At 42.4% G+C, this 144,179-nt stretch overlaps 1 non-coding gene across 1 annotated transcript; it reads left to right on the forward strand.

Moving 5' to 3' along the window:
* Positions 1–124,468: 124,468 nt before the first annotated feature.
* Positions 124,469–124,540, forward strand: trnaa-cgc. Its single transcript has one exon. It is a non-coding gene; the product is annotated as a tRNA-Ala (tRNA).
* Positions 124,541–144,179: the final 19,639 nt, after the last annotated feature.

The following is a 144,179-nucleotide window of genomic DNA, read 5'->3' on the forward strand; positions in this document are numbered from 1 at the left end:
CCGCTATGTTAGCCCTGAGACCCTAGTGAAACAATTGACATTGACGTGGATTCCTGTAGGTCAGAGTGGTTAGAGCACTCGCCTCGCAAGCAAGTTTCCTTACTCCACACGCCTCTGTTTACCCAGCAGTAAGTAGGAACCTGGTTGTTAGTTGGTTGGCGGATCGCTTGCCAGGAGTAATAATTCCTTTCAAAAAAAATTGTTTCCTTCAATCCACGACTGTTTGTGGGACACCTCTGTGCGCAATTGGCTGCAGCATTTCGCCCACAAAATATACAGTCAATTCACTTTACAGTATATTTTGAGAAGGCATGATAAGGCGCTATATCAAATGCAAGGATTATATATATGTATATATAAATATCACTTTTCCGGGGATAATAATCTCTCAAAAAAACCAATAATAATTTGGTCACTTCAATCCACGACTGTTTGTGGGACACTGCTGTGTGCAATTGGTTGCTACGTTTCGCCCACAATATATACAGTCAATTCACTTTACAGTATGTTCTGTGAAGCACTTTGAGACGTCTCGAAGACGTGACAAGGCGCTATATCAAATGCAAGGATTATATATATGTATATATTGTTGTACAGTGCTGAAGCACTGTTAAGTTTGCCTTCCCAATCGGAACACAACGGCCTCAAGTACTCGCACGGCACAGGGGTGAAATCCGATGCAGATCCTCTTTCATTAATTTACTTTTTTTTTCTGAACAGTTCAACGCGAGGACGATCCATGCAGGTACCTTGTAAGTGTCTCATTACTTTCGCCCTTGGCCGCTCAGACAAGGTGCCTGTCTGCGGCGTTGTGGTGCAATGAAGTCTTTTAAAACAAATGCCTGTGCTGCGAATAAGTCTGCAGGTGACAAGGTGACGGGACATAAACATGAAGATCTATGTGCGGTTCAACTGCAGTTAATTTTTTTTTGCTCTCAGCCACCTTGAGAGAGAGAGAGAGAAACTGTGACATGCAGACTATTGTGTTCTCTCTCACCCTGTAGCTTATGATGTGTCTGTGCCATTAATTGCACCTTTGGAAATTGGGTTCTTTCCCTTGAGTACTCATTCACCCCACCCCTGTTGTCCTGAATGTAATTGAATCCTTGCTGTAACATTTCACTGCTTGCTAACACACAGTTGACTGTCTGACTATCACTCATTTCTCAGCGAAATGAGTTACGTGAAGTTATTAAAGCAACAATTGGCCCCAGTCCAGGCTTGAGCTGTAATTTTCCTGCATTGTTGCTCCTCTTGTTATGAGCCTGCCACCAGCAACCCTCTGACCCACTCCTTTAACCTTTTCTCTTCCTCTTCATACCTATGACTCTACACCAGACAATTTAAGGCATGGCCGAATGGAAGCAAAAATGTATTTAAACTGCTTACTTGCCCACCGGGTGGCATGAGGCTAATTCGCACAGAATAAGGCTTATGTTATAATTGAATATTCATCAGGAAATGTTAACATTGCACTACATTTCATCGAACTGACAGAGGCATTACAGTTAGTAGCATTAGAACGGAACGGGGGAGGAAAGCACATGGGACCATTTCAGCTGCTATTACAGCCTCATTGTGACCTTCGTCAACTGAAGAACAAAGTGAAACAGAGCTACAAATCCCATGTCAGAAATTTGACATGGGGTCTATTATGCACCACATGCAAACCATGTGTGCAGAGGAAAATGCAGGTGTTCTTAATTGTGTAATCCAAAAACAATTGAAAATAGTTGCATGTCGATTACAAGATAATAATCCCTACATTTGATATCGTGCTTTCATCTAGGGAGAACATTTCAAAGCACTTCACTTGGGTTTTAATGTAAAGTGTAGTGACTGTGCATCTTGTAGGCAAACACGGCAACCAATTTGTTCACAGCAATGTCTTGGTTATTCACACATGTCCTCCTTCTAGGGGAGGTAAGTGGGGTCTCTTTGGGATTGAGCTGGCTCCAAGGTGATATTCTTGGCAATGGAATGTTATAATCAAGTCAACCTTCTGTGGTGGTCTTGGTAATGCTGTTCCTGAGCCAAACCGGTCCGCAGTACTCCAGGGCACTACTGATGGCAGACTAGCCAGGCTGGCTCATCAGCAGGACTTGGAGGGACAGACTGGTCTCTAAGGGCATTCAGCTCCTGTTACCTCTGCAAGCCACCTGATGGGTAGGGTGTCTATCTGGACAAGCAGCAGGAAGCTTGCCAGATAGTGCTTTCAATGGCAAGCTATACGATTTTAACTGGTTACACACCAGCAGTAACCCATTGCACACTCTGGAGTCCCCAAGCTTTGGCTGTTGCCAACCTTTGAACTTACAAGCTTAGGCCGATTCTCCAATACAGTGCTGGAGGTGCTGTCCTTCAGATGAGATGTTAAACTGGGTCCCATCTACTAGTTCAAGTGGACATTAAAAATCCTGCAACACATTTCAGAAAAGAGAAGGTATTTTCTCCCAGTTGTCCTGGCCAACAATCTCCCAGGTAAAGTTAGTCATTCACTTCATGGCTATTTGTGGGACATTGTTGTAAACAAATTGGCTGTTGTGCTTGCCTGCAGTTTTACAGTCATTACACTTTACAGTAGATCCTAGGAAGAGCTTTGAGACATCCTCCAGACATGAAAGGCACCATCTCAAATGCAAGGATTATTATTATCATCATTATTATATTACTTGACTGTTCTGATGTGGCGATGCTGCAGGAATCATGAAAGGGTTATTACTGTACACGGCTACAATTATAATAGGTAATGCTTTGATTCTTCGCTCCACACTGGGGAGCTGAGAAGCAGTGAATAATGTGGAGCACATTGATTGAACTTTGGTTGCCTGAGGCTCTGAAGAAACAAAAAAGCCACTCGAAAAGAATCCTGACACAAGGAATTTCAATTGTGTGTGAAAGTGGTCAGTGTGAACAGACATCCCTCTTATTAAACAAAGTCACGGGAATAATGAACTGTTGATAGTCCGTAGTTAAGATACAAAATGGCAAAACATTCACCAAATTTTCTAAATGTCATTCCTGGAATTACAAACATTTCGAGAGTTAGTACACCTGGGAATGTGTGGTACTGTATTTAGCTCACTCTGAGACTCAGTTAGACAGGGTTTGCACAGATGTGTAAATCATTCACTGTACTGAGAAAGCTTATGGGGTTGTGGTGAGTCAACTCTAGGGAGGAACCCCATCAGTCATTCAGCACCAACCTGCATTTATAATCTGTTAGTAAAGATACAGTCTTATGGTCTTAATAATAATTTTTGCATTTGATATAATGTCTTATCGCATCGTTGAAATTTCTCGAAGCGGTTCACAGGATTTACTGTAAAATGTGGTTGGTGACTGTGTATTTTGTAGGCGAACACAGCAGCCAAATTACATGCACACAACAATATCCCACCAACGGCCGTGAAGTGAATGACCAATTTATCTGGGGGTTTGTTGGCTAGGAAACCTAGGAGAAACTCTGTTAACCCCCATTCCCTTCTCGAAGAGTGCCACATGATCTTTAACATTCACTTGAACAGGTAGGAGGGACCATTACGACATTTTATAGTACGTAACGTGCACTGAGACGTTTCTGACGATGTGATAAGGAGCTACATCAATTGCAACGATTATTTTTATTCATTTAAGAAACTGATTGGTGTGGTGGGAAGAAGGTAGGGATGAGGTAACATAGACCACAGGGCCTTGTTCATCTATACCTGTCTTGTGATCTTATGATATTGTTTCCTTTCAAATCACACAATCCATTCAATAGAAAATGGTTTGTCCTCTGACTCTTTTTCTGTCAGCTCAGCGTTTCCTAAGAGCTCGATTCTCTCACACACATTTATTCCTTCCTTCTGCACAACAATGACCTCCGTCACTCGTCATCCAACTCTCTCGAATCTTTTACTGACACTTCCATGTGCAGCAACATCCAATTCTACATTCATCAACCTTCTTGTGAGCACCACATCTTCAGTGTAAAGACTCTTCACTCATCTCAAGTTAAATGGGTGAATCATTCAAGATTGATCTCATCTATTCCCCAACTCACAGTTTTGTCATGTTTCTTGCAACTCACTTAACCTCACGTTTATGCCTTCAGCACATCTCTTCCACATCAACACTTGTTACCTGTAACTTGATGATTCCACTCTTAATCCTCCTTCACTTCTCACTCGGGGGCAGGACATTGTGGGTTCAAGCCCCATCTCGGGATTTTGAGTTCACAGACTAGGCTGACACTCAAGCACATTGGTACATTGTGGGAGGTGCTGCCCTTTAAATGAAACATTTTCTTTTCCTGTTCTGCAGGACATGAAAGATCCAATAGCACCAACCGAAAATAGAAGCGAGTTTTTACCAGTGACCTGGACAACAATCCTCCCAGATAAAATTGATGGGTCAGGTCAGGCAGGAGACACAAAGCAAGTGTTCACTGAGCAGTGGGAGCAGCCAGGGCAGCAGGGTAAATAAAGTTGGTTGTTTACTTCATGGCTGTTTGCGTGATATTGCTATGTGCAAATTTGCTGATGTGTTTGCCTACAAAATTCAGTCACAATAGCCTATGAAATATTCACCTGACAGCACTTATCCACGAAGTACTTTGAGAGTTATTGACACAATACAAAATGGAAGGATTATTTTTCATTTGGTAAATCAAAATTCTTGGTCTTATCTCAATAGAAATCTCACAATGGATAATTTGCAGGGATGCTTTGACCTGATGTATTTCCAGAATGGAGTTCCCTCAAGTTGATGTAATATGGGTGACTTAGCCCCTGTTACTTCCTGTGTACAAAATACAGTCTCTACACTTGACAGTAAATCTTATGAAGCCCTTTGAGAAGTGAAAGGCGATATATCAAATGTAAGAATTATTATTATTAGTTACTGGATGTCCTTAGTTATTGGTCACTTCAATCCACAACTGGTTGTGGGACACTGCTGTGAGCAATTGGCTGCTGCATTTCGCCCACAAAATATACAGTCAATTCACTTAACAGTATATGCTGTGAAGTGTTTTGAGGTGAATCGAAGATGTGATAAGGCGCTATATTATTATTATTAGGTGCATGGATTATTATTATTATATTTCTTAATTAAGATATCCTGTTAACACATCGTGCAAAATCGACTCAATGTATTTCTCTTTATATTGTAATCTTGAGCACATACACTGTGGGGCGGATGGTATTTCCTTATAAATTAATAAAATGAAATATAAATAACCAGCTACCATCCTTGACATTTCTACTGCCCCAATGCATGGCCATTTAATATTTTCATTTCCTTTGCTTCAGTAAACTGCTGTGACACCTATTAACAAGTAAACTGGGGATACCAGACAGGAAATCTGTTGGCATCCTTGTAAATTATAACCTGACTCAGTTAATCCATCTGAAAGCAATGATTCAGTAAATAATTTCAGGATTTATAATTGACAGATTTCTCCACTGCCTTTTGGACATGAGCCGCGATGCTCAGTTCAAGGGGTTGCTCATGCTTCATGTCAGGAATCTCCTGGCAGTAAAAAATAACAATTTTAGTTGGAAACACCATTCCTCTTTCCATTGTGGCCAGCAGCTTTCAGCTGATGTTTCTCAGTGTTAAGACATTACAGATTAATGTCTCATCCAAAGGACCGCACCTCAGATAATACGTTACTCTTCCAACACCACATTGTAGTGACAACCTAGACTGTGAATTTAGACAAATGATATATTTGGCTCAAACATGTTGCTTAGGTCAATAATAATCAATAATAATAATAATCCTTACATTTGATACAATGCCTTATCACGTCTTCGAGACGTCTCAAAACGCTTCACAGGATATACTGTAGAGTGAATTGACTATATTTTGTGAGTGAAACATGGCAGCCAGTTGCATACAGCAGCGTCCCACAAACAGTCGTGGATTATGTGACCAATTTTGTTGTTTTGAAGGAATTCTTATCCCCGGATAAGCGATCCATCAATCGATTAACAACCAGGTTCATACTTACTGCTAGGTAAACAGAGACGTGTGGAGTAAGGAAGCTTGTCCGACGTTTAGCCCTGCCGGGAATCGAACCCAGGTCTCTCGCTTGGATTATTTTGACTTTAATGATTGTAGATCATATTATCCAGTCCATGTGGAAACTATATCAGTATTAATAAACACAGTATATGCAATGTTCTCTGTATCAAATAAGCTTATGGTGATTGCTATTAATCAAGGTCTTTTGCTTACGTTTTTATAATGGGAAATTGCTCAGATTCTCACTTGATTTCTGCACTGACTTGTGGCTTCCTCTTCCCAATGGATGGTCTCGCTCCCTCCCTTCCCATTTTCAGGTCTCTGCTGAAGACCTTTCTTTTCGATCGTGCCTTTGGTCACCTCTTCCCCCCTCCCCCTGGCTCGGTCCCAGCATCCGAACCTGTAAAGCGCTATGAGACGCCGTCCAGCGTGGAGGGCGCTATATAATCCAAGTTGTTGTTGTTGTCATTACCTTTGTGCCCTTGTTTGTACGGTTGCCACCACATCTCTGCACTTATTCGAGGGAGACGAGGAGAAAAAATATTGGAAAAATAGAAAGGAATTTTTTAAAATCTGTTTCAATTTGGTTCTTTTTAGGAATGTGGAATTCTGACTTCCAAAATTAAGGCAGTCTTTTTCAAATTCTGTCTGATCTTTTTAAATTTTAAATCAATTTTAAAGCTAAGAACATGAGAAATGTTTTGGTCTCAGATGCTTTACTCGTGTTCAGCTAAAACACGTAGGATTTCAGGACATTGCAAGCAACCAAACCAAAATTAACAATCTCAAACTGGATCAAACATCAGACAGATCCCCTCACAGAGTACAGAAGTGAGTGTTTGGAGCAGACCCCCAGGAAATGCAGTTGATGCTGCGTCGATTAACCCCTTCAAACTGTTTTGGATAAGAATCTGACTGTTAGTATTGGTGGATATTGCAATAGTGAGTATAAGTGATATAAGCAAATCTTCACTTGGGGTTGTTGGGAACTGGCAGATGGGCAAATGTTGTCTGGAAGAAGGTAGCAGACTAAAGTAGTCTTGATGGGAAGGTAAGGTTGAATGAGGAAGGTAAGGTGGCTGTTTGGTTCAAGTCTCATATCAGGACTTGAGTTTATTGTTAAGGCTGACGCTACAGTGAAGCTGAGGCAGTGCTGTATTGTCAGAGAACACATCCTTTAGATGAGACTTTAATCCGAGTTTCTGTCTCTCCATTTAAGTGAACATTACAGATCCCACTGTTTAAAAAGAGAAGGAAGCTATTCCTAGTGTTCTGGCCAACAATCCTCCAACTGAATTGGTCATTGTATGGTTGTTTGTGCGTCGTTGCCACGTTTGACCACAAAGGATACTGTCACTACACTTTAAAATAAATCATGTGAAGCATATTGAGTCAACGCTATATCAAATGCAAAGATTATTATTATTAGTTATTATTAGATCCCACATTTCCTTGTAAATGCACAATCACTACACTTGACCATCCAAGGATACATACTCCACCTTATTAAGCCAGTCTTGGCATCTTGTTTGACCCTCAACTATCCTTCTACCCCACATCCATGCCATTACCCGCTCTGCCTTCCCCCACCTCCGCAACATCGCCCGGCTCCACCTCAGTCTCACACCGCAGGCCGCCGAAACTATCATAACATCCAGGCTCGACTATGCAAACTCCCTGCTTGTTAGCCTCCCCAACTACTCCCTCCGTAGGCTGCAGATCATCCAGAACTCTGCAGCCCGAGTCTTCTCCCACACCAGGCTTTGTGACCCTATCACCACCATCCTCACCCGACTCCACTGGCTTCCCATCACACAGAGGATACAATTCAAGATCCTGGTCCTCACCTTCAAAGCCCTCCATGCTCTTGCTCCCCCCTACCTCGCCGATCTCCTAATCCTCTACCATCCTGCTCGCTCCCTCCACTAAGTGGGCTCCCACCTGCTTCATGTCCCCTGCCTCGCCTGCCCCACCAGTGGCGGGCAGGCCTTCTGCCACTCTGCCCCCAACCTCTGGAACTCCATCCGCAGTCCCTCCCACCTCGCCCCCTCTCTCGCCACCTTCAAAACCCATCTCAAGACCCTCCGTTTCGACTGTGCTTTCGATCACCCTCCTTGCCCCCCCGCCCTCCACCCTCCTCAATCCCAACCCCCAGCTCGGGTCCAAAACACTGATTGTCCAGTGTCTTGGGACATCCTCCCGACATGGAAGGCGCTATACAAGTGTAGTTTTGTTATTCTTGTTGTTGTAACTGCAGTAACATTCCTTCTAAGTTCATGAGATCACAGCACAGTCTACGGGATTGAATTTGAGCATCCCCCCTCCACCCCTGCTCAGATCTATACACCTCCATTTAATTCTAGCCTAGACTTTACTGACTGAAGCACTGGGGTAGTTTAACATGTAATAATAATAATAATTCTTGCATTTGATATTGTGCTTTATCACATCTTAACAATGTCTCAAAGCGCTCACAGAATATGCTGTAATGTGAATTGACTGTATATTTTAGGGACGAAACGTGACAGCCAATTGCAGATAACAGTGTCCCACAAACAGCCATGGATTGAGTGACCAAGTTATTACTATTTATTTTGGAGGGATTATTACCACCGGAAAAGCGATCCGCCAATCGACTAACAACCAGGTTCTTACTTACTGCTAGGTAAACAGTACTACAAAAGCTGAGTAAGCTGTGGTTTCATAGTGTGCTCTGCGAGGAGACAAAGAGAAAACCTAGTACTGGCAGAGCAGAGTTCAGTGAGCCATGCCTTTATAACCTCTGTAACTAGAGGTCACCAATTGGAGTGACATTGGAGAGATATTCTCAGACCTCCTGTTTAACCTGGTGGATGTTCACTGGGCTACCAATAAAAGGTGTGGAGTTACCATGCCCCCTCAGAAGCTGAGATACTTCCTTCTTGTAAAAAAAATTGTAATGTTTCCAATATTGTTATATCTTATTAAAGGGCAAACCTTCAGTCCAGCACCATTGCGAACAATATAACGTCAGGTCCAGTCTTTTGACATCTAATACACAATCTGTATGTTTGATGTTGCAGCTGTGTTATATAATCTCTCACTGCTGGCTTTTATTATACTGAATTTATTGACATCTTCAATGAACACTGAGTAGAAGGAAAATTACAGACCTGCCCTTTACAAGAGGTTTCTTCTGTGCAACACGTTGACAGCTATTTGTTTCTCTGGTATGTATTGGGATATTGCTGTTAGGATCCTGTGTTATTCTCCAGAAACCAAGCTGAAAAATGTGCTGTTGGCATATTTAGGAGGCCCCAACGTTTTGCCGTCTTTGATTCACAGCATCAAAGCAAATCCCCATTAGACCAGACGGTGTGCCTTGGATACATTGAAATATTGGAGGCTAAGTTACAATCAAACCAATGCATCACTGAATAGTTAGACCCCCAATCTCATTACGAAGGTCTCAGTTATAACACGTCGGGATCCAATAATGTACGCTTCATTAAGCCTAGCACATGAATCATATTACATTAAAGGCTGCGATTTATGAGAGTTAGATTTTAAGAACTGCTTAATGGAAAAGAAATAAAATGGGCACGACTGCAATGGAGTATAAGAGAGTTGATACGGGTTAAAAAAAAACTTATTAAGCCGACTGGCTACGATCTTGTGAAGTCAAACTTGGATGAATATCCGAAACAATGCGTGGCCTTTTCACTTAAAAACAAAAGCAGGGCTATTTGCCCGGACTTTGAACAGGAGCGAAAAGCAGCCGGGCTGTGTCAGCAAGCAACGCTTGCCAGGGGAACAAATTAAGTTCACACACAGCTGTGGCAGCGGGACTAAATGTTTACCAATCAGTGACATTGTGCACTGAGTAATGTTTTCACTGGTCAACGTTCACTGCCCTTAATGTTGGTCCGTAATTGAAAAGTCTTGTTATCAACTGATATGGTAATGGTCCCGGAGGCTGGCGTACCTAGCCAGCTCTGCGTTACTCCAGGTGTACTATCATCGAGCATTGTCTGAGCTTCTCTCTAGCTGAACCATTTTGGATTCAACACGTGCTCCCCACAGCTGGCTTTGCCCTTTCTTAACCTTTAAATACCATTTCAGCTTGTTTACAGGTTATTTCAGAGGATTAGTACTACCCTTTTTATTAAATCATTGGCGACTAATGTTTTTTTGTCATGCAATCTGTTTGCTTCATGGCCATTTGCTCAACGGGCTTTGTTCGGTGTTTGTTGCTTCAATAAATAATAATAATCCTTGCTTTTGGTATAGCGCCTTTCATGTCAGGAGGATGCCTCAAAACATTTCACAGGATGGACTGCATATTTGCAGGTGAACACAGAAACTCATTTGCATACAGATTGTTTTTCTAATTTGAACCTATGTCTGTTTTGTGAGTTTTTTAACCTTTTCTCCACATGTGCATGTTGGACACCTTTACCTTATAAGCTGCAGGACCTCAGCTCCTGACATTGTCCTGTTAGCATTTAATAAGACATCGAGGGACATCCACTGTGACTCACATCTTCTGTTACAACATATGAAATGCTTGAGTACTGAAGACTGCGTGATAGAACTACAATACAGTACAATTTTCATTGATATAGCACCTTTCACATTTGGAGTACATTTCATAGCGCTTGACCATGCTGGCTGGGCACCTGAGCTGCAGAAAAGATGACTGAAAACCTGGTCAAAGAGGAACGTCCTGAGATGGCCTTGAAAGAGGGGAGGGTGGGAGCAAATTGCAGGGAATCCGGGATGAAGTTCCAAAGAGTAGGCAGAATGGCCTACTGATGGTGGAGAGGACAGGGTAGGAGACATGAAGCAACCCAGTATATATCAGGCCATTATAATTTATGCAAGCAGTCATGAAGGCATCACCGATGTCTGCCCTCAGATTAGGGGATGGTCCATGCATAGTTTGGTATGCTACAGGCTGTACAGTAAATGGTTCAGGGACAAGAAGGTTAGCAGTAGTTGAAGTGAGAAGTTAGTGCCAACTTTCTGTGCGTTAGGTGCTCGAGTGAGTCAGGATGGAAGAGAGCAGGTGAAACTCTTTGGCAAAGATTCTCCAATGATATATTGACATGGAAACGAGCCAGCTCCCTGGGATCCACCTATAATGCATTAGCTACACCAGTGAGTCATCTCTGCATGGGGAGGATGTGAAAGGAACAGTAGACTTGGCCCTGCAATATTGGTAGTAAATTTGGATACAGTAGCCAGTAACTGGAGGATACTGAAGTGCCAGTAAAGAGAATCGTAGAGGAGGAAAGAGGAAGTCATCTGGAGTTAGATCCACTGGGGGTAAGGCTTGAATATCACAATCATCAAAGGATGTTCTCCACTGAATTTATTCAGTCAAATCTTCATCCAGACATTAATTCCTGTGAAGAATCTGCCTGCTCAGGAGGAGGTGGAAACGAGGCATGAAAAAAAGTTTCATGTTGATTTTTAGATTTGAAGAATGGATTCAGAGATTGAGGTTGGCATTGATAGGTGACACCATTTTGAAGTGAGCTGGAAAGATATCCTTCTGCTTCACTCAGAATCTGCCTGTTATTGTGACAGAAGGTCACAGTTAAAAAGGCCAGGATGCAACACAGAGCTGTGATCTGTGCAGAGATGACATGAGAAAAATAATAAATAACCCATGCATTTGATACAGTGCCTTATCACGTCGTTGAGACGTCTCAAAGCGCTTCAAAGAAAATCTTATAAAGTGAATTAACCTTAGATACAGGAAAACGTTTCTCGGTAGTTCCTTTACGATGTGATTATCACACTGTTTATTTTCCATGTGATACAAAATTGCACGGAGTAAGGCTCAGAAGTCATGGTGCAGGTATCACTTGTGTTGGAAACATAATGCCAGTTGTATTAGAAGTCATACATTCCAATGGAAAAGCTCAAGCAAGAATGTTCACACACAGGAAACCTATTATAGTGCATAACTTTACGATAGGTAATTCTGCAAAATCTTTTGTGACTCATGGGGTCAGGAACCTGATGTAGGTGTAGCATAATGATGACACGGAGACTGGTTTCAGTTTGATGACTGCCCTGTAGACATACTATATCAAGGTAGATCAACCCTTGGGCTATCTAGGGCATTTGTGCCAATGATTTATCATTGGTGGTATCTACAAAGAATACAAAGTACACATTAAGCCTCCAAAGAGATGGTTCAGGACCTGCCTGATTCCTGATAATACAGACATCACCCAGTGTTCATTCTGTTCCATTATCCACACTCCACAAATCCAAGTGTCCCCACTTTGATCCACTCCTCAATCAAAATGCCTGGGGTTACACAACGGTCACAAACATATAATTCATGCGCACGTGATGAAAAGAAACTCTAGGTTTATGAGGGAAAATTACTGGCACTACACTCACACATAGGGTCAAATTTAAGGCCTACGTGATATTTTCACATTGAATAGATTGGAGGCAGTCCTTATCTCTCTCTCCCACCCCCAACACTTTCCTTAATGGTGAAGACTAAGAAGATGGTCCATTGCATTGAACTTCCACCACATAGATGATAGCTTTTGACTGCCACATAGAGCGTTCTAATTAACAAAAATCCCACGGAATTCAGTATCCTGTTAATTGGCAGTCGAAGACAAGATCTGTTTCAATGCAGATCCAACCCTTCGTGGTCTTCCCCATTGGGAATGACTTTGGCAATGGGTGCCAGCCTCTAACTCATTCGATGGGACAGATTTCATCTAGACCTCAAACCAATCCAATTCCAAATCTCCAATTCAATTCCCAGTCTTCATAAAGAGTGGCGTTAAGATAAGATAAGATCCTGTCTGCCTGTTCAGGTGGACATTAAAGATCCCAACCACTACTCAAAAAAAAGTTTCTCCCAGTGTCCTGGCCAACAATCTTCCCGATTAAATTGATCATTCACTTCATGGCTGTTTGTGGGACAATGTGCAAATTGGTTATCACATTCATGTACAAATATTACAGTCACTCTATGCTACAGAAAATTCTGTGAAGTGCTTTGAGATTTGTCGATGAGATGCTATATCAAATGCAAGGATTATTAATTATATTAAAATTGATTACATTCGTAAGATGCTTCAAATTCTTGATTGCACACCAGTTTATATATCTTTCAAATACCTCCAAATTCATATCTTCTGATGAACAGGAACTATTGCATTCATCAACCTTTTAAAGCCCTTGCTCACAGTGTTATGATTTGAGACTAATTGATGAATTATTGCACTCCTCTCCATCATTGGATCCAGTGTCATTTCAAAGTTTCTCTTTTCTTCAAATGTTATTGACTAAATACGTTCCAGATGGTCGAATTTTGTCCTCTTCATTTAACATTTCAAACTGTTCTTGCAAAAGAAAACCCTGGGAGATTTCATGTAATATATATGTCGTTGGAATGGGTGTTTGAGGCATCACTGCAAAAATTCCAGAGTAAAGTACTTGTAAGGCTTTGAAATATTGACTGCAAATATCTCTGACCCTCTCCCTTTATATTACCTGCACCGTTTTACTGCCTGGCTGAGAACGACGCATTGACAATTCATTGAAATTACATGATTAAAAGTCATGAACCTGTATTAAATGTATTCCCCAATGGTACCTCACCTGGAAGAATATCAATATCGTTGCTTTCTCCCAATCAATGTTGTCTGTCTCTAGAAATGTGGCAGAAAGGTGTACTCTACAATAGAATAGAAATTTTACATTTATATATCACCTTTCAAGTCTGGAGGACATCCCAAAGCACTTAACATTAAATAAGTGGTACCCGAGCTGGGGATGTTAACTGAAGGTGGGGAGGGGAAAAGATGACTGAAAGCGCAGTCAAAGAGTTAGGTCTTGAGATGGATCTTGAAGGAGATGAGGGAGGGAGCTCTGTACACTGTATAGAGGGAACCCCATGATAAACTCAGTTACCCAGGTCCAATATCTCAGGTGGGGCATTATAAACGAGTGTGAAAAAAATGTCTGACTTCTGGTCTTCGCTCTGGTTACTTCTGCTGATATCACTTCCTGTGTGCTGCTCATACTCGCCTTGTGCAAGAGGCACTGCTGATGTCATTTTCTTCACTCTCATGTAGAGTTTTAGGGCTACAGTCAGGGGTGTGGGTAGAAGCAAAAGGGATAGTGTTGAGTATTCCGACAAAGATATTGATTGAATTTGCAGCATTTTATAATAACCCAATAACCCTGATGCCCGAAATCCTACCCTGCATTAGCCTGTAAAATCATTTTGGCTTGAAATTTGTTTGTGCAGAATTTTATAAAATTTTTACACTCTGTCTTAATTTGGAAATTTGGTTTTCAGTAGCTTCTTAAAAAGAACCAATTTCCAAATTATGGCAGAATTTAAGATTCCCATAATACTGCACAATTTTCAACTTTAAGACAAAACAATCTTATAATAATAATAATCCTTGCATTTGATATAGCGCTTTACACGTCTTCTAGGCGTCCCAAAGCGCTTCACAGAATATACTGTATATTTGTGGGCGAACGCGGCAGCCAATTGCGCACAGCAGTGTCCCACAAACAGTCATGGATTGAAAATGACCAATTTATTATTGTTTTTGGTTTTGGAGGGATTATTATTAGGCTCTGTGTGGAGTAAGGAAACTTGCCCAATGTTTCGCCCTCTGCCTGGAATTGAACTCAGGTCTCTCGCTTGCAAAGCGAGTGCTCTAACCACTGAGCTACAGGACTCCACTCTTAGAAGCAAAAATCTGGTGGAATTTAAAGCCACTTGTTTTTGACATAGCGCTTGTAATGTTGAAACCCAGCGAAACACGTCACAGACAACTGATGTATTTCTACTCACTTGAGTGACTAGTTGTGGGCAAATGACTATCTGTAGCCAAATGTGGCAGCCATTTTGTGCTCGTGAGCACAACATATTAGTGAGAGAGGTTTACCCGATGCCATAAAAACGTTGTAGGAGCAAAAAAGCTCAGATAGTTCAACCACAATATCTAAATCTCAAGATTTTTTTAATAATCCATATGAGAGTTTGTGGCACATTTTTTATATATACTATTTTCTGGTCTTTCTCGTTTTGGGTCACTGATAGGTCACTATGGTTCGTGTGACTTGAACCGAAATAATATCGGGTAATATTTCACTGCATGTTACAGGGAAATAACATGCCTTGCACAAACCAGCGCCAGAGAATTGAAACGCTGCCAACTTGCTCCCAATTACACCAGCAGAGAGCTCAGAGATACAAAGGCAGATTTGAAAGTCGCCTACCTCATCTCCCTGGTGACAGCCACTTTTTCATTGTGTTCTAGAAATGCACTCAGTTGCCAGCTCACAAAACACCCAGGATATTCCCCAGAGACCTAGCATTGCTCATAATAATAGCAATGTATTAATCCTTGCATTTGCATGCAGTGCCTTTCACATCAGGAGGATATTTCAAAGAGCTTTGCAGGATTTACTGTAAAGTGTAGTGACCATGTATTTTGTAGGCTAACGCAGCGGCCAATTTGCACATAGTAATGTCCCACAAACACTGGGGAGAGAGCGGGGGAGTGGGATTGATTTGGATAGCTCTTTTCAAAGAGCTGGAACAGACACGATGGGCCGAATGGCCTTCTGCTGTGTTGTATAATTCTAGGATTGTAGGATTCTATGAAACGGCCACAAAGTGAATAGCCAGTGTCCAGCCTGCTGCCCTGGCTGCTCCCTCCGCTCAGTGAACACCTGCTTCGACCCAACCTATCTTTCGGGGGGTGGGCAAGCATTCAGCCATTCTCAGCCCTGCTCTCTGAAACTCCATCCTGACCTCCTCTCATCCCAACTTTAAAGCCTGCCTTAAGACCTTTCTTTTCAACATTTTGGTCAACTTTTCTCCCCAACTTTCAGACTGAGCTGTGAAGTGCTTTGAGATGCCCCCATCATGAAAGGCGCTATGTGCAGTAAAGGTAAAATTGTTGTCGTTGATGTGAACAATCAATTTTATCTAGAGTCTTAAGCTTATGACCACTGTCTTAATATTTAAGGTAACACAATTTTTTGGAAAATGTTTAAATTCAGTCTTAATTTAAGTTCCAAGCAGCATTTTTTGTAATATCGACCTCCAAATTGAGATTCAAGATAAGACACTATCTTACATTTTAAGGCCAAATGGTCTTGCTGTCCAAAAGAAAGTGGAACTTTGGACATCAGGAATTGTATTGAAGGGGCACTCTCTGGCAAGCTTCTCACTGCTTATCCATTTAGGACAATCTTATTCATTAGGGCTCTGGCTTACAGGAACCAAGTGGGATGAAACTTAACACTCATTGACCATCACTCCAATAGTAATAATCTTTGCATTTGATATCTTGTCTTCTAGGTGTCTCAAAGCGCTTCACAGAATATACTGCAAAGTGAACTGACTGCATATTTTTGGGCAAATGCGGCAGCCAATTGCGCACAGCAGTGTCCCACAAACAGTCGTGGATTGAGTGACCAATTTATTATTATTTTACTTTTTTTTGAAAGCATTATTACCCCCAGAAATGTGATCCACCAATCAACTAACAACTGGGTTCCTACTTACTGCTAGGTAAACAGAGAAATGTTCAGTAAGGAAACTTGCCCAACATTTTGCCCTGCTGGGAATCGAACACAGGTTCCACTGAGTCACAGGCCTCCAAATATCGGTCCTTCCAAGGTCGGCCAATGAGCCAGGCTGGCTGGTCTGTTATCAGAGGTGCTACAGAGTACTGTGGACCTGCCTGGCTCAGGAACCGAACCACCAAAACCGCAACACTCAAATCCAAGCACATCATCTTGGCGCCAGCTTAGCTCAGTTGCTTTATCTCCCCCACAAGGAAGACAGTGCTTGTGGGGCATGCCCGGAGAGTTGACGTATCTTTCTCCATCAAATGCATATTGGCCTCTGTGCATTTCTGGGATTTACTGCTGTCATTGTTATTTATTATAAATATCAAAAAATTCAGTACTCTCTAAATGTTGTAACTATTCACAGATGGCTCCCAATGAATTGCAAACAGCAGTTCCTGTATGCATCCAGCTCGTCGAAATCTCAACCACTTTTATTTTGTTCTTGTGGCTTAAGATGTTACCTGAGCCCCTTGATTTCATCATTGGAAGAGAAAAGGGATCTTTGAATTAGCTGGGTTTAGTTGGTACCACTCTCTCCTCTGAGTAGGAAGTTTGTTGGTCCAGGCTCCAGTGGAACTCATAAAATCTAGGCTGACACGGCATTGCAGTACTGTGAGAGCACTGCATTGATGGCGGTGCCGTCCTTTGGACAAGACGAAAAACTGAGGTCCCATCCACCAGCTTAGAAGAACAGTCAATCCACTTTACAATATACTCTGTGAAACACTTTGGGACGTCTCGACAATGTGATAAGACGCAGTATCAAATGCAAGGATCATTATTGTTATTTTAAAAGTCCCATGGCACTATTCTAAAAGAATACAGAGTTACTTCTAATGTCCTGGCTAATAATTTCCAAGATAGAATTGGTCACTCACCAATGGTTACTTTAAGTGCCTCACTCTTCTGCCTGAATTGTAAGGTTGCCACCTCTGTACATAATTTGTTTTAGAAAACATCCATAACTGTCTCAATTTAAAAGCTGGTTCTTCTTAAAAACTATGGAATTCTCCCATAAAATATACAGTCAATTCTCTTCACGTTATATTCTGTGAAACGCTTTGTGACATCTCAACGACCTGATGAGGCGCTATATCAAATTCAAGGATTATTATTATTATTATTAAACCCAACTTCCAAATTAAGACAGCAATTCCAGAATAGATCTGAAATTTTAATACAATTTTAAGGCTAAGAACATGAGACATTCAAGGTCTCAGATGCTATACCTGGGTGCAGCTAAAACAGGATTTTCAGAAATTGCAAGCAGCCAAATCAAAATTAACAATCTGGATTAAATATCAGATTTTTCTCCCCCTTCATAGGGTACAGAAGTGAGTGTTTGGAACAGACAGCCGGCAAATGCAGTTGATGTTGTGTCAATTAACCCCTTCAACCTGGTTAAGAATCTGGCTAGAGAAACTGTCAGTATTAGTGGATATTGCAATAGTGAACGACTTGACAAAAGCAAACCTTCACTTAGGGGAGAACTGGCAGATAGGAGGGAGAATGCTGCCTGTAGAGGCTTGAGTTCAATGGGGAAAGCAAGAGGTCTGTTCTGCAATTTCTGCTTGTCTGTGTGTCAGCCTGGCTCAGTTGATAGCACTGTGGCCTGTGGATGAGAAGTTTGTGGGTTCAAGTCTCACGTTGGGACTTGGAACTCTTATAGTCAATGATGACATTACAATGCAGGTGTGCTGCATTGTTCGAGGTGCCATCCTTGATGAGACATTAAACTGAGGTCTTGTCTGTCTATTAGAGATCCTGTGGCCCAACTTGAAAAGAGAAGGGAGATCCTCAATGATGTCCTGGCTAACACACACCCTGATAAAATTGGTCGTTCACTTCATAACTGTTTCTGGGACATTGGTGTGCTCAAATTGGTTGCTTTGTTTGCTGACAAATACTCAGTCACGACTTCTCAGGAAAATCCTTTGAAACACTTTGAGATATTTCAATGATATGATAAGGAGCTATATCAAAGAATATTATGATTATATACTCATCGGGTGTGAATTAATTCAAGCTCAACTAAAGATCTTAGCTCATCCAAGAAGTTTGAATTGGAACAATTTGTAATGTTCTCAAAGAGCCGATCATTCAAACGGCACTTTATCAACATTGAAACTCTCTGGGGTGAAATTACTGGCATTTCAGAACAGGTTCAATGTGTTCACAAGTGTCAGCCTTGCTCAGTTTGTCGCAGTTTTGTCTCTGGGTTAGAATGTTGTGCATTTGTTGATCTCCCCAGCATTTGTTGCACTCCAATGCAGAGCTATGGAGACATTGAATTGATGGAAGAGCCATGCTTTGGATTGGAGGTGAAGCTGAGGTCTTGCCTTAATTGCTAAGAAAAATAATTCCTTCAAAAAAAATAATAATAATGAATTGGTCACTTCAATCCACGACTGTTTGTGGGACATTGCTGTGCGCAATAGGCTGCCATGTTGTGCTCACAAAATATACGGTCAATTCACTTTACAGTATATTCTGTGAAGTGCTTTGAGCCGTCTCGAAGACGTGATAAAGCGCTACATCAAATGCAAGGATTATTATTATTATTAGACAGAGAAGGAACTATTCATGGTCAACAATTATTTGGTCATTCACTTCATGGCTATTTGTGGGACATTGACCTCTGCATTTGCCTACAAAATGCAAAATGCTGGACTTTACAGAAAACTCTGTGAAGAGCTTCAAGATGTTATGACATTGAAAGGATTATTATCAAAATAAATTTAGCCAATTTTTTCACAATCTCAGAACTTTGTGTCAAATTTAATCCAAGCTCTTTTCACCCCTAGCCAAATGGGATTAGAAGCAGGAATTTGAAACCAGATTTCCATCAACTCACTTCCATAATGAATAAAACGCAGAATTAGAGTGCTCAAAGGGTGTTCTTGTGATTTATAATAACAGCTGAACACCTTGTAGCTCATTTCCAAGTACATTTGTTCCGTAGAGAAAATACACAGGGGATTTGCTGGTCGGAAATGTTTGGGTTGCATTGGGAAAGTCCCCCATGTTACTGGTTTCCAGTACATTTATAACAATAATAATCTTTACATTTGATACAGCACCTTTCAAGTCCGGAGAACGTCTCAAACCCTGACAGGATATACTGTAAAATGAAGTGACTGCGTATTTTGTAGGCGAATGTGGCAGCTAATTTGTGCACAGCAATGACCCACATGAAGTGAATTACCAATTTGATCTGGGGGATTGTTGGCCAGGATTTTGCCAGGTGACTTTGACCTCCACACCTGAACATACATAGTGAATTTAATGTCTCATCTGACAGATGACACCTGAAGGAATGCAGCACACACCCAGCAATGCATTGGAGTGTCAGCCTTTTTTGGTCAGCTGGGTGTCTGACACATGTAGAAACCCATCATCGTGCTTAAGAGTATCCAAACCAAACTGAGATTTGGAAATCCTACAGATAGATTGTTGGAATAGAATACACAATTTCTCCCTGGATGGACACATCCTGCTTACCTGATTCTGCAAAGTATTAGGCACAGGTTGTCAAGAGCCAAGGCTGGGGGACCCCAGAGTGTGCGTTGGGTAACTGCTGGAATCTAACCGGCTAAAACCGCATAGCTTGCTATTGATATTACTGTCTGGCAAGCTTTCCTGCTGCTTGTCCAGCTGGGACCACCCTGCCGCGTTCGCCCACAAATATACAGTCAATTCACTTTACAGTGTGTTCTGTGAAGCGCTTTGGGACGTCCTCCCGACGTGAAAAGCGCTATATCAAATGCAAGGATTATTATTATTATTAGGGCTTTGGCTTGCAGGGTTAACAGGAGCTGAGTGGGATGACTCCCTGCTCCAGAGAGCCAGTTCAGCTCCAAGGAGACCCTGCTTACCTCCCCCCCCACCAGGAGGATAGTCATTAGTTGATCTTTCGACATCCAACAAGCGTGAGTTTGAGACCTCACTAGGTGGATGGTAGGTACAAGGAATTCCCTGCGAGTTTCCCAGTGGGTCACGCATCTCAGCATGAAATGTGTGAGAACATTGCCACCATCTTCCTGTCCGCAGCTCGGGCACTACGTCTCTCCGAGTGTCAGCTTAGACTATGAGTTCAAAGTCATGACATAGGGGTTGAATCCACAACCTTTTGAGTCAGGTGAGAGTGCTACCAACTGAGCCAGACTGACACATGTTAGCAATGTGAGGATGCTAGTTCAGATAATTGTAGGATTGTGATCGTGGAGAAGCTTTTCTGTGGAACTTCTTTTTTGAATGATGCTTTCACAAAACAAAATGACAAAGTAAAACAATGCCAGCAAATCTTTGTCTCCTATCCTTTCTGCTCCAAACCTTTGTATCAGCCTGGTTTGGTTGGTAACACTTTCACCTCTCAGTCAGAAGGTTGTGGGTTCAAGCCTCACGTCAGGGCTTGGAACTTATATAGTCTAAGCTGACACTCCAAAAACTACAGTGCTGGGTGTATGCTGTACTGTTGGAGATGCCTTCCTTTGGATGAGATATTAAACCAAGGTCCTGACTTCAGGGTCAGGTGGACGTTAAAGATTCTATGGCACTCTTCAAAAAGAGAAGGAAGTTTTTCCTGGTGTCCTGTCCAACAATCCCCAAGTAACATTGAAATTGGCTGCCTTGTTTGCACACAAACACAGTCACTGCACTTTACAGTGATATCCATTCAAGCACTTTGGGATGTATTCCTGATGTGAACGGTGCTATACTAAATAATAATAATAATAATAAATGTAAGGATTATTATTATTATAACCTGGATTCCTCCCTTTGATACTTTTCATTCTGTTTGCAAACATGAGACAGACTTTCTCAATGGCCAATGCATTTTAACTTTATTAATAATAATAACAATAATACTTTCATTCAAAATATCGCCTTATCACATCGTCGAGATGTCTCAAAGCGCTTCACGGGATATACAATAAAGTGGATTGACTGTGTATTGTGCGGGTGAAGCTTCAGTTTGGTTCAGAGGTAGGTTTACCCATTTTTCATTCTAATGTTTTTTTCTTCAAACAAATACATTACATGTGCTGCAAAGCACATAACTGAATGTAATCATACAAAAGATCAGATGTGAATAACTGAACACAGCCTTTGTTGGGGAGGGAGGATTAAAGAGGGCATTTTTTTTTAAAAAAGCATTATATTGCCGACCAGCTGGAGAACAGAACACTTTCTCTGCAGACCTCCCCCCACTCCACCAATCTCCTTCCCTAACTTGCATCTGGTATTAGTACAGAAGACTCATTTGTCATTTGTAAGCTGTAATAAATCCTAGGTGTCCCCAGCACTGGGCCAACATCAAGCAAAATAAATCCCAGCCTCAGAAAAGCACCCTCACTTAAACCAGGTGAAAGTTTCATTCATCATGTTTCGGGACTCTTAGAACTTGGTGGTCTGACAAATTAGTGATATTGCCGAGAGAACAGTGGACATGTGCAACTGTACCAGGTACGCAGTCCAGGCTGACGCTCTTAATACAAAGCTGGGTATGTGCTGCATTTATTGGATGTGCTGTCTTTTGGATGAGACATTAAACTGAGCTCCCATCTGTGCCTGTTCAGGGGCATGTTAAAGATCCCACAGCACTACTCGAAAAAGAAGGGATTTTCTCCCTGTGTCCTAGCCAACAATCAATCCCCCCAAATAAAATTGTTTCATTCATTTCAAGGCTATTTGTGGGTCATTGCTGTTCGCAAATTGGCCTCAGCGTTTGCCGAGAAAATACATAGTCACTGCACTCTATACTAAATCCTGAGAAGCTCTTTCAGTCGTTTGGGTAACATGAAGTGCAAAATGGAAGGGTTATTATTATTATTATCACCACAAGTATTACACAGGGCTCGGTATTATTCGTTCAGGACACTTTAACTTCTTCAATTGAGTCATCCAAGCTCTGACTGTAATTTTCATCCTCCTCTTGACGTACATCAGCCTGGCTCAGTAAGCAGCACTCTTGCCTTTGAGTCAGAAGGTTGTCATTTCAAACCCCACAACGGGACTTTTACATCTTGCCAAAGTAAAAGGCTCTACATCAAATGTAAGGATTATTATTATAAAGTTGGACTGTTTACCTTCTCCATATTTTCTTAAGTGAACTCAATCTTATTAAGCACTTCCTGATTTCACATTAAAAAATACTTCCGGGGAAGTACGTTTTTTTCAACTAATAATAATAACCATCATCCTTGCATTTTATACGTCAGGTGGTGGCGAAACTGATTGAAGGGTTTCAATCAATTGGTCAGCCGGGTGTCTGACACATGCAGAAACCCATCAATGTGCTTACGAGTACCGAAATCAGACTGAGAGTTCCACATGTGTATACCATCTACATATGGAAATTTCCTAGTGTTTGGAATGGAATGCGCACACTCTCTGTCTCTCTCTCTCTCTCTTCCGGGAGGGACGCACCCTACTTACTTCATTCTGGAAAGTATTAACCCATCGCTGTGAAGCTCTGCGAGACATTATCCTACATAAAAGGTGCTACATGAATGCAAGTTGTTTTTGTATTGGACGCATATTGGCGAGAGCCAAAGTTTGAAGATACAGCATGAAAAGGACCACAGGTTTAATTTCCTACCTGCAACTAAATGCATCCATTCTCAATTTGTCTATGCACCGGGACTCTATCCTGCGTGAAGGAGGCTATATAAACAGCAACAACACGATTGCATTTATAGAGCGCCTTTCACGTCGGGAGGATGTCTCAAGGCGCTGGACAGTTGGGTCGGGACCCGAGCATTAAGGGGGAAATGGTCAGGGTGAGGGAGAGAGGGAAAGGAGGGAGCGAGGAGGGGGTACAGAGTCGAGAGGGGAGGTGAAGGCACGGTTGAAGAGAAATGCAAGTTGTTGTTGTATTTTAAGGCAGATTTTGCCTACTTTTGAATAAACACTTATCCCTTTTGACTACGCTTTCAGACATCTTTCCTTTCCAGTCGTTGGGTATCCAGTCAATAGTGTTAAGTGCCTTGGGATGTCCTGCTGACGTGAAAGGCGTTATATAAATGTACATTTGTATTGTATTGTACAGAGTATATTTTCAGACCTATTGTGCCTACGTTCCAACAAGCTGTGCAAATTTGAAAATAAATAGCAGAAAATTGGAAAGTGTGATGTGCTAATTAACACATTGATTTTTTACAATAAAGCAACCAGTCGCTGTGCTAATTAACGAAGATGATTGAAAGTACGGTCGAAAAGTTGGGTCTTAAGGTGGATTTTGAAGACAGGGGGGGAGGTGGGGCGCGGGATGGGGTTGGGGTGGAGGGACTCCGGGATGTATTTGCGGAAAGCTCGGCCACTGATGGTAGTGAGGGAGAGGAGGTGATACGTGGAAAGAACAAAGCGCAGTGAGTGTCCATGCGATGGGAGGGATTATCTGGATCAGGGTGTAATTGTTACATTTGTAAAAATCCCTCTCAGTTACAGAAACTGTATCCCATTCAGTTCTACAGATTAACCCCAGATTTTTCGAAATGTCATTACATTTTATTATAACGAAGTTTGCACTTTATGCCATGTACATTGCCTCTTGCGAAGGGTTCCTTCTGAAACAGGAAATGTGAATCCACGAAGAGGTAAGGTCATCAAATCAGGAAGTCAAACTAAAATAAAACACATGCTCTCTAATCCTTCCCAATCTGCTCAACATCTAAAATACTGACCTATGCACCGCAATGTCTGACTTGCTATACCGCATTCTATTAAATATTGTAATTGGAAAACTTACCCACGCATTTTTTCAATTTAAAATCCAAAAGCAGGTTGCTGTGTTGCAGGAGGGCGCACAAATAAATTACGGTCATTGGAGCAAATGGAGTTTGGCGTTGTCGCAATAATTCTCTCATTCTGTCGTAATCTCATTCTGACACTTTCTCCTCAATCATGTCTGGTATTCTCTGGCTTCATTGTAGATCGCTGATTCAAGTAATGGCAACAAAAGAAATATTATCGCATCGATACATTACAACCTCACATAGAGCGAGAGATTCCTCTTACTACGAAGGCTAGAGGCCTTGTCAAAGAGATTTTCCTATTGTATTTGCTCACAAAATAGAAGCTTTCACCCACAAAATATACAGTTAATTCACTTTGCAGTATATTCTGTGAAGCGCTTTGAGATGTCCTTCCAACGTGAAAGGCGCATTATCAAATGCAAGAATTACTATTATCATTATTATATTAAAAAAACGTTGTTAAAAAAAAGCCTCTTCTGTTAAAAAAAAACTCTGATCATCTCAGCCTACCATCTGATCTCAGCCTACCATAACCTCCACCCTATTGACTCTCTCCCACTCCCCAACACAACATCAAATATTTTTAAAATTAGTTCAACCGGGATGATGCCTGCTCCCTCCATGGAACGTGGTCACTTTGGACGAGGAGGAGGTCTGAACAAGGAGGAGGTCCCCCGAATCCTCCGCTCCACCCTCGGCGGCCATGCCTTCAGCCACTACGTCCCGAGGCTCTGGAATTCCCTTCCTCACTCCCTTCGCCTCACCCCTTCTCTTCCTATTTTCAGGTCTCGGCTGAAGACCTTTCTTTTCGACCGCGCCTTTGGTCACCTTTCTCCCCCTCCCCCCGGCTCGGCCCCGGGATCTGTTACTGTGAAGCGCTCTGAGACTCCGTCCGGCGTGGAGGGCACTATATAAATCCAAGTTGTTGTTGTTGTTGCCCCTCCGTGGACTCACCTAGTTCCCACCTAATCTCCTTGAGGGAAGATAATCAATCACAAGTAAAGGTCCAAACAATATAGCTAAGTGAAATGTCTTTCTGACCCTCAAGCAGATCACTATAGAGCAATAATCCAACCTTAAAGCCTTAAAATGACTCTCTGAATGCCAATGTATTACATTCTACATGTATCTCGTCCATTGTTAGGGAACCATTGCTAAATCCTGTGAAGCACTTTGAGACATTCTCCTGTGCTTTGTCAAATGCAAGAATTATTATCATTATTATTGATAAAAGACAGTTCTCTTCCATTTCAAGGAAAGGGTGGAAGGAAACCTGAGGTAAGAGAAAACTTTTGAAAGTCAAAAGCATCTCACAAGTCCTTTCAAGTCTTCTTCAATCCAGTTAACTGCTAACCTTTGCCTGGTAAGATAGGGGGGAATGTTGCTTTTGAGATGACCCTGCTTTTTCAAGCCTTAGGCCTGTCCGCCAAGTTGTGGATCAATAATTACATTACAATGATGAATTAAGTCCCAAAGCGGTTCAGCAGATTGCATCACGAAAGCTGATTATTTGACAAATATACATTTTCACTCGAACAGCAACCAAGTGACATCTGGCCTGAAATTCCACCGAGCCTTATCCTGTAAAACCATTTGGTGTTAAAATTTAAGATAGTACAGAATTGTAGCATTCTTCCTGCCTGTCTCAATCCCTCCAGCTCGCCCCCTTTTAACAATCATTTTATCTCTCTTTAAAACTCTCCTGAAGACTTACCTCTTCGACTGCTCTATGGTCACTTTCTCCCTTGCTCGGGTCCAACTCTACTAGTGTACAGTGCTCCGAGATGTTATCCGACGTGAAGGGCACTATATAAATACAAGTTGTTGTTGTTAATTTGGAAGCCAGTTGTCTGCATTCTTGAAAATAAACCTGCTTGCAAATTTAAGACTGAATGAAGTTAAGCATCTTGGCACATATTCTGCGCAGTGTTAAATTTTAAGACAAAATGTCACAGGTTAAGATTTTGTTGAAGTTGGGGCCTTTCATTTCTTTTAATTAGAAAAGCAATAGCAATAACTGATGGCGGAGATTCATCAACATCAAGAAGGCACATTCCCGTTCTAACCCAGACACAGGGAAATTTCCAGGTGTAGGTGCAGGATATATGTGGAATTCTCAGGCTGGTTTGGATACTCCTAAGCATGGAGTTTCCACACATGTCAGACACCTGACTCACCCCCAAAAAATCTTGTACAAAATTTGGGTTAGTTAATAATAGTAAACAGTTGAATTTCTATGAAGAGAAAGTTTTGTGTTAGAAATGCCCTGAAGAACTAGTATGGTATTGTACTTTATAAACACGAGAGAGAGCGAGAGAGAATTGATAACTTCGTGTTAATTCCACAATCTTCTATTTTTCCATTTAATTGTGAGTACAAATATACTTCAAATATACAAAGCCAGACAGAAAAATTACTTTGCGTGCACAAAAGTTAAATTTATAAATTTCAGAACCTTAATAGCTGTTTATGAAACCATGTGTTTGAAAGGAGCACTTCAAAGCCACTAATATTAGTCATAATAGCTCGAGGGCTGATTCAATCCTCCAAATAAACAGTGATAAACCTTGACTGATCCTTCATAAATCAAGTTCGCTGAATAGGTCTAGACAATGAATCCTGACATGCTAATAGTCCTAGTGTTTTATGTACGAAAAAAAAAAATTTGATTTAAGATGAAAATATCAAAGTGCTAATATTTTTTGCAACTTTGTAAGTTATGAGGATATGGATTGCCATACTTGGAATAATAGATAATTTGGAAGGAGCTCAAGCCATTCGAAAATTGGGTGCTTCCAAAAAGCAAAACCGTAAGGATGGAGAGTGGTTTATAAACATTATTTGAACCACGGCAGGGGTTATGTATATATTGCAAAGTCAGCGTGCCACAGTTGATGGCATTCTCCTCTGAGTCAGAAGGTTATGGGTTCAAGCCCATGTCGGAACTTATAATAATCATAATCCTTGCATTTGATATAAAGCCTTGTCATGCCGTCAAGACATCCCAAAGCGCTTCACAGTATTGTACTGTGAAGTGCAGTGATTATATTTGTAGGAGAACACAGTAGCCAATTTGCACATTGCAATGTTTCACAAACAGCTGTGAAATGAGTAACCAACTTTATTTTGGTCAGGACACCGGGAGAAACTCCCTTCTCGTTTCAAATAGTGTCAGGATCTGTCTGAACGGGCAGATGGGATCTCCGGTTTAATGTCTCATCACAACACACCCCCATCATTGCTTTGGATTGTCAGCCTGGAGATGTGAGCTCAAATCTGTTCAAAAATTAAATGTGTTTTAATGGCAGGTTCCAGGGTTTCTTGCCATTCTTGGGCTTGACCGTGACTCAGTGAGGTGTCTAGTAACCTCCCCGTAAGGATATTATGTTTCTTTGTGCCCTCATTACGGAAGGCTTAACAGAAATTGTTCTACATTAAAACATGAAGTATCAGTTCTTACAAATGATCATCTGACAAAGAATCAGAGATACCCGGTGATGTTTCGGCCATACACACTTCACCACACAACACAAATCACCCACCGAGACTTCAAAGAGCTCGCAATCTGATACCCGGCATCCTATAAAAACACATCGCCTAGTCTCACCTGTCAACCACAGCCCGAAAAGCATTAGGAAGCAGCACCTGCCATGATGGCGTCATGTCTCGTTACAAAAGAATGACGTACAAGTACACTTCAACACAGTGTGTATCCTTTGAACAATCAATACGAGACTCAATTTCTACACATTGTAGAAATTATAATTATATATATTATATATTTCTGCAATGGTTGATATAATGATTTATTCAGTCCCAGTTTCCCATCACCAATTTCCGCATAATACGTATGAACCCTCCTCGCTCCCTCCCTTCCCTCCCCTCACCCTGACCATTTCCCCCCTGCTCGGGTCATGACCCAACTGTGCAGCGCCTTGGGACGTCCTCCTGACGTGAAAGGCGCTTTATAAATGGAATCTTGTTGTTGTTGTTGTTGTTGTTCGTAGTAATGTCTTCTGACATTGTTCAGTTAAACAAGGAGATGGCTCAGACATGTCGCAAGCCAGACAAAGACCTTGTGCAAAAACCAACAGGTTTTATTCCATTAGCCTGGCTGCATTGGTAGCTCCCTCGCCTTTGAGTCAGAAGGTTCTGGATTGAAGTCTTACATCGGACCCTTGAACTCACAGTCCATGCTGACAACATATGTCCTCAGACATACGTCCTCCTGACGTGAAAGGTGCTATATAAATAAAAATGTGTTTGTTGTTTATTTGTTGTCACTCCAGTGCAGTGGGATTGTGCTACATTGTTGGAGGTGCTGACCTACGGGTGAAATATTAAACCGAGGTCCAGTATGCCTTATAAGGTGGATTTTAAAGATCCTGTTGCGCCACAAAAAGAGAAGGGAATTACTTATCCCCCAGATAAAATTGATCATTTACTTAATCTCTGTTAGTGGCACATTGCCACACGTAAATTGGCTGCCTCATTCACCTACAAAATACAGTTACCACACTTCTCAGTGAATTCTGCAAAGTGTTTTGAGACATTCTCTCGATGCGAAAGGCAGTAAATCAAATACAAAGATTTTTATTCATTTATTTATGCCTGTGTGTATGTTACAGCATGAGGCAAACTATCTGGGATCAGGGGCGACAGTCTGCTTGCTTGTTCTCTCTCCAAGATACTCACTCTGTCAACATTAATCAGTCTTATCTCTCTTGGAACAGAGAGGTCTGTTGCTTCAGAGGTCCTTGTTACTCCAAACCCCAGCATAGTTTTTGTGGGGGAGGAGGGCAAAGAGACGAAGGGAGGAAGTTCTGCAGTTTCCTGCTGTTCCTATTCTCTAGCAGCTTCGATCTGATCCACCATACAATTTCCCCTCCCCACCGACCCATCACTTTAAGTTCTCCTCCCCAAAGCTGTAATGTAATAAAGCAATTCACTTAATTGATTTGCAATGATTTACCGGTAAATTCAGTATAAAGTGTGTCAGAATTTCTCAAATAATTTCCATGTTATTTTTCTTGATTTCTCCCCACTGACTCTCTGATCCCAGACCCCAATTCCTCTTACTGTTCGGTGGTTCATCAGATGCTGATGAACAGATGCTGGTTGAATTCTGCTATTCCACTCAAATGACCATTGTTCATGCACATCCCTCGACCCCTCTGCTTCACCATCAGTAGCCATGCTTTCAGACACTACCTCTTGACCCTCTGGAACTCCCTGCCTCAATCCCTTCACCTTGTGCCCTCTTTGCCCTCTTCTTCAGATAGCACCTGAAGACTCTTCTACCCTGCCAACAGTTACCCCACATAAAGCATGCTGTATAAGTTGTTGTTCATATAAGTGAGGTGGTGGGTTTCGTACGCTACTCGACTCCAGGAAGCACTACGGCTAAGCCTGACCTCTCCCTACCCAGCTGCCACACATAATAATAATAATCCTTGCATTTGATATAGCGCCTTATCACGTTGTTGAGACGTCTCAAAGCGCTTCACAGAATACACTGTAAAGTGAATTGACTGCAGATAGTTGCACACAGCAGTGTCCCACGAGCAATCATAGATTGAGGGACCACATTTTTTTTTGCACACCACATGTGCAAAACAGTACAGGGTGCTGAAGAGAGACCAGGTGCAGGAACCTTGGCCTGTTTTCCCTTCCCTAACCCAGGGAAGCCGATTGATCCTCCCCTATTGCAGCTCAGGTTGAGACCAATAAACTCAGCATGAATTGACATTCAAACTAGCGAGCTACTGGTTTGTAAGATGCAGGTTTATCCGTTACATCATCAGGGATATTCTAAGTTAAAATGTATTTGTAAACAGTCCAGCAAATAGTTTACTTGAAATAACATCAAAGAATTTTTAAATTTGGTGGCAGTAAAGACAATAATAAATGACTGGAAGACTGAGAGTTAACGAAAGTTAACATATGGAATTGTTATAAATACTGAACATTTGGATGAGAGTAGGTCAGGTAGTCATTTAATAGTTGGAATGCGTGCTTGGTGTATATCAAAGTACATCCATCAAGCCAAAATGTAGTGCTGAAACCAGTTTTAATTTTCTATAAATCACAGAATACTACTAGTCATCCTTGCATTTGATATAGTGCCTTTCATGGTGGAAGGAAGTCTTGAGAGCTTCATAGGATTCACCGTAAAGTGTAACCACTGAGAAGTTTTGTAGGCGAACACCATTGATTTTCAATTTAAGTATTTCAGTAGCATCCAAAAGATACTGGAATTAAAATCGTGGCACATGATATTTAGTATAAATGTAGTTTAAAAAATGTAGTCAAAATGTAGTCAATACGGTGGTTGAGTGTCATGTCCCCTGCCTCGCCTGCCCCACCATTGGCGGGCGGGCCTTCTGCCACTCTGCTCCCTCCCTCTGGAACTCCATCCCGCAGTCCGTCCACCTTGCCCCCTCCCTTGGCTCCTTCAAGACCCATCTCAAGACACTCCTCTTTGACCATGCTTTTGATCACCCTGCTTTCCCCCTGCCCTTCACCCTCCCCAATCCCGACTCCCAGCTCGGGTTCAAAACTCTGACTGTCCAGTGCTTCAGGACATCCTCCTGACATGAAAGGCTCTATGTAAATATAATGCTGTTGTTGCTGTTGTTTGGGGGCACTGGGCGGCGTGGGGGGGTGGTGGGCGCGGGAGGGTGAAGAAACTATAATAATAAATAATAATCTTTGCATTTGACATTGATAGTGACGTTGACTGGCATTGACTGCATTTTTTAGTCAGTGTGATGATTCAAAGTAACCCTATTGTGGTCGCATGGCATAAGAAAACTGCCAAGGGTATAACGGTAATGCAGAGGAGCTAATCCCCAGTGTTAGTGCTATGAATAATGAGTAGACAAGCTAGAGCTATCCAATCTTGCGAGAAGATGACTCAGAGGGGACCTCATGGATGTGTAGGAAATTTTAAATGGGATTGAAAAGTAACCCCAATCATTTAGGTTGTATCAGAACAGAAAAACAAGAGAACATAGGTTTAGAGTTCCAAAGGGCAATCTCAGGACAGACACCAGGAAGTTTTTCTTTACCCACAAGCTAAATAATGATTAACAAGTTGACAGGACGGTTGGTTGAGGCCAGGGCACTGGACTCATTTAAAAAGAATTATACAATATTTTAGTGCTGTGATGGGAGGGTGGGAGACTGGGAATCAACTTGTCTTGTCTTAGCAGGTGCCTTGCTAGAACCTGAGTTTACTGGGAGTAGTTTCACAGATGCTGGTTTTATTCTGCGATCACACAGCAGTGCCCATTGTTCGAGCTGAGCCTGGCTAACACACTAAAAGTTTTTCGTTCACACAGCATCACTGTACATATGGCTCTGCAGTCACTCACTGGAACTACACGGATACAGTTCCCCCAAATTGACGAAAAACAAAGCAAAAGATTTCGTCAAACTCTTTCAATAGATTAACCCCCCCCCACACCCACCACCACCCCCCAAAAAAGGCTGAAACTTATAGATACCCTGGATGAGCTGCATGGTTTATATCTAAAGTGGGCCAGACACTTATTCAAAAAAGATGAGGTTTATGCAAAATAAACCACATGTATCTTAGCTGTTGTAATGCATTTAGCGCCACTCGGTGGTTTACTCTGTAAAAAATCTATAGATCCCAGCCTTCAATCTCTGATTATAGCATGGGATTATGGCATTCCTTTTATAGAATCAACAAATTGTTCCCGTAAAATATTGATAATAGTAATTATCCATGCATTTGGAATAACGCCTTTCACGTCGGCAGGACATCTCAAATCGCTTCACAGAATTTACTGCAAAGTGTAGTGGCTATATCTTTTTTAGGCGAATGCAGCAGCCAACTTTCATACAGCAATGTCCCACAAACAGCCATGAAGTGAATGACCAATTTTATCGGGTGGGGGGAAATTACTTTCTCTTTTCGAGTAATGTCATGCAATCTTTAAAGTTTACCTGACCAGGCAGACTAACCAATGACTGAGGTCCAAAAGGATAATATATTAATAATCAATGCATTTGATGCAGCTCCTTTTACATGGGGCAGAATGCCTCGAAGAGCTTCACGGAATATACTGTAAGATGTCGTGACTGTGTACTAAGTAGGATCGGTTACTAGTTTTTATGCCTACACCAAAATTGAATAATCTCTGGCTGTTCTGTGGAGGTACGTTCAATATTGTAAAGCTTTGGCACCTTTCCTATAATGATGAGCCCAAAACTGCACACAGTATTCAAACTTCAGCCTGACCATTAATTTTTACAGATTCAACATGACCTCTGGATCCTTATACTGTACTCTATTCCCTTGGCAACACCAATAGCCTCTGCAGTGGAGGCTTCATCTCTATGACTCCCACCTTCAGTTGGAATCTCTTACATCGCTGCTGTGGAAAGTTCAGGGGGCACAATTCTAAGTTGCAGTCAAAGCTGACTGACTCTTTGGAAGAATGGTCATATGTACCATAACAGACTCAAAAACACACAGATTCTCAATAGTTTTCAGGCAAACAAAACAGTGACTACTCCAATGCCATACATGAAGCGGCATCCATAAGGCGAATTGACAGTCATGTCATTGATAGTTCAATGGTAGAGTGAGTGTTCTAACAACAACAAGAACTTGCATTTATATAGCACCCTCAGACAGGGTAGCGTCCCAGAGCGCTCGATGAGATCAAATGGGTCAAAGGCCTTCTTCATCCCAACCTCTCTTGTAATCTTATGAGCAAGAGCTGTGGGGTTCCGATGTACAACGTCACATATTAGCAATAAAGTTAAAGAAGCATTAAAACACAGATTGAGACTGTATATTATGAAAAGTAACAAATGTCTATTAACGGGTTCAAGACACCAATGCAACCTTGGGCTTCTGCTGGAGTTCATAAATCAGTTGGGCTTTAGTCTGTGAGTTTGTGAGGTCTTCAGAGCTGCTCGACTGAATTATCACCTTGTAACTCACCATGGCCCATCTATTATCCCACATTTATTGCACATGAGCAACAACTTCAAACAAACGTGAAGAAACAAAAACCTTTACCCCAGCTTTCACAGGCTGTAATTCAAAGCTAGCAATATCTCCAACCTACAAGGCATTAAGTTGCACTATTACTTAACAGGATTTTTTCTTAATAAGGAATTTTGTGTCACAAAAACAGGGATTGCTTCGGTTAGAAGCACATTGATATCTTTGATGGTAACATTTCCCCAACACGATTCACTTTCGGAGAGGCATTCCCTGCGAATTGATGGGAGTTCTGTAGCTCAGTGGTTAGAGCACTCGCCTCGCAAGCAAGAGACCTGGGTTCGATTCCCAGCAGGGCGAAATGTTGGGCAAGTCTACACGCTTCTGTTTACCTAGAAGTAAGTAGGAACCTGGCTGTTAGTCAATTGGCGGATTGCTTTTCCAGGGGTAATAATTCCTTCAAAAAAATAAATAATAACTTGGTCACTGAATCCATGACTGTTTATGGGGCACTGCTGTGCGTAATTGGCTGCTCTGTTTCGCCCCCAAAATATAGTCAATTCACTTTAAAGTATATTCTGTGAAGCACTGTGAGACGTCTCAAAGACGTGATAACGTGCTATATTAAATGTAAGGATTATTGTTATCATTAATACCAGTTCAGAAATACCAGATCAGTCCCTCCATCAGAAAAAAGGAATTATAGCTTTTTTTGATAAAATCAGGCAAACATTTTAAAACACATATAAAGAGGGAATTGCAGGTACTGCCAGTTATGTAACTAATAGCAACCAATCATTCTGCAATCCTCCCCATTCTTTGTTACTCACATAATTAAGGATACACATCTAAAATACTCAATAACCCTACAGATCCAGGCACTCCCTTCGCACAGAGAGCACCAGCCTATCCACCCCACCATCAACGGGCGGGTTTTCAACCTTTTTGCCCCCACTGTTTGGATCTCCATCCTGGAGTCCCTCCAACTCCCTCCCTCCATCACATCATTCAAGATTCATCTGAAGCTCAAGACCTACCTCTTTGATTGTACTTTCAGTCAATTTCCCTCGGCTTCCATCCTTCTGCTGTTTGGGTGCAGTCAATACTGTAAAGTACTTTGCTGTCCTGAATGACAATCCTCCAGATAATATCGGTCATTTCATGGCTATTTGTGGGACAATACTGCGCGCAATTTGACAGCTGCATTCTCCCACAAATTATAGTCGCCACACTTCAGTGTAAACCCTGTGAGATGCTTTGATACATCCTCCTGACAAGAAGGTGCTATATTAAATATAAGGAGTATTATTAATATTTTGTTTAGTATTGCATATTTGTCTTATTTCCTAATTATAGCCTAAAAGGACTCACTAATGGGCCTGTATGATGATAGGACTCCTGCTGTCATCTTTACACGGCAGAGATATCACATTTTACTGTATCTTCAGATGCCGCTTTACACTGATCGCTTTGGAAATGGGAGCGAATTCATAGAAAGTAACTGGCAGCGCATCAAAAGCCAAACCCCGACAAGCTGGCTGATGATATGTCAGCTCTTTGTGATAGTCAGCCAGTTCGTACAGGATACAGCACAGAGCGTGCTATGTCCTGAAGCCAGCAGAGAATCTGTTTGAAGAACGACTGTTACCTTGCCATTCCCAGCTCTTCCTCCACTTCCCCCAGGTTCAGAATCTACGCACTGTTTCAAAGGGTTCCCCTTACATCCAAGCCTTTATGAATTTTCATTCCAGCTAGACTCGAAAGAAGAACTGCACACCTTTTCCCCTCCTGCTACCATGTGAGTTGAAGACTGACCAAGTTTAAATTCCCTTAATATCCTTCATACCGAAAGGATTGCGCTTAACTCATTTGGACATGAAATATCTGGTCTTGCCACATTGTACCGGACATGAAGCAGGACTTGCAGAGATCAGAATCCTGATTGAAAGACACTCTTTTAATGCTTAATCATGTTCTTATTTCACCTTTTCTTTTGTAGAGCTGTTTGACCAAAGGTGAAAAAGAAAATCATTTAACTACCAGCTTAATAATAGTCAATCAGCTCTATAAAGCTCTCAAGCTGTTTGATATAACACACATTGATGATCCCTTCTTCTGTAAGAAATCAATTTCTCTTTCTCGGGGGCAATTTTGCTGTATTATTAAACAGGATTCCTTAATTAGGGATTCCTTCCAGTAACCAGAAGTGTTTCATGTCAACTCGAGGAAGCTCTGCTCCAAAAATAAATTCCTGAGTCTTTCTGTTTTTCTCCCTCCTTTTCTGCTTTAAAAACCCGTCTTAATGAAACTATCTGTTTGACCACACCATCACCCACCTCCCTCATCCATCTCTCACACTGCGTGGACTCCTGATGAGGTTCTGTGAAGTGCTTCAACACATTTTCCAATGCGAACAGCACTGCATGAGTTTGGTTTGTCATTCAGATTGAGTTAGAGTTCCCACGAGTTGACCTGAAACATATTTCATTTCTTAATTAAGAAATCTGGTGAAGAAATATCATGAGATTGCCTTGGTTTTGCTTTTTGTTTTGGTCAGCCAGATGTCTAACACATGCAGAAATCCATCACCATTATTTAAATCAAATTGAGACATCCATATATGTATATTATATGTACAACGACAACAACAACAAACTGTATCCTGTGAAGCACTTTGACATATCCCTTCGACATTATAATTTTGGGGGATGCGTGCCATCCTTTTACCTCCATTCATTTTCAATTTACAATCAATTCAATGCTGTAGTGGGAGGATGGTAGAGTGTGGGTTTTACATTTGAATCTTTACATTTAAAGCTTTTAATCTTTACATTTCTATTTATATGCAGAACCTTTTTTTGCTATTTTTTAGGGTGGGGGTGGAGGGGAGGATATACAAACTTGTTATAATATCTATTAGCTATAGCCAGAAAATAATTGTACCATTACATTTAAGGACCTTGTGGTAGAGATAAGAAATGTGGGTTTTCCATAAGCCTTGAGTGAAATACGAAAATATAATGGCTTGTTTATCGTGATACTGTTTCATTTGTGATTGATTCTCGGTACTTCAAAGTGATAGAAATCTGATAAATTCCTTTTTTAACTCAAACTCAGAATTGGAACATAAGTTTCCGTACATCTTGGTATCAATCATTGAAGCTGACTCCCTGGTTTGGTTTAATAATTCACCAATACAGTGTAGTGAAAAGAAATTCATCCCAGCTGTGAATACCCAGTGAGCTGCAAGGCACTGTGTTAGTCAATTATTAAACCGTGCGTCAGCCTGGCTCAGTTGGCAGCAATCTTGCTTTGGAGTCACTGTCAAGCACTCTGGGACACTGCCCTGTGTGAGAGACACTATATAAATGTAAGTTGTTGTTGTTATGGATTCAAGCTCCATTTCTGGAGTTTAAACTCATCGTCTAAGGCACTCAAGTGAGTGCTAGGAAATCGCCGCATTGTTGGAGGCACCATTCTTTGGATGACATGTTTAAACCAAGGCCCTTTCTGCCTGTTCAGATGGACGATAAAGATCCCATGACACTACTTGAAACAAGAAGGGAGTTTCTCCCAGTGTCCTGGCCAACAATCTCCCAGATAAGTTTGGTCATTCTCTTCATGGCCATTTGTGGGACATCGCTATGTGCAAATTGGCTGTTGCATTTGCTGACAAATACACAGTCACTACACTTCACAGTAAAATCCTGTGAAGTACTTTGAGATATGTTTATGACATGATAAACTGCCAAATCAAATGTAAGAGTATATTATACTCCCACTCTCTGCAAACACTTTGATTTTTTTAAACCAGTATTTTACTAATTCCTCTTTAAATTAATTAATGGACTCTGCTTTGAATGTTCCAAGATGCTATTCTGCGTGATGGTCTCTATATAAATGTAAGTTGTTATTGCTTCAACAGTGTTTTGTTGCAGGTTGGAATTCTGCACCGTCTGTGGAAGACATTGCTTCCAACTTCTCCTTTAATAAATATGTAAATAGCCTGATATTTCTGTACATTTGAAAGTAGATTTTATCAGGAATTAATAGTAATCCTTGCCTTTGATACAGAGCCTTATCACATCGTTGAGATGTCTCAAAGCGCTTCACAGAATATATTGTAAAGTGAATTGACTGTATATTTTGTGGGAGAACACGGCAGCCAATTGGGCACAGCAGTGTCCTACAAAAAGCCATGGATTGAGTGACCAAATTATCATTATCACTTTTTAAATTTATTTTTGTGTGGGATTATTATCCATGGAAAGCGATTCGCCAATTGACTAACAATCAGGTTCCTACTTACTGCTATGTAAACAGAAGCGTATGGAGTAAGGAAACTCGCCTATGGTTTCGCCCTGCCTGGAAATCAAAACCGGGTCCTTTCGCTTGTGAGGCAAGTGCTCTAACCAAGATGCTACAAGACTCCAGAATTGTAGCTACTGGAGAGATGCTGCTGTGGAGTCCTGTAGCTTTGAGACTTCTAAAAGATGTGATAAGGCACTATAAAAAATGCAACGATTATTAATATTATTTAGATGTTTCCATAAGACCACTGACAATAGACATCCCACATGACATTAACAAACCAGGCCTTGAAATCCCTTTGAAATGCACTAAATCCATCCTGCCAGGAAACAGAGTTTCCAACCCCTGAAAAAATGCCTATGTTAGAAAGCCACTTTCAAAGAAACAAAAGAAATAGATTTGGATGCTTGGACAGCCCCGAAGAGGTCTGCATGTAATTGAAGGATCTGGTTTGAATAGGATACGTGTTATAGGAAAAGTGCTTATTTGCTTTGAAATTTCAGCAGTCTAGGCCGACGTGCTCCAATACAGTGCTAGCATAGAGCCACATTGTTGGAGGTGCCACACTTCAGGTCCTTTCTGCCTGTTCAGGTGGACAATAAAGATCCTATGACATGCTTTGAAAAGAGAAGGAAGTTTCTCCCTGTGTCCTGGCCAACAATCTCCCAGAAAAAATTGGTCATTCTCTTCATGGCTGCTTGTGGGACATTGCTAATGAGCCAATTGGCTGTTGCATTTGCCTACAAATACACAGTCATTACACTTCACAGTAAAATCCTGTGAAGTACTTTGAGACATCTTTATTACATGATAAACTACCAAATCAAATGTAAAAATTTATTATACTCCCACTCTCTGCAAAACAATTTCATATTCTTGCTCCCACATCACATTGTTTTTAGATTTGTCACACTAGCTGCTGATTAGCAGAGGTGTGCAGTCTAGGGTGCATTACTTAACAAGGAATCAGTCTGGCTCAGTTGATCGCATTCTCGCCTTCGAGTTATAGGTGTGGGTTCAAGACCCATAATGGGATTTTGAGCTCATAGTCAAGGCTGACTCTCCACACCAGTACGCTGCATTGCCTGAGGTATGGCCTTCGGATGAGGCATTCAACTGAGGCCAAGTCTGCCTGTCAGATGGATCCTTCGACACCACTTGCAAAGAGAAGGAAGTTCCTCTCCGTGTCTTGGCCAACAGTCTCCCACACAGAATTGGTCAGTTACGTCATGGCTGTTCGTGGGATTTTGCTGTGACTGCTGCATTCGCCTACAAAATACATAGTCACTAAGCTACAGATTGAAATCCTATAAAGCGCTTTGAGATTTCTCAACGGCATGATAAGCCACTGTATCAAAGAAAAGGATTATTACATTTCCTTTCCTGCAGGCAGGAGCACCTATAGATCCCACCCCACACATCGTATGGCTATGCTATATAGGGAAGTCACCATGTGGAGAGATCACTGTTATGAGCCAATTATTCAGTGGTGCTGTGCATTCCAGCACCAACCTGCTTCACCCCCACACTGACCTAATGTAAAATTCACTCGCAAAATCTCTTCCACATTTTAGACTAAGCACAGACATTTCAGCACATATGTTACTTTCCAAATGTGGAGCTTGTTTTGAAAGGAGCGATTATTCAGCCGCAGCATTGAACATTTTTAAGAAACTCTGTGAATAACTTTAAAGCTACATCGCGTGTGGGGTTGTAAGAGACAATATTGTTTCAACTACCTCCCTGCTCAGTGGGGATTTTGATACGGGAGCCATACAGCTCGGAAACTGAGGAATGAGTTGATTCCGCCAATGTTCCTATCTCACAATGACAGTTCACAACCTTCCCAAAGCAATTTTATTTCATGATATTTACTCAGCAATTCGGGGTTGATGGTCTGCACATCGAACCTTGCTATTAAACACAGTAGACTTCTAGTTTATGAATAGTACATTTCCGCAAACTCTAAATGTTACCAACTGTTACAAACACCATTAAATATTAAATTAGGTATTGGATGGTACATTAAGTTAGTCACTGTCCTTTCTCCTATTGCACCAATGTTTAAAACCAACTCACAGGTTTCTCAAGTGATGGCATGAACGTTTTCTGTGTCAGTTGACTGTAGGTGTCTTGTAGTTGGTCAGCATGCATTGTAATCCATTTCCTCAGAGGACATGACCACCTAGCACAAACCAACGGCATGGATGAATATGTGGGCAGTGGAGTTTTGGATTAGCTGGAGAAAACTGCCCTTAACTTGGCAATCTCTTTCAGAATGATTGTTGGGCGGAATGGAAGGTCACCCCTGTGCAGTAAGGATGTTGGATACTGAGAGCTGGACTGAAGTGGAGAGAACTTTATTCTCCATCTAATTAAGCTATACTCCACTGCTAGTGCTTCACCATGACACTACTTATGCCCAACCTTTGTCGGTGTATCCAAAACGAAGGGGCATACATATAAGACTGTCAATAGGAGAACTAAAAGGGGTTTTAGAAGGAACTTCTTCACACAGAGGGTGGTGAGAAGGTGGAACTCACTGCTAGAAGCTGCTATTGCAGGAACAAGCATCAATATATTTAAGAGGAAGCCTGATGCATACACAAGGTATCAAATGCAAGGATTATTATTATTAAGGTAATAGAGGGATATAGGAGGGGGGAATAGAAGGGGTGGGAGCTTTTGTGGAGAATAAACATTGGCATGGACTAGTGGACTGAATGGCTTGTTCTCATGCTGTATCACTTCATGTAACTCTATGCAAAAACCTGGAAACTCTGAAATTCCAGTCATTAACACTCGACAACAACAATTATATTTTTCTACTTTGCCATTCACACCAGGAGGGCTTCACAGGGCTGACAAGGTGTCTGAGCTGGGGATGGAGGGGTAGCAGAGGATTTTGTGCGTGTGGGTGTGTATGTATGTGGGGGGATGGTGGGAGATGACAAAAGGCGCGTTTGAAAAGAAAAGTTTTAAGGTAGACTTTTAAATCACTTCTCACTCACTATTCCTGATCCCTCAACTACACCCCTGTACTCTCTTCTCTCATGTATGCAATTTAAATAACTCATCCACCAGGATGAGCATAACAGAAGTAAATTATTTTAAACCGAAAGATCTATAATAATATAGGAAGAGGATGTTTATCTAAATGTGGCTAGGGTGAGTTTGTTAAAAGATACTAACGATCATTAAATAATATGGGGGAACTGCGCGGTTTTGACTGACAAACAGCTTAAAAGCCACAAGGAAACTGAAACCTGTCATTTTCAATATTAAAATATAATTCAGTGGAAATATAGGCACAAGCGGAGAAGCCGGGGTGTAATTGCTGATTTATGTCAGGAACCGGTGCCCTGTAATTGATGATAATTAAAAGCGACTCAAATTATTGGAAATGATGTGATTTTAAATTGTCATGGTTGAGATGAAATTGCTTCCTTCCCCGTCAGTTTTTTTGTTAAACTTTCCAAAAGCCGAGCGGTGGGGGGGGCGGAATTAAAAACAACTGAAAGAGAGGTCATTGCATAATTGGTATGAATAAAAATTTGAACAAAGGATTAATTCAGAAGGATTGAGTGTGATTTCATGTGTATGTGCTGCATACAGATGCCATCTGGTGTAAGTAAAGTATGTAATGGTAACAATCATTGCATTTAATATGGTGCCTTATTTACGTTGTCGAAATGTCTCAAAGCACTTCATAGAATTTACTGTAAAGTGTAGTGACTGTGTATTTGTAGACGAATGCAGAAGCCAGTCTATGCACAGAAATGTTCTATCCATTTGTGGAACGTTGCTGTGTGCAAACTGGCTGGCACATTTCGGCCACAACATACACACTCAATGCATTTTACAGTATATTGAGACTGTCTTTCTTTTCGCTGAGGATTTTCAATGTTGTTTTTTTCACTGGAACCCTGTGCGTGAATCAGAAGCCTACGGGTTCCTGTCCCATGTCAGGATTTTGAACTCACAGCCAGATGGGACCTCAGTTTAACGTGTCCGAAGGATGGCACCTCCAACAATGCAGCACACCTCTGGCACGGCATTGGAGGGGTAGTCTAGACTGTGAGTTGAAAGTCCCAACTTGGAGCTTAAACCAACAACCTTCTGACCCGGAGGCGAGAATGGCATCAGCTGAGCCAGTCCGACATTTGACAAGCAAGAGCCCAAGGAAGATTCACTTTGAATGAACGGTTTGTCACATCGTGATATGCTGTGCTGCTGACACTCTAACTCCTTCACCAGTGTTATACAAGGCAGATGTTTGGTTTTTGGTTCAATGCTCATTTGATTCTGTTTCTGAATTCCAACAGAAGTTGAGGGAGTTAGAGGGCAGAAATTCTTGGTTGCCCTGCAATTCCATTAACCGTGTGTGAAGTAACTTTCCTCCCTGAGCTTTTCTTCTAACTTACTGATGATGTCCAGGCTGGAATGTGAAGATAGGTTATTGGATACACAAACCACCGCAGATTTTACCCCAGAATTGCCTGAGCGATTCACCGTGCTTGTCTGTTTGATATTTCCTGTCAGTTTTTTTTGACAGCGACACACAGTGAAACCGTCATTGGAGTCTTTTTCTTGCTTTCTGCAACTTAATCCATACACACATTGCAATTGGGGGGGATGGCAGTGGTGAAAATTTGCAGTATTTTTAATGTATATACTGGGATTTTCCACACATCTTGGCAGTGGAACTGGCTTCCAAAATTTGGTTTAAGAATTTTCCACATTCTTATGCTTTGAAACTAAATGGTTTTACAAGCAAAGACTGGGTGGAATTTCAAACCTCAGATCATTAAATCAGTCGGAAAGACATCAATAAGACCTGACCCATAAAGCTAAACACATGTGAACTTGACCAGTTTGATTAGGTCAAGGCTCACCTGCTATGGGGTTTCAGAAGCCCAGAAGCAGAATTTCTCACATTCTCACGCATAAGACCACTGTCTACATCTTAAAGATGATGCAAAATTTTGGGAATCAGTTTTAACTGGGAAGCCGATTTCCTGCTGAAAGTTCCTTTAAGCACCCCCAGCACCGCACTTGATTGTCAGCCTTCACATCCTCCCGACGTGAAAGGCACTATACAAGTGTAATCTTGTCGTTGTTGTAGACTATGAGTTTAACGTCCCGATGTGGGGCTTGAACCCACAACATTCTAACAGACTGCTTCCAGCTGACCCAGGTTGCCACTTTTCCTATTTGTAATAATAATATAATCCTTGCATTTGATATGGCACCTTATCGCGTCATTGAAACGTCTCAAAGCGCTTCACAACATATATTGTAAAGTGCAGAACTTTGATCTCATAGTCTCGGCTGACACTCCAATGCGGTGCAGTGGAAGTTCTGCATGGATAGAGGCGCCGTGCTTCGAATTAATCGTTAAACCGTAATTTGGCGGTTGTGAAGTTGGATGTTAAAGATCCCATGACACTGTTTGAAAAAAGAATAGAGTTTCCCCTGGTATCCTGACCAACAATTTCCCAGATAAAAATGGTCATTCACTTCATGTCTGTTTGTAGGATATTGCTATTGGTTGCCACTTTCACCTACAAATACACAGTGAGTACAGTTCAGAGTAAAATCCTGTGAAGCGCTTTGATACAGCCTCCCAACATGATAGGGTGCTGTATCAAATGCAATTTTATTATTATTATTACATATTTAAAAAGCCACACATTAAAAAGCAAATCAGAAGCTGTTAGAGCTTGTGGCATTGTTTATGGCAATGTGCTGAGAGAGGACTGCTCTCTCTGTGATTCACTGCCAGCTCCTCACTTCGTTATTAGGAACGACCACATTTTCCACACTTTATTACTTTCTTCCAGACAGCAAAATTACTTTACTAATTAGCTCCCACTGTTATTCTCTCAGCCATTTGAATCAAAGCTGTTGCCTTACACTAAACACCTGTGACTTAACCACTAATAGCACACTGAAACAGAAATCTTCTCTTTTAATCCTTTGCTGTTTCTTTTGTAAAATATTTTTTCTGCCGCATGCAATCTTATTTGCCCATCGTAAGCTTCTATATCGTATTTCCTTCTATAGGACCACACACATTCAAGAGATGCCTTTACTGTTTTTTTCATCTCCCACTTTCAAATTAATATACCTAATAGGGAAGTAATAATAATTCTGCACCTGACATAGCGCCTCTAATGACTCAAAACGCTGCACAGTTAGTTCTTGTAAAGTGTAGTGGTTGTGTATTTGTAGGTTAACATGACAACCGATTTGCAAACTACAACAATTTGCATTTATATAGCACCCTTCACATAGATTAGTGTCTTGGAATGCTTAACATGATGTAGTTTGACCGCAAACTAGGGAGAAAGGGGAGGTGATCATAGGCACACAGCAATATCCCACAAACAGCCATGAAGTGAATGATCAATTTTATCTGATATTTCTCACAATTATGTTTTTCCCTACAACTGCACAAAATGTTCAGCCTAGACTGTGAGCTCAAAGTCAGTCCCGATATGAGGCTTCAAACCATAACCTTCTGACCCAGAGGTAGGAGTGTTATCAAATGAGGCAGGCTTGCTTATCCCTTTTTGTTTTCTGCCAAAAGTCAATGACACAAACTTCAACTAGGCAATTAGAATTTGACAATACATTTGGAGTCCTGTAGCTCAGTGGTTAGAGCACTCGCTTTGCAAGCGAGAGACCTGAGTTCAATTCCAGGCAGGGCGAAACCTTGGGCAAGTTTCCTTACTCCACACAGAGCCTAATAATAATCCCTCCAAAACCAAAAACAATAATAAATTGGTCATTTTCAATCTACGACTGTTTGTGGGACATTGCTGTGCGCAATTGGCTGCCGCGTTCGCCCACAAATATACAGTCAATTCACTTTACAGTATATTCTGTGAAGCGCTTTGGGACGTCCTCCCAACGTGAAAAGCGCCATATCAAATGCAAGGATTATTATTATTATTATTATTTATTTAACAAATAGCTTTATGTTGTGATGGGAATGTGGTGACATTGGTAGTTTGGAAGGATGAGTTCAAATGGACCAACAAGTCATCTGAACTCTATTGAGATCTTCTGATTCACTAAGGCCTTTCAAATCCCATGTTTCATGTCTTATATTGATGTTAGGTGTATATTTTGGTGGAATCCTCAATGTTTAATAGCTGCATACCAAATTTCTCTCTACATAATTTCACTTATGCAAGCCATTCGCAACATCACAGCTAATGAGTTTTTGAATCGATTTCTCATTCACTGGAGCTGTTTGATATACAGTAAATACAAGATATCAATGAAGTATTAATTTCTACTTCACAAGCGAGGTGCCCTGCATAACTCACCCGTCCTTTATATTCCCTGATTGCTTGTGAAACTGACATATATCCAATCTCTGCAAACAGGGAGACTGGCAGGATTGGTATTCTGGAAGAATGAGATTAAATGGATTTCCCATTATACTGTAAAACTGTCGCAAATTGCTGGTGTTAGTGATCAGGCTAAACTGGCTACACTTCAAACAGCACCTTTCAAGTAGGAGAACATCATAATGTACTTCACAGAGAATGGGTAGAAACTCAAGCAGAGAGTGGGAGATATAATAATCATAATAATAATAAAAAATAATAATCCTTGCATTTGATATCGCGCTTTTCACATCTTCTCGACGTCTCAAAGCGCTTCACAGAATATGCTGTAAAGTGAATTGACAGTATGTTTGTGGCCGAAACGTGGCAGCCAATTGCGCACAGCAGTGTCCCACAAACAGTCATGGATTGAAAATGACCGATTTATTATTGTTTTGTTTTGGAGGGATTATTATTAGGCTCTGTGTGGAGTAAGGAAACTTGCCCAAGGTTTCGCCCTCTGCCTGGAATTGAACTCGGGTGTCTCGCTTGCAAAGCGAGTGCTCTAACCACTGAGCTACAAGACTACACAGGTGGGAAAGAGGCAGAAGGAACAGTCATAGAAATCATTTTTTTAGACAGGTTTTGGAAACGAGAGAGCTGAAGGAATTTTGGTACAGTGTTCCATTGAGCATGAGGGAAGTAGTGGCTGGAAGGGGAGGTAAACAGAGTCTCCTTGGAGATGAACAGGCTTCATGGTGACATGTTTTGCAACAGAATGTCAGAAACTCTGAGGTGGTCTCAGTAATCCAGTTCCTGGGCTGTAGTACTCCTGGGCACTGCTGATGACAGTCCAGCCAGCCTGGCTCATCGGCAGGACTTGGAAAGCCAGACCAGTCACTGGGGGCAGGAACACTTCCCACTCAGCTCCCATTAACCCTGCAAGCCAAAGCCCTAACGGGTAGAATGATCTTAGCTGGACAAGCATCGGGAAAGCTTGCCAGACAGTGCGGTTTTAGTTGGCTTCACTCCAGCAGTAACCCAACAGAAAAAGGCTCACTCCTATGATAGTGGGGTGGAGGGGATGGGAGACATGAACCAAGCAAGAGTGGCAGAGAGAACGGAGGGGGTGGGTGGGGAGCAGATCGCAGAAGTGGGACGAAACCGAATCTGTTGCGAAATTAATCTGTTCTGAACTATCTATTTTTCACCTCATAGTCCTCAGGTGTAGATGGAGGGAGGGAATGGTTCTTCATCACAACTGCCATCACAAACTGCCCCCTCGACAATGCGAAAATTCAGATAAACTGCTGGATAAAATGTCTCCAGGACACATTCAGTACGTTTAAGCTTTAGCCAGGAAATAATGGGGCAGAGTGGCCAAAGTCATTTTATCAATTGCTTTAATAAAAAAAATTAAGCTGAATCTCTCGTGGATGGGAAATCTGAAAGTCAGCCACAGAATTTAATCTGAAAAGGTCATCCGAGATGTTAAAGAGTTTTGACTGGGAGTTTGAAATCAGCCATGCACATCATCTCTTCAGAGCACGTTTCAGGTCACATCTGTACAGCAACAGCACAGTTGTGTTTAGTGCATGGCCCTGTGCTCATCAGTCATGTAGAAAGCAACAGCTTCTGAACGCACTGGGCCCTTTCTGCAACCTCGCTCCATCTGTTTCACAGCGAAATCGGCCTAATTGCTAAAGACCCAGAACAAACAGGGCAAGTGGATGACAGCATCAGAGATTTCAATGCAAAATGCCCACATTTTAAACGTATTTTATTGGGAGTCAATTTTGCGCTATTTCTCAAAGGGAACTCCTGTGAGTAATTGGAAGTGCATACCAAAGAAACCCCGCTTTGAAAACAGATTGAGTTGTAGAGTTTCTTCCGTTTAGCAGCACAGACTTTCAGATTTCTTAATTAAGAAATCAATTTAAGAAAGAGCGTACAATTGACCCCGACCGATCATTTGATAAAGATTAATAATAATCCACATGTGTCAAATAATGCTATTCACATCACAAAGCAGTCTCAAAGGGCTTCACAGGATTCACTGTAAAGTCTAGTGACTGCGTATTTTGTAGACAAACTTGGCAGCCAATTTGTGCACAGCCATCTATCACAAACAGCCATCACAAGATCACAAGATTCATTTGAATAAAAATTGGGCCAGACAATCTCATTCTTTCAGCCCACCAACCTCGCCCCATAATTTAAGCACTGCAGAATGCTATCCCGCGTGGAGGGCACTATATAAATGCAAGTTGTTGTTGTTATCACACCATCAAACTGCTTTTAAATGATATCAACTACAAATTACATTTGAATATTGCCTTTCACATCGGGAAGACGTCCCAAGGCACTTGCCAGTGACCTGGCCTCTACCTCCTTTCCTCACAACCATTTCCAGTCATCGATTACCTCATTAGTAAAAAAAAGACTTCCTGGTATCTGCCCTAAAATTGCCCTTTACAATTCTAAACCTATGTCCTCTTGTCCTACTATTTTTCAATCCCATTTAAAATGTTGTACATTTTATACATGTTATACATGGACAATGAAGTCCATTCTGAGTCATCTTCTCTCAAGGCGGAAGAGCCCTAGATTATCTTATCATTCTTCCAGTACTGGGGATCATCCTTGTTGCTCTCCACTACAATAACAACAACAACTTGTATTTTAATAGCGCCCTTCATGCCAGGCAGCGTTTCAAAGTGCTTAACAGTGGTGGAGTCTGATGCCGAGCCAGGGGGAGGGGGGAGGTGACCACAGGCACGGTCAAAGAGGTAGATCTTCAAGTGCGACTTGAAAATGGGGAGAGAGGGATCAAAGCGAAGTTATTGAGGGAGAGAGTTCCACAGCTGCACTGTAACTCTGGATCTTGAACTGTATCCTCTGTATAAAGGGAACCCAGTGGAGTTGGGCGAGGATGGGAGTGATAGGGTTGCGGAGCGTGGTGCGGGAGAGAACATGGGCTGCAGAGTTCTGGATAACAACAACAACTTGTTGGAGGAGGGAGGAGTTGGGGAGACCAACAAGCAGGGAGCTTGTGTAGTAGAGTCTGGATGTTATGAATGCGTGTACTGTGGGAATGTAAAGGGACTAAATCACGTGAAGTACAGAGTGTCTCGACAATGATAAGATTAGAGTTGTTTTTGAGCAACACTGTAGATAATTAGAGCAGAACCAGTGTACTTGTACTGTCTCCAAATGTATAATCAAGCTTGTGATGATTGAATGTTGCTTGTCAATCAACAGCAAGAATTGTTTGAGACACGAGTTAAGCATGAGGTGATCGCAAATAATCATGTATATAAACTAATGGGACTGCCCCATTGGTAGAGGGAGAGTACCGCCTCTTCGGAGAGACGTGCTATTGTATTGCCTCTCGCTTTCGCTCTCCTTGCTGCAAGTATTAAATGAACAATATTTCTGAGCTAACTCTGTTTGTGAGTGTTCGTTTAATCCTAGCTATAGTGACTACATCCTGGTTCGACAGTACGCGGGTCTCGGTGGCCTGCGGTGTGAGACAATGGGGGTGTCAGGCAATGTTGTGGAGGTGGGGGAAGGCAGAGCAGAACGTGGCACGGATGTGTGGTAGGAAGGATAGTTGAAGGCCAAGCAAAATGGCAAGAATGGAGCACTATATAGCAGAATGAGTATGATGTCTAGGGATTGAAATGGAACTGATTTAGTAATATAACCCAACATCTCGGTTAGCCTTGTTCATCTCAGTGAAAGACCAACTTTTGTTGAGGGATTGTTGGTCAAGACGATGGGAGAAATCCCCATCTCTTGAATAGTACATGGGATTTTTAACATCCAGACCTGAACAGACAGACAATACCTCAGTTTAGCATCACATCTGAAGGACATCACCTCTGACAATGCAGCACTCCCCCAGCACTGTATTGGAGTGTCAGCCTAGATAGTGAACTGAAAATCCTGATGTGGGGCTTGAACCCACAGCTTTTTGACTCGGAGACCAGAGTCCAATCAAATGAGCTAGGCTGACACCTAGTTGGGGTAGGGAGGGTCTTTTTCTTTTCATTACAGAAAGTAAGAAACCTAACCACACATCCTCAGTAGGTTATGCCCCAGACTCACTGAAAAACCGGAACCCTCACAGCAACTGTGGGAGATTTGGGGATCTCAAAGCGACAGCATTTGCCTCCCAAGCCCAGTACTGCAATGATAACAGAGTATACTGGTAGTGTGTGTCTTTATCAAACGTCATTAAAAGAAAAAAGTCGTCAGTTGGTTTCACTGCCTCCAAAAATCAATTAGCCACTTTTCAACTCTCAAACCGAAAGGAGAAGCCTTGTGCCAACCATGTTGGAAAATGTGATGTCACGACACGGGCTATGAACCATGGAACAAAAGCAGCTACAAATATTTTACTGAAGTAGCTGATCTGTGAAATCTCTATCTGTTCTGTTCAGTAGTACAGTAAGTATTGCGGTTCTGATGAAATAGCTCAAGTATCAAGGCTAAATCTAAACTGTTGTACTGCATTCGTTTTTCATCACCCGGGTGTCTGACGCATGTGGAAACTTGCTCCCTGGTTGGACACATCCTACTTACCTTCATTCCTGGAAAATATTAGGTGCAGGTTGGCAAGAACCACTGATTGGGGACCGCAGAATGTGCGTTGGGATACTGCTGGAGTTTAACCAGCTAAAACCATTGATAGACAAAACACAAAATACTGCAGATGCTGGAAATCTGAAATCAAAAACAGAAGTCACTGGGAACACTCAGTAGGTCAGGCAGAACCCGTTCTGATGAAGGGTCGTGGACCCGAAACGTTGACTCACTTTCCTTTCTCCATAGATGCTGCCTGACCTGCTGAGTGTTCCCAGTCACTTCTGTTTTTGAAAACCATTGATAGGATTGTCCCACTCCTTGTCCAGCAACCCATTAGGGCTTTGGCTTGCAGGATTAACAGGAGCTGAGTGGGAAGAATCCCTACCTCCAATGTGCTACCTCTCCAAGGCCTGCAGATGAGCCAGGCTGACTGGACTATCATCAGCAGGGCATTGGAGTACTGTTCATCTGCCTGGCTCAGGAACTGAACTACTGAGACTGCCACAGAAGGATTGACTGAATTCCAACATTCCCTTGCCATGCATTCCACCTCAGAGTCAACTCAGCTCCAAGCATACCTTGTTTCACCCCCTCTCCTCCCTCAGCAGGATAATCAATACACTGCTGCATTTCACATGCAACTCCTGGTTCATATACACTAGTAATGTACCAGTGTTTCCCTGATCACCAACGAGAGGGGACACAAAACAAAGTGTGATTTCAACACCCAGGTAACACAGGGTGAGCAAAACCATCCTAAACAGGTCCAGATTGCAATCAGATGTAGATGCCTGGTTCGATTTTTTTTATTACACACAATGTAATCTTGATCCTCCTCGACCTATCGGCAGCATTCAATACGGTCGACCACGCTATCCTCCTCCACCGCTTGTCCTCCCACCTCAACCTTCAAGGCCCTGTCCTTGAGTGGTTTAGGTAGTACCTCTCCCACCGTCTTCACTTTGTTTCCACGGACGGCTTTTCCTCCATCCCCTGCACTGTCTCGTGCAGTGTCCCTCAGGGCTCTGTCCTCGGTCCCCTCCTCTTCACCCTCTATATACTTCCCCTCGGTGACATCATCCGCAGACATGGGGTTAACTTCCACATGTATGCGGATGACACCCAATTCTACCTTTCCTCCTCTACCTTCAACTCCACGACCACCGATGTCCTGACAGCTGCCTGTCCGACATCGAGTCCTGGACGAGAGACAACTTTCTTCAGCTCAACGTGCATAAAACTGAGGCCCTCCTGATTGGCTCACGTCAGCGCCTCCGCACCTCAGGCACTGACAGCATCTGACAATCATCCAAGGCTGCACTCTCCACCGCTCAAAGCCGGTCAGGAACCTCGGTGTTCTGTTCGACCCTGAGCTGTCCTTTCTTCCTCATATCCGCACCACAACTGGCACCGCCTTCCATCACCTCCGGAACATCGCCAGACTATGGCACTACCTCACCCCTCACGCTGCTGAAACTCTGGTCCACGCCTTTATCACCTCAAGGCTGGACTATGGGAACTCTCTCCTCGCCGGCCTTCCCGGCACCTCCCTCCACAAGCTGCAGGTCATTCAGAACTCTGCAGCTCATGTACTGTCCCGCACCAGGCTTCGCGACCACATCACTCCCACCCTCGCTCCCCTCCACTGGCTCCCCATCCCCCAGAGGATCGAATTCAAGATCCTCACCCTCACCTACAAGGCCATTCACAGCCTTGCTCCCTCCTACCTCTCTGACCTACTATCCCCCTACTTACCTGCCCGTACCCTCCGTTCCTCTGGATCCGGTCCGCTCCACATCGCCCGCCCAACCGCCCTAACATCGGTGGCCGGGCCTTCAGCCTCTCAGCCCCTAGGCTCTGGAATTCTATCCCCCAGTGCCTTCGCCTTGCCTCCTCCCTTTCCTCCTTCAAGGCCGGTCTCAAGACCTTTCTCTTTGACCGTGCCTTCAGCTCCCCTCTCGACTTTTTATCCCCTCCTCGCTCCCTCCCTCCCCTCACCCTGACCATATCCCCCCGCTCGGGTCCTGACCCAACTGTACAGCGCCTTGGGACGTTCTCCCGACGTGAAAGGCGCTCTATAAATTGAATCTTGTTGTTGTTGTTGTTGATGAAAGCATAGTAACATCTCTGTGTCTCAAAACTACATATAAAGGGTGAAGAGGAGGGGATCGAGGACAGAGCCCTGAGGGACACCGCACGAGACAGTGCGGGGGCTGGAGGAGAAGCCGTTTGTGGAAACAAAATGAAGACGGTGGGAGAGGTACGACCTAAACCACTCAAGGACAGGGCCTTGAAGGTTGAGGTGGGAGGGCAAGCGGTGGAGGAGGAGAGCGTGGTCAACCGTATCGAATGCTGCCGATAGGTCGAGGAGGACGAGGAGGCAGAGGGAGCCCTGGTCGCAGATGGTCAGGATGTCATTGGTGACCTTGACCAGGGCAGTTTTTGTGCTGTGGGACTACTCATAGACTAATATTTTGGGGGGATTAGATTCTCTATAAACTGCAGATGAAAATATAGACATTTGGTAAATTTCTGTAAGCACATTTAGTCATCATCTCTGTGTTTTCGTCTAAATAAAAACACAGCAGAGAACTCTTAGCAAAAGTCTTGATACAAAACTAATTTAAGTTCCAAAATGTGCTGTTGTCTCTGGGTGGAATTATTATAATAGTAATAATAATCCTTGCATTTGATATAGCACCGTATCACATCTTCGAGACGTCTCAAAGAGCTTCACAGGATATACCATAAAGTGTATTGACTGTGTATTTTATCGCCAATCACACACAGCAACGTCCCACAAACAGTTGTGAATTGAGAGACCAAATTATTCTTAATTTTTAGAGGGATTATTACCCCAGGAAAGCGATCCGCCAATCAACTAACAAGCAGCTACTTACTGCTAGCTAAACAGGCAATTGAATTGGCAATGGGTAGACAGTATTTAATGTGCTCAGCGTAAAAAATCCTAGATAATTGTGGGATCATTTTCCACTTGAATGAGAACGGTGCATTTATGTCTTATGTTTCAATCAGGAATTCTCTACAATAAGAATAAATGGGCTCAGTTTTCTGCATTGATGTTCTAAAATTGATCAGGAATGTCCCATTTTTAACTCTTTTTTCAATTCTGTTTTTATTGGCCCCCTTCCCTCCCTTGCATCTCCCCTCCTATTAATGCCATTGAAGCTATCAAGCCCACATCTCTCAAAGATCCATGTACAAGATGTTTTATCATAGATTCTACCGCCACATTTATTCATCTGAGGCAACATTTTGATTTAAAGTTAGTTAATTCGTAGAATCAAAGAAATTTATCTCACGGATGGAGGCTATTCGGTCCATCAAATCTGCACTGGCTCTTAGAACAAGCTGTTTATTCAATGGCACTGGCCTGCCCTTACTCCATACCTTTTCAAGCCTCTATCTTTCATTTATCTGTTTGCTTCCCTCTTGAAACCCAGAATGGACTCTGCCTCTACAACTTTACTTGGCAGAGCATTTCACTCTTCTTGTGACTCTTTTATATGTTTATCCTCTAGTCACTGACTCCCTTCCCAGTGGATATAGCTTCTCCTTATTTATCATGTCAACATCCCTCAAAATTTTATACATCTAATTATTTATTTGCACAGTTACCTCCATTGTACAACTTTGACCTGTTTGTCTATAGATATTTGCACAGTCCAAGTATTACAGGGATTGTCTGTGGGCTAAATGTTCACTTTACACTGAGCTGTGCTGCTCACCAGGAAGCTTGCAGGGAGTTCTTGGCACCTGCCTTCCATCAAGTGAGGCTCAAACCTACACTTGTCGGATGTTGGATGATCAACTAGTGACTGCCCGAGAGGAGGGTTGAGGAGTAGGGTGAGAGATGGGGATGTAAGCAGGTTCTCCTTTGAATTGAACTGGCCTCTAAGGTGACGTGCTTGGCAACAGGATGTTGGAATTGAGTCAACTCTCTGTGGCAGTAGCCCAGTTCCTGAGCCAGGTGGGTCCGCAGTATTCCAGTAACTGATAGGGTGGTCCTCGCTGAACAAGCAACAGAAAGCTTGCCAAACAGTGCTTTCAATCGCAAGCTTTGCAGTTTTAGCTGGTGAATCTCCAACACACACTGTGAGATCTCCAACCCTTGGCTCTTGCCAACCTGGACCTAATACTTTCCAGAATTAGTTATTGAGGATGCATTCCTCTGGGAGAGAGTGTGCATTCCATTCCAGACACAGCAATTTCCCTGTGTAGATGGGATGTATGAAACTCTCCCTCTGGTTTGGACACTCTTAAGCCTGGTGATGGGTTTCCACATGTCCTGCTGACGAAAAATGTTTACAAAGTAAATCCTGTGAAGCTCTTTGAGTCGTCCTCCTGACGTGAAAGGCACTATATTAGATGCAAGGGTTACCTTTTATTTCTTTTTATCTCTTAGATTTTCTTGAATACAGTACCCATTGGGTATATAGCAAAAGTACGATTGTAGGTTAAAGCTGTTATAAGCATTCCCTTCCTTCCTTAGTGTAAGACCATTTCATCTTTGGGAATGCCCTCTAGTTCCTGTATCTCCACAAACTGTTGGTGCTACATATGTGGCTCTTCTGGGATTGGTCTGTCTCCTTATTCTCCAGGCACCTCTTCAGTCAACATTTATTTCAACTACAACCTATGAAATACGACAGCCTGCCAATTACTACAATTTATATAAGGCTGTTATTTGATTTGTCACCGAGACCTTGACATACCCCTGTATTTCGAAGCACATACTGAAATCTCTGTGTCATTTCTATATCATTACTTGCATTTCATCCCCTTACATTTTCTGGTGACGCAACTCACTGTAAGTAAAACCTTCACTTCGCTTTGCCATGCTAATTGACTTCTACTCCTAAAACTGTACAGGCTGGCTGGCTGGCAATCTGCTACGGGGGCTGTTTCTGTTCACTGTGATGTGAGAACCAGTTGGAAATCATATGTTCAATAACGCTATGCCAGTAAGAGACCTTCAATACTGACATTCATGAATTGTTATCATATTTAAGACAGGGCAAACGTTATTTTTCAATCGTTAGAAGCAAGAAGAAATGCAAGCAATTTGAAACATGTTGTGGGTGTGGAGGATGTCACTACTTGCTGGATAATATCTTGTTTACTACAACAATCCCTTGCATTTATATAGAGCCTATCTCGTTGGGTAATGTCTCAGAATGCTTTACAAGGATGGGATCAGATAACAAACAACAGAAAGGGGATTTGGGGAGGCAGGAAGGGGGAGGTAGCTTTAGGAATATTTGAAAAGGTACATTTTAAGGCATAGACTTTCAACGCACTTTTCCTTGACTGGAGAGTAAAGGGGGGGAAGATTAGGAGCAATCTTTAGAGTTTGGTAGGAAGCGGACTGGTGAGGAGGGGGTTAGAGTAGTCCACTTGAGAGGTTACAAAGGCATGGCCAAGGCTTTCGGCAGGTTTAGGGTGAGGTATTGTCGGAGACGGGCAATGTGGCTGAGATGGAAGGAAGCGACGCTAGTCAGTGACCGGATGTGGGGGAGGAAGGATAACTGGGGATTGAAACTGATGGCTAAGATGCACACGGTTTTGGAGAGTTTTAAGGACAGGTCAAGTAGGTTGAGGAGGTCGGAACCATGGGGCAGAAGATGTCGACGGGAGCTAAAGAGTGAGGCTTCCGTCTTGTTGACGTTTAACTGCAGGAAATTTGCACTCATCCAGCTCTTGATGTCCGACAGACAAGCTGACAGAACATCAGGGGACTGGGGGTCACACTGAAGGTGGAAAAGTAGAGTTGAATGTCATCCGCATACATGTGGAAGTTAACTCCGTGTCTGTGAGAGGGAGCATATAGATGAGGAAGAGAAGGGGGCCAAGGATGGATCCTTGGGGTACCCCGCAAGTGACCGGGTGGAAGCGAGAAGAGAAGCCATTTGCAGAAATGTAGTGCTGGCGGTTTGTAAGGTAGTACTTGAACCAAGCGAGTGGGGTCCCACTGAGGTGGATGATGGAGGACAGGCGGTGGAGGAGGATGGCGTGGCAAAGAGGTCCAGGAGGATGAGGAGGCAGAGGGCGCCCTGGTCACAGATAGAGAGTATATCATTTGTGACTTTCATGAGCGCTGTCTCAGTACTGTGGGCAGGGCAGAAACCAGACTGGAGGGGTTCGAGTAGGGTGTGGAGGGAGAGGTGTGCTCGAAGTTGGTTGGCAACAATGTGTTCCAGAGCTTTGGCAAGGAAGGGCAGGTTTGAGATAGGGCGGGAGTGGCCGAGGTTGGAGGGATCGAGGGTAGGTTTTTTAAGGAGGGGGTGTGATGACCACGGTTTTGAGGGGGAGTGGGACTGATCCTGAGGAGAGAGACTGGTTAATAGTGTCTGCCAGCAGTAGGCACAACAGGGGGAGCTGGGTGATCAGCAGTTGGGTGGGTAGGGGGTCGAGGCAGCAGGTGGTAGGTTTTATTGTGGTGATGGTGGATGAGAGGGAGGAAGGAGCGATGGGGGCAAATGAATGTACGATGGGGGCTGTGGTAAGAGCTGAGGGTGGGGTGGGTGAGGGAGACAAAATGGAGGTGTTGGTAGGGGACACGGGATATTAACTTGGGGGACTCAGGGTATATTAACAATAAAACACTATTGAAGATACATTTGCGGGTGACTTTACCGTTCACGATCTGTCTGCAACGTTTGCCTGCAAATACACACTGGCAAATTACTCTGTGATACATTTCCTCATTATAGGCATTGCAAAATACAATACACATTGCAATAGAATTTACATTTATATTGCTCCTTTCACATTGGGATCATATCCCAATGTGGAGTCCTGTAGCTCAGTGGTTAGAGCACTCGCTTTGCAAGTGAGAGGCCTGAGTTCAATTCCAGGCAGAGGGCGAAACCTTGGGCAAGTTTCCTTACTCCACACAGAGCCTAATAATAATCCCTCAAAAAAAAACAATAATTAAATTGGTCATTTTCAATCTACGACTGTTTGTGGGACATTGCTGTGCGCAATTGGCTGCCGCGTTCGCCCACAAATATACAGTCAATTCACTTTACAGTGTGTTCTGTGAAGCGCTTTGGGACGTCCTCCCGACGTGAAAAGCGCTATATCAAATGCAAGGATTATTATTATTATTATTATATCTCAAAGCATTTCATGGGATTATGTAAGAGACCTGGGTTTGATTCCCAGCAAAGCGAAACCTTGGGCAAGTTTCCTTAGTCCACATGTCTGATAATAATCCCTCAAGAAAAAAAACAATAATAATTTGGTCACTCAATCCACGACTGATTGTGGGATGCTGCTGTGTGCAATTGGTTGCCCCGTTTCGCCCACAAAATATACGGTCAATTCGCTTTACAGTATATTCTGTGAAGCGTTCGATACATCTAGAAGACGTGAAAAGCATTACATCAAATGCAAGGATTATCATTATTATATTATGGAAGACTCCATTGTCTAATTTGTCAATAGGCAATTAGATACATACTAAATGAAGAGCAAACTCCAATGGTATGGGGAAAAAACAGATAAATGGGACTGAAAGGATTGCTCTTAAATGGGCCAAATGTAAATTATTATTGTTCTATTTGTTGTGCGCGTGTGAATGAGCAAGAGGTGTCCCTGAAAGTTTACCACAGTGATTTGCTTAGGTCTGATGTAATAAAGAACAAGGAGACTCAGAAGATTATGGGGGAAAATAATCTCTGAAGAAATTCTAGGTTAATAGTGCTGGCAACTCAGCTCCAGCTTCCCAAACCACTGACTGATCTAGAGTTCTTAACAACAACAACTTACATTTATATAGTGCCCTTTATCTGGGTAGAATCTGGGAGCATTTAACAATGGTGTTGTTTGACGCCGTTAGGAAGAAAGGGGAGGTGACCAAAAGTAGGGTCTTTGGCTACACAGATTGGTTTGGATGAAGAAGGCCCTTTGGCCCATCTGATCTTATCCTTAAAGAACACCCATCCTACTGTTCCCTCTCCTCTCCCCCCCCCCCCATTCCTGCATCAAACTGCTAATTAAATAAGTCCATTGACCTGGCAATCTGTTGCAGTCATTGATTACCCTCTAAGTAAAGAAAGACTTTCTGGTGTCTGTCCTTGAAATTGCCTTTTACAACTCTAAATTTATATTCTCTTGTTCTACTGACTTGTTACATCCTAAAATATTTATTGAGTTTACTTTTTCAATACCATTTAAAATGTTATATAGTTCTATAAGGTCCCCTCTGAGAGATCTACTCACAAATCTGGAGAGTTCTAACTTGTCTAATCGTCGCCAGTAGCTCATTCCTCTAATACTGGGGTTCATCCTCAATGCCTCTAGAGTCTTCACAGCACCTTTAGTCACTGTGATCAGAGCTGTATATAATACTCTAGTTGTGGCCTGAACAGAACACTATACAGCCTTAGCATGATGCCTGGCATCTGAGCTCAACTGATTTGGCAATAAGCTGTAAACCTCTGTTGGTGGAAAGTCTCCTGTGACTTTACCTGTGGACATTAATTAGAGCTGGCACCAGTAGGAGTGTGATTTATTGCTGCAATGTGGTTCGTGTTGTGAATGTGATTTGGCTGAAACAAGATCAGAATGATGGTAAGACAGGTCTGTCAAAAGGGAAGATTTATACTGTAACTTTCCCCTTGGGACGCAAAGCTTTTTATGAAGACATAAGTGAGAACAGTTAGACCAGTTACTGGAGACGCTGGTAACTATAGTCTATAGCAGCTTCAGAACTGACAGGAAGCTTGCCAAAGAGAAGGAGAAAGAGTCCGCTGTCGAACAGATTACTCCCTGGTTTGCATTAAAGCAGCGTGATGACAGGGAAACCATCTGCTATCTAAAAGGTCCACAACCAGAAGGAGGGAATAGCAAGAACCAGACCCTTCAGTGGTGTCAGCCTATTTCATTCACAAATTGTGCTGGCGAAAGATACCTGTGTGCTCCAAGTCACCACATGGTCTGCTTTCAATAATAATACAAATTATCACACGGTTTCGAAACACCTTAAGAAGTAGGAAAGAATTCTTGGCTGCAGATTAGGGGGTGTGACTGGGCTACAGGCCTTAAAGATGGGCCTGGGTTCAAGCCCCCCATCGGGACTTTGAATTCACAAGTCTAAGCTAACATTGCAATGTAGTCCTAGGAGGTGTTCTGCAACGTTGGAGGTGCTGTTCTTCAGATCAGGTGTTTAACCCAGCTTCCGTCTGCTTGTTCAGGCACGATACTATTCAACAACAACTTGCATTTATATAGCACCCCTCGCACAGGGCAGGGTCCCAGAGCACTTATTCCAAAAGAGAATGCTGTTTCTTCTAGTGTCCCAGCCAGCAATCCCCCAAATGAAATTGGTCATTCACTTCATTGCTGTTTGTGGGGCATTGATTTGCACAAATTTGCCCATTTGCCTATAATTGCATAATCACTATACTTCACAGTAAAATCCTGAGACATCTTGAAAATGTGATAAAGCACTATATCAATTGCGAGGATTATTATTATTTGGAGAGATTGTTGGTCAGGACACCAGGATGTGGTCAGGACACCAAGAGAAACTCGCTTCTCTTTTTTGAATAGTATCGCAGGATCTTTAACTCTTGCCTGAATAATCAGATGGAGCCTGGTTTTAATGGCTCATCTGAAGGACGATATCTCTGACAATGCAACACTCTCCCTCAGCTCTGTGCTGGAGTGTCAGTCCAGACTTTGCAAGCTGAAACTCACTTGAACAGGGGGCTTGAACCCATAACCTTCTGACTCAGAGATGAAAGCCCTACTACCTGAACCAAGCTGGCACTTTAAGAGACGTCCAGCCGACGTGAAAGACACTATATCAAATGTAAGGATCGTTAGTATTAGAATTCAAACCCAATCTGATTGTGATGTTGAATATTTGCGTTAAAAATATCCTTCAGCTGTAGCAAGCTATTTGAGTGTGTCAGTGGCATTCTTTCCCAAGCGCATTGTTTCCTATCATGCCCACCTCCCCGAAGAATACCCAGTCTGCCGTTTGCCATCCTGTAACACACACATTAGTCACTCTGTGCTCTCCTTTTGAACATCACAATTTCCGAGAGATGCCATGATCTCATGTGTTTCGTGGAGCTCATTCGTCTTGTACAAATAGTTACAAAAAGGCCTTTGTACCACTCTCATTGTGAATTGTTTTCTTCCCACATCTTCGTTACATTTCCAAATCATTTCACTTCCGTACCTCCCTCCCCCGCTTCGCCCCGCTTTTCTAGCATGAATGACAATTTAATGAGACGACATAATGTTTCTCATAAGGTCGTAACCGTACATATGAAACAAATTGAGGAACAGATACCATGTGTGGTGCAAATCCGGAAAAGAGAAAACAAAACAATAGATAACAGGGGTTTTCAGGGAAGAGGTGCAGCAATTGCTTTCACAACGAATCAAACATTTAAGTAGTGAATAATGGATATCTGGCAGTAATTATAGATAGGGCTGTATCTAATTGAGGCATAACATGTCATACTGCCACAAGAACAAAGTTCGGGCACTTTACAGCTCGCATTTGAACCCCAGGATTAGATTATTGCTCATTCACTTCATGGCTGTGTGTGGGAAATTAGCTATCGTGTTGGTTTTCCTTTATTCTATCTGTTCAAATGAATGTTAAAGATCTTGTTTGCAGTATTCAAATATCAATTCCAAGGATTATTATTATTATTATTACCCCTGTGTAATCACCAATCCTTGGTTGAAGGGTTTTGCAATAAACAAATCTGTTGACTCGTATAACTTCAGACTTTGCAGAATGAAGGTTAAGTCAAAATGGGGGGAAAAAAATGCTTCTTAACTTTCTAGCAATTCAGAATCTAATAATAAGAATCCTTCAGTCCCATTTACCCTAATAATAAGAATCCTTGCATTTGATATATCACGTTATCTAGTCATTTATAGCCAATCACGGCAGTCAATTTGCGCACAGCAATGGTCCACAGACAACCATAAAGTGAGTGAGCAATTTTATTTGAGGGAATTGTTGGCTAAGACATGGAGAAGTCCCTTCTCTTTTCAAATAGTGCCACAGGATCTTTAAAGTCCACCTGAACAGGCAGACAGGAGCTTATCTTAAAGTCTCATCTGAAGGACAGTACCTCCAACATGAGCATTGTATTGGAGTGTCAGCCTGGACTGTAAATTCAAACAACAGCAACAGATCATATTTGTATCGCGCCTTTCACATCAGGAGGACGTCCCAAGACTCTGAAAGTTCAAAATCAAGTAAAGTATTGCTGATTTGAGCCAGGCTAATAGAATAACAAATAATTCCCAGTACTGAAGTAAGAATGTAGCCTGTATATAAGAGAAGATAAAACGGCTGAGGGTAATCAGGGTTCCCACATCGCCAAGAGTGGCTGCTTCTGGCTTTTGTGAGGTTTACACAAAGGGCTCCTGTACAGTGCCCTTGGTATGAAAAGTTGTTAAAATCTTACATATCTCCTGCTTTTTATCTCCATTCCCCTGTTTTGACATGAATGTTGACAGATTTTTAGCATTAACATTCTAAGCTCGCTTCCAGCTCCCTGCTCCCAAGGAGTAAAGGGCTGCAAGTCATTTGCTGTTTAGACAATGCCAGTTTGCAAAGCTTTGATATTTTTTCGGCACAAAGTACATGTGTGGGGGGGGGGGGGTGGTGGGGGAAGTTCTGAAGAGGTAACTTGCCTCAATAAATAAATAAGACAACATTCTCAGACGTGACAGTAAAGGAAACTTTGATCTACACTTCACTCCATGGAGGATGAGGCTTTGTTCAACTGAACGTCTGACATACACGGAAATCCAGCACATTGCTTAAAAGTCTCTGAACCAAACTATTATAATAATAATTATAATAATAATAATCCTTGCATTTGATAGAACGCTTTCTCACGGCTTCAAGATATCTCTTGCACGTGGACATTAAAGATCCCATGGCGCTGTTCAAAAAGAGAAGAGAGCGTTCTGGACAACAATCCCCTGAATAAATTGTTCATTCACTTCATGGGAGTTTGTGGGAGATCCTGTGCATAAAAGTGGCTGCCACATTCATCTACAAAAAAAAATAGTCACTAGACTTTATAGCGAATCCTGTGAAGTACTGTGAGATGTCCTCCTGACATGAAAGATACTTTATCAAATGTAAGATTTTTGTTATTATTAAGAGTTCCACATGGATGCGGTTTCCATTTGTCTGGTATTTGACTCAAGGGATGCAACCCTGCTTAGCCAGTCCCAGAAAGTTCAGATGCGCATTGGAAAGAACCCAAGACTTGGGGACGCCAGTGTGGGCGTTGGGGGATGCTGCTGTATTTTAACCAGTTACTAGACTAAACCTGAGTGAGTTTATCATTGCGATTACTGGAAAGCTTCCCACTGCTTGCCCACCCTTGTAACTGATGCCGTGAAAATTCTTTCAGCCAGGCTCATTTGGTGACTGTAAGCATTTTTGGGCCTCACCATTTTCACTGAATTGGGGGGAAGGGAGAGTAATAATAATACTCCTCATACACACCTTCGTAACATCCAGGCTTGACTATGCAAACTCCTTGCTTGATGTTCTGTCAGCTGCCTGTCAGATCTCAGGGGCTGGATGAGTGCAAACTTCCTTCAGCTGAACGTTGACAAGACAGAAGCCATACTCTTTGGTTCTCGTCAATGTCTAAAATCTCACAGCTCTCACCTCCTCCACCTACCTGACCTCTCCCTAAAATGCTCTGAACCCATACGCAACCTAGGCGTCAGGTTTGACCCCCAATTATCCTTCCTTCCCCACATCCGTTCCCTCACCAGCACTGCTTTCTTCCACCTCCGATGCAAACCCCATCTCCGCCAATACCTCTCCACAAAAGCCGCTGAAACCCTGGTCCATGCCTTTGTCACCTCTTGGCTGGACTACTCTAACACCCTCCTCACCGGTCTCCCATCCACTACCATCCATAAAATCCAAATCATTCAAAACTCTGCCGCCCGCATTCTCACTCGCAAGAAACTCCGCTCCCCGATCACCCCAGTCCTTACCATACTGCACTGGCTGCCTATCCCAGAGAGTATCGATGTCAAGATCCTCACACTTGTATTCAAGTCCCTGCACTCCTCTGCAACCCCCTACCTTTCTTACCTCCTCTCTCCTCAAAACAGTACCCGTTGCCTTTGTTCCTCCGGGTCTGGCCTCCTCCTTGCCCCCGAGTCCTCTGCTCCCACCCTCGGCGGCCGTGCCTTCAGTCACTATGCCCCGAGGCTCTGGAACTGCCTTTCTCACTCCCTTCGTCTCGCTCCCTCCCTTCCCATTTTCAAGTTTCTGCTGAAGACCTTTCTTTTCAACCGTGCCTTTGGTCACCTTCCTTCCTCTCCCCCTGGCTTGGTCCCGGGAGCCGTTACTGTAAAGAGCTCTGAGACACAGTCCGGCATGGAGGGCGCTATATAAATTCAAGTTGTTGTTGTTGTTGTTGCTTGTCTGCCTCCCCAACTCCTCCCTCCATAGGCTGTAGATCATCCAGATCTCTACAACCCATGTCCTCTCCCGCACCAGGCTCCATAACCCAATCAACCCCATCCTCGCCCAACTCCATTGGCTTCCCATTACACAGAGGATATAGTTCAAGATCCTGGTCCTTAGCTTCAAAGCCTTCCATGGTCTTCCTTGCTCCCCCCTACCTCTGCGACCCCTAACGCTCTACCAACCTGCCCGCGCTCTCTACTCAGTGGGCTCCGACCTTCAGGCACTCTACCTCCACCCTCAAAAACTACAACCCACCGTCCCTCCGCCTCACCCCGTCCCTTGCCTCCTTCAAGACTCATCTCAAGACCCTCCTCTTCGACCATGCTTTCGATCACCCTGCTTCCCCCACTGCTCTCCACCCTCCCGAATCCCAACCACCAACTCGGGTCCAAAATACTGACTGTTCAGCGCCTTGGGACATTCTCCCGACATGAAAGGCTCTATACAAATGTAATTGTTGTTGTTGTAATTCTTGCATTTGATATGGCACCTTATAAAGTTTTCAAGATGTCTCAAAGCGCTTCACAGAATACTCTGTAAAATGAATGGACTGTATATTTTGTGGGCGAAACACAGCAGCCAATTGCATACAGCAGTGTCCCAGGGTAGAGAGGAAGAGAGGGGGGGAGATAGTTATCAATAGCGAGTCATCAATTGACACATTGCCGGGGCAGAAATCTCAACCATATGATCATTATCACCAGTGACAGTTACCAAATCAAGTCAACATAGTATATTTCCCAAAAATATAAATTGGTAACCACGTGACAAGAGTCATCATTGGAACCATTCATCAGTGGTTAACGCAAAGCGTTAGACAACGGCTCAGTGAACGCACTTCACTGCAGTGGAATCTCAAAATTACAAAGGTAAAGAATGCAGCAGGATTGCGCTTAGCCTAGTAAATCCTGAGTCTGAGAGGTTATTGGAGGGCAGGGTCAATCCCCTTGGAGTCTAACATACCTTTGCTTTGCATTCCTTTCCATCCACACTCAACAAGGCACAAAGTACTTTGATTCTGGGTACCACGTGGCCGTGTTCCGTGGCTGTTTATGGAACCCAAGTGAAAATAAATGAGGAGTTCCAGGCATGCGCTGAATTGGCTGCCGCATTCCACCAACAAATACACAATCAATCCACTTCACAATATATTCTGTGAATTGCTTTGAGATGTCTCGATGACGTGATAAGTCACTATATCAAATCCTAGGATTTATATTATTATTATGTATATTTTTAATTCCTCTCTACAACTGAGCTGTTTAGTTATACGTAAAAAGATACGTATCTTGGAAGTGTTGGGGATGACATCATAAGATCACAAGATTGGTTTCTGTCAAGAACGACCTTCAGCCCATCTGATCTCATCCTACCATCTTGCCATCAAAACATCAAGCTTTTTAAATAACTCCAGTGTCCTGGCCTCAACCACCCTTCCTGCCAGCCTGTTCCAGCTGTTAATTACCCTCTGGGTAAAAAAAAACTTCCTTTCCTGACTTTGCCCTTTGCAACTCCAAACTTATGCCCTCTTGTTCAGTTCTCCTGATCAATCCATTCTGGGTTTACTTTTTCAATTCCGTTTACCCATATACGTCTACAAAATACATAGGCACTACACAACAGTAAAATCCTGTGAAGTGCTTTGAGATGTTGTTCTGACCTGAAAGGCACAATTTCAAAAGTAAGGATTATTATTACTACGAATAAAATGTTATCTCCTCTGTAAGGTCCTTCTCTGAACAGTCTTTTTTCAAGTCTGATGAGCCCTAGCTTGTCTAATTGTTGTTCATAGCTCATTTCTCTAACACTGGGGTTATCCCTGTTAGTTTCCTCTGCACTACTATAACAACAATTTGCCAAAGAGAAATGTCTTCAGGTGAGACCTGAAGATGGGGAAGGAGGGGCAAGGAAGAGAAAACAAGGGACAGTGTTTCAGAGTTTCGGGGCGTAGTAGATGAAAGCATGATGGTGAAACTGAGGGCACGAGGTACAAGCAGGAGGCCAGAGTGAGTCAACTAGAGGCAGAGGGTAGTGCGTTGGGGTGTAAGCAGGTCAGAGAGGTAGGGAGGCATGAAGGGGTTTGAAGACAAGTATGAAGATCTTGAAATCGATAGGGAGCCTGGCAGGAACTGGTGTGATTGATTAGTGTGGGTGAGTATACGGGCAGAGGAGTTTGGATTTCAGTACGACAACTGGTGTGGACTGGGGAAGGAGGCTTTCCACATGCAAATGTTCACCACAAATGAAAATAAGTTACGAGTTCAGGGCGTGCGCTGAATTAGAATTCCCAGCCGGAGACCGGTATCCTCTTGACTTTTGGCTGACGTGCTGCAGTGATGCTTGGCTAACTGAGCAAATGTTTATAATGAACATTATGATTCTTTTTAATCAGTGGAAATTGGACTGCAGATCACAAGAGCAGGTTGCTGAAAGGTTGGCCGTGGAACTGGTTTAAAGGGAACTTCAGGGTTGGAGAACATAAAAGGAACCTGAAGAACAACATTCACACAGTCCTCAGGCTATAAAAGCACTGCCAGCTTATTTTATTTGAAATGCTAAATTGTCCAATTGCCAGAATCTCTTTGTGGTGAATTTGGCTGCTCAGAGTTACATACAAATAAATGTGATTCACGGTGAGAAATGTCCTTTACCATAACTTTGAGCAGAATTATTTGAAAAGAATGGATTGATTTACATTGCATACTTCCATATATACCCACGTGACACCTAACTCCACCTTTCTGCTTCTATCTCTGATTTCAGTAGCACTGCTGTTATTACAGATTGCTTATCAGACATCTGTCTGGCAAGCTTTCCTGCTACATGTCACATGTACCACCCTACACATTAGTGCTTTTTTGGCTTGCAGGGTTAACAGGAGCTGAGTGGGATGATTCCCTGCCACTGCCCCCCTCCCCGTGACTGTTTTGCCTTCCTGCCGATGGGCCAGGCTGGCTGTGCTGGAGAGAAACTATTTCCTCTGGTGGGGGAATCCAGAACAAGAGGGCATGATCTTAAAATTAGAGTTAAGCTATTTAGGAGTTTAATCAGGAGACATTTTTTCACATAAAGGGTAGATGAAGTCTGAAACTCTCTCCCCAAAAGGCTGTGCATGCATTCAAGTTTCCAAGACTGAGATGGATAGATTTTTGTTAGGTCAGGGTATCAAGAGATATAGGGCAAGGGCGGGTAATTGGAGTTAAGTTACAGATCAGCCATGATCCTACAGAGTGACAGAATAGGCTTGAGAGGCTGAATGGTCTACTCCTGTTCCTATGATCTATGTTCCTATGCTGTCATTAGCAGTGCCCTGGAATACTGCGGACACTTCTGGCTCAGGAACCAGACTACCGAGACCGCCACAGAGGTCTGGCTCGATTCCAACGTTCCATTGCCAAACATGTTACCTTAGTGCCAGCTCAGCTCCAAAGAGACCCCGCTTACCCCCCCCCCCCCCCCCAAAGAGGATAGTCACCATTTGGTCTTTCAATATCCGACAAGCACGGGTTTGATCCCTCACTAGGTGGATAGCAGGTACAAGGAACTCCCTACAAGCTTCCTGTTGGGCATCATAGCTCAGCATGAAATGCGTGAGAGGATTGACACCATCTTCCTGTCCGCAGCTCCGGCACACATACCTTCCCATTGAGCGTTGGTTCCACGAATTGGAGGTGTGGCGTTTAAGCAGCAGCTAGTTACCTCTCTGCGGGTAAATCAAGATGTTCTCCAACTCAACTTTGACAAAACTGAGACATTCCACCTGGCCATTTTCAGTATTCAGTCATTTTGATCCCTCCCTCTGGAAATCCAACAGTACCTACTGCTCCGCATGAGTCAGACCACAATATAATGCTGCTAATCCCCAAACCCCATAAAATTCCTTCTCTTCAAACATCCCCTTTATATAACAATCAATGTCTCTGCTTCAAAATGTTGCAACTAATGTTGTATTTTTACGATGTTTTATCGTGTCAAAATATTTCAAAGGGCTTTTACAAGGAATTACAATCCAGCTATTTGTACCCAGCATCAGCCAAGAGATGAATAACCAACAATAATAATAATCCTTATTTGATATAAGGCCTTACCACGTCACTGAGGCATCGCAAAGTGATTCACAAGATTTCCTTGTAAAAGCCCTTTGAAATATTTTGACACGAGTAGCAGGATTTTGTAAGTATTTTGACTGTGCATTTTGTAAGCATACATGGCAGCCAATTTGTACACAGAATTGCCCCACCAATAGCCATGATCCCATGTCACGAGTCAGAAAGAGAAGAGGGTTTCTCCTGCTGTCCTGACCAACAATACCCCAGTTGAAAATTGGTCATGCACTTCATGGGACATTGCAATTTGCAAATTGGCTGTTGTATTCACCTACAAAATAATCAGTCACTACACTTTACAGTGAATCACTTTGAGATGTTTCTGCTATGAAAGGTGCTATGTCATGCACAAGGATTATAATATGTTTTAATGAATTAACCTATGAAGGAGGTATGGTATTAGAAATGGATGAGGATTTTTGCCCAATTCTATTCTATCCGTAGGGGAGCTAATGATTAGGGACCATAGTTATAAGAACGAGCTTAGGACAATTTTTTGCGCTTAGAGTTGTTCTCATGCTCCGCCACTGTCAAGAAATCAGGGATCCCATCCTGCGTGAGGGGTGCTATATAAATTCAAGTTGTTGTTGTTGGAACGTGGAATGCCCTGCCAAGTAAGCTGATAGATACATTGTGGGTTTCAAGGGGGAAGTAGACAGGTTTATGAAGAATAGAGGCTTGAAGGGGTTTGGGCATAGGGCAGAGCAGTGAGATTAAAGGAAGCCTTTGCTCTGAGAGCCGGTGTAAACTGGATGGTAGAATGATCTCTTTCCGCACTGTAAATTTCTATCTTTATAATCTATGATCTAGAGAGCACTGTGGCATGATACATATTTTATGACCTCCTATGAAATATGACTAGCTTGACGATGATACATTAACAGCTCAGGTATTATAACCATTTCTGCACACAGACTTTAGTTTAACTGCCTTCTCCTGCGCATATAAAAATAGGTTTAAAAGGCAAGGCATTTATTGCAAGTTTATGTGATTATATTTTATGCATGACATAAATAGAATACCTTGCATGGATTCGTAACCATGCCGTTATGTCTCTCCTGATGAACATTTGCGGAAATATACTGTCAGTAACATTTTACAATCTCCATGAAATATCCCCTGCTCATCCACTGACAGCCGCAGCAGAAACCTGGCACACAGCTGCGTTGACTGTCATTTGTTTCACTGCCAGAGCTTAGCTGCTCGTCTAAGATAGGTTTGGACAATAATAATTCAAGGTATTTTCAAGTTCTGCCTACTTTTGAAATCATCTCTCATTTATATACCTCTGCCCCATCCTGCCAACCCTCATCATCAACCTCCACCAGCCCCCAACCCTTCCTCCAGTCAGCTGAGCCACCCCTCCGTGAATGGTGCTATAATAAGTCTAAGGGGACCTTACAGAGGTATACAAAATAGGATTAAAAACTAAACCCAGAACAATAGGATGAACCAAGACAATAAAACCAGAGGACATAAATTAAGAATTCCAAAGGGGATTTCAGGACAGTCACCAAGAAGTTTTTCTTTACTCAGAAAGTAATTAACAACTCGAACATGTTGTTAGGAATGGTGGTTGAGGCCAGGACACTTAAAGGGAAGCTTGATGTTTTGATGGAGGTGGGGTGGTAGGGTGCTAGGGTGGGTATTCTGGAAGGATGAGATCAAATGGGTGAAGGACTTATCTTCAACCAAACTAATCTCCAACTAAATATAAATTTGCATTGTTGTATATTGCAGCGCCTGTCTTCACTCCTATATTACAACACACACTCTGGGGTCCCCAAGCCTTGGCTCTTGCTAATCTGCACCTAAAACTCCCTGGAATTTGGGAAGCAGGATGCATTCCTCTGGGTAGAGTGCATATTCCATTCCAATAAATATATCTGGAATTTCAATGTGTCAGACACCCGGCTGACCAAAAAAAATTACTACCCAATGTATTTGGATTGCAGTAGTTTGCTGATATACCCATAGTTTGTGCAATGCACTGATTTCTAGAACTGTAGAATCACAGAATGCTACAGCAACAACAACAACTTGTACTTATATAGCGCCCTCCACGCAGGGTAGCGTCTCAGAGCGTTTACAGCAGGTAACAGGTTTTACCCTGTTTTTCTCTGCATGAGGTACCTAAACTAATCCACTTTCCTTCTCATTCCCTATAGTCTTCAAATATACCTCTTCTTCAAGCATATTCCCACCTACAAATCTGTCTCTTCGACGGTGCCAACAGTCACCTCCCTCTCCCTGTTGCTTGGAGTCCGACCCCATAATTGAGAAGCACTCCAAGGCATTTTTATATATGAAAGGCGATGTATAAAGGCAAGTCTTTGATATTGTATGTCTGATTCCCTTTTAAAAATAATTTATGGTCACTAATTTCAGTATATTTTGTAGCGGAGAATTATGGATTCCGACCACCCTCTGTGTAAAAGTTTTGATTCTAACCTCCCCTTTAATTCCTTTTGTAATTATCTTTAATGTACGCCTCGAGTTACTTTTATTATAGCAATGTGTTTACGTTGGCAAGATTTGCACAATGTGGATTCAGTGATGTGTGCAGCATGCATTAGTTTCTTCCTAAAATCATTTGTAATGAAGAAAAATGTAATATCCATTATAAATCTAATGGAGTGTTAAAGTTGGGGGTGAAAAACCTTTGCATCTTATAGACAATGTGTGTGGCTTTCCAGCACAGTCTAAGTAATCTGGAACGAAGTTACACAAAAGGCTATAATTAAGGCCAAACGTCAACATACATCTAAAATAGGTGCATTACTACACCGCATATTAGTCCATCGGCAGATTGGTTCCCTTCTCCCTCCCCAAAAATTGGTCACTCAATCCGCGATTGTTTCTGGGACACTGCTGTATGCAATTGGCTGCCATATTTCATCCACAAAGTCTACAGTCACTCCACTTTACAATATATTCTGTAAATGCCTTTGAGACATCTCAACATCTCAGTTTGGTTTGGATATTCTTAAGCATTAAGTTTCCTCATGTGTCGGACACCTGTCTAACCAAAAAAAAATCAACGGTGTGATAAGGCCCTACATCAAATGCACATCCGAGCCATGACCTGCTCTGCCCTTCTCCAACTCTGCGACATCTCCTGGCTCTGCCACTACCTCACCACTCAGGCCGCCGAAACCCTCATCCACGCATTCATTACATCTAGGCTTTACTACGCCAAATCCCTGCTTGTCAGCTTTCCCAAACCTCCACATCCAGAACTCTGCAGCTCGTGTCCTCTCCCGCACCAGGCTCCGTGACCCCATCAACTCCACCCTCGCTCGGCTCTACTGCCTCCCCATCACCCAGAGGATAGAGTTCAAAATCCTCTCCCTCCCTACCTCTGTGTCCTGTCTGCTCCCTCCGTTCAGCAGGCTTTGACTTGCTCTGTATCCCCTGCCCGGCCCGCCCACCATTCGCGGTCAAGCCTTCAGCCTTTCTGCCCCACCTTCTGGAACTCCATCCCATATTCCCTTTGCCTCACTCCCTCTCTTGCCTCATTCAAGGCGTGTCTCAAAACCCTCCTCTTCAACCGTGCCTTCCGTATCCTCCCTGCCCTTTACACTCCCCGATCCTGACCCCCAGCCCGGGTTCAAAGCCCTGACCGTTCAGCACCTTGGGATGTCCTCCCGACATGAAAGGCGCTTTACAAATGTAATTTTGTATTGTAGTGTAAAGATTATTATTATTATTATTTTTAGCGTCTCTCCTTCCCTCCCGCACCTCACGTAGTTCCTTCCACATGACAATTGGTCAGTGAGTCAGCTTTGGACAATATGAATAAAAGATTTCTGACTTTATAGAAAGGCAGGAAATTCAACCAGTTTTAAAATTCAAGCTAAGGATTGTATTTCTGCCCCAAATCCACCCCACTGCAAATCAAGCAGAGATATTTACAGATATTTGCAGACACAGGGGTTTGATGTGGGGAAGGGAGGAGGGGAGGAGGCAAATGACTTCTCCTTGGTGTTGAACTGGCTCCAAGGTTACATGCTTGGCTACGGAAGGTTGGAATCGATTCAACCCTCTGTGGTGGTCTCAGTTATCTCGTTCCTGAACCAGGCCGGTCCGCATTACTCCAGGGCACTGCTGATGAGAAAGTTTATCAGCACCCAAACAATCCAACCCTTGGAGGTGACATTGAGTTAAAAACAAACATAAAAATTGTTCAGCAAACCTCAATGATCCAACACTGTATAAAGGCCAGACTACTCACTGTGCCTGGCATGAGATTGTTACTTTCACTACCAGCTGGGCAGCTTATCAGAGGCCAATAATGTGGATGTCACACTCTTTTTATGGCAAGAGCTAGAGAACAGGCAGTAAAACTGAAAGAACTTACAACATCGTACAATTTAAATTTATATATACAGTACCTTTCACATTGGGAGGACATCTCAAAGAGCTTTACACTGCTAGCTTGGACCAAAGCGGGGGTGGGAGGGGGCTAGACAAGGTGGGGAGGGGAAAGATGACAATAAGTGTGGTCAAAGAGGTAAGTCTTGAGGATGGGCATTGAAAGTGGGGAGGGGGCCAGTCAGAGGGACTCTGGGATGGAATCCCAGAGAGAGGGGGCACAATGGCAGAAAGCTCGCCCACCGATGGTGGAGCGGATAGGGCAGGGGGAGGCAATGAGCTGGTGTTCTCCGAACTTGCATTTTTTTGGAGACTTAAGTCATCTCAAAGAACTTTACAGTATTTACCGTCGTGACTGTTTAACCCGCATGTCCTGCTGTCGATTACGGAAAGCTACAAGGCTATGGAGCGAGGCAGAAATCCTTCCCAATCTGGATTTATGAGAGAAGCAGCAACAACAACAACAACAACAACAAAATTACATTTGTTTAGCAGAGAGTAGAGACGCTTCTGTGGGATAAACATAAACCAGATTGACTGCCAGCAGGAAGCTCAGTGGCATCTTGGCGATGAAATATGATTTTATTGCATCCTTTCAAATGCAAGGTTAGTTATTGTGATTTGCGGCAAAAAAAAATGTTAAAGCAATGGTTTCACTCAGTTTCCTTCCACAAGCAAAATTGGCCGATCGCTTTATCACGTTTGACTCCTGTTTGTTGTGAAGCTTGCCAGCAAATGTAATCAGTTATTCCGTAACTTAAACTGTTGGCTCTGACATTGCTTCACAAGTTAACTTTAAGAAGACTCATGTGGGGTATAAACACCAGCACAGACTGGTTACGCCGAGTGGCTTCTTTCCGTGCAGTACATTGTTTGTAAACTCTCTCTCTCTCTCGTCCACTCTGTCTCTTGTGCTTTCTCTCTGATTTTCACTCTTTCTTTCTCATCCACGCTCGCTTTTGTGCTCTCTCTCTCTCTCTCTCTCAGGCTCATTCCCGCTCCTTCACTCTTGCTCACTTCCACTGTCTCTTGCTCTCGCGCTCACTCCCGCTCTCTCACTCTCACGTTTATGTATAAAATTTACGATGGCAGAGATCAGGCCTGAACCAGGCTGCAGGGAGAAACAATCCTCCGAAGGTCACACCCATGTTCAGCCTCCGAACCAGTCACTCAGTACACGAAAAAAATGACCCCAAATTTGTACCTAGTAATAATTATCATTTAACATGTCCCTGCCAACAATCCCCCAAATAAAATTGGTCATTCACTTCATGGCTGTTTGTGGGACACTGCTGTGTACAATTTTTCTTTGGTTAACTGGGTGTCTGACACTTGCGGAAACCTATCAACCTGTTTAAGAGTATCCAAACCGAGATGAGAATTCCATGCATCCCACCTACACATGGAAATTCCAGAGAGAGATTGTTGGAATGGAATGCGCACTCTCTCCCTGGAGGGACACATCCTACTTATCTAATAATAATAATAATCTTTGCATTTGATATAGCGCTTTTCACGTCTTCTAGACGTCCCAAAGCGCTTCACAGAATATACTGTAAAGTGAACTGACTGTATATTTGTGGGCGAACGCGGCAGTCAATTGCGCACAGCAGCGTCCCACAAACAGTCATGGATTGAAAATGACCAATTTATTATTGTTTTGTTTTTTTGGAGGGATTATTATTAGGCGTGTGGAGTAAGGAAACTTGCCCAAGTTTTCGCCCTGCCGGGAATTGAACTCAGGTCTCTCACTTGCAAAGCGGGTGCTCGAACCACTGAGCTACAGGACTCCACACCGTGAAGTATTAGGAGTGGATTGGCAAGAGCCTCCGTGCACAAATTGACTGCCTCGTTCACCTATAAAACTCACAGTCACAATACTTTACTGTATATCCTGTGATAAATCATATATCGTGTGCAGCACTTTGGGATGCCCTCCAGATGTGAAAGGTGCTACAGCAAATATAAGGATTATAAGGATTATTTATGACATACTACAAACCACAACCCCATACTCCACTTCATAAATTGTCGGTTCAGAAGATATGGGTTTAAGATCCATTTCAGAAGTTAAACTCATAGCCTAGAGCGACACTCTAGAGCACAACATGTCACATATTTCAGCATCCACAGCCTTTTGGGAAGAGAGTTCCAGATTTCTTGGGGGAGAGATTTCCAAATGTCCAAACCAGACTGAGAGTTCTATATAAACCTGCTACCTTCACATAGGGAAATTTCCCTGTGTCTAGAATACAATCCCCATTCTGTCCCTGGAGCGATTTACCCTGCTTACCTAATTGCAGTGAGGATTAGGCACAGGTTGGTGCAAGACAGAGTGTGTGTTGAAGTAACCGCTGGAGCCTAACTAAAACCCTGAGGCTTGCTATTGAGAACGCTATCTGGAAGCTTTATGCTGTTTGTCCAGCTAGGACCAGACTACCTTTTAGGGTTTTGGCTTGCAGGATTAACAGGGTGTGGAGTCCTGTAGCTCAGTGGTTAGAGCACACGCTTTGCGAGTGAGATACCTGGGTTCAATTCCCAGCAAGGTGAAACCTTGGGCAAGTTTCCTTACTCCACACGCCTAATAATAATCCCTCAAAAAAAACAATAATAATAAATTGGTCACTTCAATCCACGACTGTTTGTGAGACACTGCCGTGCGCAATTGGCTGCCGCGTTTCGCCCACAAATATACAGTCAATTCACTTTGCAGTCTATTCTGTGAAGCACTTTGAGACGTCTGGAAGACATGAAAAGTGCTATATCAAATGCAAGGATTATTATTATTATTATAGATGAATGGGAAGAAGTGGCCCCAGTGACTGATCTGCCCCCTCCAACTCCTGCTGATGAGTCAGACAGGCTGTGCTGTCATCAGCAGTGCCCCGCAATACTGCGTACCCACCTGGCTCAGGAACCGAGATGGCCACAGAGGGTTGACTCAATTCTGACATTCCATTGGCAAGCATGTCACCTTGTTCAGACCCCAGTTACCTCCAACACCTCCCCCCTCCGGGTTAACAAACCAATTCAAAGTTTAGCAACAATAAAAAAAACTCTTAAATGGCAGTAAATGGTTAAGTAAAATTGCAAGACCGAAATCCTATAGTCAGTGACACTTAGATAGTTTGTCTCAATGAATTAATCAGAAGACATTGCATAGGTCTGAAATAGGTGATGGCAGCATGATACTGTGGGACCGATGATGTTGGCAGTGCAAGCGTGACAAGGATGTCATTTCTGCAGCCTTAGTGATCAGTAACTGATGGCCCAGGCCATGATAAATGTCAGATGTATTTACAGCTCCAACTGTATGATCTATGAGCGTTCAGCAGTCAATAGCAAATCACAATGACTCAAAATGACGTACAGTGGGAGCAGAACTGCTGAAGGTGCAAAACAAGTCACTCCGGATGTCTGTCCCTGCAGAGCAGAGCAAATGACAAGCAGGATTTTTAAGTGACCATTAATATGGGATATAATTTACATGTATTTCTTATTTCTTAACAAAAAATCCTTGCAGTCATAGAATCAAAGAATCTTATAGAACAGAAGGAGGCCATTTGGTCCATTTTGCCTGTGATGGCTCTTTGAAAGAGCTTTCCACTCCCTCGCTCTTTCCCCATAGCTTTGTAAATTTGATATAGGGTCTGGAGGACATCTCAAAGTACTTCCTAGGAATATAGCATAAAGTGACAGTGTATTTGTAGGCGAATAGCCAATTTGCACAGCAATACCTTGTCATGAAGTCAGTGACCAATTTTATCAGGGGAATTGTTGACCAGAACATCAGGAGAAACTCCCTTCTCTTTTCAAATAGTGCCATAGGATCTGCAATGTCCCCCTAAACAGGCAGATGGGACTTCGATTTAATGTCTCATCAAAAGAAAACTAAAATTAATACCACAAATTAGGTCCAAATAGGAAACAATCAAATCAAAATGCATTTTTTTTCGAAATTATGAATGGTTTTGAGATGATTTCCAATGGTTTTGAAAATTGTTACTCCCAGAAATTAATCCGCCAATTGAATAATAACCGGGTTCCAACTTAGCGCTAGGTAAACAGAGGTGTGTGGAGTAAGGAAACTTGCCCAACGTTTCACCCTGCCGGGGATTGAACCCAGGTCCTCTCACTTGCGAGGCCAGTGCTCTAACCATTGAGCTACAAGACTCATATGGGAACATATCAAATGCAAGGATTATTATTATTATTAAGGTCAGCAGGGCTCTTGGTATATCAATAGGTCAAACACAGTACAAACCCCATCTGACAGGTTTAGCTCTATCTGACTCAGCTTCCAGGCAGCCTTTGAATTTGTCATATTAATTTTCCCCTTGAACGAAAAAACAACACCTTTAGTATTTGCGAAGCAATTGACCTGTGATCCCAATGCTTTGAAGAGGTGGGTTTAAGGTGGGATTTAAATGCCTTGGTTAAAGTGCTTCTGACATTTTCTCTGAGGTTTGAAGATAGAGTGATGCAGCCGAGGTAAAAGATCTGCAATTTCTTGTTCTTTTCCTCCTATGTAACACAACCATGTGTGAAATGCATCAGCAATAATATGCATCTCTTTAATGTAACCAGTGGCTGCTGGCACTGCCTAGAAGTCAAGTTAAAAAGGGCTTATGGCTAAACTGGTGTCACCGATGTCAAGTAAGGATTACTGCTTTGGATCCTGTCTTGTCCCAGTACCTCCCTATCTCTCCCAATCTGCTCCTACCCCTCTCCACTGCTAAGCCCCCTCCGTTCAACTAATATAGACCTGATGCGTGACCTTGCAAATTAGCTGCCGCATCTGCCTGCCAAATACAGTCACTACACTGTGAAGCGCTTTGAGAGGTCCTGGTGACGGAAAAGACACTGTACAAAACGCCAGGATTATTAAGATTTTTTTAAATTTAACTGGATCTCTTCTGAAACAGATGTAAGGTTGGGCTGGAAATGAAGCTGGTGGGTAGAAAGGAGACCCAGAAGATAAGGTATGGCAAGAAAGCAGTGGGAGTGAAGCATTTGACATGCCATCACCGGTTGAAAATCTGACACATAGATTCCTCAGCTTTCACCCTGTGATTAAATGTATAATCTTGCTGTAAATATTTTGACATACCTCAGGATTGCTTACACTGGAGAACGGGAATAGAAGGGCACATTGGGAAGGATTAGGAGGAACAAACAAGTCTTGCAACCCGTCCTTTTGCTAATGGGAACGTTTTCAGTCCCTGCTCGAAGTTTCTCTGCCTCACTCTCTCTTTCTCTCTCCCTCTCTGCTTCCCAACCAGGTTGAGAAAACAGGTTTAAACTTTTTGACGGCACCTTCAGGCATCTCCTCCCACCACTCATTTTCCTTGAGAGTACATATCTGTATGTACATGTCACTGTATATGTGTATGTGTGCGTGACAAATATAAATAAATAAAACCAAAAGCATAAAGCAGGGACTATTGATGGCACTCCACCACCACTCCCCTGCCTATATCCCTCAACCCCATCACCCATCTCCTCACATCTGTCCCCTATTCTCATCTCCCTCTTCCACCCCCATCTCCCCACCCCCCCATGTAAAGCACTTTGAGACATTGCCCCAATAACAAAAGCAACACCACGTGCATTTATATAGCGTCCTTCATGTGGGGTAGTGTCTCAGAGTGTGTGAACAATGTGTGAACTACAAAACCAAAATAACTGCAACTTACTGTGGTTTCAAGGGCATGACTGCGAGAAAAATCTGGTCTCAGGCAAATCAATAGCAAACCATAAATTGTAATACGGTAATAGTTTGTATACGGGAGCAGATGAGGTCGAGGTTGAAAATCTAATTTCAATCCTAGCTTGTCTTTAAGTGCTACCAACCTCCAAACAAGGCTGCGTCAGGGAAATAATAACTGGAAAATCATTATCACAGTCTGTATATTATTCCTCAGTAATTGAGCCGTCTAAATACTGTATTTTATTTTTGAACACGGATCAATGTCAGGAATAAATAGTGGGTTTTAAACAGCGAAGAAATCTGGGCTCACTGTATTTCAACAGACCAAATCTATTTTGACAAAACGCATATCAAGGGAAAAGAAGATTAGGTGTCAGCCTGACTCAGTTGATAGCATTCTTGCCTGTGAATAAGAAAGGTGTGGGTTCAAGCCCCATGTCAGGACTTTGAGCTCACAGCCTAGACTGCTAATGGTTCACTATTTGGAGGAGCGCTGAAATATCAGAAATGCCGTCCTTTGGATGAGATGTAAAATCAAGTACCTACCTCCACATTCAGGTGGATGTTAAAGGTCCCAAACACCATTTCAAAAGAGAAGGGAGTTTCTCCTGTTGTGCTCGCCAACAGATAAAATTGGTCATTGCTGTTTGTAGGACACCACTGTTGCCTCCGAATACACAGTCGTTGCACTTAACAACATTTAATTTCAACGTAATGTCTGCTACATCAAATGTAAGGTGCATTATTCATTGTTATTAGTGGACTGCCGGTCTCAGCTTTTTGGACAATTCACCAATATTTTGATGTTTGAACAATGTGAGAAGGTGCTATATCAAATACAAGGATTATTATTAATAGTTTGCCCACAAAATACACAGTCAATCCACTTTACAGTATACTGTGTGAAGTGCTTTGAGACATTTCAATGACGTGATAAGGCGCTATATCAAATGCAAGGATTATTATTATTATTATTACCACATTGCCTCTAGACAATACATAGCTGCAGTTGTTTCCCATTTTTCATCCTTATCTGACTTACAAGGAGCGGTCATGTTCAGTCATTGAGACCAAAAGTGCCTACAATTCTAAGTTCTTATCAGATCTCACTAAGTGTATTCCTTAACTCTTTAGAGATGACAATTCATTGCCTTAAGTGTTCCATCCAAAACAATTTCCAATTCTTCATTGATGGGCTTATGATGGTAGACAGTGTATCTCTGCCCTCCCAGTATGAAACAGAATACTTGAAAAGGCAGGATCAGAATGTCAATACCAAGCTACGCGTAGAGAACTTATTGAGCATCACTCACCAATTCCCTTTGAAGTGGCACCCTGGAGCACAGTGTGTCAATATCAGTACATTGTACAGTGGATCTCTCACTTAAGCATACACCTGATAAGTGCTGCATATCATTTGGAAACACATCTAGAATTTCAAAACTAAGCCAGCCTCCTGGCTATTGCATTATATTGTGCGTTCTCAGCTACTCTCAACAATGTAACTCAACTAAGTAACTCGTCAAACATTTGGCCGTGGGTGTGACTGTGCATTTACCTGATAATCTGGGGAGAAAGGCAATGCAGAAGATGGGCGTGAGGTAAGGTGGAGGCAGTTTCATTCAGGAAACATCAAACATTATGAGAGTGCAACTTGAGCAGTATACAAACATGCCCTGAGTCTGTGCTCAGCTATCAGCTTGGCTTAGCTGGTAGCACATTTCTCTTTGGGCCAGAAGGCTGTGGATTTAACCCCCAAATCAAGCTTATTATTAATAATAATAATAATGTTGGAAGCATGTCTCAAAGTGATTCACAAGATTTTACTGTGAAATGGAATGACTGCGTATTTGTAGGCAAACACAGCAGCACAATTGCGCACAGCAGTGTCACACAAACAACCAAATTACCAATTTTATTTGAGGGATTGTTGGCCAGGACACCGGAAGAAACTCCCTTCCCTTTTCAAATAGTGCCACGAGAATGTTAACGTCCACCTGAACAGGCAGACGGGACCTCGGTTTAACGGGAATCTATTAACTCAATAGAGTGTCATCGTAAACTATGTGAGTTCAAGTCCCGACATGGGGCTTGAACCCACTACCTTCTGACTCAGGCAAGAGTGCTACCACTGCGCCAGGCTGACACGCAAACTTACAACCTCAGTTGACAGTACGATAGGAGCACATCGTCAGAGCTCAAAGTTTTGTGTTCGGGTGGAGGTGGGGAATGGATGGTGGGTTTGCAATCATCAAAAGTTATGGCTAAGGAGTTTATTCAGCCCATCGTGCCTGTCTAGCTCTCTGAAAGAACAATCCATTGTTCCCATCTCTGCCATTTCCCCACACTATTTAATATTTCTCCTCGCCGGATCATTATCATTATTCCCTCTTAAAAGCTAATGTGCTGCAACTGCAGTTCCAAGGTAGAGCATTTTTCATCCTAACAACCCTGCATTTAACAAAAAAATCCCTTAACCCCCCCCCTCCCCCCTTGTTCCTTTATATCTATGCCCTCTAGCTACTGATTCAGCGAACAAAAATAATTTCACCCTGTTTACATTATCAAAACCCTCTCCTAACTGAATAAAAAAATGTTTATCAGTTTCGATACTTATCAAGTAAATGCAAGAGTGTGGTTGCTTGACTGACAAATGGTTATTAGAAGTCGTTTTACTTCATTCGGTGGCCTGCCAGCAGGTCACTTTCCATGCTGTACTACACTAATTACACGCACACACACCTTGTCTGCATTTAAATTGTGTTCAGGATTACTGAGGCTGCCATTTAGTGGCTGCAGATAAACCCTCGGTTCTATTAAAAATAGCGACCAGCGTAACAGAGTTAAATGTTGCTGTGTCTCGTGCATACAGTGCAGACTGCAGTAGAGTCCTGTAGCTCAGCGGTTAGAGCACTCGCCTCACAAGCGAGAGGACCTAGGTTCGATTCCCGGGCACGGCGAAACGTTAGGCAAGATTCCTTACTTCACACACCTCTTTTCCTGGCAGTAAGCAGGAACCCGGTTGTTGGTCAATTGGTGGATAGCTTTTCAAGGGGTAATAATCCCACCAAAAAAAAACAAATAAATAATAAAAATAATAATAATTTGGTCACTTAATCCACGACTGTTTGTGGGACACTGCTGCTCGCAATTGGCTGTTGCATTTCTCCTGTAAAATATTCATTCTACAATATATTCCTTGAAGTGCTTTGAGACATCTCGAAGACATGATAAAGTGTTATATCAAATGCAAGGATTAATATTATTATTATTATTTCTGCCTGAGCTCACACATAAAGAATGGTCAAGAGTGCCCAAGGCAGCCCGCACTTAAGGAATCTTATCACCGGTTCGAGGAAGAAAGAAGTCAAACTATCTTCATGATCTGGGAAGGGGAGAAAATTGAGAGAACTGGCAAGAAAAATTAATCTACTAAAAAGAAACTCTTATTCTGTATTTAAAAGCATTCTCCGCACCTTGGTATTAATAATAAAAATCTCTGCATTTTAAGTGTTGAGATGTCTCAAAGTGCCTCACTGGATTTACTATAAAGTGTAGCGACTGCTTTTTGTAGGCAGATATTCTATCTTCCAAGGTGGATTTTTCTAACTTTCAGAGTAAAAAATAATAATAATCCTTGCATTTGCCTTTTACATCAGGAGGACGTCTCAAAGTGCTTCACAGGATTTCCTTTAGAGTGCAGTGACTGTATTTTGTAGACAAACACGACAGACAATTTGTGCCCAACAACGTCCCGAAAACAGCTATGGAGTGAATGACCATGTTTATATGGGGGATTTTTGGCCAGGACACTGGGAGAAGCTCCCTTCTCATCTCTTTCTATTCAACAGTTAGCATTATACCCAAATAGGACTATTCACATTTAATATAATAATAATCTTTGTACTTGATATAACGCCTTATCACGTCTTCAAGACGTCTCAAAGCGCTTCACAGAATATACCGTGAAGTGTAGTGACTGTGTATTTTATGGGCGAAACATGGCAGCCAATTGCATCAATCAGTCGTGGATTGAGTGACCAAATTATTATTTTTTTGGAGGGATTATTACCCCCGGAAAGCAATCCACCAATCAACTAAGAAGCAGGTTCCTGCTTACTGCTGGTAAACAGTTAGATCAAATATCAATCCATTGGAACCCTTTGGGAACCAATATTGAAATGCCCTCTTGTATGGTGAAGAATTTCTCTTTCTTGTGTATTTATAATCATACTTTTGACTCTCTGGAGAATAAATATAATAGATATTAAACTCGTGAGCTGAACTGCTCATTACACAATTCTGCAAGAATATTCACAATCAGATTTATTTTTAATCCGATGGTATGATTGCGCCCTTTGAAAACAAACATTTGAAAACCCAACAGGCTTGGAATCTTTATAACAAATTTGATTATAAACAAAAGCAAGAGGCGATTGCATAAACACAGATAATTTAGAAGGGGGAAAAAATTACAAGGTCAAGTTAACTCTTAGTTGCAGTCTTTCGCCTGGAACATACACTCACTACCCTTTACAGTATACCCTGTGAAGCAATTTCAGAACTCCAGCAGTTACCCCAACGCACAGTCTGGGGTCCCCAAGCCTTGGCTCTTGCCAACCGGCGCCTAATACTTTCCTGCATTAGGTAAACAGGATGCATCCCTCCAGGGAGGGAATGCGTATTCCATTCCAACAACCTATCTCTGAAATTTCCATGTGTAGGTGGGATGCATGGCGTTCTCAGTTTGGGTTGGATACCCTTAACCACGGTGATGAGTTTCCGCAAGTGTCAGACACCCGGCCGACCAAAAACAAAAAGCGCTTTGAGACAGCCTCCCAACGTGAAAGGCAAAGTTTATTTATTATTTATTTATTGTAACAAAGGTGCAGGCAAAAATTATTCAATACTGTACTTCAATCCCACTCCTCAAACAAACCATGCAATTCTTCCACCACTGTTTTCTCTTTCTGCTTTCCCTGCAGGTGCTGCACTTCAAAAGCTGTTTTGACCGCTCTCCTGTGGCTTGACGGGCACTAATAACCGAAGAATGCATAGAGCTCAGGAGTCAAATATTCGAAGGCAGCGGGGGATCAGACCTGAACTATTCTCCGCATTTCCATCTGCCCGCTGCCATGCAAGATGATACTGCATACACAGATTTTAACAATTCTTATGTCTAGTGTCCCTCCTCCTGGAGAGATTGTAATAAAACAATGATTATCATTAAAATCAGGTCAAAGCCCCATTTCCAAATGAAAGATTAGATTGACTAAAGTCTCCAACTGGGATTTAGTTCTGAACCATTCTGATCTATTTAAAAAGCCAGAGTCCATATAGAACATTTTTTTTGGCAAGGGCTTGAGTAATTTATCTGTGTCCTCTCAACATCATCCTCTTTGTTGCGATGGCTCTGCTGCTATCCATTTGTAATAATAATCCTTATCAAGTCTTCGAAACCTTTCAAAACATTTCAGAGAATATATTGTAAAGTGGATTATAATAATAATACTCCTTGCTGTTCATATAGCGCCTCATCATATCTTCGAGACGTCTCAAAGCGCTTCACAGAATATATTGTAAAGTAGATCGACAATATCTTTTGTGGGCGAAACGCGGCAGCCAACTGCGCACAGCAGTGTCCCACAAAGAGTCGTGGATTGTAACAGAAGGGGGGAAAAACAATAGCAAAGCAACACTTAGCTTCTTGCTGTTAACAGTGCCATAAGATTAAAACATTTCTTTGCACGGAGCGTGTGGAAAAAGTCATTTTTCCTTTAATTTGCACCAGTCAGCATGGGGTATTATTGAGCCTTGTTATACATTTCAGAGAGTTAGCAACTCTGTTTAAGTTTCCTTATGACAAGCCAACTATCTGGCTGATCAGACCTAGTTATCCCTGATTGAAAGTTGTCTCTTATCCATGACTGAAAATCCACTGAATGTACTCCAGGCCCCTGGTGCTGAATGCACCAAATCAACACTAATTCTTATTGATATCCTGTCTTTATTGTGTCTTTCACATTTCTGTTTAATGTTGGGGAACAAGAGTAGTGGAGTCCGGGAAAGGGAGAGTTCTCAAAACAAGGCAGAGTTCTCGAAACAAGAGAAGTGAGAAAAATAAAGGGTTAAACTAACCAGCCCAAGGAACTTCAGGGTCAGTCTGCTCTGGGAACTGAGAGAGATCAGATCCGTGTAAGGGTAGCAGTCAACGTAGAGACTGATCATCCTCACCTCTACCCGTAACGGTTATTCTTCTTCGTTCGTGCTTCTGTATCAAAAACGTTCTGTGAAACAACTACAACAAAATTAAATTTAATAATGATAATAATCCTTGCATTTGATATAGCGCTTTTCACGTCTTCTAGAGTCTCAAAGCGCTTCACGGAATATGTAAAGTAAATTGACTCATATTTGTGGGCGAAATGCGGCAGCCAATTGCGCACAGCCGTGTCCCACAAACAGTCGTGGATTGAAATGACCAATTTATTATTGTTTTTTTTGGAAGAATTATTATCAGGCGTGTGGAGTAAGGAAACTTGCCCAAGGTTGCACCCGACCAGGAATTGAACCCAGGTCTCTCGTTATTAAAAAATTCTATTGCACCATAATTAAAAATATTTTGTAATTGAGCTAGCATTGAAAATTCCTGCAATACACAAATAAAACAAGACTGCAAGAGTATACACAGAGTATTTTTGGTCCAAAAAGGAAGTATTTGTGCTTACATTCATTTATTTATATTTATATTTATAAATAAATAATACATATTTATTTATAGAGCGCCTTTCACGTCGGGAGGACATCCAAGGCACTGGCAGGATTCCCAAGGAAACCTGCCAACTCTGTCATTATCTGTGGACTCTGTTTATAAAGAAAACTCCAGTGGAAAACTATCGACCGAGTCAGTCTCCATAATTACAATTTGTCTGGGAATTGGATGGGAACTGTGGCCTCTCTGTGAGAAAGTGCTCAGTCTTGTAGCATTAATATCATCCTCACAGGTGCCTGAGCTGAACAAGACAGTCATGTAAAACTCGTCCATACCCAGGGACAGTTTGTGCCAGAGGGTTGTGTAAGTGGCCTTGAAGGACCTTGATGTAGAATCAATTGGCTCATCTAAGACGGTAGATAGATGGATATTTGGGAAGTAAGGGGATTGAAGGATATGGAGAAAAGGAGAGGAAATGGGATTAAATATCTACCCCGATCTAACAAAATGTCTCTGTCTGTTCCTATTTTCATAATATCCTTTCCCTGAGTGCCCACAAGGAGATAAGTATACGCTGAGGATGGAAGGTTACTCACTGACACAATAACTGGAAGGTGATGAGCATTACACTGAATAAGACTGAAACATTCAGCAGTTCCTACAAATCTCTGTAAAGAGGTTTGACTCGTTTCGACGTGACAAGGCTCTGTATCAAATGCAAGGATCTTTCATTCCTGAGAGAAGCAGAAATCGGATTTCACTGAAACAAAGCAGATTAAAAGAAGCCTTAGGGTTACTAACCATATCACATCTAGTGTAAAAAATAGGATTAGAAATAGGATATCCACAAAGCAGACATCACTTCGCTAATAGTTACAATTGAAATTGTAGGATGTGGTGTGCAATTCAATAAGAGAAGGTGGGAATAATCCTGATCAGAGACCCCAGAGCTTCTTGGTTCAGTTATTGAGAGCTGCAGCTATCATTTTGGTATGATGTTTCCTCATCAGGGGGACACAACAAAGCAATTCACAGGATTTGCAGTAAAGTGTAAGTGACTGTACATTTATAGGCAAACATGGCAGCCAAATTTGTATACAACATTGGCCCACAAATGGCAATGAGGTGAATGATCAATATTATCTGGGGGATTGTTGGCCAGGATACCAGGAGAAGTCTTTTGTCTTTTCGAATTTTTGAAGTTAACCACAACAATGTATTTTTCATCTCAAAGCACTTCACAGAATATACTGTAAAGTGAATTGACTGCATATTTGTGGGCGAAACACAACAGCCAATTGGGCACAGCAGTGTCCCACAAACAGTCATGGATTGAGTGACCAAATAATATAATTTTTTTTTGAGGGATTATTATCAGGCGTGTGGAGTAAGGAAACTTGCCTAAGGTTTCACCCTGTCGGGAATCGAACCCAGGTCTCTCACTTGTGGGACAAGTGCTCTAATCACTGAGCTACAGGACTCCACACTTGTACAGTGCCTTTCACATCAGGAGGACATTCCAAGGCATCCCAAGTCCACCGAACGGGCAGGAGGGACCTCGGTTTCACCTCACAACTGAAGTATGGCACCTCCAACAATGCAGCGCTCCCCAGGACTGCACTGAAGTGTCAGCATAGATTGTGCGAGTTCAAATTACCAATGTGGGACGTGAACCCACAACCTTGTCACTCAGAAGCAAGAGCGCTACCAACTGATAGGTTCTTTCGACATGAAAGGTGCCAAGGATTATTATTATGCATTGAAACATTTCAAGTCTTTCACACCATAGATTTCTCTCACTTGGAGCAAACTTGCTGCCTGTTGTGTGTGTTGGACTCCAGCTTTGAAACAAGGGAATGCTCTCGAGTGGACTTCATAAGCTTTGTGCATCAGGGGGTGGGGCTTTCCCAGCTTTTCCATGAAGCCACTGAAAGGATCCCATTAAAATATTTTTTACTCCTCAATCTGTGGGAAATGCTTGCCCTCCGCTTGGCAACAGTCATGATTGAAATCAGGAGCTCGTTGTGTGTGGGGGAAGTGTGGGCACTGATCCATGGCCCATCACTCCTCACCAAAGCGTTCCCAAGACTTGTCCTCAAGCAAGTTGGTACCGTGGTCTTTGCCAAGATTCAGGCAAGCAGCGAGCGAGTACGTTTAAGCTCCTTCAACTCTGCCCTACTTAGCAGGCATTGCTTCCCATACAATTGTAGCCTGACAAGGCAATAACACGGGTGTGTGTCAAACCAACTTAGAATAATAATCCTTGCATTGGATATAGCGCCTCATCACATCGGCAAAACATCTCAAAGCCGTTCACACAGTTTACTGTAAAGTCTGGTGGCTGTGTATTTTGTGGGTGAACCCAGCAGCTATTTTGCACACAGCTGCGTCCCACAAACAGAACTGATGTGTGACCATTTAGATCCAAAATGGGCAACTTCCATTGTACTTTATCACAGCACGTGGAGAGGTTCTGTATAATTCAAGTCCATTTAGTTCTCTTATCTGTTTTCATCCCACTCGCTTGCATTCCTCCCCCCACCACACTCAACGCTGGACAGAATTTCAGCCAATCTTTAATGATCATAGGCATTAAATGGAGTCTTAAAGAGTATTGGTTAGAACACTTACTTCGCAAGCGAGAGGACCTGGGTTTGATTCCTGGGCAGGCAAAACATGGGACAAGTTTCTTTCCTAAACACGCTTCTGTTTACCTAGCAGTAAGTAGGAGTCCAGTTGTTAGTCGATTAGAGAATCACTTTCCGGGGGTAATAATCCTTTAAAAAATAATAATAATTTAGTCACTCTATCCACGACTGTTTGTGGGACACCGCTGTGCGCAATTGGCTGCCACGTTTCACCCACAAAATATACAGTCAACTCACTGTACAGTATATTCTGTGAAGCACTTTGAGACGCCTCGATGACGTGCTAAGGCGCTATATCAAATACATGCATGAAAGGCAAGGATGATTGAGGAGTGAAGAGAGAGAGATCCTGTAAGCAACTAAATATATCCTGGTATATATATCCTGATTTTAATAAGAGAAAAGGATAGGAGCATCCTAGACTCATCTGTCAATAATATTTGAGCTAGAAAAGATCATTTACTAAATATGCAATTTAATTTCTCTGCTTGCAAAGCTCCTCAGTTATTTGGCCCTGAAATGGAAAATGTGGGCGGTCTGTGGATTTTGGCAGAGATTTATTCACGTGGCAAATATGAAGGAGGTTTATTTGACTCGAGCAACAAATATGCACGTCCTCAGCCTGTGTAGCAGAGCTCCAGGAATAAGCTCTCAGCTCTACTTTAATATCTCACATATTTCCAAAATATATTTTGCCTTTTTTTTAAAAACAAAAAAATGTGGAACCCATCTCATCTGATGGAATCTACAAAGATGGTTAGAACTGGCCCTTTTTGCAGCCTCTTTGACGTCAAAACGCTTCACAGAGATTATTCTAAAGGGCAACAACTGTATCACTGTAGGCAAAACACAGCAGCTATTTTTCACACAGTCAGCCGGGTCCCACAAGCTGCCGTGAGGTCAATGACCGATTAATCTGGAGGATTTTCACTCAGAACACCAGGAGAAAGTCCCTTCTCTTTTGGAATTGTAACACAGGACCTTTAACTGAGGAACAGGCAAAGCAATATCTCACATCTCATCCAAAAGACAACAACAACTTGGTTTCATATAGCGCCCTTCATGCAGGTCTCTGCTGAAAACCTTTCTTTTCAACCGCGTCTTTGGTCACCTTCCCCGCCCCTCCCCCTGGCTCGGTCACGGGATCCGTTACTGTAAAGTGCTCTGAAACCCCGTCCGGTGTGGAGGGCACTATATAAATCCAAATTGTTGTTGGTAGCGTCCTGGAGCGCTTGACACTGGCGGAGTCTGACCCAGAGCCAGGGAGAGGCGGTGGGGAGGTGACCGTGAGCACAATCAAAAAGGAAGGTCTTCAGCCGGGATTTGAATGTGGGGAGGGAGGGAGACACCTCCAACATTGGAATTCTCACCCAGTTCTGCACTGGAAAATCAGTCAGGTCCCGACTGCGGCCTTAGACCCTCAAACTGCTGAACCAGAAGCTTGACTGCTACCAACTGAGCCGAGCTGACACGTAAAGTGATGTTCTCTGCGTGTGGCAGACGAAAATAACATTTTCTCTTCAGGCAGCTTGATTGTTTGCGGAAAGACACTTTCAGTTTGGCAACAGAGAAAATCAGCTGTGAAACGTCTGCGTTATGACTCACAGCAACTTGATGTAATTTGAATTAAGAGAAATTTTGGCCACCATGACGTCAAAACAGGTTAATTTAAATATCCATCACCTTTACTTATGTTACAATCAGTTTATAGTCATTTAAGTTATGAAATACTAGTTTCATTGTGGATTATTAATAATGGTAATAATCCTTATATTTGATATTGTGCTTTCGGATCAGGAGGATGTCTCAAAGTGCTTCACAGAATATACTGTAAAGTGGAGTGACTGTGTGCTTTGTAGATGACTGCAGCACTCAATTTGTGCACTGCAACATCCTACAAACAGCCATGAAGTGAATAAATAATTTTATCTGTGGAATTGTTAGCCAGGATAGCAAGAGAAACTCCTTTTTCCTTTCCAAATAGTGTCATGGGATCTTTAACGTCCACCTGCACAAGCAGACAAAAATCTCAGTTAAGTCCAGAGGTAGTATTTGAACCCACAACCAACTGAGCCAGGCTGACACACCATTTAAAGGGACATCAGGAATTTGTCTATCAATTATAACTAACAAGTCAATTATGACTAACCTTTAACTGGATCCCTGCTTCAGAAGTTGCACTCTCTGCCTGGACCATAGCTTGTGGTCTTAGCAATGGGGTGTAGTTACAATAAAGTCAGAAAGCAAGCTGTCTAGTTCTTGGCAGCAGATAATAATAATAATAATAATAATAATAATGTAACAACAATAATAATCCTTGCATTTGATATAGCACCTTATCACATCGTTGAGATGCCTCAAAGTGTTTCACAGAATGTATTGTAAAGCGGAGTGACCATGTATTTTGTGGGTGAAACGCGGCAGCCAATTGCGCACAGCAGTATCCCGCTAACAGATGTAACAATCCAGTCAGAGCTGGGGTTAAAAGGTACAGGGTTAAATTACTGAGCAATAAAAATGAGCAATGGATTATGTCAATTTGGTTTCTGAGAAGGGCTGGTGTTGGGTCACTTAGACCTGGCGGTATGACTGCTAATTTAGAGTTATTAGGCCCTGGTGTCCTCATATTGCGGAGGGATGGAAGGTGCAGGTCAGCCTGATTTGTCCTCATTAGGCGAAGTAAAGCAAAACAAAGCCTATCATGAAAATCCATTTTAATCCACAGGGGAATAGCTCTTTTGCCCTAATTGTCCGTCATTAATCCCGCAAAAGCGTTTAGAAAGTTCAAGGCCGGTCAGGAAAACAGCTATTGTCCCGTGGCTGCATGTTTAGGATTTATTTTGATTCAGCAGAGTTTTCACGAAAGGCTTTTCATGCCAAACACAATAGGGTTAATATTTCTCTTGCATGAGTTTCAGTTTAGTTCAGCGCTAGAAATCACAGAGTGAGAGGATCTTGAAGGGTATTTTTCTTGATACCCTATTCTAACCCTCGGATGCAAGCGGTCTAAAAAATGTACTTGGTAAAGGACACACTGTTTAGATTAAAACGACAGCTGAAATAGCAATAATCCTTGTTGCTGCCTTCCATTTCTCTCATCAAATGTAATGCGTGGCAGATGTATGATCCCTTGTAGGGGGTTGTGTGGTGGGGGTGGGGGAAGTGGATGGAGGTGTTGTTTGATATTTTAATTAAACACGTTATAAAGCTTCAGAGTGGTTGTGCAAAGCTCCATACTTTAATTCTTTAATTGTTGGGATCAAACGTCAGATTTGTAGCCAATTGTAAGAAATCTACCCAATCAACAAGTGAGATTTACGCAGTCAAAATGAATATCATTCTTCGAAATTGCTGCTAAGCTTTTAAAATACTTAATTAGGGGCCTCTTACGTATTTTTTTAGTTAATCATCTTTTACTGTAATGTAATGTGTAACCATCTAATACAATGGGCCCATGCCAAACCAATCTAGTCCTTTCAACTGTCTCTGGTTCCCGTGATAACATTTTCTAATTGGCGTAACCCCTGATGTTTACATAGNTTTTTTAATATCTCGCTCTATACAGAAGTCATATAAATGCTTTCCCCATAGCTGAGCTTGTACCAGGACATTTATTTCTGGAGTCCTGTAGCTCAGTGGTTAAAGCACTCGCCTCACAACCGAGAGGATCTGGGTTTGATTCCCGGCAGGGTGAAACGTTGGACAAGTTTCCTTGCTCTGCAACCCTCTATTTACCTAGCAGTAAGCAGGAACCCACTTTTGAGTTGATTCAATGAATCACTTTTCCAGGGTTAATAATCCCTTCAAAAAAAATAATAATAATAACTTGTCACTCAATCCACGACTGTTTGTAGGACACTGCTGTGCGCAATTTGCTGCCACGTTTCGCCCACAAAATGTACAGTCAATTCACTTTACAATATATTCTGTAAGTTCTTTGAGATGCCTCAAAGACATGATAAGGCGCAATATCAAATGCAAGGATCATTATCATTTATTATTATTGCTTCAGCAATACAAATCACAGGAACATCTTGATTGCCTCCATCCTTCTCTCCAGATATACTGTAACAATAAAATAGTTGGGACTATATCCACTGCAATAAGCAAATAAATAACAAGTAAATTTACTCACTATCATAAGCTATATTGTACATCAATACACTTTGGGCTGTCAGCTTTTTTATTTTCTTCTTAGGGGAGGGATTTTTATTTGGTCAGCTGGGTGTCTGACACATGTGGAAACCCATCATCATGCTTCAAAACCAAACCAAACTGAGAATTCCACGCATGCCACCTACACGTGGAAACTCCAGAGAGAGATTGTTGGCAGGGAATGTGCACTTTCGCCCTGGAGGGACACATCCTGCTTACCTAATTCCTGAAAGTATTAGACGGAAAGTATAAAGTTGGCAAGAGCCAAGGGTTGGGGACCCCAAAGTTGGAGTACTGCTGGAGTGTGACCAGCTAAAAAAATGGAGAAGGGAGGTAAGAGCAGTCTCTTTGGAGCTGAGGTGACCCCATGGCCGATGTGTTTGGCAATGGGATGTTGGAATCTAGTCAACCCTCTGTGGCAGTCTCTGCAGTCTGGTTCCTGAACCAGAGGGATCTGCAGTGCTTCAGGGCAATGCTGATGACAGCCCAGCCAGCCTGGCTCATCTGCAAGACTTGGAAGGGCAGAAGAGACCAGTCACTGGGGTTAGGGACCTTTCCCACTCAGCTCCCATTAACTCTACAAGGCAAAGCCCTAATGAGTGGTCCCTGCTGGACAAACAGCAGGAAGCTTGCCAGACAGTGCTCTTAATGGCAAGCTATATGGCAGATTCAGGTGGCTATACTCCAGCAGTACCCCCAACATTTGCTCTGGGGTCCCCAAGCCTTGGCTCTTGTCAACCTGAGCCTAATACTCAATGGGATTAGGTAAACAGGGTGCATCCCTCCAGATAGGGACTGCGCATTCCATTCCAGACAAGGATATTTCCATATATAGGTGGCATACATGTTTGGAGTTCTGTCTGGTTTGATCACATTAAACCTGGTAATGTGTAAGACACCTGGCTGACCAAACAAAAAATACAATATTAGTACAGTAGGTAGTTTAATACTGGGGGAAAAAATGCAAAATATGGTCAATCGAATCTGTTACGAAACATCTCATTTCCCACTACATTAAAAATGTGTTTAGAATCCAGTCCACAAATAATTGAATGAAATGTTACTTTGAATTTCTTTTGGATGGGACATAAAGTATTGACCTTCTAACAACCAAATCTGTAGCATTCCTCAACTACCCCCACCTCTCTCTTTCTGTCTTTGATTTTCTACATTGAGCCCCAGAGAGAGCAGCAGGTTCCATCAGTAATTTTGTTCCACAGTGGTTTCAATGACAGCAGAACAGTGCATGTTTACTGACACCAAGTGGCGCTTTTAGGAGCACATTCTCTGCTGCTCCGTAATATTACAAAGATTTACAAAGAAAGTGAAGCACAGAAACAGGCCACTCGGCCTAGAGTCCGTGCTGGTGTTAAAGCTCCACATGAGTCTTCACCCATTCCTTACTCCCTCCCATACCCTTCTATCAAAGACTTTACGAAGATCTAACTTCCTCTTGAATGTATCCACACTATCTGATTCACCACTTTAGGCAGCGAGTTCCACAATCTCTGCATGAAGTAATTTCCTCCTAAATTCTCTTTTTGATCCCCTAGTTCACTATCTTATACTTGCGTCCGCTGATTACGAACTCCCCAACCAGTGGAAAGAGCCAATTTATGTTAACCTTATCAAATTCTGCCTCCGAGAATGGCAAACTGCGGGAATTTAGCTGGCAAAACTCCAGCAGTACCCCCAACGCACACTCTGGGGTCACTTGGCTCCTGCCAAACTGCCCCTATTACTTTCCAGCATTATGTGAGCAGGATGCAACCCTGCGGAGAAAGAGTGTACATTCCATTCCAGACAAAGGGAATTTTTCATCCATGTGCAGAACTCTCAGTGGTTTGCTTTGGGTTCTGTGTGTGTGTCAGACACCCAGATGAACTGAAGTAAACTCTAGAAATCCACTCGCGTGTGACAAACTGAAAACACCGTTGACTTAAATACAAATATGATTGTATTCATTTTATTTTTGTCCAGTCTGTTGTCTGACACATGCAGAAACCCATAACCGTACTTAACAGTGTCCAAACCAAGCTGAGAATTCCATGCATCCCACCAACATATGGAAATCCCAGAGATAGATGGTTGGAATAGAATGCGCACTCTCTCCCTGGAGGGAAGCATACTGATTGCCCTAATTCCGGAAAGTATTAGGTGTGGGTTGGCAAGAGCCAAGGCTTCGGGACCCCAAAGTGTTTGTATTCAGCTAGCGTTATGTTATTCAAATGCTGCACATTCACTGTTATCATGGATTTCTGCATTAACAAGGAAGCTTTGAATTACTAGTTATTTCTACCACGATAGAATTCTGGAGCCCATTTCTCAAAGGACATGAGAAGTGATAACTCAAAGTTGGGTGTCAGCCTGGCGCTATCACGTCTGAGAAGGTTGTGGGTTCAAGTCCCACATGGTACTTGGAATCACATAGTCTAAGCTGACACTTCAATGAAGTGCTGGGGTTAAGTTGCATTGACGGAGGTGCCATCCCTTTCAGATAAACTGAGATCCGCGTCTGCCTGTTCAGTTAGCACTAAGAGAAGGGAGTTTCTCCCGGTGTTCTGGCCAACAATCCCTCAAGTATAATTGGTCACTCACTCCGCGGCTTGTGGAACATTACTGAAGATATCAATGGAATAACAACAACAACTTGCCTTGTACAGTGCCCTCCACACAGGGTAGTCTCAGAGCGCTTAACAGTGGCAGAGTCTGACTCCGAGCCGGAGGGGAGGGGGGCAGTGGCCGTAATCATGTTCGAAAAGGAAAGTTTTCAGGCGGGACTTGAAAAAGGGGAGAGAGGGGGCAAGGCGGAGGGATTGAGGGAGAGTGTTCCAGAGTTTCAGGGCGTAGTGGCTGAAAGCGCGACCTCCGATGGTAGGGTGGACGGTGCGAGGGACACCAGGAGGCCAGTGCCAGTCGAGCGGAGGTGCCGGGTGGTGGATTGGGGAGTGAGGAGGTCGGAGAGGTAAGGAGGTGCCAGGGAGTGAATGGATTTGAATACGAGTGTGAGGATCTTGAAGTCGATCTGTTCGGTGATGGGGAGCCAGTGTGGCCTGGGCCAGAACTGGTGAGATGTGGTTACGCAGTTTGGTCTGGGAGCGTTTCGCTCACAAAATACATAGTTAATCCACTTTACAGTAAATCCTGTAAAGCACTTTGAGACATTTCAACAACGTCATAAGGCAAGGATCAAATGCAAGAATTATTATTATTATACGAGATGCCGTCCTTCAGATGAGACATTAAACTGAAGTCCAGTCTCCATGTTCAGGTGAATGTTTAATACCCCATAACGTTTCTCTTGTGGACTGGCAAACAATCCCCCAAATAAAATTGGGTAGGGACACTGCTGTTAGGGGACATGGCAGTTGGCTGCACTTTCACCTGAAAAATACAGTGACTGAACTTTACAGCAAATCGCGTGCAAAAACTTTGCAACTTTTCAATATCAAATAATAATGATCCTTGCATTTGATATCACATCCTATCACTTCGTCGAGACATCTCAAAGTGCTTCACAGGATTATACTTTGAAGCGTAGTGACTGTGAATTTGTAGACACAGCACAAATTGCAAGGATTGTTATTGCACAATACAATTGAAGTTTCCTAACCAAGATTAAAGAATATGAAATTGCAGAGTTAAGAGCATAAGAAATGTTAGACCACAAAAGACCAAGACCCATCTAGTTCGCCTTCAACCTTCCTGGTGGTCGCATGCACATATGTCCCAAACTACCTTTAATGTTATTTCCTAAAAGAAAACTATTTAATCTGTTTGAAGAGTTATTAATTGTTAGTGATGGTGAAACATGGATTATTGATGACATTTGCATCCATGCAAATTTCTGCCTGATAGGAAAGCTTAATAACAGAGATTACAGAATTTTCCTACATGCTCTTCATCTACCAACCCTTTATGATGAAAGTGCTTTTTATATCATCGCCTCTTCAATGAACTGTGTGATACAGCACTGTGGGCCTCTCAAGTGTTCTTACTTTATATACAGTGTCAGACATTGTAAGCCAAATAAAATGGATTACATTTTCACATTCTGAAGAGCAGCATGTTAATTAAAATAACCTTATGCTTATCCTTAAAATAACCCTGCACACAAAAAACTCTGCTTCAGGATATAAATATTCAAATAGAATTGGTGCCAAGATTGTCGATCAGAAAGATCACACCTACAGAGTTATTGCTCTAGAATTAACCTAACACAGTCTTAGATACAGGTCTGTTCATTCCACCTCATAGTGAGGAACCTCCTGATCGTCCCAGTTATCATTCAACTATCCCAACATCCGGGCTCTTACTCATTCTGCCTTCCCTCACCTTCGCAACATCACTCACCTCCACCACTACCTCCCACTCCCGCCCACCCAGCACTGCCGAGACCCTACTAATCCATGCCTTCATCACCTCTAGGGCTCATTATGTCAACACTGGCATAGCCCCTGCTCTTCCAACAGCAACAGATCACATTTGTAAAATGCCTTTCACGTCGGGAGAACATCTCAAAGAGCCGGGATTTGGGATTTATTCTTTCACTAATGAGGAGAGTACAGCCTGTGGCCTCTCCTGTACCTGCTCCCATGAGTCCATCAGCCCCATCCTCGCTCAGCTCCACTGGCTCCCCATCACCCATCCCTAAGCGCAATGAATTCAAGACCCTCACCTTCACTTTCAAATCACTCCATAGCCTCACCCTCCCTTACCTTTGCAATATTCTGCATTGTTGTTGTAGACAGATAACAATAATAATATTCCCTGCATTTGGAATAGTGCCTTTCCCATCAGGAGGACGTCTCAAAGTGCTTCCCAGGATTTATTGTGAAGCGGAGCAATTGTGCATTTGTAGGTGAACATGACAAAGTGGTTGTTGGGCAGGAGAACCTCCCTTCTCCTACTTGGTTATAAGCAGTCTCAGCGCTCCAGGATGCTACCCCGCCTGAAGTATGCTATGTAAATATAATTTCTTGCCATTGTTATATGGGGATAAAGCAAGAAATAGGATTAAGAGATCTGCCACGATATAGTAATCTGGTTCACAATGTGCTCAATGGCCAACTCCTATGCTCGTATATTCCTAAAATTAACAAACATGTAACCATATGATAAATTTATATAAATATGATATATTCATATATATATATAAATAAATGAGCACACATGATACATTGAACTATTTGATGTGCAAATGCCAGGGGAGGATTAAATGTAACTGCATAAAATGGATCTACTCTGCACTTAAAAGATAAAAGGACATTAATCTTCTGGAATAATGTAATTTATCTGTGAGCTCTTCTGGAGGATAAACAAACCCTTATATTTTCTAAAAAGTGGTTTAACCCTCTCAGTGCTGCATATTACTGACCTTCTTCAGAGGAGAAACCATTTGCTCGTCTGTGCCATAAGTCCCGTGCACTGAACTCAACGTGACAAACTATTTCTATGCAAGTTTAGTCATGAATGTCTAGGGGAAGAGCTTGAATCCATGGATATCTTCAGCATCATCAGGTCCATTGCTGGTGCTTCAAATCTAGCCTTGGTCTCCTAACTGGACTGAACTGAGGGTTCCTATTTCCACAGTTTAAACACTAAGAAGAATATAGTGTAAAGTGCAGTGTCCACTCATAAAGCATTTTATGCCCACAGCAATGACTCACAAACAGCCATGAAGTGAGTGACCAACTTTATTTTTGTTGGCCAATACACCAGGAGAAATTCCCCAATCTTTTCAAATAGTGCCATGGGATCATTAATGCTCATCTGAACAGGCGCAGACCGGATCTTGGTTTAATGTCTCATCCGAAAGATAGCTCCTCCAACAATGCAACGCTCCCCTAGTGCTGCATTGGGATGTCAATGAAGGGAGGATAAGGGAGATAAGGATTTGCGAGGGTGAAAAACTATAACTGTGGAAATTCTGAAACAGAAGGTTGGGACATCAACTTTATGTCAATCAGCAATTCCTTTCATATTTATACTTTGCAAGGTTTGGACTTCAGGAGCAGAATAAATAATGTTAAAACTGCTTTAAAATGATGCTCAAAGGACCAAGGGATGTGGTAGGTTAGTCGTAAGTCTTTTACCTCTCGGACCTGTGTTTGATGGATGGATTGAAAGTCTGCTTGGTCTTTGAGGGTTCTCATGCAATGCGTTCGGACACTGAGGTTAGGGCCAAGGCACGCAGTGGAGGTTCTGCTATGCCTGACAGTGACCTGAGTTGCCCGCAATGAAAATGGTATATTTCCTAAAACCAACAACTTGATGAGATGAGTCAAAAAATCAACTAAAGAAAAAGAAAGGTTTAGGCTTTATAATATTCAGCAAGATCCAGGATGGGACCAAAAGTGTGCACGGACATGCATCAGAATAGATAGCACTTTGTTATTTCTACAGCTGTACCTACTATTGTTACCATATTAGATCAATTAAGCTGGGCCCAATATGTGACCCCTGGTGTTTTACCAGATAACTGTTCCAGGGTGACTGGAGAGCGCAGTGCGTGTTAAAGTGCACTGTCCTTTCACATCTGGAAACTAGGTTTAAATCCAGCCCAGACGGCTAGGACGAGAATCTCTTCTTCCTGATGAAACTCAAGTGTCTTAAATGATTTAAATTCACGCAGTCAACCCAAGGTCCACTGAACGCAGGTGCCCAACCAGGACTGACCTCAGCATTTGCACCAACAGTGATTTATTTCCAGGCTGACTCGAGGAGGCCATCGCAATCAACTGTCCGGGAAGCAGAAGTAAAGGGTGAAACTTGTAATGAAACAGAGCAATTTTGACCCCACAAAGGCATGGCAGTACAACAGAGGGGGTTAGTTCTTTTTGAGGTTGGAATGCACTTGTCTTGTTATAGCAAGTGAGAGGCTGTGCTGCGTGTTGTATCTCACCCACCCTGCACTTAACCTTGAAGTGCTTGTTACAGCCACTTGTTCAGAGTGAAAAACATGCCCCATTCAGCAAACAGCAGCAGAGTCACCCTCACCTGTACGGTCGCTGAAGTGAAAGATAAAGCGCTAAGTTACTGTCTCGGAGCTGATCGAGTGTAAGATGGTTACATTTGCAGATGGCAACATGATAGGAGGGAACTGATAGAGTATGTACACAGGCTGATAATTGGCAAATTAAGTTTAATAATCCTTGCATTTGATATAACGCCATATTGTCTTCAAGACATATCAAAGCGCTTTACAGAATATACTGTAAAGTGAATTGGCTGTATACTTTGTGGCGAAACGTGGCAGCCAATTGGGCACAGCAGCGTCCCACAAACAGTCGTGGATTGAGTAACCAATTTTTTTTTAAAAAAGGGATTATTACCCCGGAAAAGCGATCTGCCAATCGACTAACAACCGGGTTCCTATTTACTGCCAGATAGATAGAGGCGTGTGGAGTAAGGAAACTTGCCCAACATTTCGCCCTGGCGGGAATCAAATCCAGGTCTCTCGTTTGCAAGGCGAGTGCCCTAACCACTGAGCTACAGGACTCACAATAATACAATAATAATAATAATGTTTAATACAGATAAATGCAAGGTTTTGTATACAGAATCCAAGAATGGGAAACACAAGTACTCAGTGGATGGGAGTAGTTTGCCAAGGGGGAAGCTGAGAGAGATCTAGGGGTGTTAGTTGACTCATTGCTCACTATGTCAAAACGGTGTGAGGTGCAGCAACAACAACAACTTGCATTTATGTAGCGACATTCACGCGGGATTACGTCTCAGAGCGATAAACAAGGCAAACAAGATGCTGGGCTATGTTGCTAAATCAGTTGAGTTTAGATCCCCAGATGTCACATTCAGGCTGTGGGGTGATCTGGTCAGACTGCATATTCAATACTGCAAACAGTTCATCACAACATAAGGAGGCCGCTCTGGCCCTCACAGGCAGTGTAGCAGGCAGCAATAAGCATTATCCCAGTGTTGGAGATTGCGCTATGAGCAATGATGAGACAAGCTGGGGCTCGGGAGCGTTGACAGACGATGACTCAGAGCGAACTTCATCGAGATGTATCACATTTTAAATGGGATTGAAAAATTAAACCCAGATCAACACTTTAGGATATATCAAGACAGGAAAACACGAGGACAAACATTTAAAATTGTAAACAGCAATTTCAGTACAAAAAGAAGGAACGGGTTGGCAGGAAAGGTGGTGATAGTGATCAGGACACTAGACTCATTTAAAAAGCAGCTTGATTTGGTGATGGGGTGACAGGAGGGATGATATCGGATGAACCAAATCATCCCAACCGATCTTGTAGCCTTGTGAACTCCATAGAACCAAATTCCTTGCATTGCCAAACCAGCACACTTAAGATTAAAGCAAACTCTCTGTTCACACCTGTAGAAAACAAACACAACTTGCATTTCAACAGCGCCTTCACTGAGAATAGACTTGGAGCTCTGAATCCTTGCATTTGATATAGTGCCTTTCACATCGGAGGACATCTCAAAGCACTTCACAGCTACTGTGAAGTGACTGTGTATTTATAGGTGAACGTAGCAGCCCATTTGTGTGAATCAAATTTTCCCAAGTTGCCATGCAAAGTACCCCCTAATAAGTTACAAGATGCATTTCTGAAATCGATTTAATAAAAGCTAATTTTTGAACACATTACCTTTGTCCATTTGAATCGTAGAAATAAATAGTGCAGAAGGAGGCCATTTGGCCCATCAAGTCTGCACCTTCTCTTAGACCACTGCCCTGTATTATCAATACGAGGGGTTATTATTACTCTAGTAAGATTGATGCTCACTGCTCACTCCCTAGCATTGAGTATTAAATGTTCACTTGATTTCTTGTGAGCTAACAGATACTTTACCTTTTTTTTGCTGAGGTTCGTATTATTTAAAGAAATCAATCGGTAAGGATGAATTTCAGTTCTTCCCCTGTTTTAAAATCAGCTTATGACCCAGGAAATTACTGTATAACTGCCCTTCAGAATGATATAAATGCCCCAATTTCTGTTCTCGTTTCAGTCCAATTTCCATGCTTTCCCAACCTGAACTTTACCAGAATAATTTAGATTCCATATGGTGAAGCACTTGCCCAGCATTCCTGCTGTATCATCAAATGTCTCTACCCAGATACAATTTCTTGTAATGAGTTCATCTTTAATTGTGATTGAATTTTACATGTGGGTAATACAAACCAGACGGTTGAATCGTAAACATATGAAAATATGCAGCCTTGCCTCTGAACAATGTTCAATGTTATGAAGGAGCAACAGCAGTTATCTGAATTTTTAGAAAATATTTTTATTAGTCGGTGGTAAAATCTTTTGGGGTTATTTTTTTCCCAGAGCTTTGAAGAGAATGTGTTTGCTGCATACCTTTTGCTGTTCCCTAACTAACCAAACCCTAAACCGCATATATTATCATCATCTAACCTTGAAGATAAACAACAGATTTATACAATTATTAGTCAGAATAAAGGAAGGCTTTCCAAGGCAATATTATATAACATCAAAGCAAGGATTAACCATGTCTATTTGAAAATGTTGGTAATTCAGTGAAGCAATGTAGACATTTAGCAATACAGATGTGTCTTTTTAAAGCTCTTCAAAGGCCATTCAGGAAGTATTAAAGTGCATCTTACTGTTATTATCCTAACCTTAATCCAATACTGCTGTGCAGAAACTTTCTATCTTTGTTAAAGGTTGGGTTAGCATTTATAGCATTTTGCCCATGCCTTCAATCACCCTCTTTCCTCCCATCCTTCACTCTCCCGGATCCTGACCCCAGCTCGGGTCCGAAACACTGATTGTCCAGCACCTTGGGATGTCCTCCCGAAGTGAAAGGCGCTATACAAGTATAATTTTGTTGTTGTTATAGCTACGTTTCTATAGAATGCTTGCCTGTTTCTCCACAGAAGTTCTGAACACATTCCTTTCCTCTCTCTCATCCTCAATGTACCTGATACTTGGTTGCGACTAAATTGAAGTATTTCTTAACAATAAATGTGTAATTACTGAACTTCTAAAAATCAAATGTGAAGAGTATATTCCTTATCACATTTGATGGAATTCAATAACTGCACATTTCTTCTTAAGAAATCTGTTAAGAAATTGCGCAAATTAGACCCCAAATAGTGAGTGCACGTAAGACATCTATGATTTTGAGGGGTATTGCAATACTACCTTATTGTATGGGCTTTACATTCAAATGTAATTAAAACTAATTTCAAAGATGAAGTCCTCATTGGGAATGTGCTGAAAGCTATCAGTCTATTCGTCAACAGCAGGACTCTGCATAAATGCAGTAAACTCTTTCGGATTATGAAGTAATGAAGAGGAAGCTTAGCTAAAAATAATAATGCTTGCATTTGAGATAGACCTTATCACGTCAAAACGTCTCAAAACACTTCACAAAGTTTGCTGTAAAGTGTGGCGACTATGTCTGTAGATGAATGTAGCAGCCGATTTGCGCCCAGCAATGTTCCACAAACAGCCATGAACTCAATGATCAATTTTATCTGAGTGATTGTTAACTAGGACACTGGGAGAAGCTCCCTTTTCTTTTACAAATAGTACCATGGGATCTTTACCATCCACCTAAAGAGGAGCCAGGATTTTAGTTTGATGTCCCATCTCATCTGACAATACCGCACTCCTCAGTATTGCAATTTAAGCACTTTAGGATGTCCTTCCAATATGATGTGGAAGGCGCCATATAAATGTAAACTTGCATTGTATTGCTATGTCAGCATGTACTATATGAGTTCAAAGTTCCGATGTGCAGCTTCAACCCACAACCTTCTGATTCAGAGACAAAGTACTATCAATTGACCCAGGCAAAGATTCCTTTCCAAGAATAAATTGCTTTAATCAAAATTATTATCTAAAGCAAGGTGCCGGGCAATGGACTATTGGAAATGAGTCAATCCTCTGTGGTAATCTCAGTAGTCCAGTTCCTGAGCCATTCAGTACTCCAGGGCACCACTGATGACAGACCAGACATCTTGGTTCATTGGAAGAGCAGAGCAGTGATTAGGGCAGAGATTTTTCCTATTAACCCAGAAAGCCAAAGCCCTAACCTGTGGGGTGAGCCGAGATCCACAAGTTGTGTGAAGCTCAATTAGATAATAATAATAATGATAATGCTTACATTTGGTATAACACATTTCACATCAGGAGGACATCACAGGATTTGTAAAGCGGAGTGACTGTGTTTCATGGGTGAACACGGCAGCCAATATTGCACACAGCAGTATCCCACAAACAGTGGTAGACTGAATGAACAATTTTATTTGGGGGATTGTTGGCCAGGACACCAGGAGAAATTCCCTAGTCTTTTCAAATAGTGCCATGGGATCTGTAACGTCCACCTGAACAGGCAGACGCGGCCTCAGTTTAGTCTCATCCAAAGGATGGCACCTCCAAATTGCAGCGCTCCTGCAGTACTGCACTGGAATGTCACCTTAGACTATATGATTCCAAGTCCGAATGTGGGGCTTGAACCCACAACCTTCTGAATCAGAGGCAACCACTAAGCCAGGCTGACACACAAGATGATAATAAAAGGTTGAATCCTATAAATTATATGGAGATCATGATATGAAGTGACAAAGTAATAAATGGGTTTCATCCTAATTGAAAAATGCCGTGTAGACAGTCGAGAAAATAATGGAATAGTACCTTGAACGTCGTTTTTCAGTGTCAAAAACAGTAGAAGCTTTAGCTGTGACAAGTCTTATTGCAAATGCCTACAGAAAAAAAGAATAGATATTTCAGTGAAGACTAATACATCATCAGAGAAAGCCATGATCTGAATTTTGAATCAGGACTGATAAGAGGAGAAAAATTAATAGCTTTAGCGATTTTACAGGGAATTCCACAACTCGGTAGCAGACCCAACCAGTCTGTGCCAGTGTTTATATTCCACATATTCCATATTCCACCCCTCCTTATTCCTTTTCCACCCGGCAGAGCGGAACATTAGACAAGTTTCCTTACTCCACATGCTTCTGTTTGCCTAGCAGTAAGTAGGAACCCGGTTGATAATCGATTGGCTTTTTTAGAGGTAATAATTCCTTCAAAATAAATAAAAATAATTTGGTCACTCAATCCACGACTGTTTGTGGGACACTGCTGTGCACAATTGGCTGCCGTGTTTCACCACATTTCAATAACTGTAATTGACTTAGCACTAATCTTGCGCTCTAAATTCTAGCAAGAGATTTAAAGAACTGTGTTTATTTTCATCGCAAAAAAAATTGAAGAAGGTAACATGAACCACACTTGTAAAACTCTGAAAAAATAGATAGTCCAGAGCAATGCTTCTCAACCTTTTTAATAACCTGGGACTGGGCTCAGTTTCTTCTAAAAATGTGGTAGATCGTTAGTAAATGAACCTGTCAGGTTCACTTAGTCTAACGAGATCTCTAATATAGACCAGCATATGATTACAGCAGACCAATGCTACTCATAGGACCAGTTGTTAAGAAACATTGACTTAACTCATGCTGTACTTAAATCCTAAACTTGTAATTAAGTGCTATCACAGTTCATGCTGCTAGATATTAGCAACTTAGATTGTGATAAGATTTAAATACAAATTAATGAACCTTTACAGAGAATACAGATTAGGAACATTTATTTTGCCCTAACACTCGACTAACTAAGATACTGACTGAGCTGTGTTTGGAATGCAATTGGTCAGGGCTAAATACTAGATATTGCAGTGTTGGAATATATGCTTTCATTTTGCTGTATTATTTTAGGAAGTTGGGGGTTGGATTCACAACTCAAAGACGTCATATCAAATCCATGCATTATTATTATTTTTATTATTGTTATTATTTAAACAGCAATAATATGTTATTGAGTTTCTTCCTGGCCAACAATCTCCCAAATAAAATTGGTTTACCCGGAAAAAACACGCCTAGACCACTTTATGGTGTATCCTGTGAAGCGCTTTGAGACATCTCAACAACGTGATAAGGTGCTATTTCAAATGCAAGGATTATTATTATAACCTCTGTAATTGACATTGTTCAATTACTGTCGCATTACGAGCAACATTTCACTGCAGAAGCAAGTCCACTATGTGTCTAGATGTGAATATCCTATTTCATCTCACTTCCGATCCTTGCAACTGTCAGAAAGCAGTAACTTTAACTATTCATTCCGGCTGCATTTGAGCCCAGGCTGATATGTATCATTGTATTTTGAGCAGGGGAAAGTTTGTTTCACCCCTCTCCCTCGCCCCACCGCCCATAATAATAATAAATAATCCTTGCATTTGATATAGCACCTTATCACGTCTTCGAGACGTCTCAATGCGCTTCACAGCATATACTGTAAAGTGAATTGACTGTATATTTTGTGGGTGAAATGCAGCAGCTAATTGCGCACAGTCACATCCCACAAACAGTCACCAACCCCCACCCAGAAGTGTTATTGCTCAATAGCCCCAACCCTTCACTTCAAACATGTGGACAAGGCACTGGTATAACATCTGGCGATCTCAGCAAGCCATCCCTGGTGTTGTAGCAATGGATGTAAAGCCCCCTTCTGCAGAGACACTCAACTTCCCCATCCCTCACACATCCCACAGCTTGTGTAAACCCCAGGCCAGTCAGGAGAAATCCTCCCGGGTCTTCATTTACTCTATTTTTGCAGCAACTTGGCATATCTGGAAATTGGCAAATTCTTAAATGAACAGCCTTAATTCGGAAGTGGGTTTTCGCTAAGTTCTGTTTTAAGAAACAACAGAAAAAAAGCAGCTTCAAAGACTGAATGCGACAATTTGCCAGTCTAAAATGCAACATAAACAGAGCAAATCTAGACCCAGCTGGAATTTCCCCAACCCCATTGAGTGCTCTGAGACACTCCCTTTTTATGAAGAACGCTATATAAATGCAAGTTCTTAATGTTATTTCCACATTATAATAATAATAATCCTTGCATTTGATATAGCTCTTTTCATGTCTTCCCGACGTCTCAAAGCACTTCACAGAATAGACTGTAAAGTGAGTTGACCGGATATTTGTGGCCGAAAAGCGGCAGCCAATTGCGCACAGCAGTGTCCCACAAACAGTCGTAGATTGAAAATGACCAATTTATTATTGTTTATTTTTTTGTTTGTTTTTGGAGGGATTATTAATAAATTCACATGTGTATTTTAGTTTCATTGAATGAACAATGGGGTTGAAGAGGAGATTGAATGGCAAAGTTGTCCCGTTGTGTCACTCACAAAATATACAGTCAATTCACTTTACAGTATATTCTGTGAAGCGCTTTGAGACGTCTCAAAGATGTGATAAGGCGCTGTATCAAATGCAAGGATTATTATTATTATTATTACTAAATTCCCGTAATCAGCACATTTGCTGTTTAAGTGTATTTTCGAGCCCAATTATTCTGCATTGGGAAACAACAATTCAGAACCTTATTTTTTTCTGTATAGTAAATAGAGATGGAAGCATAGAAATTTGCAGCACAGATGAAGGCCATTCAGTCCATCCTGTCCATGCTGGCTCTTTTAAGGAGCAAATTCAGAGGCAATTTAATTGTTTTCTATGGCAGGCAATTTGTAGCAAACGGAATGTGCAGTTTAGGCAAGTTGTTCTGAATTTGGTTCTGTGATGAGTTGCAAATGTCAACGTTCCCATGAGATTCACAAAGTAGAGGAACGAAGGGGACAGTAACACATGGGAATTGTTAGCCAACTTTACTGCCGGCACAGCTCAAAAGGGCCACGGTGATAAACATGTATTGCGTGTGAACTGGGGTGATTTTATGAAATTTCTTTTTCAGCTTAACTTAACATTTACCAGCCCCTTCACAGACTCAAAGGGAACAAGCTGGATCCTGCTGTCAAAAGAGGTCAAAGGGTTTGTTTCCTGCAATTCATTCATTGTACAGAATTAGGGTTAGGCATTCAAATCAAATCAATTAGACAGATAAGCAGCCTAGGCTGACGCTCCAATGCAGTATTGGGAGGTGCGTCCTTTGGATGAGATGTTAAGCTGAGGCCCTGTTCTCCAGTTAAGGTGGACGTTAAGGATCCCACGGTACCACTCAAAAAAAAGCAGGGAGTTTTTCCCAACAATCCCCCAGATAAACTTGATCACCCACTGCATGACTGTTGTGGGACATTGCTGTGTGCAAATTGGTTGCTATGTTCGCCTACAAATACATTTCAAAATACAATCCTCTGAAGTGCTTCAGGACATATCGATAATAATAATCCTTGCATTTGATATAGTGCCTTATCACATCCTCAAGACGTCTCAAAGCGCTTCACAGAATATGCTGTAAAGTGAATTAACTGTACATTTTGTAGGCAAAACTCAGCAGCAAATTGCATACAGCAGTGCCCCACAAACAGTTACGGATTGAGTAGCCAATTTTTTTTTAAGGAATTATTGCTATTATTATTATTAAGGAAAAAGCGATCCGCCAATCGACTAACGACCGGGTTCCTATTTACTGCTAGGTAAACAGAGGTGTGTGGAGTAAGGAAACTTGCCCAATCTTTCGCCCTGCCGGGAATCAAACCCAAGTCTCTCACTTGCGAGACAATTGCGCTAATCACTGAGCTACAGGACTCTACAGATGATAAGGTGTTATATCAAAAGCAAGGATATTAAGATTATTATTGTTACAAGGAAACATATTCTAGTAAAGGATTGCAAAATAAATCCAGAAAGAATTAATGTAGAATCTGTAAGGTGAATAACAATAGTCCTTATATTTGTTGCACCCCTTATTACACCAACAAGTCTCAAAGCACCTAACAAAGTCCAACGATTGATTGCAGACAAAAGTAACAGGAATTTGTGGACCGCAATGTCCCAATGTACCATCAGCTGCCAGACACTGAGAGAATCTCCCTTCACTTTATTTGAATAGGATCCACCTGAATAAGCAGGAAGGCCCTGAGGTTAACAGCTCATCTGAAATACAGGCACCTCCGATAATGCAGCACTCTCTCAGCAATGCAATGGAGTATCAGCCTAGACTATCAGCTCAATGCATCAATGTTGGACATGAACCCACAACAACTTTTGCACTCTTAGATGCAAGAATACTGTCAACTGAGCCGGGCTGACACCAGGTAACTGATATGCTGCATTGGATTTTACAGAGTTAGACTACCAGTTAGCAGGATTACTAGCTAAACGTAGTATGAAAAATCAGAGTTAAGCAGCAGAACAAGAGGGTGAAGGATTAAGATTACAAAGAACAATTTCAGTATTGAAGGCAGGAGGTACTTCTTCAAATGGAAAACATTGGTCATTTGTTTCACGGCTGTTTATAGGACATTGTTTTGTGCAAATTAGCTGCTACATTCACGTACAAAAAAATTCACAATCACTCCACTTTACAGTATATCCTGTGAAGCGTTTTTGTCCTGAAAGATACTATATCAGTAAATACTATTATTATTATAGTAGTTAACAAATGGAACAAGTTATCAGGATGGGCAGTTGAGGCTACGACTCTGGACTCATTGAATAAACGGCTTGAATCTGTAATGGGAGGACATTAAGGTGATTATTCTGGAGGGATGAGATAAGATGGGTTGAAGTTTCATTGACGAATCTCTCTTGTGAACTTGTGATCTTCACTAACTGGCAGTTCAGTGCCATCTGACTGGTGAGAGAGCAAAAAGGTAATACATTAGGGAAAGGAATTGAATAATAATAATCCGTGCCATTGGTATGATGGATGAGTTGGCTTTCAGGTGTAGCAAATGATAAAAGGCACAGATCAAAGGTCAACTGGAGCTTCTCATGACCAATGAAGGTGGAAATGAGAAGGTCAGTGTTCAAATCTTCTCCCATCACTTAAGTTGTTACCCAGAGCGAGAAAAGATATGAAAAAAAACAGCACTGAGTATTTCAGGATCAAATGTTTCACTCAAGGAATATTGTTTTGACAATTTTATTCCAGAAGAACAGCCTGACGCATTAAATTTAAAGACTTCTGTAATCTGAATAAGGTGACATAAGTATGACAGACAAGAGGAATCTGTTTGAAGTGGGCCCTTTGATGTCTTGCCAAACTCCATTACTTGGGAGATTTTACATTTCAATAGTTATTGTGTCAGCTTTTCCCAGTTCAATTGGTTAGGCTATTTTACACAAGATCGTTTAGCTTACTATCTGAAAACTCCACAAATATTTGCCCAGTTATAGATGTGGTGTTCAGTTATTTCAATGCCAAACTCTTGATGAGGTTAGCCTAAGTTTCCTTTGCCAGCATTGCCTTGTTCAAGCCCATAACCCTGCCATCAGTTGTATGAATCTTCAGACATGCAGCCACATGTGGCTAATATAGTATTCAACGGCATGAAATCAAACAGAAAGCTAAAGTATTGGCAGTAACATTGTGTCTTAAAACCGCCTTAAGGATTCTCTGTGAAGTTTGTACATAATACACCACTTTACTGCCACTTTTCATAATATTAACAGGGAATCCCAGGTGTTGCTTGGCTCCACTGCTAACTTGGTCAGGTTGCTCTTGGTCAGAAGCCAGTTAATTGAACGAGTTAATAATAATAATAATTCTTGCATTTAATTCAGCACCTTTTGGTGGGAGGACGTCTCGAAGCAGGTGTCTCACAGGATTTACTGTCAGGTGTATTGACTGTATTTTGCAGACAAATCAGGTGGCCAGTTTGCACACAGTGAGTGTGTCATAAATAAATATCATAAATAGCCATGATATGAATGATTCATTTTATCAGGGCAATTGTTGGTGAGGACACCAGAGCAAATTCACTTACATTGTCAAGTAATACCATGGGATTTTTAACAGGCAGAAGGGATCTTATTTTAATGTCTCATCCGAAAGACAGCACCTCCGACAATGCAGGACACCCCCCAGTACTTCACTGGGTTGTCATCCTAGACAATGAGAGTTCACAGTCCCAAAGTGGGGCTTTAACCCACAACCTTCTGACTCAGAAGCAAGAATGGCATCAACTGAGCCAGAGTGACAGGATTGACAAGCGAAGGGAGTTTCTCTCATTGTCCTGACCAGTAATCAGCCGTCAATCCATTCTCCCATCCTCGCATCGAAGCATCAAGGTGTTTATTAAATGATTCCAGGATCCTCACCTCCTGCCAACCTGTTCCAATGGTTAATTAGCCTCTGGTTAAAGAAAACCTTCCTGGTATCTGTTCTGAAATTGCCCTTTGAAAATATCCTCTTGTTCACCTCTCTTGGTGTATCCTACAGTATTGTTTCAGGTTTTAAATGCAATGAGCCCCTACTCTGTGTGAAAGGCGCTATATAAGTTGTTGTAATTTAAAATTTATTACATCTCTGTAAGATCCTTTCTGAGTCATCTTCTCACAAGACTGATGGAAAGATTCTTGATACAGGTAAAATATACTCCTGAGAATTGTGATATAACAGCAAAGCAACAACATTACATTTGTATACCGCTTTTCACGTTGGGAGGGCGTCCCAATTATAAGTATTTCAAGTGAATTATAAGTCCAGCTCTGCTATTTTTAAGCACTCTGAGACGCTGCCCTGTGTGGAGGGCACTACATAAGTGCAACTTGTTGAAGAAAAATGCCTCCATTCTTTTTGTGGTCAATTTCAAGCTGTAGACGCATAATCTCAATGTAATAATAATACTAACCCTTGCATTTGATATAGCGCCTTATCACGTCGTTGAGAGTTTCAAAGCGCTTCACAGAATACACTGTAGAGTGGGTTGACTATGTATTTTGTGGGCGAAACGCGGCAGCCAATTGCGGACCACAGTGTCCCACAAACAGTCATGGATTGAGTGAACAAATTCTAAAAAAGAAATTTCTGGATAGATTATTAATAATTATCCCCAGAAAGTGATCCGCCAATCGACTAACAACAGGGTTCCTACGTATAGCTCGGTAAACAGTGTAAAGTAAGGAAACTTGCCTAAGGTTTTGCCTTGCCCAGGAATCATTGCGAGGCAGCGATTCCATTTACCCAGAGCAATGATCTTCACCTACAGCTGTGGAGCAGTGACTGGATTGCGTTGATGGTTTTCTGTACAGTGAAAGGGCAAGATGTTCAGTTTCCCATTAAATGTGTTATACAAATGCTCGATGACACCAAAACGAAAAGCATTTTCAATCATTACAAATTCTTTCTAAGAAAGTCATCTTGCCCTGTTCTCAATCTGGAATGATGAAATGCATTCACTTTATAAATATCTGTCTGGAGTTACACAAAAACTGTAACCAAATATTGAACATGACAACACATCTTGTATTTACTTAAAGTGCTGCATGACAAAGGGTGTTCGACTCAGGGGCCAATTATTAGAACTGTTTTGATTCAGCGTAACAGACAGAATAAGCTGCCTCTTACTCTTTATTTGGTGTGTCAGCCTGGCTCGATTGGTGGCATTCTGAGTCAAAAGAATGTGGGTTCAAGCCCCATGTCAGACTTGGCATTCATATGGTCCAGGCTGGCATTCCTATTCAAGTGCTGGGGGTGTGAAGCATTGTTCAAAATACCGTCCTTTGGCTGAAGCGTTAAATCAAGGACCAGTTTACCTGTTCAGGTGGTTGTTATAGATCCCATGGCACTATTCAAGAAGAGAAGGGAGTTCCTCCCAGTGTCCAGAACTCAAAATAAAATTGTTCATTCATCTCTTGGCTGTTTTGTGGAACATTGCTGTGCACAAATTGGCTGCAGCATACACTCACTCCACTTTACAGTAAATCATGTGAAGTTCTTTGAGATATCCTCCTGAAATGAAATTTCACGGTGATCCAATATAACTATTATTATTATTCTTTTGGAAGAAAAAAATCGTAATGATGATATATTGACGATATGTGTGATAATTATCAATAATTACATACTTAAATCTCCCCCACCCCCACACGTTCACATAGAATCATAGAAAGTTTACACAAAAAGAGACCATTCAACCGATACACAGATTCCATGTTGCTGACTTTGAGCTCACAGTCAAGGAAGAGATTCACGTTGAGGGAGCACTGCATTGTCAAAAGTGCCATCTACAAATGAGTCATTAAACTTAGATCCCATGTGTCTATTCATGTGGATGTTAATAATTCTATTACACTATTCAAAATAAGAAAAGGAAGTGTCTACTGGTGTCCTGCTCAACAATCTGCCAGATAAACTGATCATTCACTTCATGAATATTTGTGGGACATCGCTGAGTGCAAATTGTTTGCCTACAAATATACTTAACAGTAATCACAACAAAGAGCTTGGAAACGTATTGAAATTTCAGGCGCCATATCAAATGCAAGGGCTATCATTATTATTTTCTTTCCTGAAGCATTTATCCAATCCCCTTTAAAATGATTTGGCAGCCACTGGCGGTAAAATGTTACCACATTCTTACAAGCCTCTGTGCAAAGGAAAAATCTTCTAACCTCCCCCAACATATGTACAGACCATGTAGAATAATAAGAATGTGTGGAAATATGGCTCTATAGTACTCCTCGCCCTGCCACACTGCAGTGTAGATGGTGAAATGTGGCTGACTCAGCATTTTATCATTCTGTTGAGAGAGGACAGCCTAATCTTTCTTCGAGCCCACCCATAAGACAGCAGGAGATCTTTTTCACCCTTAATGGCAGGACGAGGCATCATAGTGCATCAGGCAGGCAGGAATGGAATGAATGAGCTATTCCCCATTCAAACCATAATTTAAATTATGTAAGAATCCTGTCTGCTTCATATCAGTGTGAAAGAGCCAGGGGAAAGGCAGCGTGGGTGTGTGTGTGTGTGTGGAGGAGAGAGAGAGAGACAATCCAACTCTCCAAACCCTCAAATGAAAAGATTAACGACATTTGTGCAGAAATGTTGACGAGGGCCACATCGAAAGGCATTACCAGATCAACCGCGAAATTGATAATTACAGTCATTATTGGCAAAATAAAGAGTTTACAGTCGCGAGTTTGGGATCTCCATTTGGAGGTATCAATGAGACATCCGGGGAGGATTAGGATTATAAAATGTGCATCTGCCTCCGAACCACAAGAATCTCTTGCCTGACAGCAGGGAATGCAGGGAATGAAAACCTGAAGCCGACTTTCATATCAAGATATGTCAGCCAGATGGCACTGGGTGAAGTAAACAAAGGTGCACTCTGCTGCTTGCTTGACAGACTGTAATTATGTTGAAAAAGCTTTAAAAGGGGGTTGCTTTCAAGACGTTATTAGAATAGATTGCCTTCCCTCAGCCATCTGTGGCTGATAATCTTTAGCATAACACATGCGTGCAAAAGTATTTTTTTCGTCCTCGAAACATCCAAACACTTCACGCTGGGGCTCAGTAATGCAATTTGTTCCGGGAATATGGTGATAAAACAACGGCTTCTACTATATTGGAAAAAATGCCTCTTGTAGTTTTTACGCTGCATACTTTCTGACTGAGATCAATCTACTCAAGGCTCCCGAGGGATTGGTTAAAGCCATCCTTGGCCGCTCTTCCTGCCAATGCCAGATGTATCACTTTATTTACAAAATATTTTACGTCTAATTTGCGGTATTTCTTAAACATAATTAGTCAGTGATAGGAAACCTGTTGGCTCGTGGGACCTCCACACCGGAAGCACTTTGAGTCAGAGCAGGGGTATAATATAATAATAATAATCCTTGCATTTGATATAGCGCCTTATCATATCTTCGAGACGTCTCAAAACACTTCACAGAACATACTGCAAAGTGAATTGAGTGTACATTATATTGATAAAATTCGGCAGCCAATTGCGCACAGTGTGTCCCACAAAACAGTCATGGATTGAAGTGACCAATTTATTATTATTATTATTATTATTATTTTTGCAATCCTATTAGGATTTTTTTGGTTTCTATACATTATTGGGATTGCAAACATTTGGACCCACATAGAGTTCCTATGCAACCAGCTTTGCTCCCTTTGGATCAGTTCCTCCCTTCCCCCCACCTATTTTCCAATTTCTATCCTTAGGGAATAACTTGGCTCACAGGATTAATTTAATTGAACAAAGTTGGTTTGTTTTAGTCTGGGTTTCCCATATCTGTCATTCTTCTTTAATGAAGCATTTAATTTGCCAGAAGAAAATTGATATGCGTCCAAACCTCAGAAATGTGCGCTGCAAGTGTTTGCTTTCAGATAAAATTCTCAATTGTTTATGCAGTGTTTATTCTGCAACTCATACTAACTAAATGCAATGCCAACCCATAATTTAAAAAGACATTTCTATTAACAATTTTACAAAGACATTTATATCAACAATTGTAATATAGCGCTCCGGGATGCTACCCCACGTGAAGGACGCTATATAAATGCAAGTTGTTGTTGTTGTTTATAATAATAAGAACCTTGCATTTGATGTAACACCTTTCACATCAGGAGGATACGTCAAAGCGCTTCACAGGATTTACTGTGAAGTATAGTGACTGTGTATTTTGTAAGGAATTGCAGCAGCCAATTTTGCGCACAACAATGTTCCATGAACAGGCAATGAAATGAATGACTAAACTTATCCAGAGGTGGGGTTATTGCTAGTCAGGACATTGCAAGAGACTTTAAGGTGTGGAGGAAGATGACCAAAAGCACGGTCAGGGAAGTAAGTCTTGAGGCAGCTTTGAAAGTGGGGAGGGAGAAGTTGAGTTAAACTGGAGGGATGGAGGTCCAGAAAGTAGTGGTAGAATGGCTGAAAGCTCACCCACAAATGACGGGGTGGATAGGGTGGGGAAGATTAAACCTGCTGGTGTTTGTTGGCAAGAAGTTACAGCACCCTTAGGTTACAATAAACGATTGTCACATCAGTCAATATTGTAACAGTTTCTGGTTCCATTAAACTAACTTTCTGGAGGACTATGGAAGGGGAAAATCACAAGATCACAAGATTAGTTTAGATGAAGAAGACCCTTTGGCCCTTTTGATCTCATCCCTCCAGAATACCCATCCAACCAACCTCCCAGTACAGCATCAAGTTGCTTTTTAAATGATTCTAGTGTCCTCAACTGCTCGTCCTGGCTACTTGTTCCAGTCCTTAATTACTTTCTGAGTAAAGCAAAACTTTGTGATGTCTGTCCTGAAATTGTCCTTTGCCACTCTAAACCTATGTCTCTATAAATACTATATAAATGCAAGTTACTGTTGTTGTTATTATGGCTCTTATTTCACTGTACTGTTGTATACTAATCCATTAAAAAAAAATTTGGTCACTAAATCCACTACTGTTTATGGGACACTGTAAAATTTGCCATGTATTGCCCACAAAATATAGTCAATTCACTTTACAGTATATTCTGTGAAGCGCTTTGAGACGTCTCGAAGACGCTATGTAAGGATTAATATTATTATCATTATTATTTTCTGGGATGACTCTTCAATCCCATTTAAAATGTTGTACACCATGATGAAGTCTTCTCTGAGACACCTTCTCTCAAGATTGAAGAGCCCTAGGCTGTCTAAAATGAGGTGGGTGATGTGCTAGTTATAATATAACACATTTCCTCTCTGCCTGCCCATATTTCTCCAATTATTGAGTCAGTCCAGTGTGATTTTATATCTGAGAGGGATTTAGCTACAGAAGGAAGTATGTTCCCTTTAATGTTTCCCCCCTCCTCCTCCACCCACAAACATTCACGAGCTAGATAAGCCTTTTATAGCAGTGATGTATGTCACAAAACAGCACAGGGCTGAATTTGTTCTGTTTGAATAAAACAGTACTTGAACTTGAATATCTAGATCAAAAGTTCGCCTCAATAAAACGTGAAATGGTTACAAGACAACGTATATATAAAACCCTTTTATTCAGATATCTGTTCAAGATCTATTGGAGTGTTTGGAAAGTGTGTAAAAATGAAACCCAGCTGACTATAGATGAGCTTTATTACAGTGGCTATCCCCACTGAGTTTAGCTTGAATGTCAATCCATCTTGCACTGTATAGCTGAACTTGGATTTGACTCAGCTTTTCATTTGCAAAGAATTTTACAAATCGTCTGCTGTAACATGTGCTATTCTGCTGTTGTGCAGAGCTTTCAGTGGGAACTTCACCGTTCGGGTGTCCAGTCTATATATTGCAGTGATACTTAAAACATGACAAGCAACAACAACTTGCATTTATATAGCGCCCTCCACCCCAGGTGGAGTCTCAGAGCGCTTAACAATGGCAGAGCACGAAGCCGAGCCAAGGGGAGGGGGAAGGTGACCGTAGACGCGGTTGAAGAGGAAGGTCTTCAGGGACGACCTGAAGATGGGAAAGGAGGCGAGGGCTTGAGAGAGGGAGTTCCAACGTTTCAGGGCGTAGTGGCTGAAGGCACGGCCGCTGATGGTGGAACGGAGGATTCGGGGGACGCAGTGGAGGCCCGGACCCAGAAGAGTGGAGGCAGCGGGTACTGCTGTGGGGAGAGAGGAGGTTAGAGAGATGGGTGGGTGGGGGAACCAGAGGGATTTAAACACTAGAGTGAGGATCTTGAAGTCGATCCGCTCTATGACAGGGAGCCAGTGGAGTTTGGCAAGGACTGGAGTAATCGGGGTATGAAGGTTGGTGCGGGTGAGAATGAGGGCAGCGGAGTTTTAAATGAGCTGAATTTTGTGAATAGTGGAGGAGGGGAGACCGGTGAGGAGGGCGTTTTAGTCCAGCTGAGAGGTGATAAAGGCATGGACAAGGCTTTCGGCAGCTTTAGGGCTGAAATATTATCGGAGACGGGCAATGTGGCGGAGGTGGAAAAAAGCGGTGCTGGTCAGCGACCGGATGTGGGGGAGGAAGGATAACTGGGGATCGAACCTGACGCCTAAGTTGCGCACGGGTTTGCAGAGGTTTAAGGACAGGTCGGGTAGGTTGAGGAGGTCAGAACCGTGGGACAGAAGACGTCGGTGGGAGCCAAAGAAGTCAGTTTACATAAGACTTAAAATCAACCGGTGGGTTTGAAGGGACTTTTCTTGCCACTGAAATCTGGTGCAGTGGACAATTATATATTCACTGTAAGATACTTCCACTGATTCCCACTTTCTTTATTTTTAGTAACAGAAAATAATTTATTATAACATAATTCGTTCTCAGTTTCAAGAGGAACTGTATCAAAGGCCTTGTGAAACAAACAGAAGTCGAATTTCTTTGATGCTTGTATTGAAACAAGATACTTCTCGATATTCTGAGATGTAGAGTGCATTCGAGTAAGTAATTACTTTCCACCATTACAAGATGGGGAGATGGACACTTTATAACGCATTGTGGTGTTAATCTACTCAACACAGATAAAAAAACGCCTAATAATGAGAGTGGAGTGTGGGAAACACCAAGCCGAGCAAGATAATGATTGTGTGTGACTGTATTAGCAGAGGGTAAGCAAGCAATATCCCTTTGCAAATACAGAAGCCCGTCTTTCCCTAACATACGCACACGTTTTTTTTTACAGGAATGTGGAGAAAATCAATTTTCTGTGTGAACTTTTTACCTTGGGTGATAACTCTTCTCCGGTCCAATAATGGAGTGGGGGTAAAATAATTTTAGTGGCAAGATACTTCAGTGGAGCTATCAAATTCATGGCATAGCGACTTCTGTGACCTCTAACTGTAGGTTTGAAACTGATCAAAGGCATCAACTGATACTAAAATGACACGAGATTCCATACTGATCACCGCCAGATTGTTGAGCGCTCATGGGGTTTGCATTAGTCAGACGGTTTGGCTTCAAATCCTGTGACCTTGAGCCCATTGTCTAGACTCACGCTCCAGTGTGGTGTTGGGGGCGCATTGCATTGTCGGAGGTGCTGTCCTTCAGATGAGATGTTACACTTAGATCCCATCTGCCTGTTTAGGTGGGTGTTAAAGATCCCATGAAACCATTTTGAAAGAGAAGGGAGTTTCCCCCAGTGTAGCAGTCAACAATTCCCTATATTGGTCAGTCACTTCACGACTGTCTGTGGGACATTACTGTGAGCAAATTGGCTGCCACATTCACCTGCAAAATGTAGAGTCACTATACTTACTTGTGAGCCATTGCTGTGAAGCGCTTTAAGATATTTTAGTGTGATAATAATGCAAGAATTATTATTATTTTTCAATATGACTTCTGAAGACAGTTTCAGCTCTTTTCAATCTCTGTATTTGCTTCAAGTCTTTTTTTGTCTTTTCAGTTGAGAAGAACATGGGGAATTATTAACTTGTCTCTACTTTTCTGCAGTGACCGACCGATGTATTTTAACAAAATACAAATGTCTTCAAATGTTTTCAAATGTCACTCATCGGGCTCCGGCCGGCTCCATGTCTCCCGCCCGACCCGCCTTACCATTACTGGTCGGGCTTTCAGCCTCTCTGCCCCCACACTCTGGAACTCCATCCCACGGTCCCTTCACCTCGCTTCCTCCCTTGCCTCCTTCAAGGCCGGTCTCAAGACCCTTCTGTTCGACTGTGCCTTTGGTCTCCCTCCCACCTCTCTGCCTTCCCTCACCCCTACACCACCCCTCCCCCACGCTCGGGCCCCGACACCTGACTGTTCAGCGCTTTGGGACGTCCTCCCGACCTGAAAGGCGCTCTATAAATGTAATTTTGTTGTTGTTGTTGTCTTTATCACAATGGTATGATCGCCAAGTGATCGGAGTCCATCCTATACAGGAATAATCAATGGTAGAGATTGTTTGTAGTCTGTTTGGTGAAATCCCTGAAATTTGTGTTGAATCAGGCCCATCCCTGGTTTACAACACCCCTTCTATCCATTATGTATGCTTCGGGTTTCCTCTTAAATACACTGATCCTTTTTGCTTCAGCCACATTTCCTTCACATTCTTATCTCCTCCCATCTCATCTGTTGAAGTAAAGCACTGTGGTGGTTCAGATAGCGAGTTTATAACAATAATTCCCTAAATGCTTTTTAAAGCAACGCTCCCAAATCAGTTTAAGTAGTTAGGTAAGTTTTTAAGTATTCGCTGTTATATTAAATTTAACTTCATAATAATTTTAATAATAATAATCCTTGTGTTTGGTATAACCAAACTCTGGGATGCTACCCCCTGTGAGGGGTGCTATAAAAATACAAGTTGTTGTTGGTGTAACCCCTTTCACGTCAGGAGGATGTCTCAAGGTGCTTCACAGGATATACTGTAAAACATAGTGACTGTGTATTTTGTGGGCAAATGCTGCAGTCAATTTGCGTACAGCAATATCTCACAACCAGCCATGAAGCGAATGACCAATTTCTTTTGAGGGTGTGGGGGGTGGGAGGGGCTTGTCCAGGATACCTTAGTGAAACTCTTTTTGAATAGTGTCGTGCAATCTTTGACAAGAACCTAAGCAGGAAGATGGCAGTTGAAATAGTTATGTAAAAATCCTATTAAGTATTCACTGTTGTAGTAAATTTACCTTAGTAACGTTTGCCCTTCCTCAGTTACTCTCTAGATTACAGGCATCAGTCTGTAACGTTGGCCCAGGTCCCATGTAGAGTAAAGGGGCATTTTATCTTCATATTTTTCCATTCACTCGCCTCCTCCAGCAACACATATGTGGATCAATGTAATGCATCGCTCATATCTTGTTAACTTCCACCTAAAAGCTCCCGGAACAGACAAGCAGAGTGTGTTCTCAGGAGAGTTGAAAAGAAAAAAAAATTGCAAGGCTTTGGGAAAAAGGGGGGGGGGGTAATGGGACTAATTGGATAGCTCTTTCAAAGAGCTGGCACAGGCTTGATAGACTGAATGACCTCCTTCTGTGCTATAGGATTCTAAGATAGTACGCAATTCATTCCAGAAAAAAAATATATGTACAGGTTATTAATGTGGTGATCTGGGACCATGATTTCAGACCCCTGTGTTAAATGCCTACTAATTGCAGAAAGTGCCACTGACATCACTTTCTTGACTTCCTATGAACAGCACGCTTTACAACGCGTTTGATCTGCGTTAACAGCAATTCCTGCATATAGCGTGTGTACACACTGTGCAGGAAGTGACATCAGTCACATTTCTTGTGCATAACACACGACACACGGGACGTGACATCAGCATAGACCTGATATCCTGGAAGATGGCCACTTTTTAGTGCGGGAAGCCAGCTAGTCAGTACCAGAAGCTCAACTCATGATCATAAGATTAGTTTAGGTGAAGTAAGCCCTTCAGCCCATTCGATCTCATCCTTCCAAAACATCTACCCTTCCATCTTCCCATCACAGCATTTTTTAAAAGTTTTTTAAAAATTTTTTTAAGTTATTCCAACATCCCTGCCTGAACTACTTCCCCTGGTAAAATGTTTCAGACATTAATCACCCTCTGTGTAAATAAATATTTCCTGGTGTTTGTCCTGAAACTGCCCTTTGCAACCATAATCCTGTGTCCTCTCATTCTGCTAGCTCAATGCATTGGAACATGTTGTTCTATTGCACGGAATATATGAATGGCAATCCTTGCATTTGATATTGGTCCTTATCAAGGATTATTTATCTCATTGTTGAAACGTCTCAAAGCGTTTCATTTGTAGGCAGATGCACAGCCAATTTGCACACATGTCTGTCTCACAAGCAGGTGAGTGACCAATTTTACCTGAGGACACTGGGAGAGGCTCCTTTCCTTTTTCGAAACAGGCTCTTTAACATCCGTCTGAACAGGCAGACAGGACCTCAGTTGCATGTCTCATCCAAAGGACAGCACCTCTAACAATGCAATATACCCTCAGCACTGTATTGGTGTTTCAGCCTAGAGCATGAGTTCAAAGTCCTGACAAACACTTCGCCTCAGAGTGCTACCAACTAAGCCCGGCTGACACATCATAACAACAGCAACAAATTGCATTTACATAGCGTCCTTCACGTAGGGCAGCATCTCGCATGGCGGAGTTTGACGCTGAGCCAGGGAGAGAGGGGATGTGATTGTTGGCAGGTCAAAAAGGTGCAATCTGAAGATAGGCAAGTAGTGGCCAAGGAGAGACACTTCAAAACACCAGAGCTATAAGAGAACTCATGCTAAACCGGAACATAAAGTACTGAGAGTTTCACAGACAGATCAGTCCTGTTAGAATACGTGAGTGTCAGAAATCCAGTTGACCAAAAAACACCAACATCCATATCATCTGTTATGTTCAGTACATAGACTCTGTACATAGTGGATATACATTTTACTTCATGACTGTTTGTGGGATATTTTTGTGCACAAACCAGTTCACCCACAAAATCTACACAGTCACATCACTTTACAGAGTATCTAATGAAGGGCTTTTATGCGTCTTCTGACATGAAAGGCGCTATACCAAACGCCAGGATTATTATTATTATTAATGTCACATACTTTCTATGGTGACATGTTAAGACTGCATCCACCAGCCCCAGTATGCAACCACATCTTTTGCTCTAAGCCCTAACTGTGGTCCAGCCGAATGTTTCTCCCCTGCTATGGTGGCGTCTCGTAGCATTGTAATGTATGCGCACACGGCATAGTTGTGGTCTGTTCCAGATGATAGAAAATGATACACTTGTACTGGATGATTCCTTCTTGGTGGAACAAATGGTGTAATTCACCGCCACGCCGCATGGTTTCAATATCCAACGCCGTCTTAAGCCACTTACCAGAGAGTGACCATTTCCCAAATTTGTCACTGAAGCTGCTTAATGTTTTATCTGGATTAGGACAAAGCGGATCTATAGTGCGACCTGCCCCCACCGCACCACCATCAGTGGCCAAGCCTTCAGCAACTACGCACTCCTTCTACCCCTCTGTCTCTGCCTTCAGCTGCACCTAGTGGACATCCTTGCAGCACCAAAGGCACGGTATAATAATAATCCTTGCATTTGATATCATGCCTTATCACGTCTTCGAGACGTCTCAAAGCACTTCACAGGATATACTCTAAAGTGAATTGACTGTATATTTTGTGGGCGAAACGTGGCAGCCAATTGCACACAGCAGTGTCCCATGAACAGTCGTGGATTGAATGACTAATTTTAAATTTTTTAATTTTTTTAGAGAGAGGATTGACCCCAGGTCCTCTCACTTGCAAGTCGAGTGCTCTAACCAATGCGCTATTATTATGTAAATACCCTAATATAAATGTAAACTTTATTGTATTGTAAGGTGCTATATCAAATAAAACACCCACAACGAAGGAAATAATTAATAATAATAATAATTTGGTCAATCGATCCACGACTGTTTGTGGGACAATGCCATGTTTCACTCACAGTCGATTCACTTTACAGTATATCCTATGAAGCGCTTTGAGACATCTCAACGATGTGATAAGGCTCTATATCAAATGCAAGGATTATTATTATTACAAATACCAGGACCAAGGATTAGACTTGAAAGGATTTTGTGGGAATACTTTTTCAACTGTGAAATCTGACATTTTAGTATTATTATGATGATGATTATAATAAGCTCTTGTGTAATAATAGCTAATTGGTTCTTGTGAAGAAAGCAAATGACCTACTTCTGCGCTCTAACATTCTGTGAACAAAGAGCACAGTTGCAGAGTGACTATAACGGCAGTGTGAGCACTGGAATCAATCAACACGGCTTCTGTAATGAATACAGGTAGACAAGAGAGATCCATTTAAAACACACACACACACACACACCACACAACAAAGGAAATACCAAGACCAAAGATTAGACATGGAGGTATTTGTGGCCACAATGGGAGTATGTTTTCAACCGTGAAATCTGACACTTTCTCCGCAACTCTCCGGTTTCTACGGCAACCTTGAATTCCTGATCTCTAAAATCCAGCTCTGTCATTTCACAAACCTCCACAGGTTTCACTCCAGCGAACTCTAGTGGGGGATTTAAATCTCTCGTCTCCAAAATAGTAATATAATAATAATCCTTGCATTTGATAGAGCGCCTTATCATGTCCTCGAGATGCCTCAAAGCGCTTCACAGAATATACTGTAAAGTAAATTAAACTGTAGATTTTGTGGGCGAAACGCAGTAGCCAGTGGCTCACAGCAGTGTCCCACAAATATTCGTGGATTGAGTGACCAAATTATTATTATTAGTTCTTTTTGAAGGGATTATTACCCCAGGAAAAGCGATCCGCCAATCGACTAACAACTGGGTTCCTACTTACTGTTAGGTAAACAGAGGCTTATGGAGTTAGGAAAACTTGCCAAACGTTTCACCCTGCCCGGGAATCAAACCCAGATCCTCTCGCTTTCGAGGCAAGTGCTCTAACCACTAAGCCACAAAGAAATTCCCCTAAATGACCAGTACAGAATCCCTCCTTGTTATAGTAATAATAAGTTTTAGATATAGTGGATTAGTCCTCCACTCAGACATTTCAAAGCGATTCACAGGATTTACTGTAAAGTGATGGAGAAAATTAGCCAATGCATTGATTCCGAGGTAAAATTATCAATTCCTGGAGGATTCAGAAGGATGGAAAGTTCTGCTGGGGAGAAATTCTACCTGAGTCTAAATTTACTTTGTCTATTTATGTGGCATTTTAAAGCATCGAGAATTTGGCAAATTCTGTTTTTTTTAAATAAAAATGTAATGCGCCCCATTATTTTTTCTGATGTTCTCCCCACGGACATATGCCTCTGTGCTTCTGGTCTCCAGCTTCTTCTTGTTAGTTAGAGTTCCTCAGGCGACGGTTGCTTCTGGTACCCTTTCCAAGTGAACTTTGTTCGTGACAGAGCAATGAGTGTTGGGAGGCAGCTCGACTTTAGAGGATATTACAGCCAAGCCTGACCTCTCCTCACCCAGCTGACACACACAACCAATACAGACAAGGAACTAGAACCCTGGCTGTTGTTTTCCTTCCTCGCCCTGGGAAGCCAGGGATGAGAACGGCAAACACAGTCTTGGATTGGGATTCGAACCAACTGCTACACCATCAGGGATGCCCTCGGTTAGAATATTTTTGTAATCAGTTCAGCAAATAGTTGACTTGAAATAACACAAAAGGATTTTTAAAACTGAGCTACACAACAGTCAATTTAGCATCCCATTGCAGTCCCAATCTCAGAAACAGATCAGCATTCGAACCAACAAACTCCTGTTCTGTAAACCACAGCTTTACCCACTGCACCATTGGAACTGCCTTGTTTGACCAACTCTTAACCACAGCCTTAAATTTTGACGCTGGTTTTCTGTAAGTTTGTTTAAAAACACATGGAACCGTTAAGACTGAATTAACTTAATTCAGTCTTAACTGAATTCAACTACTTGCCAAATTATGGGCACTCTGAAACTCCACATAAAATGGAGTAAATCTAATTTCTAATCCTTACATTTGATTATGGTGTCTTTCATGTTGGGAGGACATCAAAGGATATAAGGTAAAGTGCAGTGACTGTGTATTTTGTATGCAAACTCAGCCAATTGAACTGTATTGTGGAGTTCCTTAGCTTATTGGTTAGGATACTCGCCTCACAAGCAAGAGGATCTGGGTTCAATTCCTGCACAGGGCTAAACATTAGGCAAGTTTCCTTACTCCACACACCTCTGTTTACCTAGCAGTAAGTGGTTGCCAGTCGATTGCTTTTCCGAGGGCAATAGTCCTTTCAAAAATTTGTTAAAAAAATTATAATAATTTGTTCACTCAATCCATGACTGTTTGTGGGACATTTGCTGTGAGCAATTTCACCCGCAAAATATACAGTCAATTCACTTTACAGTATATTTTGTAAAGCACTTTGAGACGTCTCAAAGACGTGATAAGACACTATATCAAATGCAAGGATTATTATTAATGTTCATGTATTTTAAATCAGCTCAAAGCTCCAATTCGAGGCTTGAACCCACAATCTTCAGAGGCGAGAGTGCCACCAACTGAACCCGGTAAACCTGCGCGGAGTTTCTCACTATCATCTTTTCTGTATTGCGAACAGTTCACTGGACAAATGCTGTTCATCAAATCTCATTTCAGTCAGTCCTTTTGCAGAAAATGTGATTTAATGTCATTTAACTGGAGTGTTTTCCGAACAGAAAATGAATGGGTGGTGCTGAGTGAGACATCATTAGGACTGAACTCCTTGCTACAGTTATTTAGCACAAGTAACTTACTTTCTGAGTCAAATGCTGAAACCTCAAATGAGCCCAAGCTCTTAGTAAAGCAAAGATACTGTCATTCATGTTGTCTGTATTCATTAAGCCGTGTGAAATTACATCAGTTACTGTAGCTTAATTAGAACCAGTGCATGTGCTGCCCAAGGCTGAAAAGACAAAGGAAGCACTTTGCCTCTTAGTTATAAATGACTGAGGCTTAAGTGTAAGATAGGCACTAGCAGATCTAAAAGAGAGAGTTTAGGAGGAACTTCTTTGTACAGAAGGTGCTGGGAATGTGGAACTCTCTGCAGAAGCTGTGGTGGAAGTGGAGTCCTGTAGCTTAGTGATTAGAGCACTCTCCTCGCAAGCCAGAGGACCTGGTTTCGATTCCCAGGCCGGGCGAAACCTTAGGCACGTTTCCTTATCCACACGCTTCTGTTTACCTAGCGGTAAGTAGGAACCCTGTTGTTAGTTGATTGCCGCATCGCTTTCCGGGGGTAATACAGTATTCTCTTCAGAAAAATGTTTTTAAACAAAAAATTATTTGGTCAATCAATCCAGAACTGTTTGTGGGACACTTCAGTGGCCATTGGCTGCCACGTTTTGCTCACAAAATATACAGTCAATTCACTTAACATTATATTCTGTGAAGCACTTTGAGACATTTCAACAACGTGATAAGGTGCTATATCAAATGTGGAGTCCTGTAGCTCAGTGGTTAGAGCACTCGCCTCGCAAGCGAGAGACCTGGGTTCAATTCCCGGCAGGGCGAAACCTTGGGCAAGTTTCCTTACTCCACGCGCCTGATAATAATCCCTCAAGAAAATAAATAAAATAATGATTTGGTCACTCAATCCACGACGGTTCGTGGGACACTGCTGTGCGAAATTGGCTGCTGCGTTTTGCCCACAAAATATACAGTCAATTCACTTTACAGTATATTCTGTGAAATGCTTTGAGATGTCTCGAAGAAAAGCGCTATATCAAAATGCCAGGATTATAATTATTTATTATCGAATGCAAGGATTGTTATTTTTATTTGAAGAAGAAACCTTCAAAGCCTGCCTCAAGACCTACCTCTTTGACTGCACTTTCGGTCAACTTCCCTTCCTCCCACTTCAGCTCCTATCCCCACCCCCTCAGCCCGGGTTCCTAGACAGCAGAGGGGAGCTCTTTGAGACGTGAAAGGCACTGTATGAATGTAAAATGTATTGTAAGCCTTGCTGTGAAGCTACAACCTTCTGACCCAGCAGCAATATTATTGCCAACTGAGTCTAGCTGACACTTGATCAAATACATTCAGGTCAATGAACTTGGAGTATTTACATGAACATGTCAAAGTCACCTTATCTGTCACTCCAGATCATGTTAGCTCACCAGAAAGACTCCACAGTTCAGCAGATTTATATTCTGAAAGATTTGTTTTCTTTCTGATTGATCTGACATACTGATTTTCCTCAAAAATAAGTGCAGCCAGGGATATTCATGGTTACTGACACAAGGTTGACTCGTTCAAAACAAATATTTAGATGTGTCAGGGACCTACGTTAGTCACAATCTGACTTCATAGAAGTCAGAGAGGAATTGTTGTGCGAGAGAGCTCCAGGGAGTCGTTGTGAAACATGTCAAGAGCTGTGTATCTGGGTATAAATCCTGCACATACCCAGATGTGCTTTTTCAGATCAATACCTTCCAATGTTTGTAAACGGATGCTCAAAGCATATTCATCCTTGTATTTGATATAGTACCTTTCACATCAGAAAGATGTTTCAAAGGACCAATTTTGCAAACAGCAATGCCCCACAACCAGCCATGAAGTGAACGACCACTTTTATCTGGGGGAGTTGTTGGCCAGGACTCCAGGAGAACCTCCTCTTTTTGACTAGTGTCACGGGATCTTTAGCATCCACCTGAACATGCAGACGAAACCTTGTTTTAATGTCTCATTTGAAGGATGGCATCTTCCAACAATGCAGCGTTCCCCCCCACCCTACTCCCCGCCCCACCCCACCCCCATCACTGCGATGGAGTGTCAGCCTAGACTGCAAATTCAAAGCATTGAAAGGGTTTTGAAAGGCAGGCCGCCGAAACCCTCATACACGCATTCATAACATCCAGACTTGACTATGCAAACTCCTTGCTTGTCGGCCTCCCCAACTCCTCCCTCCAATAGACTGCAGATCATCCAGAAATCTGCAGCCCATGTCTTCTCCCGCACCAGGCTCGGTGATCCTATCACCCCCCATCCTCGCCCGATTCCACTGGCTTCCCATCACACAGAGGATACAGTTCAAGATCCTGGTCCTCAAATTCAAAGCCCTCCATGGCCTTGCTTCCCCCTACCTCTGCGACCTCCTAACCCCCTACCATCCTGCTCGCTCCCTCCACTCAGTGGGCTCCTGCCTGCTTCATGTGCCCCTCCTCGCCTGCATCACCATTGGTGGGTGGGCCTTCTGCCACTCTGCCCCCACCTTCTAAAACTCCATCCCAAAGTCTCTCCACCTCACCCCCTCCCTCGCCTCCTTCAAGATCCATCTCAAGACCCTCCTCTTCCATCGTGCTTTTGATCATCCTCCTTCACCTCCTGCCCTCCACCCTCCCCAATCCCGACCCCCACCTTGGGTCTGAAACCCTGACTGTCCAGCGCCTTGGGACGTCCCCCCGATGTGAAAGCGCTATACAAATGTAATTTTGTTGTTGTTGAAGTGAGGCTTGAACCCACGACTGATTCAAAAGCAATAGTGCTACCAATTGAGCCAGGCTGGCACCTGGGAAACTATCAAATAATAGTCTCCCATATGATGCATTGCGTATTTTTTTATCATGTGCAGCTGCTAAGAGGGCTCGCAGTGAGTTCCTGGTACCTTCCATCCACCTACTGAGGGCTCAAACCCGCACTTGTCACATGTCAAAAAACCAACTAGTTCAACTAGTGACTATCCTCCTTTGGGGTGTGGTAAGTGACGTCTCCTTGGAGCTGAACTGGCTCAAAGGTGACATGATACTCTTGTGGAGTCCTGTAGCTTAGTGGATAGAGCACTCGCCTCGCAAGCAAGAGGACCTGGGTTTGATTCCCAGGCAGGGTAAACGTTAGGCAAGTTTCCTTACTCCACACGCCTCTGTTTACCTAGCAGTAAGTAGGAACCCAGATGTGAGTCTAATGGCGGATCGCTTTCCGGGGAGTAATAATCTCTCCAAAATAAATAATAATTTGGTCACTCAATCCATGAGTTTTTGTGGGACACTGCTGAGCGCAATTAGCTGCTGCGTTTTGCCCACAAAATATACAGTCAATACACTTTACAGTATATTCTGTGAAGCGCTTTGAGACATCTCGAAGATGTGATAAGGCGCTATATCAAATGCAAGGATTAGTATTAGTAGTATTATTATTAAGCATCGTGATGGGTTTCCCCATGTGTCAGACACACAAAATTGCTGCTACAACAACAACTTGCATTTATATAACGACCTTCATGGGTCTTAGAGCACTTAACAATGGCATAGTTTGACACCAAGCCGGTGTCACAAATGGCCACACAGTACAGAGGGCTGAAATGGCCTCCTGAGGGGTTAACATGTACTTTTCATTCAGTTTTCCCTTTGGCCTCAGTGACTGCTGTCAGCTCACGTGCCTATGAGTCCTATCTAACTGAGGACAGTGTGTGAGCTATGTTTGGTACAAAGGTACTCACTAAAGCACAACATACCCAGTGAGGCAAGGTCAGTCTGTTTATTATTACAGGAAAATAATCACAACAAAATTGCTGTTGGGGGTATGGACTTATTTAAGGATGAAAATGAGCGTGTGCTGTTCCCTCTCTTTTATGTCGTTTAAATCATTTCCATCGCTCCCCAGTTCATTCCTCATTCCTTCTTGTGGTTCCCTTTAGGGTGATATAATATGTCACTTACTAACCCGCCCCCGTAGGACATTGAGACCCCGGAGCATTCCCACAACAACTTAGAATAATAATCCTTGCATTTGATATGGTACTTTATTATGTCGTCGAGACGTCTCAAAACATTTAAGTTTAGTGACTGTGTATTTAAAAATAATACTCCTTACATTTGATATAGCAGGCCATCATGTCTTCGAGATGTCTCAAAGCTTCATAGAATATACTGTAAAGTTAATTGACTGTATATTTTGTGGACAAAATGCAGCAGGCAATTATGCACAGCAGTGTCCCGTAAACAGTCGTGGATTGAGTAACCATATGATTATTTTTTTTAAAAAGGGATTATTTCCCCCGGAAAACTGACCCGCCAATTGACTAACAACCAGTTTACTAGTTACAACTTGGTAAACAGAGGCGAGTGGCATAAGAAAACTTGCCTAATGTTTCGCCCTGCCAAGAATCAAATCCAGGTCCTCTCGTTTGCGAGGCAAATGCTCTAACCACTAAACTACAGGATTCCACAACTGTTTGTAGGCGAACAAGGCAGCCAATTATGCGCATAGCGTTGCCCCATAAACAATCATAAAGTGAATGACTAATTATTATTTGGGGGATTGTCAGCCAGGACACCAGGAGAAACTCCCTTCTCTTTTTGAATAATGCCATGGGATCTTTAATGTCCACCTGAACAGGCAGACAGGTCCTCGGTTTAATATCACATCTAAAGGATGGCACCTCGACAATGCAACGCACCCACAGTACTGCATTGTAGGGTCAGCATAGACTGGTGTTTTTAAAAGGAAAACTGACTTGGCGATTGAACCCACAACCTTCTGACTCAGAGGCTATAGTGCTACCACTGAGCCAGGCTGACAGCAATTGCATTTCAATTTTAAAATGCATATTGCATATTGCAATTCTGTTAAAAATTCTGTTCGGCACATTCAGCTATGCACAAACATTAGCAGCTGGCATTGTCAAAAGGATGCACATGAATGCCGAGAAGAATTTTTACCCCTGAATGTGTCAAGCAAAACCCAAAATTCCACCTCGCCTCAACCTGCAAAACCATTGTTTTTCTCAACACATAAGATTGGGTAGAATTGTGAAGAAGTTCTTACATTCAGCCTTAATTTTAGGAAACTGTACTTCCCCAGGTCCCCAGAAATGTTTCCTCATTTTTTTGTGCCATCTTAAATTATAAGGCTTAAAATGGTCTTCAGACTAAGTGAAATTTTGGACCTTGAGTTTATTAAGAAAAATTGCAAAAGTTATAAAATCAAAATGCCTGTGATTTCTTGTAAAATCCCTAGTTTTCCGTAATTATATGTGGATGTATGCTCTAGCAACCATGAAATCCGTGAACATACTGGTTAGGCACTTGAGCAAGACATCAATTTGCCACGGGACTGATCTTTTACCAATAAACAGACTGTTCTTTTTTTCACATAAAACTGCAGAATTGCTTCAAAGAAATGCTAATTCGTACGGAGTTCCCTACCGTGGGAACCAGAGTTTGGGCTTAAAGATATTTAAAATTAAAAATATTGTCCTTTTGTTTCTTTGTGCTCTTTTGATCCTGCTGTAAACAACAGACAGCAGACGTGGGCCACATTCCCTAATTGCATCTCGTCCAAACGTTATTTCCATGAGGAGGAGTCCTCTTCCTCTGATGCCTCTTTGTGGTTTGGAGAGATCTGTGCATCTCCTTAAGAGATTCCTTTTGTCACAAATTGTGGATCACATTCTGCCCTGTGTCTGCATCTTGATGCCATCCTCCATTGTTTATTTTTCTCAGGGCCTTAAGAAAGCAAATGGTACAAACCTTCATTAAATACATTTCAGCTGGTGCTTTGATAGAAATCTTCAGCTCAATTTAAGGCCTATCGTTTTGACGTGCTTTCAGTCATCTTGCACCCCCCCCTCCCCCAGACAGTCAGGGATTTGAACCCGAGCTGGGGTTGGGATTGGGGGGGTGGATAGCCGAGTGGGTGCTGCTAGGAGGGTGACCCTAAGTGCGGTGGAAGAGGAAGGTTTTGATATTGGCCTTGAAGGAGCCAAGGGAGGGGACGAAGCAAAGCGGCTATTGGATGGTGTCCCAAAGGGTGGGGGCAGAGAGGTTGAGGCCCAACCACCGATGGTGGGGCGGCAGGGCAGGGGACACGGAGCAGGCCGGAGCCCGCAGAGTGCGGAGGTCGTTACAGACCTGACTTCTTAACATTAGTAAGATTGTATATGAAACAGATATTGTTGATTATAATGTATATTCTCACAGTGCATTTGTTATATTTCTTGAGATCTTACTCCCTGTCTAGTGTTAAAGCAGTATAAATGCAAGTTGTTGTTGATTGGAACGGTAACAGATTGTGAATAATTTGTTGAGTTGTTAACCTATGGAATGTCCTGCCGGGAGAAATGATTGAGGCAGAATCGGCTTTCAAAAGGAAACAAGATAAATACCTAAAAAGGAGCAAGCTAACAAGGAGCAGGCGTGTGGGGAAAGGAAGGGATTGAAAGGATTGCTCTTAAAAGTGCCAGCACAGACACAATGGCTGAATGGCCTTCTTCTGTGCTGTAAATTTCTGTTGTTCTAACCTGAAAGGTATTCATTGAGGTGAAGACCTTTCAACAAAAAAGAAACATGAACAACAACCTGTGCGACCTCCTAACCCTCTACCATCCTGTTCGCTCCCTCTGTTCAGCGGGCTCCGACCTGCTTCACGTTCCCCGCCTCGCTCACCCCACTATTGGCGGGCGGGCCTTCTGCCACTCTGCCCCCACCCCTCTGGAACTCCATCCGGCAGTCCCTCCACCTCGCCCCCTCCCTTGCCACCTTCAAGACCCATCTTAAGACCCTCCTCTTCAACCGTGCTTTCGATCTACCTGCGTCCCCCCGCCTGGCCTCCACCCTCCCCCACCCAACCCCCAGCTCGGGTCCGAAACACTGACTGTCCAGCACCTTGGGATGTCCTCCTGATGTGAAAGGCGCTGTACAAATGTCATGTTGTTGATGTTGTTATTGTATTTTTGTACCATCCTTTACGAAGCTGGATGCCGAAAAAGTTTCAGATGGGTAGGTATCGGGCAGGGCAGAGTTCTACTCACTCTGAATCCTTGATTGTGAAATTCTTACGCTTACAACTCCAGTGGAACATTCTTAAACGTTTGCCTACAAAGTACACAATGGCTCCACTTTGCAGTACATGCTATAAAGGGTTTTGTGGAGTTCTGCTGATGTGAAAGGCACTGTATTAAAGGCAAGAATTATTGTTATGATTATACTGTGGACCATACAAGTTCCTTCCAAATGAGCCAGAAACCACCGAATTTGGATTTTCAGTTTAGTTTGCCATTCATCCTTAGTAGCTATTAAATTGACTAAATCCAACACAGCAATTAACGTTAATGAAGCATTTCAAATGCGTTCCTGTGATCAAATGGACAAACTGTATTTGTTGAATGCTTCAGGGTTGCAGTATTTGGAAGCTCAGCCGCACAATCACACATAAAATGTAGATGCCCAGAGCTGTGAATATAGACTTTGTTCCTCGGCCTTGGCTGGCATCCTCCCATATGCAGGACCCAGATACGTGCATTCACAGAAGCCTTGTCAGAAACACGCTCACGGTTAGTTCTCTGTCTTGTGTACTGGCAGCGACCCAATACTTTTTAACATGCATGACTAGTCTCCAAGAAAACAGAGTCAACAATAGAAAGGGCTTTGCAAGGAACCTTGAAGGCATCAATCAAGCACCCACTTCAAATCAGTACTCAAACACTTCCCGTCTACTGTCAGCATTGGATCCTTGGCATTATGTGATGAAAGCCTAACAAAGCCTCTTTCTAAAATATACGCAGTTATTTGGATCAAGTAGAACAGAATGCCCCTCATTCGAAGTCTCAGATTGTACAATGTAGTAACTACAAAATACAATTGGAACCATTTTGCTTCCCAATCCAATAACAGTAATAATCCTTGCATTCGATACATCAGAAGGATATCTTGAAGCACTTCACAGGATAGACTGTAAAGTGTGGTGACTGTGCATTTTGTAGGCGGACGCGGCAGCCAATTTGCAAACAGCGACTTCCCACAAATAGCCAGGAAGTGAAATTTCTTATTCACAACAACTGCGCAACAACAACAACGTGCTTTTATATAATGCTCTTCGGGCTATAAAAACATAAGAACATAACAATTAGGAGCAGGAGTAGGCCATTCGGCCCCTCGAGCCTGCCCTGCCATTTGATAAGATCATGGCTGATCTTCAGACGTAACTCTAATTATCTGCTCTATCCCCATATCCCCTAATCCCTCTATTTTTTAAAACTCTATCAGTCTCAGCCTTGAAGATGTTCAAGGACTGAGCATTTACAGCCTTCTGGGTAGTGAATTCCATAAATTCACTACCCTCTGAGTGAAAAAATGTTTCCTCAACTCTGTTCTAAAAGGCTGTGACCCCTGGTTATAGATTCTCCTACCAGGGGAAACAGACCCTCAGTGTCTACTTTATCAGCCTTTTAAGAATCTTATATGTTTCAATAAGATCTCCACTAATTCTTCTGTACTCCAGAGAATATAGCCCCAGTTTATTCAGACTATCCTCATAGGTCAGTCCCCTCATCCCAGGAACTAACCGAGTGAATCTACGCTGCACCCCCTCCAGGGCAAGTATGTCCTTTTTTAAATAAGGAGACCAAAACTGCACACAATACTCTCAGTGCGGTCTCACCAAAGCCCTATACAGTTGCAGCAAGATTTCCCTACTCTTGTACTCTAAACCTTTTGCAATGAACGCTAACATGCCGTTCGCCTTCTTAGTTGCTGCTGCACCTGCAAACTAACATTTTGAGACTGGTGTACAAGGACACCCAAATCCCTCTGAACACTAATACTATCTAATCTCTCCCCCTCTAGAAAATAATCTGTTTTTCTATTTTTTCTACGTAGGTGAATAGCTTCACACTTCCCCACATTAAATTCCATCTGCCACCTACTTGCCCACTCCCCTCGCCTATCTATATCCCATTGCAATCTTCTTGCATCATCCTCAGAGCTTACTCTCCCACTTAGTTTAGTGTCATCCGCGAATTTAGATACGTTACATTCAATGTCCTCGTCCAGATCATTGATGTAAATTGTAAATAGCTGAGGCCCAAGCACTGATCCTTGTGGCACTCCACTAGTCACATCTGCCAATTCAAGAATGACCCATTTATCCCTACTCTCTGTTTTCTACCCGTTAGCCACTCTTCAATCCATGCTATATGTAGTCTTGCAGCATTTTACAGAGATGGGGTCAGATGCCAAGTGGGAAAGAGGGGGCAGGGACCATATTGAGAGATGACCATGTTAAAACGGGACTCTAAGATGGATAGAGGGGGGAAGGGGTGAGACATGGCAGATGGAGGGAATCCCAGAGAAACTGAAGGCTTGGCCACCGATGGTGATATGGAGAGGACAGGGGATATGCATCTTATATCGAAGGTGGTACTGGGGTGAAATTTGCAGCTATTTCAAACAGTATTCCTTATTTAGGGAACCTAAATATATTGGAAATACATTGCTCCATGTCGACATATTGGAACTTGGAATCACACAGTCTTATGATAACAATAATAATAATAATCATTGCATTTGATATATCGCCTTATCATGTCTTCGAGACATCTCAAAGTGCTTGACTGTATACTTTGTGATCAAAAGCAGCAGCCAATTACACACAGCAGTGTAACTAACCCCTTCCTCTGAGATCAACTTTCAAAGTGGACTTACGACAGGTCGGAGTGATAGATTTTCGGTTACCAGAACCAATCGCCATATTAATTCTTTAGTTCAGGAATCCTGTTGGAAATTTGCCCTGTTTAGCCTGAAACCCGCTACAAACCTAGTAATTGATTATGCTCCCTGATTGTCTAATACCAACTTACTACTGTACATTCAGAATTCACAGGACATCAGATTTGCTGTGATCAGTCTCCAGAGGTGCTTGACTGTCAGCTGGCTAAGTTGGTAGAGCTCTCGCTCTGGGTCAGAAGGTTGGGGGTTTAAGATCCACGTCGGAACTTGGAATCAGATAGACTTAACACAATAATGGGTTGTGTTGCATTGTCGGAGGTGCCATCCTTCGGATGAGATGTTAAACCGAGGTCCCATCTTCCTGTTCAGGTGGACGTTAAAGATCCCATGGCACTGTTTAATAAATGAAGGAAGTTTCTCCCGGTGTCTATATAAAATAAAATTGGTCACTCACTCCATGACTGTTTGTGGGACATTACTGTGTGCAATTGGCTGCCAGATTTCCCGCACAAAATACAAAGTTGATCAACTTTACAGTATATCCTGCGAAGCACTTTGAGACAACTCAATGACAAGCTAAGACAAATGTATCAAACACAAGAATTAATATTATTTACAACAACTGACACATGGGGAAACCCATCACGATGCTTAATCATACGACTGATACTAATCCTTGCATTTGATATAGCGCCTTATCACATCTTCGAGATGTCTCAAAGTGCTTCACAGAATATACTGTAAAGTGTATTGACCTTATATTTTGTGGCCAAAACACAGCAGCTAATTGCGCACAGCAGTGTCCCACAAAAACTCATGGATTGAGTGACCAAATTATTATTTATTTTGGAGAGATTATTACTCCCCGGAAAGCGATCCGCCATTAGACTCACATCTGGGTTCCTACTTACTGCTAGGTAAACAGAGGCGTGTGGAGTAAGGAAACTTGCCTAACGTTTACCCTGCCTGGGAATCAAACCCAGGTCCTCTTGCTTGCGAGGCGAGTGCTCTATCCACTAAGCTACAGGACTCCGCAAGAGTATCATGCCACCTTTGAGCCAGTTCAGCTCCAAGGAGACGTCACTTACCACACCCCAAAGGAGGATAGTCACTGGTTGAACTAATTGGTTTTTTGACGTGTGACAAGTGCGGGTTTGAGCCCTCAGTAGGTGGATGGTAGGTACCAGGAACTCACTGCGAGCCCTCTTAGCAGCTGCACATGATAAAAAAATACGCATTGCTTCATATAGGAGACTATTATTTGATAGTTTCCCAGGTGCCAGCCTGGCTCAATTGGTAGCACTATTGCCTTTGAGTCAGTCGTGGGTTCAAGCCTCACTTCAACAACTACAAAATTACATTTGTATAGCGCTTTTACGTCGGGAGAACATCCCAAGGCGCTGGACAGTCAGTGTTTCGGACCCAAGGTGGGGGTCGGGTTTGGGGAGGGTGGAGGGTGAGAGGGGAAGGAGGATGATCGAAAGCATGATGAAAGAGGAGGGTCTTGAGAAGGATCTTGAAGGAGGCGAGGGAGGGGATGAGGCAGAGGGACTGCAGGATGGAGTTTTAGAAGGTGGGGTCAGAGTGGCTGAAGGCCTGACCCCCAATGGTGGGGCAGGCGAGGTGGGGTACATGAAGCAGGCAGGAGCCCGCTGAGCGGAGAGAGCGAGCAGGATGGTAGGGGGTTTGGCGGTCGCAGAGGTAAAGGGAAAGGGAGGCCATGGAGGGCTTTGAAGTTAAAGACCAGGATCTTGAACTGTATCCTCTGCGTGATGGGAAGACAGTGGAGTCAGTGGAGGATGGGGCTGATAGGGTCATGGAGCCTGGTGCAGGAGAGAACATGGGCTGCAGAGTTCTGGATGATCTGTAGCCGATGGATGGAGGAGTTGGGGAGTTTGCATAGTCAAGCCTCGATGTAATGAAAACGTGTATGCGGAGTGAGACAGTGGTGGAGCCGGGCGATGTTGTGGAGGTGGGGGAAGGCAGAGCGGGTTATGGCATGGATGTGGGGTAGAAAGGATAGCTGAGGGTCAAACAAGACACCAAGGTTCTGGACTGCTTAGCAAGGTGGGGTGTGCAACCATGGATGGTGATGTTGCCAGCACCTGAGGTGAGGAGGCGCTGACGGAAGCCAATAGGAGAGCCTCGGTCTTGTTGACATTCAACTGAAGAAAGTTTGCTCTCATCCAGGACTTGATGTCTGACAGACATTTTGTCAGGACAGCAGTAGTTCTGGAGTCAAGGGTGGAGGCAGAGAGGTACAGTCGGGTGTCATCCGCATATATGTGGAAGTTGACCCCACATCTGCGTATGATGTCACCAAGAGGGAGCATATAGATATTGAAGAAATATTGAAAATTAATCAATTTATTCACGCTTTGGGAGAGAAATTCGGGAATCCGGATTCACTCTATTTTCTTTGCATTTCGGAGCACCCATGATCTGGGGAAAATTTTTAAACATAGCCTTATTTTCGAAGCCTGTTTTCTGCAGCTTCTTTTAAGTGCCAAAAAGCAGCTTCAAAGTTAACAGTAATAATAATAATAATAAATTCTGCATGATCTAAAATGCTCAGGAAATGGAACAAACCTGAACCCAGATTAAAATTCCAACCCCATTTGGATGTAACCATGGAAACACAGTACTATTGGGTCATTGGTTCCCCATTCCTCCATCTCGCCCCACCCCACCCACTGAATTTCATCAAGAACATGTGGCTTTTCAAAAACCTGAATGATTATTATATTATAATCAAACAAATATTTGGGTTTAAAATTGCACTAACGTACTGCCTGATCATGCCAAAAATTACAAAGGAAATGCGGGTTACAGTGTGGTGATGGAACACTCGTCTGTTCTTGGGTTTCAGATCTCGATTCAAATTGAACTTAAGGTTTAATGATGTGCCCGTTCTGGCTATTTTATCCAACTTCACCACCTATNAAAAATGCTGGCCCTCGTGTGCTTTCAGCCACTACGTCCCGAAACTCTGGAACATTCTTTTTCTATCCCTCTGCCTTGCCCCTTCCTTCCCCATCTTCAGATTGTACCTGAAGACCTTGTCTTTGACCACGTCTATGGTCTTCTCCCCGTCCCCCCAGCTCGGCGTTCTGCTCCGCCACTGTCAAGTGCTCTGGGACGCTACCCTGGGGGCTATATTAAAGGCAAGTTGTTGCTGTTGTTATTGCAGTTTGCTGGCAGAGATTGTCTCACATTGTTTCGCCCACGAAATATGCAGTCAATTCACTTTACAGTACATTCTGTGAAGGGTCTCGAAGACTTGATAAGGCGCTATATCAAATGCATAGAGCATTATTGTCTTAAATGTGAGATAATCATCTTCTGGTGAGCACTGTGTGGATCCCATTGTGGAAGAGTGAACCTCAAGTTCATTAGAAGGTACCGAGCTTCCCAGCTATTGACTTGTGCTATAATCGGTTTGCTGTCTCCAGTTCCAGCACAGAACATGGTAAAAGCTGAACTCACAACCACAGCAATTCTAGTTAGATGCAGATGTGGCAGCTTAAATGTCTGATCCAGAACTTCTATCCCCAGGAGAATACAGTAGAGTCTGATGGCATGTGGAGTCCTGTAGTTCAGTGGTTAGAGCACTCGCCTCTCAAGCCAGAGACCTGGGCTTGATTGCCAGCAGGGTGAAACGTTGGGCAAGTTTCCTTACTCCACACACCTCTGTTTACCTAACAGTAAGTAGGAACCCACTTCTTAGTCGATTGGCTTTTCCGGAGGTAATAATCCCTTACAAAAATTATTTAAAATTTGGTCCATCAATCCACGATTGTTTGTGGGACACTGCTGTGCGCAATTGACTGCCACGTTTCGCCACAAAACATACAGTCAATTCACTTTACAGTATATTCTGTGAATCACTTTGAGACATCTTGAAGACGTGATAAGGCGCTATATCAAATGCAAGGATTATTACTATATTATTATGATGTATGTATCATGAGGGATTCCCGGTGTATTTTCGATGTGGGTTTTGTGAACTACAAAAGGGGATGATTTTGCCCACAGCTGTGATAGACCCAAATATTTATTTTAATCTGATGAAGATCCTCAATTGTCACCTTCACTTGAGAGGTTTGATTCAGGATAAGATGAAAACTGCCCGCTTTCACGTCAGCTAATGAAATTGTGTCATTGATGTAATAATGTAGTATTATCTCAATGAGAGCTCAGTTCAATGATGTGATAAGGCACTACATCAACTGCAAGTATTATTATTATTATAATAATAATCCTTGCATTTGATATAGTGTCTTTCATGTCAGGAGGACGTCTCAAAGTGTTTCACAGGATAGACTGTAAAGTGTAATGACTATGGTATTTTGTGGGCAGAACCAGCAGCCAATTTGTGCACAGCTACGTACCGCAAACATCTACGGAATGAGTGATCAATATTATTTGGGAAATTGTTGGCCAGGATTCCCAGTTTCAATACAAAAGCAGCTTCAGTTATCGCATGCTTCAGGCACGATACAGTGAGAAGCTGAGGAGCGAACAGATAAGAGGAAGCAAATTTGTGGATTAGAAAAGTGTAATTGTCGAATTTCTAAAATATCCAGAGGGTAGAAATTCTGTCCAGATCTAAATTTAGAGGTAAATTTAGATGTCTCAGAGCTCTCCACATTTAAATGTAGAGTCCTGTAGCTCAGTGGTTAGACCACTCACTTCGCAAGCGAGAGACCTGTGTACAATTCCCGGCGGGGCAAAACCTTGGGCAAGTTTCCTTACTCCACACATATGATACTAATCCCTCAAGAAAAATAATAACAAAAAATTGGTCACTCAATCCATGACTGTTTGTGGGACACTGCTGTGTGCAATCGGCTGCGCGTTTCACTCACAAATATACAGCCAATTCACTTTATAGTATACTCTGTGAAGCGCTTTGAGACATCAAGACATGAAAAGCACTATATGAAATGTAAGGATTATTATTACTATTCTTAAATTTACTCTAGCATTCACAATGCATCTGCCTCCATTGTCTCACGCCATCTCACTTCACTCAGCAAGCACCGGCCTGCTTCATGTCCTCTGCCCTTTGAGATGCCCTCCTGACATAAAAGCCGTTACATAAATGTCCATTGCACTGTATTGTACGAACACCTAAATCGCTTCGAGGGGGTCAACATTGCCAGAAATGTAACACAAGTTGGAGCTTGATACTCTGTGCTTGAAATTTGAAATCTCTGCGTTATTCTTTCACTGAACATGGATCAGCTATAAAAGCTACATTAAGAACAAGGATTTATTCGCGCCAGAGAATTCGCACCAGGGGCTCACGTCGTGAATTCGGCCTTCCCTTTGGCAGTGGCTTTTGCTCCAGATCACGAAGTGAATAACCGTATTAACAGCGAACCTCACAAGACTTACTGGCGTAGTTTTAATACGGTCCATTTTGTTAATGGTAGAGAGAGTCTGTGAGAACAGTTACATGATTTAGGCGATTGCTACACTTAAGGGAAGCATTACGTGCCTAGCGAGTGGTTTGCGTGGCCACAATAATTCAAAACAATCGGCCAAAATTGTGTTTCACTGGTGGTCCATGTGAAAAAATCCTAACCCACTGAGAGGCGAAGCCAGCATAAGGTTTCCATACGAACTTCATGCAGGGATCACTTTTATTATTATCCCAGCCCTTTCTTCCTTTTAACCTTTTCATAAATAATAATCTCTCCACAGGGCTCCACTGTTGTTTGCCCTTTGGCTAACTTGAGTTTGAGCTTCCCCTTTCTTCCTCCCCACCCCCTCTCTCACTTTTCTCCACCCATCATTGAAGCGCTTTACAACATTCCCCATTTGTCCCAAGTGGATACCTGGCCTTGCATAAATAATAAATAAATACAATTACCAAAATAGCCTTCACACCAGAGGTTTCACAGTCATTTTCATTCTCAAACGTAATGCCCACTCCCGCCCCAATCATCTGTTATAATGGTAACCCGATAGTCTTAAACGGTCTGAAAATGCTTACGTTAAAAGGATTATTATTGCTTAAACATGTCCTCTCGATAGCTGATGTGTTGCTCGCATTATGATAAACATATGGTTCATAAAGTGCTATCACAAAGCAATGCACAGGAGAGTAGGTTATAGAGTGTGAATGATGTGCTACACAAGCTACAGACAAGCCTCGTATGGTCCTCATTGAACTCCACTTCTGGTTATTTGGCTGAGCAATAGCCCATCTGCCACATTGGGCATTCAACAAAAAGGTGCATTTCAAGGCAAAGGGTTATTCTTTGTTTGTCAAAAATTAGTGGGGATGGAAGGGAGGATCTAACCTTAATATTTCAACATCACTTTCAATTTTATAGAAGGAAGACTAACACAAGCCTTTGACAATACTGCAAATGCCACACTTTATCCAGCTCTTTCCAAGTGAAAAAAACTAATCTTTTACCACAGAAAAGATTAGAAAAAGCCTGCTTGTGTTTAACTTGTTCTGCTGACCGTATTAGTTCTTTCTTTTCTTTTATTTGCCTACAAAATACACAATCACTACATTTCACAGTATATTTTGTGAAGCGCTTTGAGATGTCATCCCAATGTGAAAGGCCCAATGCCAAATATAAGGATTTCTTATTGGTTGTTGTTGTATTTCTCTGTTTCCGACTAAATGTTTCCTCACTTTTCTTTTGTCTCTTTTATTCCTTCCATTTCTGCACTCACCGTCATTTTAATTCATCGATGTTTCTGTCTTCACTGGAGTGTCAGGTGAGTCTATGAGATCTGAGGTGTGTGTCCAAAACCTACTAAGACAGAGGCAACAGTGCTCCCAACTGAACCAAGATGACACCCAGCATCATTACAGATATGAACACTGAACTGCATTCGATTTTCATCAGACCTGAAGAATTACTAAAATGGATTTATAAAAGGGAATTAAAATTAAATGATCTTCACATTTGTCATGAAAGAAGGAAGTCTCAAAGTGCTTCACAGGTTATACTCAGTAATAATAATAATCCTTGCATTTGATATAGTGCCTTATCATTCATCAAGACGTCTCAAAGAGCTTCACAGGATGTACTGTAAAGTAGATTAACTGTTAATTTTGTGGGCAAATGTGGCAGCCAATTTGTGCACAGTAATGTCCTACAAACACCCATAGAGTGAGTAGGTTTGGGGGATTTTTGGCCAGGACTGTGTAGTGACTGTGTATTTTATTGGCAAATTAGATAAATAGTTGAATGATACTAAAGAAGAGGAGAAAGTATGTAGGAATGGGATTAAAGTAGATTACTCCAGTGGGGAGCTATTGAGGAACAGGTAAGAAAATGGAACAAAACAAATAGTTCATACAGGGACACCATTGACACAATTGGGTCGAATGAACTTATAATAATAATAATCCTTGCATTTGATACAGCAACTTTCATGTCGAGAGGAAGTCTCAAAGCACTTCACAGGATTCAATGTAAAGTGTGTATTTTGTAGGTGAAACGTCTCATCGTACTGGTGTGATATCCCAGATTATGAGTTCAAAGTCCCAACACTTGTGAACCCATAAATAACCTTTTGACTCAGAGACAACTGAGCCAGGCTGACACAAGACTTTTTGCATGCTGTAATATTCCTATATAGTTCACCCCTGCTTACCGAACTCTGGGCATCTGGAATTTGAACCTCGTCAGACCAGGTCTGATACTAAACCTTTTTTTTAAATTCCAAAGACAGTACAAACATAATGGACTAAATGAAAAGCCTATTCTGTGCTTTATGAGCTTGCTATAATTCTGCTTCATGGATTGGTCACAAAATACACAGTCCCTACACTCTACAGTAACTCCTGTGAAGCATTTTGAGATGTCCTCCTGACATGAAAGGCACAATACCAAATGCAATAATAATAATATTATTACATTTAAACCCCGACTAGCTGAACTAATGGTGGGAATTTCTGGCTAAGTGACATTTATTGTCATTCTGAAAAATGCCGGTTCCAGTATTGTAATTGTTTGAAGCCAGCGAGCAGAAGATAACAACAACAGCTTGCACTTCTATAGTGCCCCCCCACAGTATAGCGTCTCAGAGCGCTTAAATAGCAAATAAGCCACCTTCTGGTCGCGGGATTCAAACAATCTGAGTCAAAGTCAATATCTTTGATCACTGCGGAGACCAACAAACAAGGTGAGGCAGGAGCTCTCTAGAGAGTGGGCCAAGAGGAGTCTACACGTGCGATGCCCTGCAGAAATCTTGTTAATTTATTAATCTGTCAGACATCAAGTCCTGGATGAGAGCTAACTTACTTCAGTTGAACGTCAACAATACCGAGGGTCTCCTGATTGGCTCCCGTCTGGGCTTCTACACCTCAGGCGCTGACAGCATCACCATCCATGGTTACACACCCCACCTTGCTAAGCCAGTCCGGAACCTTGGGGTCTTGTTTGACCCTCTACTATCCTTTCTACCCCACATCTGCGCCATGGCCCGCTCTGCCTTCCCCCACCTCTGCAATGTCGCCCGGCTCCGTCATTGTCTCACACCACAGGCCGCCGAAACCCTCATACACTCCTTCATTACATCGAGGTTCGACTATTCAAACTCATTGCTTGTCGGCCTCCCCAACTCCTCCCTCCATAGGTTGCAGATCATCCAGAACTCTGCAGCCCGTGTCCTCTCCCACACTAGGCTCCCTCTGGAACTCCATTCCGCAATCCCTCCATCTCGCCCCCTCCCTCGCCACCTTCAAGACCCACCCCAAGACCCTCCTCTTCGACCGTGCTTTCGATCTCCCTGCTTCCCCCCCTGCCCTCCACCCTCCTCCACCCCGACCCTCAGGTCGGGTCTGTAACTCTGTCGGTCCAGCATCTTGGGACGTCCTCCCGATGTGAAAGGCGCTATACAAATGTAATTTTATTGTTGTTGTTAATTANTTTTTGGTTTTGGGCCCGGGCCGCTTGATCTAAATTCCGGATTCCCAGAGGGTTTGTATCATTGGTCATATCCACAGCAGAAGAGATGAAATGTAATCTTTCAAGCAGGATGATGTCCCACAACGCTGTACATTGGTGGGGTTGGATCCGGGACATGGGAGAGGGAAGTGAATAAAGGCATGATTGAAGAGGTAGTTCTTAAGGTGAGATATAGAGATAAATAAAGGGGGGGAGGGCGAGCAGAGGGATTGAGGCAGGGAGTTCCAGCAATTAGGGCTGTGGTCGCCCTAATCGTAACACAAATGGTTAAGGACGCAAGACATGTTACCACAAATGGCAATTGAGGTTGAATTAATTGCAACATTTAAAAGGGAAACAAATAAAACACTCGATGAATAAAACTCTCTTAAGGGCCTGTGCATAAAGCAGGGAATAGACTATGTCTATGAGAATAGACAGATATAGTACTTGCTGCATTTTGCCACAGGTTTTCAGTCACTTCACTTTACAGAATATTCTGTGAAGTGCTTTGAGACATCTCAATGATGTGACAAGGCGCTAGATCAAATACAACGACTTTTATTAATATTATTATTATAGTGGGGAAGTATTGGGTGGTTTAAGCTCATTGGGCAAATGGCTTCCTTCTGTGCTGAAATTTCTAGGATTCTAATTGAGAAATACATGAAGGATCAAGTCATTGTTATTTATAATTCGCTAAGGTGGACCAGCTGGACTAAGCTTGGGAGAGGGTCAAATGGTCTTTTCTCATTCCTGACCTTTCTGATGTTCCTAAATGCTTAGTGTTCACCAGTGCACAGCGCAATACCTCACAGCATTTAATCCAGTCTACTCCAATCCCCTGTACATTCGTGTAAAACCATAAACACCTGGGCTGTGGTTGTGACCTCAGCACCCACAGCATGTTGGAGCTCTGCGCACACATATTGCAAGTCTTTAGAGAATTCTGCTCCTGCTTCTTTAGGGAGGTGGGGGGAGCGGGGAGGCTTTGTAAAGATGATTTAATGCAACAAAACATTTTAACCCAAAACAGTTTTCCCTTTGTAACTCTGCCTATTACAATACCCTCCAGGTCATATTCTCCAAGGTTGCACACAAGCAGTAAATGAGCTGCATGGTCCCCACTCCTCCCCATCCCCTATTGTAATTTAGTTCTGGTAGGTTTCCACCCAAGTCTAAAGGTCTAATGATTCATACCAGGCCTCACAAAGCCAGAAGAATAATTTCTAAACACCCCTGAGAAAATTGTAGGCGCCCAGCCAAACACTTAATTCATTCCAAGCCCCATAGCTTTCTGAAACAATCTGCTGCAATCAAACACAGCCCAGGTCCACCCGCAGCCAGAACTCAAAGGGAGAAAGGCCTTAAGTGGGAAACATGTGGCATGACTTTTTTTTCGTCCCATTTAGTCACGGGACTTTTGCAATACTTCTCACACAGAGAGCTATTTTTTCCACACTGTGCGGGTGGATTCTAGACTCGTATAAAACCCACTCGCAATAGATTAAACAACAACTACAAATAATAATAATAATCCTTGCATTTGATATTTATCACGTTGTTGAGACGTCTCAAAGCGCTTCACAGGATATACTGTAAAGTGAGCTGACTATATTTTGTGGGTGAAATTTAAGTGCCACTCAGTAACAGCAGACTTTCGAGTTCATCATTTATGCTGAGTCTTTCCCTGTTAAGAGGCTGAGGACAAAGAGAATTTACGCCTTTTTACTGCGGTGGTCAGTGAGGCTGCTATGACCAATAGCCTCCTTAGTCAGCCAGTTC

The sequence above is a fragment of the Callorhinchus milii genome, unplaced genomic scaffold (genome assembly GCF_018977255.1).
Source record: "Callorhinchus milii isolate IMCB2004 unplaced genomic scaffold, IMCB_Cmil_1.0 Scaffold4, whole genome shotgun sequence".
Classification (NCBI taxonomy): Eukaryota; Metazoa; Chordata; class Chondrichthyes; order Chimaeriformes; family Callorhinchidae; genus Callorhinchus; species Callorhinchus milii.